The sequence below is a fragment of the Salvia splendens genome, chromosome 1 (assembly GCF_004379255.2).
Source record: "Salvia splendens isolate huo1 chromosome 1, SspV2, whole genome shotgun sequence".
Taxonomy (NCBI): Eukaryota; Viridiplantae; Streptophyta; class Magnoliopsida; order Lamiales; family Lamiaceae; genus Salvia; species Salvia splendens.
Genome location: NC_056032.1, coordinates 39,191,837 through 39,333,921, shown reverse-complemented (window position 1 = coordinate 39,333,921; position 142,085 = coordinate 39,191,837). Strand labels below are relative to the sequence as shown.

The following is a 142,085-nucleotide window of genomic DNA, read 5'->3' as shown; positions in this document are numbered from 1 at the left end:
ATATAAGTATTAAAACTGAAATTATATGCAGTCAATTTGATCATGAAATTCTATACTAAAGTATACATTTTTAAGTTAATTTTAATGGCTTTATATATTCGCAACTGTTTTTATATGTTTATAACAACAAAAAAATGTTTCATCCAACCTATACATAGTCCTCCAAGCAATTTAATTTGTACTTAAATATTACTCTTTTCGTACATTATTTAAAGTCCTACTTTAATTCGACACGGATTTTAAGAAATGTAAAAAGAAAGTGATAGAAGAGGTTAGTGGACTGTATGCCTATTTATTTATATATCTATACATATATAAAAGACGAGTTTTGACCATCATTTTGAATATTTATAAGTTTCGGGCAACATCTTGAAAATTTAAGAATTTTGGGTAAAGGTTATAAAATGTTACATAACCATCATTTTGAATATTTATAAGTTTTGGGCAACATCTTGAAAATTTAAGAATTTTGGGTGAAGGTTGTAAAATGTTACATAACGTTTTAATAAAATCACATAATGTCTCCCTAAAGTAAATGCCATTTATAAAATAATGTAGGCATATATAACTGCCGATAGTAGGGATGTCAGTGTAGCCCGCAACCCGTGGGCTGGCCCGATTAGCCCGCCAAATTTATAGGGTTAGGGCCGGAAATTTCTAGCCCGATAAAATCAAAACCCGATTAGCCCGTACCCGATTAACCCGCAACCCGTTAGGGCCAGACCCGAAAACCCGATGGGCTGGCCCGAAAACCCGATAAAATTTCTATCATTCAATATTTTTACTTATAATTCGACACTTCATTGATTAATTTATAATATATATATAACTAAAAAAATAACTTTCAATTTTATACTCCCTCCGTCCCAAGCTACTTGCACTTATTTCCTTTCTGGGCGTCCCAAGTTACTTACACTCTTTCCATTTTTAGTAAAAATTATCACCTACAGCCGTAATATTTGACTTTGTCTATCACTCATTCCTTAATCCCCGTGCCGAACAGGAAACGTGCGAGTAGCTTGGGACGGAGGGAGTATTAAATATAAATATTATATATTGAATTTTTCATTAATATAAAAATTGATAAATAAATTTAAAACTTCAAATTCACTAAAAGAATATTTAAATTACTTAAACATGCATTAAAATTTCACAAAATATCTCAAATATTAGTATTTCATCATGTTTATCTCAAATATCTCATAATTAAATATTTTACATTTAATAAATATAACTATTTTTCATCATTATTTATTGGATTGATCGCATGTTAATTTTATCGGTGGCAACCCGATTAACCCGTTGGGCTAGCCCGAAACCCGAGCTTTTAGGGTTAGGGTTGAACTTTTATAACCCGAAAGAAATCACAACCCGATTAGCCCGCACCCGATTGACCCGCAACCCGAGCGGGTTGGCCCGAAACCCGATGGGCCGGCCCGATTGACATCCCTAGCCGATAGTGTGGAGAAAATATTAAAGTTGATGACTTTTGAAATCTATGGCGAAATTAATGTTAATACCATTAATAATATAATGTAACCCCATATGTAACTGCGATTATAGTGTGATTATATGGTATAACTGAATCATTCAATTTAATGATTTATGAGGACTTTTCAGCGTTTTTTGACTTTTCAAATCTATGACTAAATGTATCCAATTGATTAAATCATAAATTAATATTCATTTTAATTATTATCGATTACCTAGAAAATGCATTTTTGTTTCTATAATGTATAGTGGAATTTATAAGGTTTTAGGAATTATTGGCAGCCTTAGTTTTTGTCTATAATTAAATACATGTTCTTTCATTGTAGAATTATCTTTTCAGTGCAAACATTAGATAAATTTCAAAATTGCTCCCTCAAAGGATTCAACTTCAGCAGTCGACGACATGAGCTCTTCTGCAACGGTTAATGGAGACGGAGGCGGTGGAGATATAGTCCTGTAAAAGGCGAAGAGCCGAAGACGCGAGTCGGAGGCTGTGGAGAGAGGGTCGTGTACGAGAAGGTGAAAACAAAATAGCACTTTTAAATCTTATTTTAAGGATCATTCTCTATTTGAGTGTTTTAGTTCATAATTAAGTTTTTTCTTAATGTTAATTTTTTTTAATTTTTTGTTAATTTTGTTTGAATATTTTCCATCTTAGCTATGATAGTTATTTTTTCTCAAATAAAGAAATCGCAGTAGCTGACTATCTATAACATTTGGAAGCTAAAATTGTACGTTTGTCGCCAACTTTATTACTACCATATGTTTCATGCAAAGAAAACACCCAAAGTCAACGAAATGGCGAAATGGAGCAAAGAAGATGAAGAACATAAAATATCACATTTTTTTGCGCACATACATAAATCATCAGTTTGGAGATTACGGAGGAAAATAAGGTTGAGGTAAAGAGTCAACGATGGTTCCATAGGTTTCATGCAAAGAAAACACTCAAAGTCAACGAAATGGTGAAAGGGAGCAAAGAAGACGAAGAACATAAAATATCACATTCTTTATGCGCACATACATAAATAATCAAATTGGAGACTAAAGAGGAAAATAAGGCTGAGGTAAAGAGTCAAAGATAATTTCGGCCTTTCGGGTATAAATAAGCAGGGTAGAGAAGTTATAACGCGCTAATGGTGAGTGTTTTATTGGGTTTTTGTTTTACTATTTTATTTTCTTTATTTTATTAGATTTATATACTCTTGGTATATACTCCTACATTTTTTTAATCTTATGTAATGATATTATCACTTATTTTATTTTATTTATTCATAATATCAAAATAATAGTACAAAAATATTCTAAGTCGCGCATAGAGCGTGGGTTAACACTAGTTTATTGTAAAGAGGATCAACAATGGTTTCCATCTACCTCGTGATGACTCAAACCCTACAAAAAGTTAGTGGTATTTAGGTATTTTTATTTACTCTCTTCGTACTTAAAAATTTGTCACTTATTTCCATTTCCGTCCATCTCTAAAAATTTATCATCTATCATTTTTACAATTTTTTGGTAATGGACCCCACATTCCACTAACTCATTCCCACATACTTATTTTATTACTCCCTCAGAGCATCCACAACCGTGCTCGCAAGAGCACGGTTGTGGGCCCGACGCCACTATTCATGCCTGCTCTCTGACAAGAGCACAACACCCACAGCTGTGCTCTTCCGCAAGGACGAACACAATTCAATTTAAAATTCAATTAAACAAAAACATTTCCATCATATTAAAATTCATTAAAAAACCACAATAAATATTACAAATTACAAATAAAATAAAAAAGACATAATTAAAATCCTAAAAATTAAAAATTACATAATTAAAATACTAAAAATTAAAAATTACATAATTAAACTCCTAAAAATTAAAAATTACATAATTATTGGCTAATATTATCCGAGGAAGACTACTCATCCGGCGGCACTAACCCCAATTGTTTTTGGAGACCCAATATCATGATCTCATGCGTTTGAAGTTGCGTGGGGGTCATAGTTGACCTATCGGCCATATTGAGTTGGCCTAAGAGCATCCACAACGAGTTGTTCGGGGGTGGAGGTGGCGCATAGGGAGCGAGTTCGCGACGCGACGGCGATCCGGCGTCGGGGCTACCCAAGTTAGCTCCGGCGAGTTGGTTAGCCACTTCTTCGGAGCCGGCGTCGGATAGGGATGCCGACCTTGACCGTTTGGAGGAGCCGCTAGAGGAGGATGTTACGCCTCCCATATACTTCGGGTGCGTCCGCGTGTCCTGCCAAACGTTGAGGTACTTGAACGACTTGTCGTTCATGGATTGGTAGGTGCTCAGCGCGGCAGTGCTGATGTCGACCTCGCTCCGGCCGCTCCCGGTATTCCGCGTCTCCTGGAGGAAATAGCCATTGAACTTGCCAATTTCTTCGTTGGCTCGGTCGATGGAGTTGCGCACCATACTCTCGTTGCGCTCAATCATTCCCGGCGGCCGGTTTTCATTGTACCAGCGAGAGACGCGCCACCAAAAGTGATCGCCGGATTGGTTCGTGCCAACCACCGCATCTTCGGAGATTTCCAAGTATGCCTTGAACAATTTATCCATCTCCGCCGGAGTGTACGGTGTGCGGACACCGCGAGTAGGAGGAGGCGGAGTTTGGGAGGGGGCGGTCGGCCTAGGCTCTGGTGTCCACCCGTATCGCCCTTCGGAGGCACCTTGGTCGTCGATTGGGTATGGCCGGTAGCCACCCGGAACGCCCGAATCTTGGGTTTGAGGAGGGGCCGAATATTCCGTTTCCGGACTAGGAAACGGTTGTGAACCGAACCATTCGGGGTTCCAACCGTGAGAGGGCGGGTGGTCATCGCCTTGGCCGGACATTGTTATGTTGTAGGGTATGAGAGAATGAAGATGAAAATGGATATGAGAGAATGAAGATGATAATGGATATGGGAGAATGAGGATGAGAATTGTGTAGTTTGATGTGAATTTTTGGGTGTTAAAGTGTGGGTATTTATAGATGAAAGTGTGTATTTTAGGGGGAAAAAAATAAAAAAAATTTAAAAGTGGTATAAAACGGTAATAAACGGATATATTTTTTTTGGGAAGTGAAATTTTTTTTTAATCATTTTTTAATTAAAAACCGATTTTTAATTAAAAAAAATTCAAAGGCAACGGCTATGTCGTTGCCCAATCGCCGCGCGCCACGTGTCCTGGTCGCTGGCACGGCGCAAGCGCAGCGGCGGCGAGACACGTCCGTGCCAGCGGCGCGGACGGACGCGGGTTGGGCCACCACCGTTGTGGATGCTCTCAATCCCATAAAAATATGTGCACTTTCGATTTTCGTCCGTCTTACAAAAATATGTGCATTTCATTTTTGGAAAATTATCTCATTTTATTATCCCTATACATCAACTTATTTACAACTTATACCGCCATACTAACAATGTGGGACCCACTTTCCCCTAACACTACTTTAACTACCATTCTCCTCCTCTCTTACTTTACCAATTTTGTTTTAATTATCGTGCCATATCAATTGCTCATTGCAGCAAAAAAGGCGATTCTGTCGCCTTGGCAGCCCCCACACTCCGGCCCGATATCATGTGAGGGAGTTCAATTAGGGTACATAGTAGCCCGTTAAGGGGGAATCGGGGTAATCAGGGTACGCAATTGATCATATTTTATTGGATGAGGGGAGTATATAAAACTAATATACTATACATGTCACTAAATTTTTCAACCCACTTTCTATTATATATCTTAAAACCCGTGCCGAGTCAAATAGTTACTACAAATTATTAGGGACGGAGGGAGTATTTTTTTATTATAAAGAGGATCAAAAATGGTTTTCCATCTATCTCATGATGACTCGAACCTCTGACCTATTGGTTAGAGAAGAAACGTCTTATCAATTAAGTTGCGCTTCATCGTTTATAATATATATATATATATATATAGAACTATGATCAATACCAAACCAGTCTTAAACCTTAAACACCGAACAACATCATTATAAGACAACCTGAAGTTCATTATAATGAACTAATAACAAACTTATAATTAATTTCAGATCTTTATATTATGCTAGATGATGTCATTGTTTTTAAATCTTTGAATTCCTTATAATGAACTACAAATAAAATTGTAATGAACTCCGCGTTGTTTTATAATGATGTGTTTAGCGTTTAAAATTAGTTTGATATATAAAACAACCCTATATAGATATATACATGAGTGCGTTAGGGTGACACCACTTTAAAGTGATAACTTGACAACAACGTAGTATGCAATCTGCGATACATAGGCAAACAACTCGGCATATGGTTCCACGCAATTTGCGGTACGAAATCAGAGTACTATAATGACACCATAGACAACTTAGGCAAATAATCTGCGATACATAAGCGGACAATCTGCGATAAATAGGTAAGCAACTCGGCATATGGTTCCAAGCAATCTGCGATATGAAATCAGAGATAACAAGCAATCTGTGTAACATAGGCAAGCAAGCCTGCCACATGACAAGCTATGATTGAATCAGCTCATAAATTTAAGGGTCCTCATTGATGGTAGATTGTCATTTTAGTACAATCCTATATACACATATATAAAAGGAGAGTTTTGAGAATAATAACAAAAATATTATTATACTAAAATTGTTAAATATAGATGTTTTATTGTCTTATAACAATTAGAAGAAGTTGACTCCACATTTTTCTAATTTATTTTACTCCCATTTTATTATAAGCTTATATATACAAATTGATTTAGATTTAACTAATTTTTTAAATTTACTTTCATTTTATATTTTTTAAAACATGTATTAAATCAAATAATCAGGACTCCTAATATAGAACAAAAAGAGTATTTTTTCATTATTTTGACATTGATATATCTCTTGTTTCTATTGCATATTCGCTTATTATATCTCTTCCATTATCCTCCCTCTCACTGACCCCTAATATTATTATAGTAATAACTCCGATAACGTTGACACTGAAAAACTCCACAACTTTCAATAGTAATTTGGGTCCAGAACGTCAAAGTCATGCTCTGCTAATGTGTATATATAACGTATACGAAAATGTTTAGATGAGCACTCATGATTAAGATTGAAAATAAAAAAAAATGAAGAGCTATTTTTAGTATGTGTTTTAAATTTTCAAAATATAAAACCAATTGAAGGGGCTGACTTTTAAATGCCACAAATTTAAGTTACCATTTGTTCATCAAACACGTACCAGACACGGAGCCCTCATTCCATGTAGCAGTTTTTGATTTATGTAATAATGAAAATAATACAGTATATTAAAAAGATCGAGTTAAACCTAACATATGTAATTATGTAGCCGCATATCATAACATAGACGATCACTAAATATTTGAACAAGATTTATTACATATGTGATTTGAATAATTTGATCTAACTTCAGCATGTTGTGAATATGTTTGTAAGTGGTACATGGAAATAGGGAAACATAATAAAATAGGCAAAGGAGGCTTATGATACCTTTTACTTTATGTTAATTAATTATTTCTTTAAATTAAGTGGGTTATATTACCAGTTTACCACATATATATACTACTTCTTCACTAAGAAAAGACAACTTGACTACATTTCAGTTACAAGTAATGCTGGAAAAGGGTGTATTCTAGAATTTGGCTAAGCTTTGTCTCTTTGAATTAATTAAATTGGTCGGAATTTGAAGTCAAACAATTTTAGAACCTTTGAAAATTTTCAAAATGACAAAATACAACTATATATACACACACGCAAGGTGGATACATAAATTGCAAAAAGCAGGGTAAAAGTTATTTATTTATTTTTAATAAGGGAACAAACTAAATTTGAATCTACATTTTAAAATAAGGATTATTCGATAAAAATTTAGTTTTATTTAGTAAACTTTTCTTGATATTGTAATAATATAAAATGAGACATTTTCTTAGATATCCACATTTATACAGATTTCCTCAATCCTCCCTATAAGATGCATATATGCACCTTTCTTAAAATTTATTAACAAATTTTGATGAAAATAATAAAAAAGAGGTTAGCACTTAGCATGCACCACCGCTGAATAGCAACGTATGACTTAAATATTTGTCAACTTATTGAATCATTATATTTATTGATTTTGATTTAAGTTACACACACATATATCTAATGTATATATTATGCGTGTGATGATGATTGATGATGTTGTGCAATAGAGCAGAGCCATAATGAAATTGATAAAATTGAAAATGAAAGGCCACATTGAATTATAGGCGTTATGACATCCAAATCAGCATTCCACTTTTATTTTTCCAAAATTATAATATCACCATTCACAAGTGGAGCATTTTGACTTTCCATTAACCAATTATCTTCTTCTTTTATGCAAACCAAATTTAATTCAGAACCAGACGCCAAAATAATAGGAGTACTACAAAATTACAGAATAAATCAAATTACATTATTCGATTCTCAATATACATAACACTAATTAGATAACCTTGACCGATATCCATAATTCTCGTTTTCAACCTTAGATTATATTCGTCCAACAAATTACTCCATAATAATAATAATCTCGGAATCAAAACTTAAACCAACATATAATCTCGGGGTAGTAGTAATACTAATACTACAAAAACACCGTATGAAAAATAATCATGTAAACCGATAAGTGCTACGTCCGTCCCATAAAAATGAGATTTTAGTGACAGTTTAGGATTTAATGCAAAAAATAGTAAATTGGAAAAGAATAGAAAGAAAAAATGATTGAAGTATTGTTGATGAAGAATGAAGCTCGCCTCATAAGAAAGAAAAAGTTACCAAAATGGAAGTGGATTCATTTGGTCGGTCACACCAGAATGGAAAAACAAACTATTGTTTCGGGACAGATGAACTTAGGGTTAGTGATTTTTGTCACGACACGAAAATATGACACAAACACGTACACAATTAATGAGTTTAGATCAAGCCTTATTGGCTTTGTATCCTTATTAGATTGACACGTTACAAATTCAATAATTTTGGATTGAGTTGAAGTGACCTATTAAAAAGTACTCCATCCGTCCCACAAAAGATGTCACACTTGTGGGACGACACGAGATTTTAGAAGATTTTGTTTTGTGTATTGGATGTAGAGAAAATATATTTTTATATAATGATGCGAGTGAGAATTTTTCTAAAAAATGAATTGTGGCATCTTTTGTGGAACAAATTAAAAAGGAAAGTGAAACATCTTTTATGGGACGAAAGGAGTATATATTATTATTATTTTACTTAATTTTGTTATTTTTAAGAAAGTACTACTCTATATTTTAGTTTTATTCTTTAGGTAAATAGTGTATATCAGGTTTTTATCTTATAAGTCGGGTTTAAAAATCATGTTTAGTCATGTAATATTAGGTTTGAGTTGTTATCGTGTCGTGTCAACTTATATTATATTGTATCATTAACGGGTTCGTGTCATGTTCAGGTTCGTTTCAGACCGAACCGATTAGTTGATTAACCGACACTTTTTTTTGAATTTCAAAACTGAAACCAAACCCTAAGTCGGTTTGGAACCAATCGGTCCTATCCGACAGGTTCTTCGGTTCCACTGAAGGAACTGACATCAAGTGAAAGACATTAAAAAATGTGCTATCGCTATTACAATTCCTTGTACATACCTTCGAACTTCGAAGCCCCTCGTCGGAGAGAGTAGCGACATGAAGAGTCAGAGCGACAGCCTGGTCGTGCCCTTGTTGGAAAAAGCAACGGCATGGGGAGTCGGAGCAGTAGCCTAGTCGTCGCCTCGTAGGGGAGAGCAGCCCCATGGGTGATGGGAGAGACCAGCGTGAACGTGGAGAGATAAGTTGAGACTTGAGAGAGAGAAGCGTTGTGTGTAGCGACAATTCTTTAGAAAGAGGTAGGGTTTTTACTTTTTACAATTTTTTGAAAATAAAATGAATATATGAAAAAAATTAAAATTAAACCCACCAATTGGTTCTTCGGTTCTCAGTTAGAACCGAGAATCGCCTAAACCTAAACCCACAAATCGAAACTGAACGTTAACCTTATTTTTTGGTTCTCGGTTAACCAAGAACCCCTATATTTGAATGTAGCTAGTTGGATTTGTGTTCGGGTTGAGAGTTTCGTTGACAAATCAACTTCAAATAAAACCTTATTGGATTGAATCGTTATCGAATTAGCCCGAATCCAACATGCATGATTTACCACCTTTAATTCACTATTACTAATCCATTGCATGTACTAATCCACTATTACTACTCTGTCCAAACAACTATATTGCATTTACTAATCTTTCTAAACAACTAGTATTGCATTTCATCCGTATCACAATCTTCAACCGTTGGCTACTATTCTCCAATAAATTCCCTTCAAACCCCACACGCACTAGTAAAAGGAAAATACACACACATACATACATACATTATACATACACACACCTATAGATACAAATCTATTTGATAACAACTCTATAGTCAACGCCTTCAGCCCACCAAAACCAAAACGCCTACAATTTAATAACAAATCTAAATTTTTATTCTCAACTTCCGTCACCCTTTCCAAGTCAACTCTCTCTCTCTCTCTATCTCAACTCCATCACCAAACGTGAACTCTCTCAACTCTAAACCCATCTCTCTCTCTCTCTCTCTTAGAGAAAGCAAATCAAGAATTGAACATTTCCAATTGTCCATAGTTTCTCTTCCTACTAGCAGAAATGGGAAACGGAATCGGAAAGCTAACTCTGTGCTTCGCCGGAGATATTTCACGGCGGCGCAACGACGTGGCGCTGTGCCTCTCGGAGCCGCTGGACGAGGGGCTGGGACACTCCTTCTGCTACATCCCGCCCGACCCTCTTCAAAAAATCCAATCTTTGGACGACCCACCACCCTCGCAAACGACGACGGTGTATCGCACCATCTCCGGCGCTTCCATCTCCGCCAACACCTACACCCCTCTCTCCACCGCCTACACCGCCGCTTCTGACTCAATCGACAAAGCTTCCGCCTTTGAGAGCTCCAATTTCTTCTCCTCTATCCCGCTCCAGCCAATCCCCAGAAACTCAACCGCCACTGTTAAATCCGGCCCTATCCTTAGAAACTCTGGCCCGATTTCCGGCCAAATTGAGCGCGGATTCCTCTCCGGCCCGATCGAGAGGAGCTTCATCTCCGGCCCCTTGGAGAATCAGTACGATCAGCAGCTGCAGAGGTACAAGCCCAAATCCAATAAATGGGCTTTAATCAAGAATTTCAAGAGAATTGTGTCCAAATCAATCAGGGGTTTCTCTAAGGAATTGAGAAGAAGTCACAATCAGGAAAGTCACGATCATCAAAATATAGAGCCCCAAAATCACATTCAAACAAGTAGTAGTAACAGCGGGAACAGCAGCACGATCACGAGCCACAATTTGAGCACAGATATGAGCTTGATTGATGAAAACGACGACGTTGGGGATGAGTCTTTTGGTAGCCAAAATTTGCAGTGGGCGCAGGGGAAAGCAGGGGAGGATAGGGTTCATGTAGTCATCTCTGAGGAGCATGGATGGGTTTTTGTAGGTATCTATGATGGATTCAATGGCCCTGATGCAACTGATTTCCTCTTGAACAATCTTTACTCAAATGTATCTAAAGAGCTCAAGGGTTTGCTGTGGAGTGACAAGGCCAATTCTTGCGAAAATACAGTGAATAGTGCTTCATTCATGTCCAAGAGCTTGGACAGTAAGGAAAGGGTGGATCTTGACAGGAAGTTGAGGGAGAAGTTGAGCAATTTAGGGCCGGATGGAATTGCGGGTTCGGACATGGCGCCTGTGAATCATTTGGGGGTTTTGAAGGCCTTATCTGTGGGATTGAGGAGGACGGAGGCCTCGTATTTGGAGATATCGAATATGATGCTGTTGGAGAATCCGGAGCTGGCCTTGATGGGATCTTGTGTCCTTGTGATGGTGATGAAGGGAGACGATGTTTATGTGATGAATGTGGGGGATAGTAGGGCGGTGTTGGCTCAGAGAGACGAGGATGGTTGTGGCGTTGGGAGGGGGAGGAAGGACAGTGAGGAGGTGCTCTATGGCTATGAGTATGAGAATGTGCACCATTTGAGTTCTTGTCAGCTCACAATGGATCATGGCACTTGTGTTAAAGAGGTAGATTCTTGTTTTCTCTAATCAAGGTTGGATTTTTGGCCTTTGTTGGTGTTTCGTGTGCTGAATTTCGTGTTTTTATTGTTGATGCAGGAGGTGAGGAGGATAAGATATGCGCATCCTGATGATCCGGCTGCAGTCATCAATGATAGAGTGAAAGGTTCCTTGAAGGTGACAAGGGCATTTGGAGCTGGTTTTTTGAAACATGTAAATTTCTCACCTTTTCTTCTTCTTGTTAAATGCTTCTTGCAGCTTATATCATGTTTATGTTGATGCATTTGATCTAAAAAGTAACGAAAATGCCTAGTTGGCATTCGAAATAGATGAACAACCTTTCTATTTCAAACTTGTGTGAATGTCTTGAAGCTTTATTAGACTGGCTAGCCTTATCCATCTGTAGATTGCTTCTTGAATTTGAATTCGGGCTTGAAGTTATTTTTCTGTAATGCAATCATGAACGGAAACCTAAGCCGTTGGTTAAAATACTGATCGTGCTTTCTCTTGATCCGGCAGCCAAAATGGAACAATGCACTTCTAGAGATGTTTAGGATCGACTATGTTGGAACCTCACCGTACATCATATGCTCGCCTTCTCTCTGCCACCACAAGCTAGAGGCGAAAGACAAGTTCTTGATCCTATCTTCCGATGGCCTCTACCAATACTTCACCAATCAAGAGGCCGTCTCAGAGGTTGAAACATTCATGGCAATGTTCCCAGAGGGGGATCCGGCTCAACACCTTGTCGAGGAAGTCCTGTTTCGTGCAGCCAAGAAAGCTGGTATGTCTCGTCTATAGGAAAAAGGCGCAAAAGAAACATCTATTGAAAGCACGCTAGAGATTTTTTTGTCCCAATATCTAACCGTTGTGAAACCATTGCAGGTATGGAGTTCCATGAGCTTCTTGATATCAGACAAGGCGATAGACGGAGGTACCACGACGATGTCTCTATTATCATCATCTCCTTCGAAGGGAGGATATGGCGATCGTCGGTGTAAGTTAGTAAAATATAGATACAGATTAGGAAAAAGTGCATAGAAAAGTTTTTACAGTGTTGGAGAGTTGTTTTTTTGAGGGTGGAAATACCTATCAGTGTGTGTAAAATTATGTGTATAAAGTTGGGAATTTTGTAAGTTATGGTGCAATCTTGAAAGTAACATTCTTGATCAAGAAGTGCCATATTTCAGCCGCATTGAGCTCTAAATACTAATTCTTTTGTTCTTTGCTTATTCTAATACAAGTAGTACTACTACTTATTAAGTTACTAGGACTACTATTATTCTCTCTTTTATCTCTCTCAATACTGTTTGCTTATGAACACAGAAAAATTCACGATAATGTAAATCTTAAAATCAAATACTGCATAATAAGCAAACTAAATGTTGTAAGCAAAACTATTTATAGATGTATGGATTAGATAGAAACCTAGTACTCAAAATATAATTTGGAGTAGTATTAATAAACTAGTAGTAATTAGTGACGACGGGTTTTTCTAGAAGAAATAAACAAAACCACAACTCCACCCTCAAATTAGATAGTTGACTTCCAACTAAACAACGAAATAGTATGATGCGTTATATAATTATAATCCATGATTTGTTGGATGGATGGTGCATGAACAAAATGCTTTAGGTTCATGATTAATGCAAATGGGTGCCGAATAAATATTATTTAAATATAGATTTATGAAAAGTAGTAGTATGAACTATGCAACTTATTAAATATTAGGGACAATTGCTTGTGGTTTTGGTATCTCTGACATCTCGTGACTTTTATTATAATTAATCAAAAGTTTGGCCTGTAGTGTCAGCATCGATTGTGAGGGCTGTTGATGGTTGTATATCATTTTAAGCATAATAGCTTTAAATAAAAATATTTAGAAATGCATATGTACAAGTACAATGACCCTATTTTTAAAATTGAACTTTAATCGACTTAGTTTAAACTATTTTTATTATTAATAATATTATTTTCTTAATAAATTGTCCCTTTTATATTTTTTAAAATATCCTTAAAAAGAATTTGATTTGAAAATTTTAGAATAAATTCTCACATAATTTTCCATTTGATTTAGAGATAATTTTGCATATAACCAATAAAAAGTTACCCTTCCTAAATATGAGATATTTAATTTAAAAAGGTTAATTTTTTCCATATTATTACATAAGGGTAGATACGTATATTAACGAGATACATTCACGAAATAAATTAGAAAAGTACAGAACATAATTAAAAGTGGTGTTTTTATGAAGCCAAATTGATGAACTGAGAAAAAAAGTAGTCCTTGAAATATAACACTGTTTCTCAACATAGATTAACCCTCTTGAGATTTATATAACACATTATAATTGAACATAGATTAACCTAACTCTCTTGAGATTTATATAGATTCTTTATTGATGGGATATTGCATGCTTGCAGAATATAGGTAGTGTTACTCTAAAAAAACAAAAGAATATGGATAGTGCGAATGTTTAGGGTTGGACAGAAAAATTTCATAGGGAGATTGTTATTTCTATTATATTATGAAATCCTTTCAAGAACAACATCGAATGTTAGCTCAAATTCATACCAATGACATAATTTTGGTTTTCGACAACCACTCATAGTTGAATAGCAACACCTTCCACTAAATTCGATTTCTTAATATGTTAACTTGGTTCAAAAGCTTCATGGCCACCAGCAAATAAGCTTATAAGTCAACCCATATTAACATTTTTCTGTCATAAAAATCATGGAAAAAAGAGCATATAATTTAATCTCACATCACAATAATTGCGTAGAAGGGTTTCATAAAATAATATAGTAGCAAGAATAGCTGGAGAGTCATCGTCACAATAATTCAACAATAATACACTGTCATTTGCATGTAGCTATAGTAGTATTGAAAAACTGAGGGTTGACCACTGTGTATCGCAAAACACACGCATACAAAGAAATTCGAAAGTCATGCTGCATGTGGGAAGAACATCAGCAAAGTGGTTACACTCAGTTTGATCTTATCAAGTCATAAACTCTGAATGAATGTAAAAATTGACAATTTTATATGCTCTACAAAACAAATCTGATCTAGAAATGTAAAAAAATGCATTTTCTCATTTTTAAAGAAAGAAATATGAAGCTGCATTTGATCAGCAAGTTTCATATTTCAATACCATGATTTACCAAAAAGAACTTACAGTGCTCGAAGAAGTTGGACAAGGGGAGAGTAACATATTCTTCCATAGGCAGCATCTAAAACTGGTCCCAGTCACGGCTCATACTTGAAAATCAATTCAACCAGCTAAACAGTTGCTGTGAGGAGAGACGAGATAATTGCATCTCTAATGTAATCTTGGGAGTAATTCTCACCCAGCTGAGAGATCTTTGTTGTAGCAAGTAGGGTTGCAGGGGAAAGGACAGTCAACTCTTATTGCGGATTCTCTTTCGAAGTACCAATCACCTACTGTTTCTGCAACTGTCTGTTTTACAGAGAGGAAATGGAGATGTATATGCTGATTCAAGCCATCATGGACAAACATATTGTGTCTGAACAATACTTATACAAGAACAAGGAAAACTAACTTTGTTGTTGATTCTGGGAGATGTGGGTGAATGCCATGTCCCAGCTGCCCATGTCTGGCAATGGATAAAACAGGAATTAATAAACATTCCCCATTTTGGTTTATTCTGAAATCCATCTAGTGTCCTGAGCAATGAATTTCTGTAACCTGCATACATACATGAAAACTCATTACTGGAAGCAGAAGTTATAAGAATTTATGCTAATGTGCACAACTGAAACAATTTTAAGCCATGGCAGAGTTAAATCCGGAATGGACAATTCCGAACATTGTATCCACTAGAGTCTAGATTAACAAACAACACTACTAAGTTTAGGTAAGCAGGTAATATTGACAACCCAATTTCCACCATTAAAGTTAGTTACAGGGACCCAAGAGAAGTTTGATCTGAACACATAGTAATTGCCAGCTGATTTGAAAATCAAACATGTGACTTTTTTGCACATAATATGACTGTAAGTGAGAAATCTAGCTTATAGAATAGGAGCACCATGGAGCACTTCTAGCTGGTTGGAGTTGCAATTAAATATATTTAGCCTGCACTTGCGCCAACTGCCTTGGGGATCCGACGATTTAGGCACATAGATGTTTTCTATCTGGAAGGAAATACAAAACGTGTAATTACAACATGTTAGAAATGTTGAATCCGTTGGTAATACATAACAAAATACCTGCCAAAAATCATATGCTGGTTGAACAAGGAAGACAGGGGTCTTTATATTTCCTATAAATTCCTGAGGGAAGAAACACTGCCATAAGAAACACTAGGTCTTTAGTTTAAGGAAATAAAGAGATTTTGAAGAACAATGATCAGCCAATATTTACAAAAGCAAATTCACCTTAGAGGGCTCGTCAGATCTGGCAACACAATCATGGTTTAAACTTTTTGCAATGCCCTGCAATCAGGTCAGGTGAGGACAAGTTATTTTTCTATTCATCACACAATTTGAAAATTAGATTATTTTGCTGACAATTAGCGTTTGATGCCTGCTGAAAGCAATCATACATCTCAGTTAACCATACTGTTTATAAGAATTATGCACCTTTCAAGGAGATGGGCCATGTTCTAAGCCTCAAGGTCGAACTCTATCTATCAGGCTAGGAAAATGTTCAGTAAAGGGAAGGTTATTGTTCTTAATGTAAAGCCCAAAAGGTTCAGGAAAAATAGAGTTTAGCTTCACAAGAGTACTTGAGACTTCCAACTCTGTTTGTTTTACTAGCGAACAAGTAGTATTGTAAGTGACAGACAGATCCCTAATGCAAGAAATTGTCACCAAAAAAGGCATACGAACACACTTAAATCTCTCGCATACATCAACAGGCTATGAAGTTTTGGATAGATAACCTGGAGATGAACAACATCATGATAAAAGGATTCGATGCTGTGGTTTCCAACAATATCTTTCCTGTAAGAGAACAAATCACTTCTCAATTTGAACATGACAGACAAGGCAAGAGAATATAAAGAAAAGCCTCGTACCAGACTTCAGTATTTCTGAATAGATGCTAATTCAGCTTAAAGACATATTTAGTCAATACCAAGCAATCAACCATCTATCTAGATGCTAAGTGCTTACTACTTCACTTTAAAACTCAGTTAACTGACTACAAGTCCAGCTATTTGCAATATACTCGTTTAAGACACTTTTAGCAATAATCTGTTTGTGACAAAAGGAAAACTGTATTCACAGAGCTAAATGTTCAACCTTATACTTGGAGCAAGACTTGCTATGCTATAAAATGAAACCTTGTGTTTTCCATCAATGTAGAAAAGCGAATTTCCAATCCCTATGTTGCCATATTTGAAAACATCTTACAAAATAAATTGCATAGTAAAATTGGAAATACAACAAACAGCACCACAAGGTTCATTCCTTCTATTCAGCATGTATCAACACTGGCAACCATTCTTTATTCAGGAAATAATACTTTTGTTAATAATTCGTAAACAAATTGGCTCCACAGTCTTTGTCGCTATTGTTTATGTCCCCAAAAACAGTGAGTGTGTGAGGAAAAAAATGTTATTCACAATCCTGTAAAACATTGGGAAAAATAAAGAGCCACTGGCATGCATCAGTTGATTCTTAGTAACTTGAACCCATATCTAATTAACTTATGCAAAGATCTGCGAAGCAAAGTCAAAGAGAAAATAACAGAACAATAACATCAAAGAGGTGAATAGAGAAATTGCAGCACATACTCATTAGGGAAAAAACCTGCATCTGCCAGACACTTCACATCTGTATCTTTTGGAAGAAGATCTCGGAAATCATCACAGTGTATGAGAATGGCCAAACCACCAGCAGAGCATCCTGTGAGAAGGGCCTGTGAAGTTGGCATAAGCAATTGCAAAACCTAATATTTGCAATAAAATTGATGCTGGCAACAAGATGCATTTGATTTATCAAAGATCAACCATCACATCATTTTGAAAATTGAATAATCAGAGTGGGAAGGAGAAAGTGCAGGACCAATGTACTCAGTTTAAGATGTAATTCGAAGATATCATGTAAAACTATAAGCAAATATCAAACTTGAAATGCAATATTGAGACGAAAAAAAACTAGATTTCTCAAACAGAAAGCAAAAATCATATATATGAACGTTTCATAAAAAAAAACATATTTTTGCATGGTAGTAACATATATCCAGATTAAAATAAAAAAAAGGTGAAAAAGACCAGAACATTGATGTTTGGCTACGAGCTGATGGAGACATGGAGAGACAAATTAACTTTAGTTACCTGTCTAGCTTTAGACATTCCAATTGTCAAAAGCTCATCCATAAGTGTGTCCCAGATAAGCTGACCTCTGAAGAAGAGTTCTGTTCCGTTCTGAAACATAAATGAATAGAGATGCAATTAACCTACTGCCATGATTTATCACAATGTTTTATGCTTCCGATAGGTGTGGTAAATAATTACATGATAAATCTGAACCATCATCTATAATATGACTTACATGGAACTCAGTATCAGGCCGGCTGGAAAATGATGATCCATCACAATACCTTACTTTCACCTTGTTCCAGTTGAAAAAATCTGGAAGATTGTCCAAAGCATTAAACAAGAAAGAACTAAAAAGAAAAAATCAATGGCTATAATCCATTAAAATTATATTGACTAACCCATAATTTGGAAGATGTCCAAAACTTTAAACATTTTTTGGAAGTCGATACAATTATATTGAACTCGACGGCTCGACCATAATTTTAAATAAAACATATGCAGTGCAAAACTTAAACTTGAAGTAAATGCAATATATTTTATAATAGGTACACAGTTAACATCATACCAGGATTTTGAACTGGATGATGGCTCAAGATTCCCAAAAACTGATCTTGTTTGTCCATGTAAGTTGATGAACCTAATTTTGTTTTCTTCCGATCCGAACAAGATGTTATATTGCTACACCATCCTCCACCCTAGATAGAAACGCAATATTCATACAAGTAGTTGATGCACAACAAAAAAAGTTCATACTTGATAATAATAAACATCCGATGATTACCAGTTCATTTTATCAATGGCATTTGCACAACTAAATCTTCATGGAGTAACATTTTACACACACATCATTAGACAAATATATCACTCATGCACAGTTATTAAACAAATGAACCTCAACGTGAATTAGCCAACTGTCGGAGCCCGATCCAAATCCTCTCTTTAGATGATAACCAGGCAAACTCCCATCCAAACAAACTGCATCCGATCCGTGTTGAATCAAACACATATACTCACACACTAAGCATATATATACAACGAAAACCTAAAATTCGATTCGCATTGCAGAAAAACAAACATATAATTCGATCCGTGTTTAATGATGCTTACACGCAGAATTTTGCTGCGCTTTGGAAAGAGGCGTGAAAGGCACCCACTCTGAATCTGCCTCAGAAGTTATTACGTTTGTACCTCCAAATGTGCGCGAGGTTTTTGGAAACGGAGAGAGGACGAGGAGGAAAAAAACGATTGCGGCCGCGGCAGTGGCAATTGTAAGCTCCCTCTGTGACAATTGACGCCACCACCACCGCCATGGGCCGTCGGAGGTGAAGCGGGGAAGGCGGTGCTGGTTAGCTGGCATTGTAGGAAAGGAAGTGCGACGAGATATCGAATGCCGCTAATGGAGTTTATACCTTGGGGTACCACCGGGGAGATCTTATTCTTGGAGTTCATTTTCTTTTCTTAAAAAACAGTTGACTCAAAAGCATGTGTTTGATAAAAAAGAAATTTCACTTTTATGGAGTAGTATTATTTGATTTTCACTTCAAAAAAATATAATAATATAGTGTAGTTAATACAAACAATTATCTCACATTTTAAATGAGGTCGATCGACACACCGTGAATTTTTTGTAAGAATCTATAAAAAGAAATTATAATCAATATAATATAATTAATTTCACTTTGTAAGGGAAATGGCGATAGCCGATGAAGAAAAAAGATTGAACTTTGAACTCTATTTCCTAATAACCGGTATAGATCGTGTTATTTAGATATTGTAAATATAGGAAAAGAAGGGGAAAATAATCTAAAACATAAACATAACGATAATAAGCAAAAACTACGGAAATAAAAGACAGTGATTATTGAAAAACAAGTGTGCGGAAAAACATTCAAAAAACCAATAAAAGCAAAGAGAGCCCAACAAAGGCAACAAACCTATAATAGCAGAATTTCAAAAGCAAGAAAAACAACATAATGAAAATGTGCATACGTAAAAAAATGGAAAGTAACAAAAACCAGCAAATGAATTGAAGAGCATTTCCTTGGAAGAAGTCGATGATTGAGCGATCAGAAACATTTCCGGTGCACAATGGAAGGGCCAGACTCGTCGTACTCGGCCTTAGCAATCCACATCTGCACAAAATCAATGAAATATTGAAGAATTTACAAACGCGTGTAATGTGTAGTGTGTAACGTAACGTGCCTGCTGGAAGGTGCTGAGGGAAGCGAGGATGGATCCCCCGATCCAGACGCTGTACTTCCTCTCGGGCGGAGCCACCACCTTAATCTTCATGCTGCTTGGAGCCAATGCGCTGATCTCCTTGCTCATCCGATCAGCAATACCGGGAAACATGGTGGTGCCACCACTCAGCACAACGTTCCCGTACAAGTCCTTCCTGATATCCACATCACATTTCATGATCGAGTTGTATGTTGTCTCGTGCACGCCAGCAGCTTCCATTCCTATCATTGCTGGCTGGAAGAGCACCTCAGGGCAACGGAAACGCTCATTCCCAATCGTGATCACTTGCCCATCCGGCAGCTCGTAGTTCTTCTCTATGTCCGAGCTAGTCTTGGCCGTCTCCATCTCCTGCTCAAAGTCCAGGGCAATGTATGTCAGCTTCTCCTTCATGTCCCTCACAATTTCCTTCTCAGCAGAGGTTGTGAAGCTGTATCCACGCTCCGTCAGGATCTTGGCGAAGAATTCAGTGAGGTCTCGCCCAGCAAGGTCAAGTCGAAGAATTGCGTGAGGGAGAGAATACCCTTCGTAGATAGGCACAGTGTGACTCACACCATCACCAGAGTCCATCACAATACCTATAACAAAGGTGCACATCACAAATAAGAAACATCACAGATTCTTCCTGTTAACTAAGCTCATTGTATCCTATAAAATTTGCACGAAGACGACGAGATAATCTCTTACCAGTCGTACGACCACTGGCATAGAGGGACAGAACAGCCTGAATAGCAACATACATGGCAGGGGAATTGAAGGTTTCGAACATGATCTGTGTCATCTTCTCTCGATTTGCCTTTGGGTTGAGGGGTGCTTCTGTGAGAAGAATTGGGTGCTCCTCTGGGGCAACACGAAGCTCGTTGTAGAATGTGTGATGCCAAATCTTCTCCATGTCATCCCAATTGTTAACAATGCCATGCTCAATTGGGTACTTGAGAGTTAGAATACCTCTCTTGGACTGAGCCTCATCACCAACATAGGCATCCTTCTGTCCCATGCCGACCATCACACCTGTGTGGCGCGGGCGGCCTATGATGCTCGGGAACACGGCCCTCGGAGCATCATCTCCAGCAAATCCAGCCTGAAACATGGAACAACATAACATAACAGTCTTCCCAGAAACAGAGAACTAGACAGAAACATTGATGTTTTTTGTGTAAACAGATATTACCTTGACCATTCCAGTTCCATTGTCACAGACAAGGGGTTGAATATCATCACTCTCTGCCATTTATTTGCTGATCTGCCAACAGAATACAAGCTTCATGGTTAATTTTGATGAAATCTGATAGGACAGCATGCGTACCAATAGAAATTTCATTCGTCGCATCATGTTTAGGAAACTTGTTTTTCCTATAGGGAGAAAAGGTAATAAACAACTCCGGTAGATCAAAATGCATTAACAACTGTAATGAATCACGTCGTGGAAGAGGTAAACTAACTCCTAATATAAGCAAACTGCATATGCCACTAGAATATGACAAAAGAAAGTTGATAAGGGCGATGCTACTCTACATCTCTTTTTTTCCACAAAGTCCAGCTCCCTTGAGCTAGGATACAGATTTTAACTTGTGTTCTATTCAACCATTCAGCTCCCTCTTTTTTTTTCCACAAAGTCCAACAAATTGAGAGTTTTCACAAACTGGATCATGCTCAATTCCTTAAGACTATATGAAGGGACTAACAAATTGTTTCAGTTGAAGCTATCAAATCATGCCTAGCATCATTTGCACTAAACGGAAATCATACTCAATTCCAGATTTGCTTTTTCCTTCCAAGAAATGCCATTTTCCAGAAAATCTTGCAAGCTAGCTATATCTCCTTAAAATTTTATGAAATCGAAACCAACAATAGACAAATTGTCACGTGGATTGAATATATACAACACAGATTCATATTTATTCCACAGAAATCTCTCAAAAAGCCGAATGCAGCTGAATTTATTCAACCTAATATACCATATCCATCACATTTCAGCATGCATTACGCATCGGCATCACACGAAGCAACCGAAAAAAGAGGATTGGAAAAAAAAATATCTGAAGTTTAAAATCAAATAACAGCCTGCTCTTACGAAAGATCGTATCCATGCAAACACAAAAATAAATCAATATAGGCACACGCACATTGATAGCATAAATGCAACGATTACCTAAATCAACCTAATAAAACAACGGAAAACTAATCTTACGAGGAAAATAACGCGAAAGAGCAAATAATCCACATAAATTCAACCAAAAAAGAAAGGAAAAGGGAAAACGAAGAATCAAAAATCAGAATTGATCACCTCTGATTCGAACGATTACGAGCGTTTTTCAGAAACAACAGAATGCTATATGGCCTTCTTCAAACAGCCGATCACGTTTAAAAAAAAGTAAAAACAATTGGAAAAAAGGTGCGAAAATGAGGGAGCGGAGTGAAATGAAAATGAAAATGCAAATGCGAATGAAATGAAAGAAGATGGAAACTTGAGCTTTAAATGCAACTAGAATCTCGCATCATCTTCTCCGATTGACTCGTGCATTATTAGTGTAGTGTACAGAACGTTTGTAGGGTGAAATTCATATTGACCCCTCTCTATTCCTATCTTTATCATTATTATATATTGACTCCTCAAACTACACGATTATCTCAAAATTGACCCCTTAAAAGTGAAGAAATGCATTTTGTGGCCTTGAGTGAAATATAATCTCTCCATCTTTTTTAATCCTGAAATTATACATTAATTTTTTTTATTCGAAGTTAGCAGTATAGTTTCTGTTGTCGTGTCGGGCTGGGTTGCTAAAAATCTAGGCCCAATTTTTGTGTGGCCCACTAAGTTTAGCCCATATAAAGTGGGATGATATCCAGTGATGGGCCACGTAAATTATCCAGGAACGATTACAGTGTTTTATAAAAAGGTTTACAATTGAAAGTTAATACTCTGTAATTTGATATCATAAAAATTAACATTATTTCATACATAGACTAATATTATTTGTTAATTTTATACTCAATCTGTATGAAAGTGATTGATTTCTTTGTTTTTTTAGTTGTTTCAATACAAGTGATTGATTTTCATTTTTAGCTTATAAACAAAACGTCAAATTTCTCTACTTTACTCTCTCTTTGCCTCTTTTATTTTATTATATTTCTTACTTTATTCTGTATACTTAACGCAATAAATATCACTTTTTTAAATCTTGTGCTAAAAGGAAACCAATCACATGCGATGGAATGAAGGGAGCAGTACATAGATTGAAAATAAATCATGAACATTCATCTAATGATCGATACATAAACCACACATTTTGTTATTACTCCCTCTGTCTGCGAATAGGAGTCCCGTTTTTTTATTTTAGTCCGTCAGTGAATAAGAGTCCCGGTTCATTTTTAATAAAAGTGATAATAGGGTCTCACATTCCACTAACTCATTCTACTTGTACTCACATTTCATTTAAAACTAATATATACAAGTGGGATTTGTATTCCACTAAGTTTTTTCCACCCAATTTTCTTAAAGCTCGTGCCGCCAAGAAATGAGACTTCTAATAGCGGATGGAGGGAGTAGTTAATTAAAATTTGGTTTATACCAGTATTCACTGTAGAAATCGAAATGAGTTTCAATATCAAATTAGTAAAACATATGAGAGAGCGAGAGAATGAGTGATACAAAAATGAAAAGTAATTAGTTTTTATGGATACATCAAATTTAAAAATAAGAATATGATAGAGTAGTACATATTTTCATAATTGAGTTATTTTTTAAAAAAAAATTATGGATCGTTATCTTTTTTTGTCTTAAGCGTATTTTAACATTTGAGCGTGTTAATTTTTGTCCTAGGCTACCAACTTCTATTTCCTAGCTAGCACTCAACATACGTACAACTAGATAGTAGTATATGTGTTTTGGAATCTAAAAAAAATACCTTAGGGGCTAGCAATGCTTTTATTTTATAACGTAATTTTAAATTTGAAGAAGTAACATTGCTATCTCTATTTCAATTTTCTTTTTCTAACTTAGGGGCTAGCAATGCTTTTTCTTCAATTTGAAGATCGCATATTTGATATAGTTTCTAATGTAATATGATGAATTGAAGAATAATAAATAATGCTATATATAGCGGCCTATATATATGTGTCTGCAGTTTGTCTGCATTAACCATTTATATGAAGGATTTGTCTTTTTGATTAATTAGTTTCTAATGTCATTTGCTACTACTATATATTTTGAATAGAATAATGCTATATATGTGTGTGTATTTATATTTTTGATATCTTCTCCATATTCTAGTTTTGTTATGTTTATGTATAATCAGATTGTTAAATTATTAAATGTAAGTTGAAACCCTCAATATTAAGTTGGAATAATTTTGTAAGAAAAAAGCGATAAAATCCAAAAAAAAAAAATTTGTTGGAAGATGAGTTAAATTAGAAAATTAAAATATATATCAAATGAAGATTTTTAATTAATTTACCACTAGATACATATCTGTAAGAAAATTTATGTGTCTTCGATGAGATATTCATACATTGCAGACATCACTCTATGTGGTGAGGAAAAAAGGAATAATTAAATAAAAAGAGAATAATTTGGTTTGCTTGTTTTTCTGAGAGAACAAGATAACCAATTTATTGGAGTGGGTAAATTTATTGATGAATGTTACGATCGAATCTATTAACATTTTCAAGCCAAACTCGAAAGTTATTTAGTTGTGGTAGAAATTATAAGTTGCTTAAAGTTAAGATTTTGAATCCAACAATGAGTTTAAAGTGTGGTACAATCTATGATCTACCTAATGCCGTTTATTAGATTAAGTTTATTAACAGATTATATGCAGATTAAGTGTACTACTCCTCATTTGAATTAAAGTAATTAGGAATGAGGTGGATCAATTAATGTTCTATTTATTGGTTTTATTAAGCATTCATTGTCACTACTCCTACCTTTTTATTGAGTTATTTATAATTCAAATTACACTTTATTGATTTAATTATGTTGATTATTCAAATTTAGTTGAAGCCCTACTAAATTCAAATTTGAGCTAGGTTAGGCCACGCTAAAACTAAACTTATTTGTCTATGCCCCCTTTAATTGGGTGTAATCAGATTATATACGTAATTACAACTGATGAAATAAAATAAGAGAGGGGGTATTAAATTAACGTGAGTACGTGAATTGGATTATGATGTCATGTGATATTATGATCTCAAATTTGAATTATGTTTCCATATTTTTAAAGAATCCTTTCGGGAATAATTAAGGTATTATAGTATTAATATATTTATTCTAAATGTACTTTTTTTTCTTTTTCTCAGGCCCGGTTCCAACTTCCAAATCCACACGAAATAAGCAAGGCCGTTTGTTGAATTCCATTGTCTTTTCCTTACCAATTTGTTTCTATACTAATTTTAGTTAAAGATGTTAACTTTCTTAGTCGAAATGTGAGATTTAAACTTCAGATCACTTTATTCTGTACAAAATGTTGAACTATACTGCTTTACAGTGTGTTATATATCTCATTGAACTCATGCTTCATGCGTGGTTTAATCAATCCTACGATTATGAACTGAAATTTGAAACAAAAACATATTAATTTGCTATATTTTAAATATCGGTAGTTTTGGCAAAAAAACTAAATACTGCTACTGGCTTTATGGAGTGTCATAAGAAATTAAAGTCCTTTGTTATTTAATGGGAAAATGTTATACTACAAAATCATAAAATTTAGCTCAAATATATTATTTTCCATAAATTTTATAGTTTGTTGCAAATATAAGAACTTTGCTTTTTTAGTAAATTTTTCATGAGTAGGGATTTTCCCCAAATCAATACTTATATGGCCAAATTTAAACGTATATGACAAATACATGAATCAAAACAATGTCATTTAGAATATTAAACTTAAAATATACTCCTTAGAAAAATTCACATTATCTTCACTTTCCTACTTCCTTGGTTCCTCCTCCTCCTTCTCTCACCACTATCTCTCATTCGTCGTGACAAAACTTAAAACCTAAGTTTTAATTTGGCCATGTTTGTATAACTTGGGGGAAATCATAAATTGTTGTAAATTTAATACAAAATCCACTTATAGTGTTTGTGACAAACTCTTAAGGTCGTGAAAATTACCAAATTTTAGTTAAAGTTGTGATTTCAGAGCATGTCCATTGAGCATGAGTGCTCTAAGGCTGAGCACACGCAACACTCACACACTTCCATCTGCTTAAGCATGAATTATGTTTTCCTTCCGAAGATTAGATTTGAAAAAAAATGAATGAAGCAAATGGTATTACTTTCCATTTGCCTTTACCACTTCCAGCACTGTAATTCTAAAAAAAACCATGTATACTATCAATTTCTATGTCCTAATTGGCAAAGTATATAATTTGGAAATCGAAATATCATGAGATTTCTTAAGAGCACAATACATTATGGAAAAAAATGATAATGGATTTTAGAAAATACTCTCTCCTATTCATAACATAGCTCTCCTCTCCTCATTTTTCATAATTTTCACCAAATATTGATGTAGTCATTATTTAAGATCAATTTGGGTATAACTATTTTACTATTATGCGTGCGAAAGTTTAGAATAAATTATGTATAAGATGGAAATAGTTTGGTACATTTTGCATTATTTGCATAGACCTTTTCCCCTAATATAAAAGGAGATTAATACCTTTAATTTGAAATCTCATTAACTAAATTGTAATACCTTTAATTTGAAATCTCATTAACTAAATTACTTAATATAGTAAAAAAAAATTATATATATTTAATTTGCAGTACTTCAATAGTGATAATAATGACTCAAAAGGAATTCGAATTTACAGCCACCAACTACTTTGACCCTAGTCTGAAATTATGGCCCCTACTATATACTAAAAGCTAGATGGGGAAGAAATCGTTGCATTTAAATCCGTGCCCAAAAATTTAATCGTCTTTTTTCTTAAATCGAATAATTACTTTTTGAAGAAAAATATGATACTTCAAACAATGTAATGCGACAACTCATTTCAGGTTACAAATAACAAAACCCACCACGATTTTAAGAGTCGCTCTGTTCTCATTAATTTCGAGAACTACTTTTTCCTATTATTCGACGATTTACTAGTATTTGATTTTTATTATTTCTAATATATAGTAGTATAATATTTTATTTATGAAAATTTGGCTCGATTTTTATTGGGAAAATTACGTTCCAATACCTAAACTATTGACATTTCCGAAATTACATATGAATCTAAATAAAATAACATTAGTAAAGAAAATGATTTGACACTAAACCGACACCATTTTAATGTCGAAAATTAGTCGGCGTAACCCTTGAAGCGAATTCTTAATGCCAAATTGGCGCTGTTAATTTAATGCCTATTCATTTTTATTTCCGTTAATATTTTTAATAATTTAAGTATAAAAGTATCATTTTGAAAATAATAATAATTTGAGAATTAAAGTGTAAATTTTTTTCCATATTATTTTAGACAAATATTTCAATGCAAAATGTGTAATATAAAACCATAATTTGATTTTTCAATTACCATATATAACCTAAATATCTAAGCTCCATGAAATATGAGAGTGAGATTACGATTAGTTTGCCTCACAAATTTAAAAATAAAGTATAGTCCTCGACAAATATTTTTCTAGTTCCCTCACTAACTAATAGCTAGCCCTTAATATTAACGAGAAAAAAGGTTTAATTAAAATTCTCCTTTTCACGATGATAAATGTAGTGAATGTTAGCAAGTATGTAATTACACATAAATACATATGTATTAACTGTGCCGTACATAATCTATTAATATTACCTCAAATATATGAAGAAAATAACAATCATACTATTCTAAATTCTTCTTAATTTTTGAGTGGAATGCAACTATTCAAAAAGCTCTATCGACTGATATATGCTATTAATCCAGTATGTCATCATTTACGTAAATAATGATTTTTTTATCATAAAAACAAAATACTACTCCCTAATTATACTACTCACATAGCAAAATATAGAAAGAAGTGTATTTTTCACTATATTCGCCTATATAATAAATAACAGACTTTCTTTGTCATCTTCATAGCGCTCTCTCTCGCTCTAATGTGCTCCAAAATCGATCTCTTCTCACCATTCAGCATGTCGATCAACCTAAAAGAAGAAAGCATAAAATGCGGAATTCCATCTCGAAATAACGAAATTCAATCAGGATTTCACGAAGATCGCGGTAATTCTGATCGTGGAGAGGAAGAAGGCAATGCTAGCAGAAGAAAATTAGAAAAATCGGTAGCTGATGAAGAGGAGGAGGAGGAGGAGGAAGGATTCACAACTCCGACATCGCTGGATCAAAAAATTCCGGCGATCGCGCAGTGCCCTCCGCCGCCGGAGAAAACAAGGACTTGGTACCCGACGCTGAAAAGGCGAGCGCGGCCGGAGTTTAGGCGCCGCCTACTGTTCTTCACGGCGGCTGAGATTGAATCGTTTTTTTTGTCGCCGATTAGCGGAGGCGGAGCCTATGTGGAGGAGAAGAAATCGAAGAAAGCTCGAACGACTCAATAATTGGGCGATAAATTTATTACTTGTATGATGGTTTGGCGAATTTTTGATGGTGATGAATGCAGGAAAATGCAGATCACGACACAGAGATTTACGTGGTTCGATTTACTGAGGTAAATCTACGTCCACGGGAAGAAAAGAGGGCAGAGTTGTATTGCTTGATCTGTTTTCTACAGCTTACAATACAGACTTGCTATTTGATATTTTATCTCTAGAGAACTCAACCCTTCTTTATCTGATCTGAGTTCTATTTATACATTGAACTAAGATCGTGGCTTGCATCACCACTAATGATGGTTGTGAATGTCGTGGAGGTCATGGAGATCCTGCATGGGTCCACTATCCTGCATGAGATCCTGCATGAGTCCACTATCTCTGTGCTTGGTCCACTATCCTGCATGTGATCCTGCATGAGTTGACTATCTTCCAGTTCGGTCGAATACTGAGACCGAACTGCTGAACTATTGCCGAGCAGCTTTTGCCGATCTGAGAGTAGAGCTTGATTGGTCGGCTTTTACCGAGCTGTAGGCTGGGCCGAACTCTTTGGTAATGCCGAACTGATACTCTTCCTTGGTCTTTGGGCTGATGGGCCGTCACTGCTATTGGGCTTGTTTAGTACGTACCCCATCACTACCCCCCCCCGAAAAGCGAAGTGAATCACTTCGGCGAAGCGAGTCACTTCGGCATTCTGGATAAAGGTACGGGGGAGGCTGACGTCAGGGGACGTGCCTTGCGCGTGACTGCATTAAATGCGACAGTAAAATCCGGCCGTTGAATCCTGAAAAGGTGGGATTCGAAACGGTGCGATGATTTTGAAATCTTCTCCGAATCTGATAAATACGTCCTTTCTTCATCAGTTGAACACTTTTGCTATAGCTTCTTCTGCACTCTATCTCCTTCGCGTAAAAATTTTCTTCCGCTTTCAAGAATTTTTTGAGAATTTCTTCAGACTTTCGAAGAGTAAGAACTATGTCTTCTTCTTCTTCTTCTGAGTCAGGTAGCGGTAGGAAAAGGGGTAAGGGGTCTTCTAGCCGGAAAGAATCTGGGGAGAAGACCGTAGAGTATTTTCACAGCGTCTTGAGTAAGGATACTGTGATATCCATATACGAAAAATATCTTCTTCCCAGGGGGAAGGCGGTGGTTCCCGACGACGATCATAGGGCTAACGAGCCGCCGGAGGGTTATGCCACCGTTTACGAAGCCTGCTTAGAATGTGGGCTTCGTTTCCCTCTTCCCCCACCTTTTGTAGAGCTTCTTGATTTCTTTCAACTCCCTTTAGGTCAGGTGACTCCGAATTCTTGGAGGCACTTATCGGCCTTTGCTGCCGAACTGCGTAGGCTAGATAAGGATCTGTCTCTGAGGGCAATCCTTAATTTTTTCCAGTTTAAGAGGAAGGGATCTTGGTTTTACCTGATCCCTTTACAGCCTTTTAGGGCCTTCTGCAAAACCAAATGGCCGAAATGGCAAAACCGCTTCTTTTTTTATAATAGGACAGCGGCTCCGGGCTTTCCCTGGAGAGGGCCGAAGTCCGTGATTCCTCATCCTCGGTTAGAACCGTTGGCCGAGCTCGAGGGCGAGCTCAATAAGATTCCTATGATTAGGAAACAGTACTCGGAAACTGAGCTCGTCAAGGGCGACCTCGTGTTCAATATCTCGTCTTCGGACGAAGAAACTGAGGGTGAGGATTTCTTTTTTATGCTTTACTGCTTTAGCGGCGAAAACTAACCTTGCTTTCTTGCTTTTTGGCAGTGTACATGCTGAATAAGATTAGCCGCAAATCCTCCGAGCTTAAGGAGCCGGAGAAACAGAAGGCTACCAGCTCGGCGCCTGATGCCGAGAAGAATCCGAAGAGGCAGAAGACCTCTTCGGATCCAAAGAAGCCGGAGTCGACTTCGGCAAGTAGGAAGGGGAAGACCCAGAAGCCCCCGAGAGCGCCAGAGAAAGACGTGGTCTTGGCGCCTCCTTCGGAACATATCTGTGAGCCCTTTTTATGGCCCACGGACTTCGCCGAGGTGAATTCTCTTCTTGATTTTCTGGCCTTGCTTTTTTTCCTGTATTTTTTGTGGCCCCTCTGTTGACTTTTTGCTTTTTCCATTTTCAGAGGAACGATATGCTCTCCAAGCTCGTCGCCGTTGAACTCTCCAAAGCGTCCAACGACTATGCTGAGATGCAGAGGAAGTTGGCGGCTGCTTGTCACCGGGCCGAGCAGGCTGAGGCAAACTTTGAGAAAGCCAGAGCTGCTAGGATTTCGGCCCAGGATGAAGCTCAGTTTGCCAAAAACCAGCTCGTCATCCAGCGAGAGCAGACGAAACGGAGGGATGCTGCCGCCGTGGTTGCCCAAGGAGAGGTTCTCCGTGCTTTCGCGGAGAAACTCTTTCTGAGCAACCAATTTTCGGCCTTTGTCGGTGATCTGCTGAAACTGATGACCGACAATGCCGAGCAGGGGCCCGAAGTCATCCTGCCGCTGTACGGCCGAGAGATAGCAGCTCGGCTTCAGAGTCTGCCGGTGCTTGAGGAGCTTGCTTCGTCCTCGGTCCTGCTTTCTGCAGACCAAGTTCGTAGTTGCCGAGCTGACCGCGATGAGAACATGGAGGCTATCTTTGCCTCCATAGGGTCAGTTTCACCCGCTCCAATTTTCCATGGAGAGGGTGAGACCGAGCAGCATGAGCGGCAGACCGGCGATGAGCAGGCCGAGCAGGAGGCGCAGCAGATCGGCTACGGTGGCACCGAGCAGGCTGGGGAGAGCAGGGAGGCCGAGGCTGAAGCTGAAGCAGACAAGGAGAAGGAAGCTGAACCTCACCGAGAAGGCGGAGACGAAGCTGGCGGAGTATGATTTCGTCTCCCTTCTCTTAGTTTAGTTTCTTCCTTCTTGTAAAACGGCCTTGAAGCCCTTGTGTAGAAAAAATTTTTTCTTATGAATGAAAAAATTCTTCTTTCTGCTCTTGTGTCTTCGTATAGCCTTTCGTACTCTCTTTTACTCCTGTTGTGGTTTACTACCTGCTCAGTAATCTGAAATGCCGAACTGACATAGCTGCTTTATATTCTGAACTCTTAAGGAGCTGGAGGTACTTCACTGGAAGCGGCTGTACTCTTCGGCTTTAGACGAAGCTGAGAAAAGAGCCATAGCTGACCAGGTGAAGAATGACGAACTCTTGGCTCGTTCAGTGAAGCTGGAGGCCGATAATAAGGACTTAGAGTCCGAAAAGAAAGATCTGGAGGCCGAGCTGAATACCGCCGTCGCTGAGAGGACTGCGTATGAGGATTTCATCTGCAGGCGCGGGGGAATGACCATCTCTGAAGTTCAGGAACGAGTTGACGAACTGTGGGAGGAATATCATGTACTCCGGAGGAACAATGCGCTGGAGAGCTCGGCTTGCCAACAAGTCGTGAAATCATTGCGGCGCTGGGCTTCTCGGTACGACATCATTCTTTCCCGGCGTCCCTCAATCGAGAGATTCCTTAGGCATTTCCCGTCAACAGATGGTCACACTCCAGCTCAAACCCCTGATTCACTTGCTCAAAACCTTACTCCAAGTCAGCAACGAACTCAGGAACAGCCAGAAACGTCAAGACGAGAACGGACTCAGGAGCAACCGGAAACGTCAAGACAAGGACGGACTGAAGTTCGTAGAGGAGCTGTGATTATGAGTGAGCAAGATCAACAAATGCTTCGTGAAGAGACTCTTCGCCGCCGAGGTGCTAGAGCTTCCCGGGCTCAGGGAAGAGGCAGTAGGTCGATTAGAGCATCTCGTCGACCTGCTTATTCTTCAGCTGCCGAGAACGCCCGAACTCGGCTTCACGAGGATTTTGTGAATAGATGGCTCAACTTTAGCAACCATGGACAGTAGAATGGTCCTTTGTAATAGCGTAACGCCATCTCGTAGGGTAGCGGAGTTGTGTGCCGAACAAGATTTGAAAAATGAAATTTTGTTTTCGCTTCTAACACTGTGTATTTACAGCTTAGCGAAAAAATTTCATCGTACTTGTCCTCGGTCTTATGAAGTAAACTTCTTTGACCGGACTTGGTCCTTGGTCTTATGAAATAAACTTCTTTGACCGGACTCGTCTTTGGTCTGATGAAATAAACATCTTTGACCGGACTCGTCTTTGGTCTGATGAAATAAATATCTTTGACCGGACTCGTCTTTTGGTCTGATGAAATAAACATCTTTGACCGGACTCGTCTTTGGTCTGATGAAATAAATTTCTTTGACCGGACTCGTCTTTGGTCTGATGAAATAAATTTCTTTGACCGGACTCGTCTTTGGTCTGATGAAATAAACATCTTTGACCGGACTCGTCTTTGGTCTGATGAAATAAATTTCTTTGACCGGACTAAGCTTGTGTCTTAATTTGGCGAGTTTTATCGCTTGGATCGGACTTTCCCTTGTCCTAATTCGGCGAGTTTTATCGCGTGGATCGGACTATCCATTTGTTGCAGTTCGTTTCAGACGAACTGCTTGTTTTTTAAGCCGAATTGTGGTCTTGTATCTTCTTCAGAAGCTTGGACTCACAATCGTTGGCTTATTGTTGCAGTTCGTTTCAGACGAACTGCTTGTTTCTTAAGCCGAATTGTGGTCTTGTATCCTCTTTAGAAGCTTGGACTCACAATCGTAGGCTTATATATGTTCTAAAAAGGGGATCAGCCTTCGAAGAACAAGATACCTCAGCAACATTTGTAAGAGACGACACGCACATAGACAGACAAAACGCACATAGACAAACATGAAACACAAGTAAAAAAACAAAGAAAGCACATACCCCTAGGACCGAACTAGACACAAGACTGACTGACCGGACTGTCTCTTACAAATGGAACTTCTTGAGGTTGGAAACGTACCATGTTCGGGGTGCTTGTTCTCCTGACATGTGAGTCAATTTATAAGACCCTTTGCCGAGGACTTCTGGCACCCGATATGGACCTTCCCATGTGGGCTCGAGTTTGCCCAGCTTTTCTGCTCGGCTTACTTCGTTGTTTCTCAAGACGAGATCTCCCACTTGAAATTGCAGCTTTTTCACCCTTTGGTTATAATACCGGGCTACTTGCTCCTTGTACTTGGCTGCTTTTATGCAGGCCAATTCTCTTCTTTCTTCGGCCAGATCTAGTTCGGCTCTCAGTCCGTCATCATTCATTTCTGAGGAGAAATTTAGAGTTCGGGGACTGGGTACGCCGATCTCAACCGGAATCACGGCTTCAGTGCTTGATGGTCATTTCGCCTGCCTCTGACTCTGGCTGCTGTGATTGCTATGCTTGATGGTGCCGAGCTGATTGCTCGGCACTTTTAAGCGCAATCTGCAAACTCTTGCTCTTTTTTGATCACCTCGGATGACCGCTACCCCTCCTTTAGTGGGGAAGGTGTTCGGCGAGGATGCCTCTGATCGCTATGACCGGGCTTCTTTTTGTCTTCTCTAGATGAGCTGTCTAAAGACCGTTTTCGACGGTCTGCCTCATCGGCACGAAAAAACTGGTCCGCAATGTCCCACATCTCTTGAGCTGTTTGCGGACTGCATTCCACGAGCTTTCTGTAGAGAGCTCCGGGCAGGATTCCATTTTGGAATGCCGAAATGACAAGTAGATCATTGAGATAATCTACTTGTAGGCATTCCTTGTGGAACCTTGTCTTAAAGTCGCTGATCTTTTCGTCGCGACCTTGACGTGTAGAAAGCAGCTGAGCCGAAGTGATTCGGGCTTCCGCTTTCTGAAAGAACCTCCTGTGGAAAGCATCCATTAGATCTCGGTAAGATCTAATGCTGCCTTGGGGGAGGCTATCGAACCACCTTCTTGCGTTCCCGATAAGCAGCTCGGGAAACAGCTTGCACATATGGACCTCATTGAGACCTTGGTTCGCTATGTTATACTGATAGCGTCCCAGGAAGTCATGAGGATCCACTAACCCGTCATAAGTCATCGACGGAGTTCGGTAGTTCTGTGGCAAGGGAGTTCGGGTGATATCGTCCGAGAACGGAGTCTTCAATGCTCCGTACATGGCGAACCCGACATCTCTTCGGTATGGAGGAGATGGAGATCTCCTGTGATTCCGGTACCGAGGAGGAACAGGAACATGTCGGGGTTGAGGATTCTTCTTCCTGGAAGACACGGCACTACTGCGGTAGTGACTTTCATGTCTGGATGAGGAAGGAGAATCCACCCTTTTCGTCTTCGGCTCTTGGCTCTTTTGCAGGAAGGCTAAGAACTCATCCTGCTTCTCAGCCAAGAACAGCTTGACAGCCTCATTCAAATCAGGCTGCTGGGAAGACTCGGTGTGTGGACCTTTTGAGCGGCTTGTTCCTTCATCGTGAAAACTGGAAGTAGATGTCTCCCGAGGCTGTTTTCCGGACCTGCGGGCTGGACTAGCTTCCTCATGGTTTTCACGAACGGTATTACGGGTAGTATGTGATCTGGTATGCATTTTTTTGGGGTGGAAAAAGGGTCAAAAATTCGCTTTATCACAAATTTGGTTCTCTGTTTCCCACAGACGGCGCCAGTGATGGTTTGGCGAATTTTTGATGGTGATGAATGCAGGAAAATGCAGATCACGACACAGAGATTTACGTGGTTCGATTTACTGAGGTAAATCTACGTCCACGGGAAGAAAAGAGGGCAGAGTTGTATTGCTTGATCTGTTTTCTACAGCTTACAATACAGACTTGCTATTTGATATTTTATCTCTAGAGAACTCAACCCTTCTTTATCTGATCTGAGTTCTATTTATACATTGAACTAAGATCGTGGCTTGCATCACCACTAATGATGGTTGTGAATGTCGTGGAGGTCATGGAGATCCTGCATGGGTCCACTATCCTGCATGAGATCCTGCATGAGTCCACTATCTCTGTGCTTGGTCCACTATCCTGCATGTGATCCTGCATGAGTTGACTATCTTCCAGTTCGGTCGAATACTGAGACCGAACTGCTGAACTATTGCCGAGCAGCTTTTGCCGATCTGAGAGTAGAGCTTGATTGGTCGGCTTTTACCGAGCTGTAGGCTGGGCCGAACTCTTTGGTAATGCCGAACTGATACTCTTCCTTGGTCTTTGGGCTGATGGGCCGTCACTGCTATTGGGCTTGTTTAGTACGTACCCCATCATTGTATGACTTTAAAATTTAGTTATATCAATGGGAGAAAATAAGAAACAAACTCCATAATTTTGGAATAAAGCAACTCCCACTTATTTACATTGACATACATAATTTTTACCTTTTTAGTAGTAGTATCATTTTTTTTTTACTCTGGATGCGGCTAGACGTTGTTTGAATTGAAAGAATGAGATTGATTTCCAAAGAAAATATAAATTTTATTTAGTACTACTATTTTTTATGGGTAAAGAATTTTAAAGGCATGTCTCGTTGTATGAAATTACGAATTAATGCTCAAAATAAACATTTCTGAGAGTGGAAATGCTTTAGCTGACAATTTTCATTAAGGCCATCAGCAGTGGGGTGCCCTAAGACGCGCCCTATGGCGCGCCACGTCATCAGTTTTATCCTCATTTCCCCCACCTGCAGTGGGGCGCCCTAAGGCGCGCCACATCATCATTTTATTGTTTTGTTTAATTAATTTAAATGTTTTCAAATAACAAGTAACGAGTAAATAAAAAACGTCTAAATAACAAATGGCGACGCATTAATAAAAAAAAGTTACACCATTCAACTTACAAAAAAAATAACTAAGTCGGTGCAATTCCCAACTTCCGACGCAGCTCATCGATTATCGCCTGGAGATATTCGGCTTCGTCGGGGTCGATACACTTCTTGAGGGCCTTGTGCGTCTGCAATAACGTCCTCGCCATCGACGTTGTTGCCAACGACTCAAACGCGGTGGCCATCTGGGTCGGGAGCGTTTCCGGGAATGGAGATGGGTTTGTAGCGGTCGAGGATGAGGTCTCGGCCGCCTTCCCCTTGGCCTTCGCAGCCTTGACGCCGGGAGGACACCGGTGTGCCGGAACTCCCTTCATCCACGTACGTCCGGTTGAGGTCAACCGGGTGATTGCCGCTGCCGCTGCTCGTGTAATCACCAGTTTCGGTGGTCTTCGTCCTCTTCGGCGCACCAGTGTGCAGAATTCCACCTTGGAACTTCTGTTTGTCCCTCAAGAGCGCCCAGATGACCTCGTGCTTGAAGTCGTCGTACATCGACCGGTACGACAACAGCGCTTTAGCGCGCAAGTCGCTCAAGCTCTCGCTGCTCCCCTGTGCCCGCGTGAACTTCTCGAACTCCGCCGCATACAAGTTCACTTGCTTCTTCACTTGATCCCAGTGCTTGCGGAGTTGCTCACGTTTGCGCTTGTACGCGGTCGGCGGCTTGGCCTTATTGTAGAGGCCGGCGATGCGCTCCCAGTACGCGACCTGCCTCTGGTTGTTCGCGAAAATCGGGTCTTCCGATATATCTACCCAACACCAGGCCAAAATGAGGGTTTCGTCGTCGGTGTAGTTCGTACGGCCGGGGGCGTACTCATCGCAATTTCCGGGAGGCGGCAACTTCTGCGCCCGCTGCCGGTTCCGCTTCTTTTTGGCTGGGGCGGAAGTGGTCGCGGCGGGTTCGGGATCGGCCGCTGCGGCGTCACGGCCGGAGAGAGCGCTTCGTCGGTTTGGAGACGGCTCCATGTCAGACAACCCGTACGATTCCGTACTGAAATCGGGATCGTACTGGGTGTCGGCGTCGAACGAACGATATTCGCCGGGTTCTGTACCCGGCCAACGCGCCTCTCCGCTAAACATAGGACTATTGGGACTTGAATCCATTTCGTAGTAATTATGTAAATGTAATAAGTTTCGAAAGTGAAATCGTGAAATGAAATTACAAATGAACTCTATTTATAAAAAAACGAAACCGCGTGCCATCGTCCGCGTAGCCCACAGTGGGCCGGACGATGGCCTATCGTCCGCGACCATCGTCCGCGTAGGCCGCGATGGCGCGGACGATGGGCATCGTCCGCGCTATACTCCGCGCCCTTAGTATAATGCGCGACGATCGTCCGCGGCCTATGTCACGCACCCGCAATGGGGCGGACGATGCGTGCCATCGTCCGCCCCATTGCGGATGGCCTAATAGATTACACTTTAGATTCAGAATAAGCACAAAACTTGGTATTGTTATTTTCTTGGCGTTTTTATCAATTCTAGTATTAATTTTACTATCGGATGGCCTAATAGATTACACTTTAGATTCAGAATAAGCACAAAACTTGGTATTGTTATTTTCTTGGCGTTTTTATCAATTCTAGTATTAATTTTACTATCGAATTTGTGCCTAAAACAACTAATTCGTGACATGAGTAAACCTGATAATGACATGTTATTTTATGAAAATGATGGGTTTGTATGTTGATTTTATTTGACGTATAAGGACCTTAAACGCCGTCAATATATTATAATTGAATCGAATATTTGTTAGCAGCAAAAAAGGCGATTCCGTCGCCTTGGCGGCCCTCACACTCCGATCCGACATCATGTGAGGGGGTTCAATCAGGGTACGCAGTAACCCGTTAAGGGGGGCCTTAACCCACTGGTTGCCAGAAGTCCATCTCCCAAGGCCTCATATTTGTGCCTGAGAGATGGAAGCAACTATACGACAGCAGTGAATCGAATATTTGTATTGAATTCAAAATCGAATGTATGTCAACACGAATATAAAATATACGAATAATTAATTGATTAGCCGAAAATATATTAAGCATCTATAAAAATGATATTTATCCAATGAAAAATCATAATGTGTTTTAATGTTGGTGTTAGAAATACGATAGTAGTACACATTTGCAAGTATAATATTATGTTCAATGAAAAATGATATTGTGTTTTGTTATTGTTAGAATGATGTTTTCAGTGATATTATATATACTAATTTGGAGAATGATGAGCACATGTGAATCTAAAATGTTGAATTATTTTCCAGGCAGTGGTGAAAAGGAGTTGCAATATTTATTTGAGACATTTACATGAGACAAAAACTAAATCTTAAATCGCTGGATTAGTAAACAAGCAATTCGCAATAATTGAATTCAATCGTTGTAAACTTTACTTTAAATAGGCTATAATTAAATTTTTACAATACAAGTTCTAAAAAACTATACAAGCCGATGTTTACGTCCTCTTCTTAAAAAAATGGACAAATCGGTGTGAGACTATTGCTTTTATGGTCGACCCAAGGTCTGCCTGTTAATATAGGACGATTATGTCTATTAATTATAATGAATATTGTATGGATTTTTACTATACTCTTAATTGAGGTAAATGTAACGCAAATCCTTTGCGTGCTTAGCCATTTGCAACGGTGTACCTAACAAATCATTTAAACTATCTTGTTATGTTTGTTATATAAAACAACTGTACATTTACGAAAATGTCACAGCATATGTTATAAATTATAATGGTCAATTAGCATTTACGAGGGTATTGTTTATTGAGCGCAATGCTTCACTTTGCAAAATATGAATAATTTTGTTTTAGTTTATGACAAAAAGAGTTACACGGAGTACTAATAATTTTGTTTCCTTTTATTATTTCATGTCATGTAATATTAATTAATAAATGCATAAACAATATAAAGTTAAAAACCAATTAAAAAAATGGGAAAACAACATTAATTTCTGGATATAAATGCACTTCCTTCCGATCTCTTCGAATTCTGGATATTCATCCAAACTCATCAACATTAATTTCCGCAAATTCCCCAACCTCCTGGAAAAAATGAAGCATAATTGATTTAGATAAAACAAAGAATGGATTCGAGCATTGAATGCACATCATTGATTGATGGGAATGGGGTATGTCTCCATCTCAGTTTTCATCTTCAAAGCCATCCCACTCCCACAATCATCCAATTACAACTGTTCATGATCTTCTTGAGTGCCCCGTTTGCACCAATTCTATATATTCTCCTATCCACCAGGTTTTGTTCATTGTTTTCACGTTTCAATCTTGCATTTTTGTGATTGATTGGATTTCTATATTTCATCTTGTTTATACACACTGCTGCAGTGTCACAATGGGCATACGATCTGCTCTACCTGCAAAGTCCGGGTTCACAATCGGTGCCCCACGTGTCGACAAGAGCTGGTGACATACGATGTCTTGCGCTCGAAAAGGTGGCTGAAAAGCTCCACCTCCCTTGCAAATACATCTCTCTCGGATGCCCGGAGATATTCCTGTATTACGGCAAGCTGAAGCACGAGGGTGTGTGCAATTACCGGCCTTACAGCTGCCCGTATGCAGGATCCGAGTGCTCGGTTGTTGGGGACATCCAATACCTCGTCGATCACTTGAGAGATGAACACAAAGTGGATATGCATTCCGGATGCACCTTCAACCATCGATATGTCAAGTCAAACCCTCGAGATGTCGAGAACGCAACGTGGATGCTCACGGTGAGTGATTAATAATGATTTGTAGTTAAAGGGAAAAACGTTTTGTCAACTGAACTGCGCTTCATTATAAGAGTATCCCATTCTGGTTCATTATTGCAGGTGTTCAATTGTTTTGGTCACTACTTTCATTTTGAAGCTTTCCAACTCGGGACGGCTCCGGTGTACATGGCATTTCTACGGCTCATGGGAGACGAGACGGAGGCAAGGAATTACAGCTACAGCCTGGAGGTTGGGGGAAATGGGCGGAAGCTGACGTGGGAGGGGACTCCCCGGAGCATACGAGACTCTCACAGGAAGGTTCGAGACAGCCATGACGGCCTCATCATACAGCGCAGCATGGCTCTGTTTTTCTCCGGAGGTGACAGGAAGGAGCTCAAGCTCCGCGTCACAGGCCGGATATGGAAGGAGCAACAGAACCCAGATGCTACTTGCATACCCAATCTCTGCACTTAGAAAATATTTCACATCTAACAAGTCTTGTTATTCATGGATTTTGTGTATGCTTATTATTATATCAAATTTGCATCAACCAAATTCACCCGAAAACACTAACCATGTCGACTTTTTGACTAACGATACGAACTAGTTCAAGAGCACATTCCGACCTATGTATGTATAAGTATTTTGGAATCATGGAGCGAAGCAAGCAAAATATATTACAATCACACTATTTTAACAGAGGCAAGTAAAGCATGTAGCAGAAACAGAGTGTTTGTATGTAGTTAGAAACCTCAAAAAATCATATGCCAAAATCAGAATGTTTACAAGATGTAAACATTGAAATCCTGGATTCTCCTAGTAGAGCAACTATATGTCCGATGTGACATCCTAAGAGGCTGGAAACGCACAAACCTGACTACACCTCCAAGCTACGAGGATGCCTAGTAGAGCTCCAGCAAAGACCTGGGACGGGGTGTGACCAAGAAGCTCCTTCAGCTTTCTTTGGCTTATCGGGTGCCCTTGGAACAAGTCCTCGACTATCACATTCAGAACCTACATGGAGTTGATAAATTTTAAGACAGAGTGGGCAATGACAACAGGGCATTCAATCACAACACGCGCATAAACCAATATAATTAATAGTTGAAACAATATATAGGTCGACCGCCCACGATCAAGGAAAATGTAGAATGGCATAAACCTAATGGTTGTGCAAAGAGCTCTAAACTAAAGCGTTTAGATTTCAAGAACCAGTTGTGTCCTGTTCATCCAAATTCACAGAAGTGCAGCTTGCAACATGCCCTGCCTAACAAGGGAAAAACTCTTCACATTTACATAAACTCTATTAACACTGTTTCTTGCTTGTTATCTCGGTCATCTTGAGATCTACTTTCCACTTGAATAACATACTCATATTCGGGGCCGTTCATCTGCCATGTTTACTTGTGACTAAAGTTCATGTATAATCTTATCTCTTGTTCGGTTACTTTTATTCACAAAATCTTGGCCCGTATCTATAATGCTAATATTACATTGCATCTCATGATTATCCATCTCAATATTCTCAACTCCACCCCTATGATTAAATCCTAGACAAACCACAGTTTGGCTTATCTTATACTGTATTGTATCTCAGCATTATCTTTTGTCTAACGAACCGAACATCACCTTCATATACCAAAGCTGATTAGTGGCTCGTCCATAACTAATCGATCAACAAGATACAACACTTGCTAAGATCTCATTTACCTTTGAAAGCTTATTCTCAATAGTCTCTTCATCAAGAAGCAATTTCAACCCAAATCAATATTCCACCACAGGCAAAGCTTTATATAATATGTTACAAATTATAAGAATAAAACCACTTAAGTGATGCCATTTTCACCAAATCCATGGAGACTAAAAATATAGAGTTTCACCCTTGTCCATACTGATAAAAAAAACTTGGAGAACAAATTAAGTAAAAGAATGGAGCAAGAAATGGCGGAAACATAGATCATTACCTGAGCTTGCATACCGGCGTGGCGCCTGACACCAATAGCATCATACATCACAATCAAAGTGAAGCCCAGACAAACTGGGAACAAAGAATCAGCAACTCCATGGCAGATTGCAACAGAAGCAGTCAGCGCAGTGCACAATGCAGAATGCGACGAAGGCATCCCGCCGCAAGAGAACATAATCCTGAAATCCCACTTCCTCTCCACACAGAAATTCAAGAAAACCTTGGTCGACTGCGCAACAGCCCAAGCGCACAACGCCGACACGAAGGTAGGATTCGCCGCTAGTGTAGCCACGAAAGGACTTATTTTGACCTTGGCCGTCGCCGTCACGCTCATCAGCGCAGTCCCAAATGTCCCATTCTGCAGAAGCTTCGCTTCTTCGAAGTCGGAGCCCCATTTTTGCGGCGATGGTTTCGTGGCCAAGGCCGTGACTTTTTTCAAAAGGGGTATTAGATATGAAAGGGGTCTAGCGGGGAAACCGCAATGACCCCATATTGAATTGGGATTTTGGGGGTTTAGAGAGTTTTTAACGGAGATGGAAGCTTTGTTGAATCTTTTGGAATTAGAATTGGAAATAGTGAGAAAGGTTGAGCCTTTGAAAGGAGAGGCAATTAGATTTAGAGTGAGAGAATCCATTAGCTCAGAAAGATGACAACTTTGGTTGGAGTTGGAGTTGGAGTTGCATGCTCAATCGAAATGCAAGAATGATTACAACTTAGAAGAGGCATCCAGAGAATATACCATTACCATATACGACTTGTGTGAGTGTTTACTCGAATGTTCGAAACGTTTAATTATTTTGGAAGATTGGACATTGTGATTCGTGATTGTGGTTCTCTCCGCCACAAACCTCGGTGTCCAATTATTCATTGGTACCTGCTAAATTAGACCACAAGATTCTCAAATTTTCTTTAATTTCTGTTCACTTATTCTTTCTACTTCAATTCACTGTTGACGAGGAATATATGATTATTTAATTGGGTTTACGTTTGGGCTGGCCCAATTGGATTTGTTGATATGAGGCCGCACTTGAATGAAGTAGTCCCCCTCAATCAATCTCTAGTTTAAAAAGACAATTTTTTCTAACACGTAATTTAAGAACGTTAAATTTTTTTATTAAATAAAAAAATAAGAGAAAATAAAAAAGAAATAACATATTTACTTTGAAACGTCCGAAAAGAATACACCTCCCTTGACAAGTTACGAAGGAAGTAGTGTTTAAACCATCATAATTTTAGAGCATCTCCAATGGAGGCTAGCGGACCGGCTAGCCGATTCTCGGCGCTGGCCGGTCTTCTAGCTGAACTATTATAGGCGGCGAGCGGAAAAACGGCGAGAATTTCGGCGAGCGCATGCCGATTTTTTAGCGCTGGCCGATGCGCTGGCCGATCGGCTGGCCGCCATTGTAGACGGGCGATCGGCGAGCGATCGACCAACACTTTTTTTAAAAAAATTTCGACACTATATATACCCGATTTGCACGTCATTTTCATTCACACCGCTTGTTTTAACGAGTTTTCTCTCTCACTTAATTTCTGTACAAGAGCAATAAAGCAAAATGGAGAACAACAACGAGTCTACTCTAGTGACGAGCGGGTCTCAAACTCCCACGATACCCGTGGGAGGTGGATGGGGTCTGATGGCCGGGTACTAAAACATGTACCATTGGCAGCAGATGATGCTCGGGATGGCAGCCGGGGGTAGTATGCCGGGATGGCAGGGGATGCAGGGCGGGCAGGGGGGGTACCGGGGATGCAACCTGGGATGCAGATGATGCCGGGGTGGTAGGGGACGCCGGGGGGGGGGGGCAATGTCTATTGCCCCAGTCTTGATTTTTTTACTGCTTCTTCGCACACATCGACCCCATCGGAGACGCAATTCACTGGGTGTGAGACTTTCTCCTTAGAGGAGTTGGGGATAGATCTCGAGGATGCGGACACTCCCGTTCAAACGGGGGGAGTAAGGCGGGGTCGGAGCGCACCAAAGAAGAAGAAGGGCAAGGGGAAGGGCAAAAGGGTGGTCGGCGAGTCGTCGCAGCCGGCTGATGACGACAGCCCGACACGGAGGAAGTGGATGGATGCGGAGAACGTCGCGCTGTCCAAGGCTTGGGTGAGTGTTTGCGATGATCCCCTACATTCGAACAATCAGAGAATCATCAACTTGTGGGCTAAAATATCAGCAGCCTACAAGGCATTTTGCCCGGAGGGGAGGCCACACAGCGGGGAGGAGTGCCGGAAGGGGTGGGACCGAATCAGGGCTGCGGTCTCCCGATTTTTGGGCTTGTACACCAACGCCCTTCGCATGCAGACAAGTGGCCAAACTGACGAGGACTGCAGGAGGATAGCGGAGAAAGCCTTCCCCGTGCCCGGGCTTTATAAGGAGTTCACCTACTTGAACTGCTATGAGGTGCTGATGGACTCCAAGAAGTTTCGGGCAGGTATCGATGCTGGCTGGCTGAAGAAGCAGCGACTGAACTATGCCGGTGATTACAGCGGCAGCAGCGACGGTTCCCACGACCTCCCCGAGGATGTTCAGGAGTTCATGTCCCCTCCATTGTTTACTCGCCGCACTTGCATGGATGGTCAAAGGCGGACGCAACGGGTAGCGAGGGGGGTCGCCCAGGGGTCCCAGGAGGTCCAGTCGGCATCCCCCTGTTGGCAAGTCCCCCTCAGATGCACAAGATCTTAGCTAAATGGAGGGCGGCAACTGACCCCGTGGAGAAGAGGTTTCTTCACTCAATGCTCGAGAGTATGAGGGTCGATTTGGATGCTGCCTCGGCACAGTAGGGGGCTCAGACGCGGGCTCAGATGGCGTAGATTTGGGGGTCCCGGATAGCGTCGACAACGGCGGTGACGACGACGACGGCGACAACCACGAGGAGTGAGGCGAAGGCGGGGACTCGTGTGTGGAAGAGGTTTTTTTTAAAATTAATGTACTTTTTTTAATTTTACTATTATTATTGAATTTTCCCGTATCTATGCCGTAAATTTAATTCCGTATTTTGTGTGATTGTTAATTATTTGTTTTTTATAATTTTGTTTATTGTGGCTAGCCTATTGCTTGTCCAGTTGCTTGTCCTGATGATATGACAGGAGAAGTTTTTAGTGCTGATAATGTGGTAGGAGAAGTTTTTAGTACTGATAATGTGGCAGGAGAAGTTTGTGGCTAGCCTATACTGATTTATTACCATTGGAGATGCTCATATAAGGAGCTACATATAGAGTTAATAAGTGGAAATTTTAGAAAACAATTTTATACTGAATAGGAATATAGGATCAAATTATCAATCAATTGGAATCGACACTATTCACTAGTACCCAAAATGTGTTTTTAATTCGATACTGTAAAACACATTTTGGTACCTGTGTTTCTATTATAGACCAAAAATCTCCGTCCCTAAAAATTAGTTTTTTTTTATCCCTAAAAATTTGTCATTTTTCACTTTTACCATTTTTAGAGTAGACCCTACATTCCACTAACTTATTCTCACTCACATTTTATTTTAAAACTAACATATAAAAGTAGGACTCACATGTCACTAACTTTTTCAACTCACTTTCTATTACATTTCTTAAAACTCGCATGGATCCCCTACAGTGCTTAAAAGCACAACAGCTTGTGCTGTGGTGCAAAACGCAATAGTTTTAGGAATAAAACGCATGATTAGCTCATTTTCTTTAGTTTTCAATATTTTCACTTTGAATTTTCTAAATATGATTATCATTCCAAAAATAAATAACCAGCTAAAAAATGTTAAAATTTGAAAAGTACTATGTAACCCAAATAAAATTAAATTTGATTTTGAGTAGCTCAAGAAATAGGATTTTTTTTGTTAAATCATTTTTATTGGGGTTAAGAATTAAAGCTTGAGTTTTTAATATCATAATTATTTTTTATTTGGGTTAAATAGTACTCCCTATGTCCCACGAAAGATGACTCATTCCTAGGACGACACAAGATTTTTACAACTTTATTTTGTGTATTGAGTGGAGGGAATAAAACAAAATAGAGAATAAAGTAAAGATACATGTATTTTCATTTATAGTAATGGTTCATCTTTATTGAGACAACTCAAAAGGAAAATGGATCATCGGTGCGGATGGAGTACTTTTCAAATTTTAACATTTTTGAGCTGATTATTTATTTGTGAATGATAAATTGATAATCATATTTACAAATTTCATGTTAAATTTCAAAGGGAAAATATTTAAAACTAAAGAAAATGAGCTAATCATGCGTTTTATTCCTAAACTACTGCATGTTGCACCACATGCCACAGCACAAGCTGTTGTGCCCGTCGGGTTTCGGACCAACCCTATTCGGGTTGTGGGTCAATCGGGTACGGGCTAATCAGGTTGTGATTTCTTTCGGGTTATAAAAGTTCAACCCTAACCCTAAAAGGTCGGGTTTCAGGCTAGCCCAACGGGTTAATCGGGTTGCTGCCGATAAGATTAACATGCGATCAATCCAATAAATAATGATGAAAATTAGCTATATTCATAAAATGTAAAATATTTAATTATGATAAATTTGAGATATATGCTTAAACTCAATCATAAACATGATCAAATAATAATATTTGAGATATTTCGTGAAATTTTAATGCACGTTTTAGAAATTTAAATATTTTTTTAGTGAATTTGAAGTTTATAATTTATTTATCAATTATTATATTAATAAAAATTTAATATATAATTTGTATATTTAATATAAAATTGATAGTTATTTTTTTAGTTATCTACATTATAAAATTAATCAATGAAGTGTCGAATTAGGAGTAAAAAAATAGAATAATAGAAATTTTACAAGGTTTTCGGGCCAACCCATCGGGTTTTCGGGTCTGTTCCTAACGGGGTGCGGGCTAATTGAGTTTTGATTTTATCGGGCTAGAAATTTCTGGCCCTAACCCTATAAATTTGGTGGGCTATTCGGGCCAACCCACGGATTTCGGGCTACACTGACATCCCTAATTGTAGGGGATCCATCCCCCTCAATTTAGTAAATGATGAGTGTACTTATTGCCATCACAAAATCATATACTATTAATGAAAATGAACAATATAAAAGGTTGCATTTGCAACGATTCTTGTAAAAAAATTCCATATACTTTTTGCATAGGAGCAACAATAATAGATGCTATGCATGGGCATGGCACACATGTTGTGACTTAAAAGAGTAGCCACGCTTGAATTTGCCGTTTGGATTTGCATTGCCAAATGGATATAACATTAATAGAAGTTCAAATTCTAGTCAAACATAAAACTAAATTATTTAAATAAATCACAACGAATCAAATAATATGATATGATTTCAATGGTTTTAATAATTATATTAAAAAACAATTGAATTTATCGACAAAGTTGTTAAGAGAATCGCTGTTTCCATGCAGCGTTTGAAATTTGAAAAGGCGAGGAAGTATGAATGCAGCGCAGCTCTCCCCTCTATCTTCGCCACCCCGCAACTGCCATTGCCTATGCGCTTTTTTCCTTTCTTTTCCTCCATTTCTCCTCATCTAAATAACACTCTCCAATTTTATTTCTACAAATTGCCCCCAACAGATTTGTGTTTTTTTCTTCTGTTGCATGCATGAGTATAAACCGTAATTAGCTTACATGCATGCAACATTAGCGAACATGCATGCGATATATAAGGAGAGCGCGGTGACGTGGCATTAGTTAAGAGGTCTCAACCAATAAGAAGAGGGCAGTGACGTGTTGCTAGCCAATGAGAAGGAAGTGAGCTAAGATACAGAGAGTATAAATAGCAGTAGTTGTTCTTTCTTTTGAGTTGTCGTGAATATTGTGAGTTGTATGTTTGTTAAGCTCCGATCGTGGATCGCGAGCTCCTCTTTGCTTCTTATTCGATTGTAGAACATTATCATTGTTAATGCAATCCATTCTATTGATCATTCAAGTGTTGAGATCTGCGTTTTATCGCTGAGTTCGGCAACGCCGAACTAAGAGAGGAAGATCGAGAAGAGGTCACTGAGATCGGCAGTGACGAGCGCCGAACTAAGAAAGGAAGACCGAGAAGAGGTCACTGAGCTCGGCAGTGACGAGCTAAGATAGGCCGACCGCGAAGAAGTCATTGAGTTCGGCAGTGACGAGCCAAGATAGGCCGACCGCGGCGTAAGATCGTAACAATTGGTATTCAGAGCAATCGATCTCCGGACGTCGGAACGGTTACTCGAGGTGCGGAAATGGAGAAGAAAATGTTGGAGGCGATGGAGCAGAAATTGCAAGAGATGCGAGAAGAGCATAAGGCCGAGATGATGGAGATGTCGCAAACAATTGCTGCGCTTAATTTGCAGAATCAGAAAAATAATGAAATGGAGACTGGTTGGAATCGGTATGAAAATGGAGGAAGATCGACGCGATATGAATTTCCTAAATTCGATGGAGACGGTTTTGAAGGGTGGATGATGAGAGCTGAGTACTTTTTCCAAGTGGCTAAGGTACCTGAAGAGGATAAGGTTAGAGTGGCTGCAATTCATCTAGAAGGGAAGGCTTTGCTGTGGCATCGAGGTTTTGAAAGCTTACATGGAGATATGGCGTACGCGGATTGGTCGAGCTATAGTTCATCCTTGGCCGCTCGCTTTGGTGCTCACGCATATGAGGATCCATTAGCTGACCTCAGGAACCTCAAACAAACAGGTACGCTACAAAATTACATGGATACCTTTGATGAATTATATCCTAGAGCTGGAATTAGAGAGGATCAAGCTTTGAGCTTCTTCTTATCTGGATTAATTGATGAACTACAAATGCCTGTGCGTATGTTTAGACCTAAGGCATTATCTGAGGCTTACTCTTTAGCTAAACTACAAGAGTTGACTGTGAGAGCTCTAGGTGTTAAAACAAAGGTTAGTCAGAGCCATGTTCAAGCGAGCAGTAGCTACTATTCTAATAGCAAACCTTTGGCTGTGACTGCTACTAATAAGGTTGGAGTCTTGAATAACTGGAATGGAAGTAACAAGGAGGTTGGTAGACCGAATGGTGTTAGAGCTAGTACCAATTTGACTCCAAAAGAAATGGATGAAAAGAGGGCAAGAAAAGAGTGTTTCTGGTGCACGGAGAAATTCACTCCAAACCACCAGTGTAGTAAGAGAAGATCATATGTTGTGCAGCTACTTGAGGTAGGAGAAGTGGGAAGTAATGAGGTGCAGGAAGTGAGTGAGGATGAAGAAGAAGTTGAGAAATCTGATCTGCAGCTCTCCTTACATGCTGTGTGGGGAAAGGATGGACCTCAAGTAATGAGGATTAGAGGGAAATGTCAGGGTAAGATCTTGAGAATATTGATAGATACTGGTAGCACTCACAATTTTTTAAGCTCGAAAGTGGCTAGAAAAATCAATTGTGAACTACTTCCTGTTAATTCAAAAGCTGTGGAAGTAGCTAATGGGCAGATTCTGCAATGTACCCAAAAATGCAATAGGTTGGAATGGGAGATGCAAGGATCCAGATTTCAGAGTGAAGTCTATCTTATTACTCTGGAGACTTATGATCTGATATTGGGTGGAGAATGGTTATCCACTTTGGGCGAGATTAAGTGGAATTTTAACAATCTCAGTATGGTCTTCAAGTTGAATGGAGAGGAAGTGAAACTACAAGGTGAGAGATGGTCACCTAAGGTTGAGCAATTGAATTTTCTACACATAATGAATCCAGATGAAGCTGATGTTAATGAGAGAAAGCTCAGTCAGTGGATACCTGCTGTTGAGTTGGAGGCAGATTTATGTTATGAGCTTAGTGTTGAGGAAATTTGGCCAAAGCTTAATATGATTCTTAAAGAGTTTGCTGAAATATTTGAGGAGCCGAAAACACTACCTCCACAGAGAGAACTGGATCACAAAATTATTTTAAAAGAGGGAGCAGATGCCATCAACATGAGACCTTATAAATATGCTGCACATCAGAAAAATGTTATTGAAGCTATGATTGAAGATATGCTTAAGGCTGGAGTTATTCGACATAGTGAGAGCCCTTTTGCAAGTTCCATTGTGTTGGTTAAAAAGAAGGACTCTACTTGGAGAATGTGTGTGGATTATAGAGCATTGAATGCTATCACTGTCAAAGACAAGTACCCTATACCTGTTATTGAGGAGTTGCTAGATGAATTGGGTAAGGCTGCTTGGTTCTCAAAGATTGATTTAAGGTCAGGTTACTGGCAAGTAAGGATGAGACCGGAGGATGTCCATAAGACTGCTTTTAAAACTCACTCCGGGCACTATGAGTTTTTAGTCATGCCATTTGGTTTGACAAATGCTCCAGCAACATTTCAGAATCTAATGAACACAATTTTCAGAAGTTATTTGAGGAAATTTATACTGGTATTCTTTGATGATATTCTAGTCTACAGCAGCAACCAAGAGGCCCATGAGCAACACTTGAGAGTGGTTCTGGAATTGATGAAAGAACATAGCTTATTAGCTAAAAGGAGCAAGTGTACTTTTGGGTGTAAGAAAGTGGAGTATCTCGGTCATGTTATATCTCATGAAGGGGTCTCAACTGATGAAGGAAAAATAGAAGCAGTGAAACATTGGCCTCAGCCTAAGACTGTCAAACAAGTGAGAAGCTTCCTTGGCTTAACTGGCTATTACAGGAGATTTGTGCATCATTATGGAGTGATAGCTAGACCACTGATAGAGGTGATTAAGGGCAATACATTCAAGTGGACAAATGAAGCACAAGAAGCTTTTGAAAAGCTAAAAATGGCTATGATAACAGCTCCTGTGTTGGCCTTGCCAGATTTTTCTAAAGAGTTCGTTATAGAGACTGATGCTTCGGGATTTGGAATTGGAGCTGTGCTAATGCAAGATAAGCACCCCATAGCCTTCATTAGTAAGTCTCTATCTCCTAAATATCAGACTTTATCAGTATATGAGAAGGAATTGTTGGCTATTTTAATGGCTGTGAAGAAGTGGTATCATTATTTGCAAGGCAAGAAGTTCATCATTCTGACTGATCATCAGAGTTTGAAATATTTGATGGATCAGAAGCTGACTACACCTACTCAACAAGCTTGGATGACCAAGCTAATGCAATTTGATTATGAAATTAGATACAAGAAAGGCATTGAGAATTCAGTGGCTGATGCTTTGTCTAGAGTTCCAGAAGTGATGACTTATGCTCTAACTTCCTTTGTGATTCCTCTTGAGTTAATTGCAAAAGTTAAGGAATCATGGAAAAAAGACACTCTGATCCAGAAAATTTTGGAAGAAAAAAAGCAGAATACAGAGTCTCATCCAAAATTTAGTTGGGAGAGGGAAGAACTGAGAAGAAAAGGCAAGCTGGTGGTGGGAAATGATGTGTTACTTAAGGCTCAGATCTTATCTACTTTCCATGGATCTGCCTTGGCTGGTCATTCAGGAGTATTGGGAACTTACAAGAGAATAGCTGCCCTGTTATATTGGCCGAAACTGAGAAAAGATGTCAGAGAGTTTGTGCGACTATGTGTTACTTGCCAAAAATACAAGCCTGGTAATACTTCTCCGTCTGGATTATTACAGCCTCTCCCAATACCTACTGCAATTTATACAGATATCTCAATGGATTTTGTTGAAGCCTTGCCGAGCTCTCAAGGTTATGACACTATATTTGTGGTGGTGGATAGACTAAGTAAATATGCACATTTTATGGCTCTTTCACACCCATTTACAGCAAAGAAAGTAGCTGAGGTGTTTATGGATTCTGTGTTTAAATTGCATGGAATGCCAGTTAAGATTGTGAGTGATAGAGGAGCTATCTTTGTGGGAAGTTTCTGGAAAGAATTCATGAGCTTGTTAGGGGTTGAGTTGTTGTATTCCACGGCTTATCACCCAGAAACGGATGGGCAAACTGAAATAGTCAACCGAAGTTTACAATGCTATTTACGTTGTGCTATGGGAGAGAAACCGCATACTTGGTTCCATTGGTTGAGTTTGGCTGAGTACTGGTACAATACTACCTATCACTCGAGTATTAGAATGACTCCTTTTGAAGCTCTATATGGCTTTGCACCTCCTTTACATGTTCCTTATTTACCGGGTGATTCCAATATTGAAGCAGTCGATCTTGCTCTCAGAGACAGAGAAGAGATGCTTGCTATACTTAAACGAAATGTCCAGAAAGCGGCTGACAGAATGAAGAAACAAGCGGACAAACACAGAAGTGATAAGGAGTTTGAGATAGGGGAGTGGGTTTGGTTGAAATTGAGAGAGTATAGGCAGAGATCCATCCGAGGAAAACACCACAAATTTGAGCCCAAATACTTTGGTCCATATCAGATATTGGATAGGATTGGTGCAGTAGCTTATAAACTCAATCTACCAGCCTCGGCTACAATTCATAATGTGTTTCATGTATCATTGTTGAAACCAGCTTCCCCTCCAACAGGCCCCGTAACTGATCTACCAGAGATATCTCACTTAAATGACGCTATTCCTCAGGCGATACTCGACAGAAAAATGGTTAAGAGACATAATCAAGCGGCTACTAAATGGCTCATCCATTGGGAGGGAAAATCGCCGGCAGATGCTTCATGGGAGTTTGCGGAGGTGATTAAAGCCAGATTTCCATGGTTCCTTGTGGAAAAGGAACCTTAAGAGGGGAGCATTGTTGCATGCATGAGTATAAACCGTAATTAGCTTACATGCATGCAACATTAGCGAACATGCATGCGATATATAAGGAGAGCGCGGTGACGTGGCATTAGTTAAGAGGTCTCAACCAATAAGAAGAGGGCAGTGACGTGTTGCTAGCCAATGAGAAGGAAGTGAGCTAAGATACAGAGAGTATAAATAGCAGTAGTTGTTCTTTCTTTTGAGTTGTCGTGAATATTGTGAGTTGTATGTTTGTTAAGCTCCGATCGTGGATCGCGAGCTCCTCTTTGCTTCTTATTCGATTGTAGAACATTATCATTGTTAATGCAATCCATTCTATTGATCATTCAAGTGTTGAGATCTGCGTTTTATCGCTGAGTTCGGCAACGCCGAACTAAGAGAGGAAGATCGAGAAGAGGTCACTGAGATCGGCAGTGACGAGCGCCGAACTAAGAAAGGAAGACCGAGAAGAGGTCACTGAGCTCGGCAGTGACGAGCTAAGATAGGCCGACCGCGAAGAAGTCATTGAGTTCGGCAGTGACGAGCCAAGATAGGCCGACCGCGGCGTAAGATCGTAACATCTTCAAAATTAAATTGATCGCGGTGTGGTTGGCGAATCACAATTGAGTGTGAACTCTGCTCCACATGGAGAATCTGATAGCATTAGTTAACAGACTGCAGAGAGCATGCACCGCGCTAGGCGATCACGGCGAAGAGAGCGCGTTGCCCACTCTCTGGGATGCCCTGCCGTCAATTGCCGTCGTCGGTGGTCAGGTAATCCGAATTTACGCCTCCAATCAAATCCTCGTTTAATCAATTTCAGCGGAGAACCGAGTTCCATCGATATAATTTGTTTTCAAACTAGATGTTTCTGATTATCGTCGATTTTTATCCGTTTTGATTGTTGTTTGAAAATTAGAATTTATTGATAGGGATTTCTGCTATTTAGGTTTATTATTGAGTAGCTCTCAGTGTATTTTTAGTCTTAATGTTGATTTTTCATTCTCCTTTCTCCTTGGATATAGTTTATCATTAACTGTGGTAAGTGACAATGATGTTTATGGTCTCTAGAGTTCTGGAAAGTCCTCTGTGCTGGAGAGCATTGTTGGGAAAGACTTTTTGCCTCGTGGATCAGGTATCTAGTGTTTTATTGTTTAGTAGTATTTCTTTATCACCACATGCAATGGCATTGTGTAGATGATGTCTCGCTATGACTCATGGATATCCATATCCTTGAACACCGGAATTGATTTAGTTTGCAAAACACAGGTATTGTCACTCGACGTCCACTTGTGTTGCAGCTTCATCGGATTGATGAAGGTCGAGAATATGCAGAGTTTGGACATCTTCCTAGGAAGAAATACACGGATTTCGGTGAGAGTTATAGAAGACTCTTTTGTGCCTTTCACTTGTATATAAGTTATAGATCTATGTGATGTATGTGTGAATGCATGTAAACATATTCTGACCATTGGCAATGATCTGCTTTGTTTAGCTGCTGTGATAAAGGAGATCGCAGATGAGACTGACCGTGAGACAGGACGCAGTAAACAAATATCAGCCGTTCCTATATATCTCAGCATATATTCCCCTAATGGTAAGTCCGTAACACCCATTGGTCATTTCTTATTTTAAATTCAGTTGTTCTGCTGTAGTAGTAATATCTTTTTTCATATCCAAAGTAGGTTTTCTCATTTCATGTGTGCATCCGGATTCACATCAAATAATTTTCAGCCTAGCAACATCAAAGATTTATCTCAAATGACTGCAAATAATGCAGTCTCACGTTCTATTGTAATAACCGGACATAGAAGGTGAGGGAAGACAAGAAGAAGAAGAATAGAATTTGGAAATAAGAATCACAGTATCTTATGCATTATTAAAGTAGTAGTACTTGTTTGGTTGGGAAGATTGCTGCTTAAAATTTGGATTTGAAGTTACAGTAAAACATTGAATTGAATCTATAGTTTCCTCATCCTCTATCATATGAATTTAAATGGAATCTTTAAAATTCTATGGATTTGTTTTCTCCTTGTTTATATATCTAGTAAGAACTAATTTGTGTACATCTTGAAACTGCAGTTGTGAATTTGACATTAATTGATCTTCCTGGCCTTACGAAAGTGGCTGTTGGTGAGTTTTCTCCTTCAAATGTATCATGCGATCTGGAGATACTACTCTTTTTTTTATCGCGTGTACATACTGTTGGGAATAACCAAATGGTAAATATGTACATATGATAGAGGGCCAGTCAGAAAGCATTGTGATGGATATTGAGAACACGGTGCGGTCTTACATTGAGAAGGTATTTCATTATATTCGCTTTTTTTGCCATAAGTGAAGTCAGAAAGTAGTTCATTACTGCTCCACATCTGTAAAGAGGCCTGTTATACTTATTGATGTTGCCTAATAATGTCATGCATTAGAAGGATTACAGTCTTTTGTTTTCATTTTCTATCAAATATAGAATTGAAAAGAAAAGACATTTTTCTTCAGTTTTGCACGAAGCTTAATTGCTGTCTGCACCAATATGGAATTCTATGTTTATGCCCAAGACATTTAAGTTTTATTTTCAGTACAAAGTGACTGCTTCATCAGTTTATTTTTGTTAAATCCGCCAAATGCAGCCCAACTGTATTATTTTAGCAGTTTCTCCTGCCAACCAAGATCTTGCAACATCTGATGCTATTAAGATATCCCGTGAAGTGGATCCAAAAGGTATGACTTACTGTGGATTCATCCCTATGAATGCATCATTACTACTTGAGCATGATCCATCCTTCAACTCTGTAAGGTTTTTCATTCCTATTTCTCTCTAACATCTATATTTTTACCATTTAGGTGAGAGAACATTTGGAGTTTTGACAAAGATTGATCTCATGGACAAGGGTACGGATGCTGTAGATGTAAGTGTAGAATGGCTGACCACTACTTTCACTGTATATTATCAAGTATTAGTAGAGAGGAATCTGTGTATTTGAAGCTTTCCTTTTATTTTTCATTGCTGTCTTGTCATATAGAAAACTATTAGTTTGTCCTTTCTTGCTTGAATTAATTGCTCCTGCTCAATCTATATCTGGATACTAGTACTACTCCTGATCAATTACTTACATTCCAACCTGCAATCTAGAGGCAATGACCATTGTGTTTGATGATGACTTACATTATCCAATATTTCTCTGTTGATTTTGCCTGCAGCTATATGCATGTATATCAATTATATATTTTACACCTCCTATAGGTTCGTATGCCTTTTCTATCTTAATTGAGTTACTTAAAATTTTTGACTTATTTGAACACTTTCATGTATTCTAGATACTGGAAGGAAGAGCGTATAAGCTGCAGTTTCCATGGATTGGTGTTGTTAACAGGTCTCAAGCTGACATTAACAAAAAGGTTGACATGATTGCCGCTAGGCGTAGAGAGCGTGAATATTTCTCTGAAACCCCAGAATACAACCATCTTGCTCAGCGGATGGGTTCTGAACATCTAGGGAAAGTTCTATCCAGAGTAAGAAAAATAAAGAACTAGCTGACGTTGAGCCAATTCTTTTTGTTTTCCAGACATTTATATAGTCTCGACAAAATTAAACCAAAAAAAATTTTCTTAACAAAATACTTGGAAGTGAAATTTCCGTGGCCTTTTAAATGCGGCCAAGAATGCTGAAGTGATGTCTTTTCCTTTAGTCTGAAACATGCTTGATCTATTTGCCTTTAGATCAAGGCCTACAAAACAAAGGTTGTGGCAGTTTTTCTCTTGTTCGAGTTATTCCTTTTGTTGCTTCTATCTAAGTTAAGTTTCTACATTATAATTTATTACTACTTATTTTGGGCTTCTTCATGATAGCACTTGGAAGCTGTTATCAAATCTCGAATTCCAAGCCTTCAGTCCCTCATCAACAAAACCATAATTGATCTAGAAACTGAGTTGAGTCGTCTAGGAAGGCCCATTGCAACTGATGCCGGGGTGAGTATCTATCACCTTCATTGCCTCTTCGAGATTGTGTTCTAATCTTCTGAATACCGTTCCTCTTCTAACCCCTTAATGCTACTGCCTACTGCAGGGTAAGTTGTACATGATTATGGAGATCTGCCACGTATTCGATGGGATCTTCAAAGAACATCTCGATGGAGTGTAAGCGTCTGCATCTTGTACTATTCATTACCTTTCTCTTTTTCTATACTCACTCACTATACTTATTGTGACATGATACTATAGTCGACCTGGTGGTGATAAGATATACAGCGTCTTCGACAACCAACTGCCTGCTGCACTGAAACGCTTGCAGTTTGACAAGCATCTTGCCTTGGAGAATGTTAGGAAGTTAATTACTGAAGCTGATGGATATCAGCCTCATCTTATAGCACCTGAACAAGGTTACCGCCGTCTGATTGAAACCGCCTTGATCACGATCAAAGGTCCTGCAGAGGCAGTTGTTGATGCTGTAAGCACTCCATTTTCTTTCTTTCTTTCTTTATATAGAAACACATTCAAGTCCTGATGCTGTTTTCAGGTTCACGGAATACTGAAGGAGCTAGTTCACAAGTCCATCAACGAGACTGCTGTAAGTCAATAGTCTCGTTGAAGAATAATACTAGCATGTAAATTGCTGAACTTTGACCAAATTCTAGTTTTGCACACCAACTTATAAAACTTGACAATCGAATTTTCAATTTCATTTAATTTTGCTGCACAGATCAATCCGATTTCATTTAATCACATGCAATTTGAGTCATTTGATCAATAATGTCGACTGATATGGCCACCTTGGATCTTCAGGCGACCGTGTTAGCTCTAAATTAGGCCGGAATCCTACTCGTTAACAAAATCATATGAAACTTGTGTGCAAAACCAGAATTCAGTCAAAGTGGTATTAATGTCGAATATCCTTGGTATGCTAATTGATAGTTGGGTGCATGCAGGAGCTGAAGCAGTACCCTTCTCTGAGAATGGAGGTCGGCAAGGCGGCCGTGGAATCATTAGAGAGGATGAAGGAAGAAAGCAAGAGAGCAACTCTGCAGCTTGTAGAAATGGAATGCAGTTACTTAACCGTGGATTTCTTCCGCAAGCTTCCCCAGGATGTTGAGAAAGGCGGCAATCCAACACATTCCATTTTCGACAGATATAACGACTCCTACCTCAGAAGAATCGGTGAGGACAGAATTAACAATATTGGTCTCTCTGAGTTTGATCATAAATGAATGATTTGTAATGTATAGGATCAACTGTGTTGTCTTACGTGAACGCGACCTGTGCTGGCCTGAGGAATTCCATACCAAAGTCGGTCGTTTACTGTCAAGTCCGCGAGGCCAAACGCAGCCTGCTGGATCATTTCTTCACAGAATTAGGCAAAAAAGAGGTATTAATCCGTGTCAAGTAATGAAAGAAGGTGGTTTTGATTATGAAAGTGTAAAATTGGTTGGTTAACAATTTACAATTGCAGGGACGACAGTTGGCTAAGGTGTTGGACGAGGATCCAGCCATTATGCAGCGGCGTGTGTCTCTTGCTAAGAGATTGGAGCTGTACAGAGCTGCGCAAGACGAGATTGATAATGTAGCCTGGTCTAAATGATGAGTTCCATTACAAACACACCTCTTTACATTTTCATTTTTTCAGCAGTTCAAAATAAAAACAACCTTGTTTTGTAGTAATGCGTTGGAGTTGCCTTCATCGTGTATATGTTTTCTTGAAAGTTGAAAGTCAATATGATGGACACAAAAGGAAGAAATGCTTATTGGCTGTTGAGTATAAATACTTTAGATTTGTTCAACTTAAAGTTTATCAAGATTAACTTGTAGTCTGGATGAGATTTAGTGTCCTATTTTTTGTGCTACTTTCATTTTTTCCACATACTTTTTATTTATTTTATTTCAATTATGCCGTAGTTAATTTTTACTATAATAGAGTTTATTGAACCAAATTAAAGTAATATTTTTAAAAATATATATAATTTAATGTACTGTTGTTAGATATAATTGAATAATAGATTATTGGAGTTAATAAATTCAAGAGTAGTGTATATAACTTTTTAAAAACTCAAAATTTTAAATAAATATGAATTGTGAAGTACTACTATAATATTTTAAAAAAAAGTAATATTGAATTGATTAATTTAGGGGTAGTGCTATAGTAGTATTATTATTTTATTAATAAGTTTGAAAGAGAGAAAAAAATAAAATGGAGGTGCGGGGAATCGAACCCCGTGCCTCTCGCATGCGAAGCGAGCGCTCTACCATATGAGCTACACCCCCAAGCTTGTACTGACTTGAACTTATATTAATTTAATAATTTTGGTGAAATGGGAAAATGTTTTTCAAACCTGGAGACTTGCCCACGGTTCGAAAACCGGCGGTTCCGGTTTTGGCGGAAGCGGAACCGGAACCGGACCGTGAGGCTATTTCACGGTTCCGGTTCCGGTTCCGGTTCGAAAACCGGGCGGTTCCGGTTCCGGTTCGGAACCGCCGGTTTTGCGGCGGTTTTGGCGGTTCCGGTTTTTGAACCGGCGGTTTCGCCGGTTCAATTATTATATATTTTTTTTTTAATTTGAAATTTGGCTTTATACAACAAATCGGAACAAGACAATGCATAATTCAAGCACAAATAAGACGAATAAGGAGAAAATGAAATAAATTTTATTGATTTTGAGTTGTAACGGACAACGATACATTACAATTTACAATACATAAGTATACAATACAACAACATACAACAATGTAATATAATTTACAAGTGTCGTCGGCTCGTCGCCTCGTCGGACTCGGAAGGTAAATTAAAAAAAATGAAATGGGGGGGAAAAAGGAAAAATTGAAAAGGGCTTGAGATCAACTTAAACTTTCAAAGTTAAACTTTTCAAATTTAAGTTGAGTTGCCTACGTATCCACAATTTTATTGAGGAATCAAAGCCCACGTAGTTCTCTTACCTTGGGATCAACCCTTTTTTCTTGCAAAATGTTGCCCATTTTCTAAGCAAACACATATCAGCACGCTATATACACATTGCTGCATTTCTAATAGGGGCAATTTGATCTTCCAAAGCAATCAATGCATCTCGAACACACATAGTCAGAATATTATTCAAGCATCTAGCATGGAAAAAATTAGTACTAATAGATAGTTTGTTCTGATTTTTTCCATGCTAGATGCTTGAATAATGTTCTGACTATGTGTGTTCGAGATGCATTGATTGCTTTGGAAGATCAAATTGCCCCTATTAGAAATGCAGCAATGTGTATATAGCGTGCTGATATGTGTTTGCTTAGAAAATGGGCAACATTTTGCAAGAAAAAAAGGTTGATTCCGAGAAAAAATTTCATAGATCATTCAGGATGCGGCTAAGTTGTACTTGAAGATCATTAAAATATATTCCGCATTTGATATTTATCAAATGGGGAATATATTTTAATGATCTTCAAGTACAACTTAGCCGCATCCTGAATGATCTATGAAATAGGGGGAAAAAAAAATTTGAAAAGGGCTTGAGCTCAACTTAAACTTTCGAAGTTAAACTTTTCAAATTTAAGTTGAGGTGCCTACGTATCCACAATTTTATTGAGGAATCAAAGCCCACGTAGTTCTCTTACCTTGCTTACCTTTTTGGTCGGCAGTGCTCGCCGTTCACCGCCCCCGTCGACTCATTGCTAATGTTGAGTGCTATCGCTTCTGACCTCGTCATCGCCATCGGAAGAAAATTCTTCACCATCACTCTCTACACGGAAGTCGAAATCCGGCTCTTGCTCTTCTCGAGCCTACAAAATAATATTTGTATTGTAAATACAAAATAAAATTATGAACAATAATGAAATGTAATTCAAAATTAATGAAATTAGTAGATAATAAATATTAACCTGCCACTCATCCATGTTCATTTGAGAAATTTCATCAATAACGGATCTCCGAGATGGCCTCTTGGCCTTTCCCTTTCCCTTATCAACACGACCTTCTCGGGATGAAGACATATTGGAATGGTATGTAGAAATGTAGAAATATGGAATAATATATTTTTTTTTGTTTTAGTAATTGAGAAAGAAAGACAACTTATAGAACTACGGGAACAAGTATAACTGTATAAGTGTATAACAATGCGTAATAAGAGTAGCACTTGCGTAATTAAATGGAAGCACAATAACACAAATGAGAAATTGGAGACAAAGAGAGAGAATTGGGAGATTGAAGAGAGAAACTCTTATTAACACAAGAGTGGGGTGAATGTAAATGAGGATAGAGGGGGGTATTTATAGAAAAAAATGAGGGGGAAAATGGAAGAATTCGAATTTGAAATTTTAAAAAAAAAATTGAAATTTCACAAAACCGGCGGTTTTGGCGGAAAAACCGCCGGAACCGCCGGAACCGCCGGTTTCCGGGCCAAAACCGCCGGTTTCCGAAATAAAACCGCCGGTTCGGTCAACGAACCGTCTGCAAAAGCTGCTCCATTGTCGCCTCGTGCTCCGCGCCGCCTCGAAAGCCACTAAACCGGCGGTTAACCGCCGGTTTTTCCGGTTAACCGCCGAAAAACCGGCGGTTCCGACCGGTTTGGAAGATCAGCACCGGCCCCCATCCCTCTGCCTCGATTTAAGCGCCGGAACCGGCGGTTCCACGGTTAACCGCCGGTTCCGAACCGTCCCGAACCGCCGGTTCGGTGACGGTTCCGGTTCGAAATATCTTGAACCTGAACCGGACCGCGAACCGAATTGTGACGGTTCCGGTTCGGGAATATTGCGCCGGTTCCGGTTCCGTAACCGGAACCGCGGCGGTTAACCGCCGGAACCGGAACCGGTGGGCATGTCTACCTGGAGTAATATTTTATTTTTGATCTTTCATAAATCTTACTCTTTCATCTTTATATTGATCAATGATCATATAAACAAGGGACATGATTGTAATATTTTATTTTGTGTGGTTACCAATTTTTTGTCTTAATAATAAATTATACTAGTATGTATTTATTTCTTCCTCCAAAAAGCAATTATCTTTATCTATTGATGTTGTGCTTTCATTTTATCTAAAGTTGGACATGATGTTTGAAAATTTATATTTAACGGTCAAAATATGTGCCTGAAGTTTATATATAAATGAACAATCTAATTTTACAAGCCAATAGTAATTGTTGAATCTCCTTAATCGTCTCTTCTAAATCCCAATGCTATACATGAACCAATTTTTTGTATATTACTGAGGAAAAAAACATAAACAAAAACCCTTGACCGATCCAACTTATTTTGCCTATAGCAAAACAAATTTGTTTCCAGGAACTCTTGCCATAAACTCCACCATCAACAAATGGATTGGTCTCCGAAACACGCTACAAATGCATATTTTGATGCCCTCAAATTGGTATATATATATAGGTGTTTATATCTTTTTTTTTCAATCTCAAATTCTTTTTTATCAATTTTTTCAATGCAGGTCCAATCTATTGGACTCGATTTTGAATTTAAATCCCCATCAAAGAAATCATGTCATGTGAATTACAATCAATCTTGGATGTTTATTAATTTATTATATCCTTTTCCTTATAATTATGGATTTGTCTACTTAGCATTCCTTTGCTGGAAATGATGTTTGTATAATTGTAGGTGCAATAAGAAATTCGAAGAATCATGAATTATGGTGTAGTAAGTTAGCCGTTTTAATTTTAATTCCTTTTGAGATGATGGAAATGTGATAAGAATGATTGCAATGTAGAATTGTGTTTGTAGATTTTGATGTTGAAGCTCTTGTGGTTTTGAACAGTGTGGCACAGCCAAGAAGCCTAGCAGCTTGCGTGCGCAGAAGCCCGAGAGCAACGAGTTCATCTCTGCATTAGCAGCCGGGATGAGTGCTAAACTAATCGTGCAGGTGACATCTGAGGTGTCCCCATTCACGGTCGCCTTAGCAGCAGCTGCCCGGCAGACAGGGGGGAAGCTCGTCTGCATCCTCCCCGAATCCGAGCTGATCAAGTCCCGGGAGACCATCGAGGAATTAGGCCTCAGTGACATGGTGGAGTTCAAAACAGGGGACCCTGCTCAGGTGCTGCTCAACTATGAGAGCGTCGACTTCTCTCTCGTGGACAGCAAGGCCAATGACTATGACCGGCTGCAGGAGTCGTTGGATGTGAACCTGAAAAGATCGGTAGTGGTGACTAGTAACCTGTTGGATGGGGGGAAGGGGCTGGGAGGGTGCTTGAAACGGGTTGAGAGGGTCCGGTCCATGACGCATCCTATTGGGAGGGGGATGGAGGTTACGATGATTGGGAAGGGCAGCGGGTTTGGGAGGAGCAAGTCGGGGAGTTATAGCGTTGGAAGGGAGGGGGGTGAGGTGAAGATGGATAAGAGCAAGTGGATCTTCAAAGTGGATCAAGTTAGTGGTGAGGAGCATATCTATAGGATGCCTAGATCGAGGCCCGGGGCTGCACCGCAGTTGAGTTAGTTTTGAAGAATCTTGGTTGCTTTTGTAGTGTGTTTCTTTGGGTTTGTGGAAAAGGTGAATGTGGAGATGAACTTGAGGGTTTTTGTGTTTTCTAGCTCTTGTAAACTATGCTTGTGTTTTTTCTTTTGTATAGTAAGTATAGAATGTTTTACCTCTCATCTTGAAGAGAGTGAGTGGTATGGTGTGATTGAAACATGATATGGAAATGGCAGAGGCTAATTAGATGGATTTGTACAAGTTAGCCAAGTGATCAGTTTCATAATAATGACAGTGAACCAGAGACTCTTAGTTTCACCTAATTTGTAATGAATTTACATACTTATAAACTCTTAATATTTTCTCTCTTTTTTTTTTCCAATCAAAAGTTTGGTATGTGACAGAGACAAACAGCTGGAAGGGCTCATTCATTTTTTCTTGAAGAATTTGGCGGGAATGATGATGATCACCTGCCACCTCCAACCACCGTGCTCAGACCCACCACCACCATACGCAGCCATAAGCTTCAAAATCAAGACACCTCTTCATATTCCCACCAAACAAGCCTCTACAAAATTGGTTAGACTCTTGGCAGGGCTCACATCAGCCTGTGGTAGCGATGGAGGGGCGGTGGAGAGTATCAAAATGGGCCTTCATTTTTGCAAGCTTGATGAGTAGTTACATGGTCTTAGATGGGGCGGAAGAAGAAGGCGGTGACGGAAGGAAAGGCCTCTGCAGCACTGATCTCACCACATTTCTCCCTTTCCCTTACAGCAACCTACCTAATATGGTCTGCCACCCACTATGGAACTCATATCTGTTAAGGGTACGTAACCCCCGTCCAGTCTTTTTTTTTCTGCATTACTATGTACATTTTTTGCTAGTCTTTACAACCAACCAGTCTTTTTATTTGGTGCACCGCAGTATTCCAAGTCGAAGGACAACGAGATCACGATCGTGCTATCGACCATCTACACGAGCGGATGGGTCGGGATCGGCTTCTCGCGAGACGGGAAGATGCTGAACTCAAGCTGCATAGTGGGATGGGTGAATCAAGAGGGGCAAGGAAGGATAAAACAGTACCACATAAAGGGGTTCACCCCGAGCGAGATCAAGCCCGACCGGGGTGAACTCCCCCTGACAAATGTGCCGCCGTACGTGGCCGTGCAGGGGGCAACCATATACCTATCCTTCCAGCTTAAATTCAACACCACCCTCAAAACGCAGCCGCTTCTGCTAGCTTTCAGCACCAAACCACCACACCACCACCGCCTCACTGTCCACCAAGACAAGACAACCATATACTTCGATTTCTCAGCTGGTAAAACGGACGACAGCAGCAGCGGTGTTGAGTCGTATTCGTCTCCGTCTCCGGGAATTTTGAAAGACAGGAGGACTCACGGGACGCTGGCGGTGCTGGGGTGGGGATTCTTCCTCCCCACGGGGGCTATTCTGGCGAGATATCTGAGCCGGAAGGATAATAAAGTGTGGTATTACTTTCATGTGCCGATTCAGTTCATTGGTTTCTTGCTGGGAGTTGCGGCGGTGATTGTTGGAGTGTCGCTTTATACCAAGATGCATGTTTTCTTCCCTGCACACAGGGGGATTGGGATTTTCCTTCTCGTCATCACCATTCTACAGGTTTGCTTTCTTCAATATAATTATTAAAATTAGAGAGTAAATTAAAACCGAAGAAAATAACCAAAAAAAATTGAGATGTTTGATAAGTTAGATTATTTTATTAATCAGATCATAAAATTCATCTCGTTTCCTTCGTCGCCCCACCCACATTAAAGTTTATTAAACACACGCACGCACGCACGCCGGTCGTAAAAGAGACAAGGGGTAGAAAGAACGTGACAGTGAATCTAATTCAATCCCATCTAATTCGAAAATCTAATATTTTATAAAAAAATAAATAAATTCAATCCGATCCGAGTTGTGAATTGTACGAAATCCGGCCCAATCTGAAAATTCCAAAATTACATATAAAAATTTGAATATTTGAAGAATCAATTAATAAAATCCGAAAATGTAATGTCAAACACCATTAGAATTATTCAATACAAAGACATTTTTTCAACACACTTTATATTGGCTAGGTTAATGATTTTTTGGCATATACTCCATATAAATATATTTCGGATTACTTTGGATTTTGACATATCCAATATGAACATCCAAAATTTAAAAATCTGATTTGTTTTCAATTAAATTTTGATTTTAATTTTAATTCAGATCGAAGTGTATATATTCTGCTTACCCCTAAAAAAGGGAGGAGAATCATTAATACCACCTCTAGCATTAGATTACTAATTAAGCTAAGTGGAGTGATCTAGGATTTGGCTAGGGTCCTAACAAATAAAGCGTTGTCTCGCGTGCTTTAAACTGACCTGGAGTATAGGTGCCCACGGTTCTGGAATCGACGGTTCCGGTTTTGGAAATTGCCGAACCGGAACCGAACCGAGAGGGTGTTTCGCGATTCCGGTTCCATAACCGCCGATTTCGGTTTCGGTTTTCCGGCGGTTTTCCGGCGGGTTTTTACGATTTTTTGCGGTTCCAGCTTGATTTCACGGTTTCCCGGCGTTTTCGTAGTTCCGGTTTGGAACCGCCCGGAACCGGCGGTTTCGGCACAGTTTCGGTTCAAAAAAATTTGAACATGAACTGAACCACGGTTCAAAAATCGATAGTTTCGGTTCGGCTGTAACCGGTGGTTACGATTTTGATTTTAACCGCCAATTCGATATACCTTGGGCAGGTCTAACCTGGAGTACTATTTTATGTCTTAGACAAAATGAACTGAATATTGACCCAACATATCCTACCTAATAAGCATAAAAAATAAAGTTGAAAAAACTACTTCATTCATCCTTTAAAATGAAAATTATTTTCATTTTGTTTTGTTCTTTAAAATTGGAAATTTTCTATTTTGTGATTTCTTTTTTTATTATAAGGTGAGATTTATTCTCCGTTAACAACACTCCAATCTCTTTATCTCTTTTACTTTATCAACTATACATTAAAATTCGGTAAAATTTGAGAAGTTCACAATTTTAAAAGACAGTAGAATAAAATTGTAGTCGTAAAATTAAGAGTGGGCATAATCGCATAAAAAGCCCGGCCCGATTTGGAGCGCAAATTTTTTAGGCCCGGTTTAGTACATTAATTTGGAAAAGTAGTTTATAGGAGTATAATAAGAAAGGTGAAGGAACGAATTTTGTTGCACAGGTGCTTGCTTTCTTCACGCGTCCGAACTCCGACAGCAAGTATCGGCGATACTGGAATTGGTACCACAACTGGGTGGGGAGGATTTGCCTCTTCTTCGGAGCAGTTAATATTCTTCTGGGAATCCACATCGCTGATGCAGGCCAAGCTTGGAAGATTGGATATGGATTTCTCCTTGGTTTTCTATTGGTTACTGTCATTGTTCTCGAAGCATTGCTCAGGCTTAGACGATCGGCTGAGGCAGATAAGCAGCATCCTCCGTTTTCAATCAACTCAATTGACCGCGAAATATCACTCTAAATGTAAACCTAATCTAGCTCTGAATTTCAAATCGCTTTTTTGGGGTAATTTTGGTTTGATTAATAGTATTATTATTATATTGTTGTTTTGAACTGTGATTGGAAATTGGATTGGTGAAAGTAGAAGGAGAGGAGAGGTTTATGAAGTTTGTAGATACAAATGAAAGAGGTCTTGAGATGTTTGAAGTTTTGTAGAGCAACTTTCCGTCGATCCATGTGTGATACATCAAATTAGAAGCTCGCTACTCCGTTTGTTTCAATTCTTCAAATCGGACATATCTACGGCATATTATTCGATGTCGAATTCAAGAATTAGGGCGTTGGAAGAATGTCGTTTTATGTATAAATTCAGACTAAGCCATGTAGATTTCACGGTGTACGATCAAAATATGTCCAAAAAAAATTTATTTGCGTCCGGTTGGGAATTCTCACACTTTCAATAATTTGTATTACTACTAATTTTTAAGACATTTGTGGCAAAAAGAATTTATTCAAAGTTTATAATTTGAAGGACTTGTTGGTCTTCTTGGTTATGGCAAGAAATAGCCTCAAATTTACGCATTTATGAGTGTTCAGTGTTGCAGATATATTTTATGAGAGCCCAAGAATTGTGCCCAAAATAAAAGTGACTCATATTATGGGACGGATGGAGTATTATTTATTTTTACGATATTAATGAGCGTTGTTGTTAAAATAAATGTTCATTATTTTCAATTACTTATTTTTTCAGTTGTATGTTTTGAAAGAGGCAATTTGTTATAATATTAAAATTAGTTATTTTGAGAAAACAAAATGATCGATTTCTAGAAAATGATTGTTAATTTGTTAGTAGGATTTGATATATTTTTATTTTATTTTTAATACTATTAAAATGAAAATAGTGAAACTTTTGATAATATTAAGATTAGTAGACAAGGTGCAAACATAACGTTTATCTAGAAAAAATAAGGGTCAGTACACAAAATTAGAATTGAATTGGAATTAGAATTAGAATTCTACGGAATTGAGTTATAATTCAATTCCAAATCCTTTATTTAATTTGGTGGATATAATATAATTGGTAAGAAATTGAATTTAAAAAAATTATACACACACTCACATGAGTGTGTAGTATGTGTGTGTAGTGTATCGTGTGTGATGTGTAGTGTGTGTCTAAGTGCGTGAGAGAGAGAGAGAGAGAGGAGAGAGAGATTTTGTAACTATGTGTATGTGTGTATGATTTTGTAATTATTTGGAATTTTAATATTCTATTTTTATATTGAATTTAAATTGTGAAATTGAAGAGAAATTTTAATTATAATTCAATTTCAAACTCAAATATACTGTGGTACCAAACATCAGAATTGAACACTCAAATTTTAATTCCACATCCTTAATTCCATGTTACCCACTGGACCCTAATGTAACTTTTGTTTTCGATGCTTTTCCACCAAAAAAACTTGTTTTAACCAATCCTTCAACGATAATTGGATGTAGGCGTTGAAAATGAATTCCAAATTTAAGATTTCTTACTTTATTTGAATAAGAGGATTTGCGTACAAGAAAAATGTTTGCACGAATAAAATTTGTAACTTATTTCCACTTTCATCTGTCTCTAAAAATTTGTCACCTTTCACTTTTACCCAATTTTTGGTAGTGGCTTCATTCAACTAACTCATTATTACTCACATTTTATTGTAAAATTAATGTATAAAAATAGGTCTCACATGTCATCAACTTTTTCAATCCACTTTCTATTACATGTTCTTAAAACTCGTGTCATATCAAATGTTGACAAATTATTAGGGACGGAGGAAGTTCTTTCCATATTCCAATGATCCTTCATCTTGAATTCTTGCTAGTGGATCTATATTTATTATTTTGACCATAGGGTGTGAATAGAATTTTGGTCACTTATAATAAGTCATCTCAAATTTAATAATCCCTATTTGTATTCCAAAAATAAACAACTTTGCTTAATGACAAAATAATTAAGAAAATATGTGTGTGCATCCGGATTCATCCTAATTAAATAATAATTAATTAATCAAATAATTAATTACGGTATTCAATATTCATAATATAAGCTCTTTTTTCCAACAAAGGTCATGATATTTAATTTGACTGTTTAACATCGTACATTCATATTCAAGATTCAACCAAGAAATTTGAGGTTGCTCTCTCTGTCGCAATTAATTAGTGGGATTTCAACGTCTGTCACACCCATTTTCCCTACTCGACCTCTCGCTCTAATGCAAGATATTTTCAAAACCATTAACAAAACCATTAACAAAACCATTTTATAGCCATCATAACATCAAACCATACCATATGAGTCCGTGATATCACAATCATAATCCATTAAGTTATATACACAATTGCAAATTATTAGTATTATATGTCACATTACTAATGACTTTATACGCTTAAAAAGTGTGCTAGTGACTAGTAAAGTCGTGTTTGGTTGGGGAGCAATGCAAACACAAGTTAACATAGTGATCATGTTATTGATTTTATTATCTATGAAAACGTTTTATATCATTAATGATATTTGGTTTGCTCTTGTCGTATCTAGTTAGTACGCTTGGGATGTTTGGTAACAATCTGTATATGGATGAAATTATCCTTTTAAAGTTTTAATTATTTAAGTTTTTCAAAAATATTCTTTCATCCCTAATATAAGTAGTAATCTCTACGTCCTTAAAAATTAGTCTCATTTATAAATGACACGAGTTTTAATGCAAAATTAGTAAGGTAAAAAAAGAGAATGAGAAAAAGTAAGTAAATAAGTAAAGTAAGAGAGAGAGTGAGAAAAAAAGTAGGTAAAATAGGAGAGAGAAGAAGAAAAACTGGAATATGTGAGAGAGACTTTCCATTTTTTGAATTGAGAAAAATAGCAAAATAAGACTCTTTTTTATGGACGGAGGAAATAATATAAAAAGATATTGCATTGATTTCTATTGCCGCTCATCACCACTCCCGCCTTTTACCACACCCACGAGAAGAGAAATCAGACCTCGACTAGGTATGTGTTCGTAAATGGCTAATAATATTCTACTCCCTTCGTCCCCAAAGAGTATGAGCATTTGGTTCGACACGAGTTTTAATGCATAATTGGAAAAGTAAGAGAGATAGAAAGAAAAAGTTTTTAGGTAATATTTGGTTACCAGGATTGTAGCTGGGAAAGTAATCTGAATCTTTAATTTTTAAATTCTTGTGTTTGTTTTGGTTTTTAATCAAACGGAAAGTAATCAGAATCCTGAAAATAAGGAAAATAATATAACTTTTCAGGATTCTAAATCCTAACTTTTCTTAGGTATTCTTTTTCCAAATTTTAGGATTCTTATGTATTTAGATATTTAATATAGTGGAGCATATAATTTTATTCAACTATTATTATTGTTTATTAATAATTAATATTTTAAATTATAAATCAAACTCTTAATTAAAATATAAATAATTATAATCACAATTATAATTATAATTATAATCACAATTATAATTATAATTATAATTGGTACAATTATAGTACTATTGTATTATTTACTATTATTAATATTAATAATTACTACCTCCGTCCCCCAAAATTCGTCCCGGTTTGACCGGGCACGGGTTTTAAGGAATGTAATGGAAAGTGGATTGAAAAAGTTAGTGGAATGTGGGCTTGACTTTTATATATTAGTTTTATAATAAAATGTGAGTAGGAATGAGTTAGTGGAATGTGGGGTCCACTACCAAAAATGGTAAAAGTGAAATGGGACAAATTTTGGGGGACGGACGAAAAAGGAAAGTTGGGACAAATTTTCAGGGACGGAGGGAGTACAATATAATTATTTATATTTATATTTTTATTATTTTAGGAATTAATAATTAATTAACAAAGTGTTAATGAAATATATTTAATTATAATATTTGTAAATATAATTATAATTTAATTATTATAGTAATAATTATATTTTTTATTTTATCATTTGTGATTATAATGTTATGAACTCATAAATTAAGAAAATATAAATACAATTATTAAATTATCCATCAAAATAATAAATATAATAATATAATTTTTATAATTATGTTTAATTATTATTATTATTATTATTATTATTATTATTATTATTTTATTAATAAAAAATTAGTTATTATATTTTTACTTTAGTGTTTAAATAAAATAAAAAAAATTTAAATCTTGATATATTCCAAACACATGAAAGTAACGTTGTTAGAAATCATATTCCAAGGATTCATTTTCCTCAGAACATTTTCTTTGTCAACTTTACTTTCCCGTCAACTAAACATGACCCCTTAAAGTGTTATTGTGGGGAATGGATCCCACCTCATTAGTGAGAAATGAGTTTCCAAATTAGAAAGTTCTATCATCCCATAATACATGTCATAGTTGGAGAACGACACAGAATTTTAGGAGATGTTGTTTTGTGTGTTTGGTGGAGAGAGAAAATAGTATATTTATATTAATGTGAGAGATAATTTTTTCCAAAAAAGAAAATGTCACGTTATTTATGGGACAAACTGAAAAGGAAAGCGTGACATCTCACTACTAGAAAATTGGCTTGTAATGACACTTAAAATTGTCACTAGAAAATTACTGTGCTGACACTTCATCTATAATGGCACTTGATGAAGTGCAGCACCGGGTACCTGTAGTAAGAGGTAGTGTGTAGATAGTACATCTATGATGACACTTTTTATGTTGAAGTGCAGTAACAATATATTATAAAGTGCAGTGAAAAGCTAGTGTGTAGATAGTACATCTATGCTGGCACTTTTTATAAAGTGTGATAAAAAAAGTGTAGTGAGAAGCAATTTTTCTAGTAGTGTCTATTATGGGATGGAAAAAGTACTTTTTATGGACGAAATAAAAAGAAAATAGTTAACATTGACCATGATACCTCGTCCTGAATTGTAGCCGGTAGATCTAATTCGTAGTATCTTGATTGAGATGATTTAAGAAAAATGTTATGCGCTAGTGGAGATTTGCAAAATTAATAAAGACAAAATATTGAAGTTCCAAATTCCAAAGATGAGCATCTTATAATTCTAACATTAAGCATGATACTTCATCCTGAATTCTAGCTGGTTGAGCGAATTCTTTTTTATTCGGTGTGGGTCGATTTTCGGTCATTCTCCTTTTAGTAATAGTAACAAATTAAACGTCATCACAAATTTAAGAGCATCCGCGGCGGTGAGCAGGACGTTGTCCGTCCGTCCGTCCCAGCGGCACGGCACAGCTGTCCGTCGATGCGCTCTTGCCACTGGCGCGGCGCTGCTCGATGCATCGAGCACGTCCATGCCAGCGAGCAGCTGACGTGGCACGTTCTGATTGGCCAACGGCATTTCCGTTGGAAATTCAATTTTTTAAAAAAAAATAAAAAATAATACCAAAAATTAAAAAAAAAATTCAGAATCCAAAAAATCTGGCCGTTTTTTTACCGTTTTTCTGGAATATATTTTATTTTTTTTATTTTTATTATCCCCAAAATCATCTACAAATACACACATTCATCGAAACAAGACACACAATGCGCGATACCCGAACCCACGTTGAGCTACAAGAAGACCTAATCAAACACATTTGGACGAAATTCGGCCACGGGTAGTTGTTTTTTTTTAATTTTATGAATTTAATTATGTAATTTTAATTTTTAGGATTTAAATTATGTAATTTTTAATTTTTAAGACTTTAATTATGAAAATTTTAATTTTTAGGATTTTAATTATGTAATTTTTAATTTTTTTGTAATTTGTAATATTATTCCGGTTATTTTTAATGCATTTTAATATTGTGGAAATGTTTTTATTTAAATTGAATAATATAATGGTGGGACCCTTGAGCTTGTACTTACAGAAGAGTACGGATGTGTGTGTTGTGCTCTTACCTAAGAATAAAGAGTAAAAGTGGGTCTGGACCCACATCCGTGTTCGTTGGCAAGAACACGGACGTGGATGCTCTAAAAATCCCCATATTGTATTCCTACAACAAACATTTTTGCTCACCGACAAAATCACTAAGAAAAGATATATGTAGTGTACATCTTGATAAGCCTTCCATCCTAATTAATAATTATACAGTATTTTATTATATAGCGTCATTAATTTTCAGTTATAATTTTTCAAACTTAATTATGTGGTTCAATAATATTCAACTAGAGCATGTGCTATTTGGATTTTCATGCTTGATAATGTTTTATGTAATAGTATCTTGTTTTGCAAAAATAAATTTAGTTTCGGTGGTCGTAATTTGTTTATTGTCGAACAAGCTGAGGAAGAAAAAATGATTAGGTAGGGATCAGACTTATCTAGATTCACTAATTACCGAGACCTTTTTTTCCTTATACAAGATAGCTCAGTCAAACTATCAACCACGCGACTGATTTTATACAAATGAACTAGCTATTACAACAGATTATAGCTAACTAACTCGGACCGCACACTCCTTGACTGGATGCGCTTCTAAGCCTCCGAGAACCTGCACACTTCAAGAACCTAGTTAGTACAATAGGTAGGATCCTCTCAGATCAAGTGCAGTAAGATCAAAGAAATAGAGAAGAAGCAACTGGAAACACAATAGATCACAAATATGGCTCAGCTACCCGCCAATTGGGCAGATCTATTCTTCCAGAACCAAGATTCAAGGGATCACCGAAGGTTCCTCAAGTGAATCACCTCACACACCGGAAACCAACCCCAAAACACTCCTCAACACTGGATCTAACCTCTCACCGAACAAACCTCACAGAAAACCCTCAAGATAAGAAACCCTAGTTTCTCCAGAACTCAGGCAAACGAAATAGTTGCCTTCACCATCACTCACACAAGATCAATCACTCTAAAACCATGAAAGATCACCGTGGAAATCAACTGGAGATCATCACAAAGATGAGAGAGAAGAGGGAATCACAATCGACACGCACAGAGAGCGGAGAGAGAGTGAGAGAATGGGAATGAATAGGCGGTGAGAGCGAGGAGAGGGGTGTATATCACCTGGGAAGTGGGCTAGGGCAAGTCACAAGCCCACAGTCATCTGGGCCATTTAATTTCCCAGGCTCAAATAATAGTCCACCATTTAACAGCCCAATACAACCAACATACTCCATCTTGGACATTATTCTGGGAAACCAATTGCACTATTGGCTAAGGTTTTTTTTTTCAAAAACACCTTAACGGTGGAGGGTTCGTGGGTCCCTCATCCCTTTATATCAACAAGAACTGTTTACAAAAGTCATGCCCGATAAAGACATGATCACAAGTGAAGGAGTAATTCGTTGTCCAATCCGCACACATGGGACGGACCACTATTGGCTAAGGTTTAAATCATCACAGCCTACAAGGTAGCCCCCATAGCACCAAAGAACAAAGTTCATAAGCATAGGGAAACCACCAGGTCTGCAGACTCCAGAGGGGCTGACACCCAATAATCTATAGGACTTAATGCCTCCAGCCACTAATCATCCTTACCACAGTAGATTAAGCGACTGAGGTCTTTTTACCCCTGGGACATGCACCTATCCTAGGTCAAAATGTAAAAACTTGATGCAGAAAATAAGCTTTTCAAGTGGTAAGCATTTAGTTCCCATGTCAGCTGGGTTCTTATCAGTGTGCACTTTTAAAAGAGAAACTTCACATTTTTTCTAAAATATCTCTAATGTAATGGAATCTTACATCAATGTGCTTAGTTCTATCATGGAAAACATGATTTTTACATAACTGAATTGCAAATTGAGAATCAGAGAACACAACAGGAGGAGTTTTCTCAAAATTAAGTTCAGAAAGCACTCCCTTCAGCCACACAGCTTCTTTCATAGCTTCTGTTATAGCAATGTATTCTGACTCAGTAGTGAATAGAGCCACTATGTGCTGCAATTGTGACTTCCAACTAATACAAGCTCTGCTCACAGTAAGGATATAGGAAGTGGTGGACTTCCTCTTATCTCTATCATTAGCATAGTTAGAATCAACATAACCAGCAAGTTTCACACCTTCTTCACATTTAGAATAGCATAGACCATACTTTGCAGTATGCTTAAGATATCTCAACAACCATTTCAAAGCTTCCCAATGAGCAGGACCATGATTAGACATGTATCTACTCAAGCAAGACACAACATAGGCAATATCAGGCCTAGTACTAACCATCAAGTACATCACAGATCCAATAGCATTTGCATAGGGAACTTTCTTCATAGCATTGATATCATATTCAGATTGAGGGCATAGGTTTTTACTCAACATAAAATGAGCAGCTAAGGGCAGTGAAGCATGCTTAGCATCATACATGTTAAATTTTTTCAAAATTTTGTGCACATAGGGTTCCTGATGCAAAACAAGTACACACTATTTCCTATTTCTGAAAATATTGATTCCTAATATTTTCTTAGCATCCCCTAAGTCTTTCATATCAAAATTTTCACTCAAAGCAGTTTGCACAACACTTATGGTTTTCAAACATGGACCCATAATCAGCATGTCATCAACATACAAGAGCAAGAAGATAGGAACAAAGCCAAGGTTCTTAACATACAAACATGCATCAAAAGTACTTCTAACAAAGCCCAACTTATGCATACAAGTATTGAACTTAATGTTCCACTGTCTAGGGGACTGTTTTAAACCATATAAATCCTTTTTTAGCAAGCAAACATGATTAGGAAACTTAGGATCAACAAAGCCTTCATGTTGTTTCATGTATATTGGCTTATCCAAATCACCATGCAAGAAGGCAGTTTTAACATTCATTTGTTTTAATTCCCAATCAAAATGAGCACTTAGAGTAAGCATTAATCTCACAATAGTAAATTTAACAACAAGGGCAAATATTTCAGTATAATCTACCCCCCCTTGTTGAGTAAAACCCTTGGCCACTAATATGGACTTGTACCTCAGACCATCCACCTCATTCTTAAGCTTATACAGCCACCTGCAGTCAACCACAGAAGCACCCAGAAGCAGTGGTACAAGTATCCAAGTAAGGTTGATTATAAGTGAATTCATTTCCTCCTTCCAGAACTTAGATTTAGTAGCTTGTTTATAAGTTTGAGTTTCATCCCCATCAGTTTCATGCACATTGAAAGCCAAATTTATCAAAGCAACCAGCCCTACATGACCATCATACCTGGCAGGTTTCTTAACATTCAGCCTTCTAGGTCTATCCCTAGATAACACATAGTCATTCAAATTTGGAGCATCAATAGCATTTTGTATCCTTGAGGGAATATTTGACACATTCTGGGCAGGTAAGGGAGCATTCACTCTCATAGGACTTGCATGCATATTATCAACATTGTTATCAGGTAAAGGCACATTGTTCACATCATTAACTTGTAGGTTTCCCACATTGGGTGTGTCACTAGGAGTATAGATTGGTGTAGTATTCCAGAATGGCTGCTCCACCTCACTTGAAGCATCCACTGGATGCTCCACATCAGTGGGCTTATCTGTGGACTCCACCTCAATAAGAGGGTCACTGTCCACATTCTCTAGAGCAGGATTATCAGCCAATCTCAAACAGGGGAATTCAGTTTCATTAAACACCACATCCCTGCTGATAATGACTTTGAACATAGGCTCATCTCTCAACCAAATTCTATACCCTTTTACACCCTCTTGATATCCTAAGAATACACCCTTTCTATATATATGTTCAAGTTTGTCAGTTTTAGTATGCACAAAAGCAGAACACCCAAACACCCTTAGATGAGAAAGATTCAAGGATTTTTCAGTAAACACACATTCAGGGCATTGCCCTAAAAGAGGTACAGAAGGAGACCTATTTACCAGATAAGTTGCAGTCAACAAAGCTTCACCCCAGAATTTTTTGGACAAACCAGATTTAGATAGCATGCATCTCACTTTATCAAGTAAAGTCCTATTCATTCTTTCAGCTACTCCATTTTGTTGTGGGGTATATGGTACAGTTTTATGTCTTTTTATTCCAAAACCAGCACACATGTCATCCATTTGCTTATTGCAAAATTCTAGACCATTATCTGTTCTAATTGCCTTAATCCTTTTTCCAGTCTGAGTTTCAATCAAGGTTTTCCAAGTAGTAAATTTTCCAAAAACATCATACTTATGTCTCATCATAAATACCACACTTTTCTTGAAAAATCATCAATGATAGACAGAAAATACACAGACCCAGAGTGGGAAGACACAGAGGCAGAGCCCCACACATCCATATGCAAATATTCCAACACATTTCTACTAACATTAGCAGGCACTGGAGTAGGGAAGGTGACCCTATGCTGTTTACCTAGAACACATGTGTCACAGAAAGACAATTCACCATGAACATCGGAATCAGACAAGATAGCATGTTTTTTCAGAATATGCAGCCCATTTTCACTCATGTGACCTAGCCTATTATGCTACAACATCAGTTTATCAGATTTCGCAACATTGGCACATGCTTTTTCACAAGTTAGAGGCACAGCAGTACAGACATACAAACCACACTTTCTTTTAGCCTTAAACAAGCACATAGAACCCTTACAGATTTTCATGCAACCTTCCCCCCACTTTCCACCCATTCCAGAGGTTTCCAGGGCAGTACAAGACATTAAATTATAGCACAAATCTGGAGCATATCTCACATCCTTCAGGTTCAACACATAGCCATTCTCAAATTTTAAACATACAGTGCCAATACCAAGAATTTCACACTTCTTGTCATCAGCCATTGACACATAGGTATTAAACACATGTTTTATCTCAGTGAACACTTCCTTGAAGGGAATAACATGATAAGTGCAACCAGAATCACACAGCCAATCATTTGATGTAAAAGGACACATAGGAGAGACATTTATGTTCAACAAATCATGCACCATAAACACAGATTCATTGTCAACTTCATATTTTGCCATATTTGCAACATTTTCAATCTGAGAGTTATTATTATTATAGTTAGGAGGCTTATTCTTCTTAGGCTTGGTACAATCTCTTTTATAATGCACAGCTTCTCCACAATTATAACATTTTCTGAAAGATTTAGGGTCCCTACTGTTAGACCTGGACCTAAACTTTTTCCTAGAGTTTGAGCTTGAGTTGGAACCAACATTTGATTCATAACCCCCTCTTGATTTAGATTTACCCCTAACATTTAAAACCTTGTTGACAATAGATTTATCAGAAGCCCTTTCCCTTAATTCAAGTTCCTTAGATTTAAGAGAGCTAATTATCAAGTCAAGGGGAGCAGAGTCTCTGCCATATTTAATGGCAGCTTTCACATCACTGTAAGAATCAAGTATGACATTCATTAAGGCAATACTGGTATATTCATCAATTGTTTTATCACCAGATCTTTTAATATCTTGCACAAGCTTTTGAAATCTGTCCACATTATCATCAATATCCCTAGACAAATCAAGCTTAAATTTGAAAAGTTTTTCCAGCAAATACATTCTAGAGGACATAGATGTTTCAGTGAACAGAGTATCAAGCAATTTCCACATTTTAGAAGTAGATTCAATATGATCAACTTTTCTAATCACAGAATCAGACAAATTGAGAATAATAGTAGCCCTTGCCAACTCATTCATTTCACTCAGCTTTTCTGGAGAAGTATCCTCGGGCAAAGTACCTTCCACAAATTTGAAAACTTTTTGTTGAATCAAAATGCATTTCAATTTCTGTTTCTAAATCACAAAATCATTCTTTCCATTAAATGGAACCAAACCAATAGGTTGAGACATTTTTGAGACAATTTTAGCAAGAACACAGTGAGCAAAATAAGAACACATAACTTTGCACACAGTCAAACACATAGACATATACACTCAGACAGAACACAGTTTTCTCACAGATGTCACCCAAAAACACACAAAATACACAGGCCAGACCTCAAATCCCTGATTGTCACGAGTAACACTGGCTAAGGCTATCCCAGTTAGCAATCACTCACTCTTGGAGGGTGCAGGGGGTCACTTAGGCAGTATAGAGTGCTTGGTGGTCAGGTGAGAAGAGATCAGATATCAGAAAACACCAAGAAACCACAGAAGCAAGCCAAAACACATAGAGAAAACACTGAGAAACCCTAAGCCCTGCCAAGGCTTTCTACCAGTAGTAAAAAAAATCCCAATCCTTGCCAAGGCTTTCTACCAGCAATAATTAGAGAGAGTCACAGCCAATTTACCAGAGCAAACCCCCACTCGAGAGAGGGTTCAACTTGCCCACCTCCTTTAAGCGACTCGGCGTACCGGAATAGTCCCCCCGTGGCTTTGATGCCACTGTAGGGATCAGACTTATCCGGATTCACTAATTACCGAGTCCTCTTTTTCCTTATACAAGATAGCTCAGTCAAACTATCAACCACACGACTAATTTTATACAAATGAACTAGCTATTACAACATATTATAGCTAGCTAACTCGGACCACACACTCCTTGACCGGATGCGCTTCTGAGCCTTCGAGAACCTGCACATTTCAAGACCCTAGTTAGTACAATAGGTAGGATCCTCTCGGATCAAGTGCAGTAAGATCAAAGAAATAGAGAAGAAGCAACTGGAAACACAATAGATCACAAATATGGCTCAGCCACCCGCCAATACGGCAGATCTATTCTTCCAGAACCAAGATTAAAGGGATCACCGAAGGTTCCTCAAGTGAATCACCTCACACACCGGAAACCAACCCCAAAACACTCCTCAACACTGGATATAACCTCTCACCGAACAAACCTCACAGGAAACCCTCAAAATAAGAAACTCTAGTTTCTCCAGAACTCAGGCAAACGAAATAGTTGCCTTCACCATCACTCACACAAGATCAATCACTCTAAAACCATGAAAGATCACCGTGGAAATCAACTGGAGATCATCACAAAGATGAGAGAGAAGAGGGAATCACAATCGACACACACAGAGAGCAGAGAGAGAGTGAGAGAATGAGATTAATAGGAGGTGAGAGTGAGGAGGGGGTGTATATCACCTGGGAAGTGGGCTAGGGCAAATCACAAGCTCACAGTTATCTGGGTCATTTAATTTCCCAGGCCCAAATAATAGTCCACCATTTAACAGCCCAATACAAACAACGTATTGAGAAAAGTTGGATAGTTATCAATTTTGACTTGCTTGATTGTGGGTTTGGTTTTACTTTCCATACCTACTCCACTAGAGTCAAGAAACGTACAAATTGTTCTCTCGGAATTTACATGTAATATATATATATATATATATATATATTCCTCTCTTTTTCCCTCTTAAACTCCACAAACTCAACTCATAATAGTAGAGTACTTTATTTCTCTCTCTGTCAAACCCGCGGCTTAGTTCGGTATTTTCGAAAGCTACTTTTCCCATATAAGTCAAGATATTTGCCTATTTAACATCGTGAGTAGCTTCGATCGTTTACAACAATTCAGTTTGTGGTTTCTATTTCTCTCAATTGGTGGTTTGTAACTTTCTATCACCCTCTCTCTCTTAATCATTCTTCACTAGCTAGTTAGCTTTTTGCATCTAAGTTTTTTAGAGTTACTCATGCATATATTGATTGGAGTATATATTAATTGTAATTCATGCTAGCTTCCAAAACGAATAATAATTGATTAGTCTATTTGAAGATTAATACTAGTATTTATTTAAAAATTTGGATAGGTGTGAATTAAAGAGAAAATGTGGAGGCTTCAGACTGCGGAAGGGGTGGATGGGCCGTACCTCTACAGCACAAACAACTACGTGGGCCGACAAACTTGGGAATTCGACCCGGATTATGGCACGCCGGAGCTCCGACAAGCCGTCGATAAAACCCGCCGTGATTTCTGGGACAACCGTCGCCACGTCAAGCCGAGCAGCGATCTTCTCTGGCGTCTTCAGGTCACCACCGATCTTTATTTTTTCACCTTTTTTTAATTGCACCAACAAATATTATACTCCACAAAAACTCGTGTGATTTCTAGCTAAAATATATTATTCCTTCTAAGTAAAAGTTGATTTGTGAAAAGTGGTTATTCTTATTGTTGAAAGTGATTGTATTAAAAATAATTATTTCTGCATAGGAATAATTATTCTTATTAATATATTCCCTCTGCCGTCCACTTCATTATAGTTGAGGTATATTTTTGGATTTGATATTATAATTAGTGGAATAAGAAATAAAGTAGGAGATAAAATAGATAGATAAAGAGATAATAAATTATGAAAAATAATATGCTAGAAAAATAAAAAATAAAATAGGAAAAATAGTAAAATAAAAAATATATGTTGCATTTAATCAAAAAACTAGATAACTTAAATACAATAATAATTACTGCTATACTATGTGAACTAAAAATAGAGACCTGAGTTGTGAACTGATTTTATAATAATATGCTACACAGCTGAATCAAAGTGTGTGATTTAATTGACCCGAGTAGTTACGTACCTAGCTCCAATAATATTTATTAAGTACCAAAACGTGAGCAAATTAGTCCATATTAGTACGGTGTTGACCACTAATTCAACTACTTGAATATTTTATTAATATTAAAAAATTGTTACATTTGCAGTTCTTGCATGAGAAGAATTTCAAACAGACTATACCCCAAGTGAAGGTGGGTGAAGATGAAGACATCACCCATGAAGCGGCCACCACCACACTCCGGCGAGCCGTCACCTTCTTCTCCGCCTTGCAAGCAAGCGACGGCCACTGGCCAGCCGAGAATGCCGGCCCTCTCTTCTTTCTCCCACCTTTGGTAAATAAAAATAAATATCCTCACACCTACAAGTGCTTATAAATAAACATTTCATCTCAAAACTTACATAATTGTAATGTAGGTGATGATCACGTATATCACCGGCCATCTCAACTCTGTTTTCCTGGCAGAGCATCGCCGGGAAATCCTCCGCTACATATACTGTCATCAGAATGAAGACGGCGGGTGGGGATTCCACATAGAAGGCCACAGCACCATGTTCTGCACTGCACTCAACTACATCTGCATGCGTATATTAGGCGAAGGCCCTGAAGGAGGCCTCAACAATGCTTGCAGCAGAGCAAGGAAATGGATTCTTGACCATGGCACTGTCAAAGCTATCCCTTCTTGGGGAAAGACTTGGCTCTCTGTATGCATCCTTCATAATTTACCATTTTTCAAAAATAAATCTACCAATTTACCTAAATATATCCTGATTTTGTTGTGTTTGATGTTTATAGATATTGGGAGTGTTTGAGTGGATAGGTAGCAACCCAATGCCCCCTGAGTTCTGGCTACTTCCATCTTTTCTTCCTATGCATCCAGGTAATCAATCATTCATTCTATTCTATTCTAACCCTACTAGTTTAAGAATACTTGTCTCTTAATATATTTTTTCTTGACCAAAATGCAGCAAAGATGTGGTGCTACTGTCGCATGGTTTACATGCCGATGTCATACCTATACGGTAAAAGATTTGTTGGCCCGATAACTCCCTTAATCTTGGAGTTAAGGGAAGAGCTCTATGATCAGCCTTATGAGCAAATCAATTGGAGGAGCATCAGGCATCTCTGTGCCAAGGAGGATCTATACTACCCTCATCCATTAGTCCAAGATTTGCTTTGGGATAGTTGCTACGTGTTGACCGAGCCTCTTCTGACCCGTTGGCCTCTGAATAAGCTGAGGGAGAAGGCACTTGAGGTCACAATGAAGCACATCCACTACGAAGATGAGAACAGCAGGTACATCACAATCGGATGCGTGGAGAAGGTGTTGTGCATGCTGGCATGTTGGGTGGAGGATCCCAATGGAGACTACTTCAAGAAGCATCTTGCAAGAATCCCGGATTACCTATGGCTCGCAGAGGATGGGATGAAGATGCAGAGCTTTGGCAGCCAGGAGTGGGACACGGGATTCGCTTTACAAGCGCTTCTAGCTAGTGATATGGCTGATGAGATAGGCGAGACTCTCAAGCTTGGGCATGATTTCGTAAAGAAGTCTCAGGTAGTAGAATAGATATACCAGAGTCATTGAGTTTTAATGCCTCAGATTGAATTGAGAGTGTTTGATATTATGGTATTTTTTTTCTAAAGGTCAAGGATGATCCTTCTGGCGACTTCAAAAGCATGTACCGCCATACTTCAAAAGGGTCGTGGACGTTTTCAGACCAAGATCACGGGTGGCAAGTATCTGATTGCACCGCGGAAGGATTGAAGGTATGCAGCCTTTTTATCATCAAAGGTCTACCGTGGCACGAATGTAGTACAAACAACAATCTGATCAACCCTGTTTTTTCAGTGTTGTCTTATGTTCTCCGTGATGCCTCCTGAGATCGTGGGTGAGAAAATGGAACCTGAGGGATTATACAATGCTGTCAACATACTTATTTCCTTGCAGGTATATTAGTATATCTATATCCTAGATACAATAAAATTTTATCAATTGTGATTAATGGTTTAGATGATAAGAATTACTAACTGCAGAGCAAAAATGGTGGTTTGGCTGCTTGGGAGCCGGCAGGAGCCTCAGAGTGGCTAGAGGTGACTTATTTTCTTATTTCTCTCGAGTTGTTCACAATTTACGAAGACTACATCATTCTTATAGAGATTTTGAAACTGTATTGCAGTTGCTGAATCCTACAGAGTTCTTTGCTGACATTGTGATTGAGCATGAGTAAGATCAATCAACTACTACAAATCTCTTGACTCCCCTTTTCAAACCATGCACTAGTACAATGAGGCTGATTGAGTGAGTACTGATGTAGGTATGTGGAGTGCACTTCATCGGCTATCCAAGCGCTTGTTTTGTTCAAGAAGTTGCACCCTCATCACCGCAAGAAGGAGATCGAGGCCACTATCACCAAGGCTGCTGGCTACCTTGAAGATGTCCAGAGGCCTGATGGCTCATGGTACATTCATTACTTGCTTCCTCTGCTTTTGCAATGGTTTATGATATGTTTTGTCCTAACTAACGATGAATGGTAGGTACGGGAACTGGGGTGTTTGCTTCATGTATGGCACGTGGTTCGCCCTCGGAGGACTGGCTGCAGCCGGCAAGACATACAATAACTGTGAAGCAGTAAGAAGAGGTGTTGGTTTCTTGCTGAAGTCACAAAGAGGTGATGGTGGATGGGGAGAAAGCTACCTTTCCTGCCCAAAGAAGGTGACATTTTCTTCATGAATGAGTGAATTACATCTACTACTTAAATGCTAATTCTGGTTTATTCGAAAATAGGAGTACGTCCCACTAGAGCATGACCGCTCCAACTTGGTTCATACGTCGTGGGCTATGATGGGCCTAATCCATTCAGGCCAGGTTAGCCTTTTCGTCTCCTATTTTATTTTATTGAAGATTGTGAAACAAGAAATTAATAAGATATGTCATTTTATAATATGTAACAGAGTGAGAGAGATCCTACTCCTCTCCACCGTGCAGCTAAGCTTCTCATCAACTCTCAAATGGAAGATGGTGATTTTCCCCAACAGGTAAAGGCATCTATAAAACAAAAATTGATTAAAGCTAAATTTCATAATGGTATATATTTATTTCTTTGTAAAATGATTGTGCAGGAAATTACTGGGGTTTTCATGAAGAATTGCATGTTGCATTATGCTGCATACAGAAATATATATCCACTATGGGCTCTGGCAGAGTACCGCAAGCATGTATCATTGCCATCAACAATTTCCTAATCCTAAATGATAATCCACTTTATACATATTTGAATATTTTTTTTCAAATGTAGCTTTATACTCTTCAATGTGTAATAGTTGTTAATGTCTTTTCTTTATGCCATTAAAAATGTTATATTACAGACAATAAGTACCCCATATAAGAAATACAAATAAATGCTATTCAGTTCGAGTTTTTGTAACACTTTTATCGTACTCCTATTAAAGAATCTATTAATACGATAACAAACACATAAAAGTTTAAAAACTGAAAATTAGATGGCTTACCGAAAGATTTTAGTACGCTAATAATATTAGTTTCCATGCGGTGCAGAACATACCAAATTTTTGGTATATACCATCACTTGTGATATACTGATATACACCATACTAGTATAATTTAGGATATACTGCTATATATATATATATATATATATATATATAGGGTTGTGATCAATTGAGATTTTTTAGCCTAATTGAGAATTGAGATCCATTATTAGCCACTCATTTTTATTAAATGAGTGGTCCAGAATTTACCACATGGAAAATATTTTTACATTAATTAATTGTGAAAGGGCAGAATGGTAATTTTATCATACATTTGATTTAATAAATATTTTTTATTTTTTTAAAAAAAATTAATTTTTTTTTCGATTTTTTATTTTTTTTTTATTTTTTATTTTTTTTGTCAACTACATATACAATTCATGTCAACTACACACATATAATGTCAACTACATATACAATTCATGTCAACTGCACATATATAATGTCAACTACATATACGATTCATATCACCTATACACATATAATGTCAACTATAAGCTGTTGACATTTGATGTGCAGGCTATTGACATTTGATGTGCAGTGCTATTGACATTTGATGTGCAGTGCTATTGACATTTGATGTGCAGGCTACACATCGTAGTTGACATCGCGTGAAAATTAAAAAAATTAAAAAAAATTTAAAAAATTTTTTAAAAAAATTTTAAAAAAAATAAAAAAATTAAAAAATAAATTTTTTTTAGTTGTTGACATTTTAATACGAGTTGTTGACATTTGATATTCTGGCTATTGAAATGAAATGACGATAATACCCTTAGTTGATATAATCTACTTGTAGTTGACATTTCAAAATGAGTGGCTGAAAATGCATCTCAATTCTCAATTAAGCTAAAAAATCTCAACCTAACAAGACCCTATATATATATATACCGACATAAATATATACTATCTCCGTACTTTAAAATAGAAACTATTTTCATTTTGGTCTGTCTTTTAAAAATACAAACTTTATATTAAAGGAAGTGATAACGCTACTTTTTCTTATCATCTCTCTTACTTTACCAATTTATCTCTCTATTACTTTGCCAGTTACTTATTCCTTATATTCACATTTTATTAAAATTCATTTATAGGTGTGATCCATATTTTACTAATTTATTTTTATAATTTTTATTACAAAGTCAAATAAATTCTTATAGTTATGCCGAATCAAAATTAGAATATAATGGCGGGCAGTATTATTTTCCAAGGAAAGGTCGTGTTTCACAGCAATATTAAATACGGCCCAATATTTATTCAGCCCAATGGGCCTGCCTAACTAATCTAACTTCACCGAGGGGCGCACATAGCACTGGATACCCTAGCCAATAGAAAACAGCCACGTAAGTTCTTCCCGTTTTCCGCATGCCTAATCATGTAGCACGGAGATTCTGTGCTACCCTGGCTCTAATATTTACGACCTTGGCGCGATCCTCTGCGAAATCTTGGAGCCAAAGCTTGATCTGAAAATTTCAATTGAAATGTTTTCTTTATATCAAAAGTTGTATTCAAATTAACCCTTTGTCACATGCGCCTTCATTGATTCATTCAGACACACACATTATACTACAACTTTTATTTTCTTGGAGCCTCTTGCAGTTATCTGGAATTAAAGCCATTTAATCCCCTCCCTCTTTTTTTTTTTTGATTTTTCTCGATTCACCATAATTTTTTTATCTTTATATTCCCTAATCCACTCAATTTGAATTCATAGATATCTTTTTGTTGCCATTGGATACGGTATCGAATCAAAGGGTGATTTTTTTGAAAAAAATTCCCATAAAGGTTTTGGGTTTTTTTTTTCTCGATTTGTTTGGTTTTGGTTGTGCAACGTTTGGATTGCTTACAGACTTTCCGACGAAAATTGTTGCTGAAACTCAGTGAGGAATCATCTGAGTGGTTAAATGAGGGGCAATTGGATTAATTCTTATGGTGGACGTGAAGAATTAGGGTTCTTTTTTGCGATTGGGTTTTAGGCGAAGGACAAATTCGATTGGTGATGAAGAGATGATCGGGAAGCAGCCTAGCAAAATTGGAATGCCGAAACTCAAGCGTTGCTCAGCGGAGAAGGAAGAAATCTCTGGTGGCGACGATGTCGGGAATTCACGCATAGCTGCGGTTGATTCGAAGAAGATATCCAATCAGATGTATACAGTTCCTATAGTTCAAATAGAAGGAAAAGACATTAATTTGTCGAGTTATTGCCGTAAGATTGGCATGTCACGCGTCAACAGTAAAGTGAATTCAATTGAGGAAGAGGTCCCTGAGAATAAGCCCCCATTGTTGAAGTCATCGCTTGGTCGTAGGGAGGTGCTCCCGACGAAATTCAAGGACTCGATTTTGCATCCTTGGAAGAAAGAAAAATTGGAAAGTGGTGATGATTTGGAGGGCTGCCTAGCTTATAACGATGAATGTGCTCAGGATGTGCCGCGAAACAAGAAATCCAAGCGAGAATCCCATGATGATGACATATATTTAGTCAAGAAGAAACCTAGAATTGAGAGGAAACTTGACTTCAGCTTGAAAAACATAATTTTGGAGCCTAATTATAGTTCGCCGAGTTCTGTGACTTCAGTTGACGCCGCTGTTTCTTCGGTTTCGGCCGGAGTGGAAAGTGGTGGGAAGACGAGTGCATATGCTGGGACAAGAAAAACTGTGAAGGAGAAAGTGACTGCGAAGAAGGCAGACTTTTATGAGCCTGCTGATTTTGTAATGGGGGATATAGTGTGGGCGAAATGTGGGAAGAATTTCCCAGCATGGCCTGCTGTTGTGATTGATCCTCTGCTTCAAGCTCCAGAAACCGTATTAAGAGCCTGTATTCCTGGCACTCTTTGCGTGATGTTCTATGGGTTCTCTAGGACTGGATTGAGGGTAAATTATTCTGAATTTGTGCTGATGCATGACTACATTCACAGCGGAAATTTAGATAAATGCTATGAACAACTGCAGCTTGTGATTAGTGCAACTGCTATATTTGCTGTTGCCATGGGGTTTGATTGTCTTGGTCCTAAATGGGATGGGATGGGATGGGTACTTATGAAATTTTTTATGCTATTGCAATGCTTGAGATTGCTGCTTTCTCCACACCCCCCCCCTTCTTTAATATGCTCAATGATTCACAAAAGGTTGTTATCTCAAAACGCTGCTATGGTATGCAGGATTATGCATGGATAAAAGCTGGGATGATTTTTCCATTCCATGAGTACATGGACAGGTAAATATGAAGATCGCTTTTGTGAACTATGCTTGCTAAGGACAAAGCCCTAAATTTTTTTGATGTCCAGATTTCAGGGTCAGACTAAATTGCATGGTAGCAAGCCTAGTGACTTTCGTATGGCTGTAGAAGAGGCAGTTATGGCAGAAAATGGCTATGCAGATTCAGCTATGGAAGCTGGGCAGGAAATATTGCCTGCGGGAAACCACGGTGAGGCTGAAGAGGCAACTGGATCGAATCAGGAGTCAGGGTGTTCTACTCAGCAGGCAAGTAACTGTGGTTAGGTAGTTGTTTTGAGATAAGGAGTATGTTTGACCTTGCTTGGTTATGCTGTAATATCGAGTTGTCAGCTTCCCCTTATAATTTGTACGAGGTCAGAGTTGTTATGTATCACCGAGGGGGGTGGGGGTGGGGGGTACTCTGTCTCATATCAATTTGATTTGGTTGTTTCATGTTTTATCTTTTAATGCCTTTTGGGTTCTGAAGCATGTATTAAATGATTGGTTGTGTAGCAGACACACATGAGACTGTCTAAATTCTGAAATCTCTTCCTGTCTTACTTCTAGTTATACCAATATCACAATTGGTATTTTTCAATGTGGTGTTGTATTCATTTTGCATGGCTGTATTGCAGGATATAGTTGTAAAGAAGAAAGATACCCGAGTTTGTGGCAGCTGTAGTTTGACGTTTCCGAGCAGAATGGTGAAGAAAGTAAAGAGTGCAACAGCTAAACCTCATTTCTTGTGTGACCATTGTATTAAGGTTAAGCAATAACAACATACTTTCTATTTGTTAATCTATAAACTTCTCAACGTTAATATTTTGAATACTGTGAATGTTGTAGTTACGAAAATCAAAACAATACTGTGGTATTTGCAAGGAAATTTGGCATCACTCTGATGGAGGCAGTTGGGTGAGAAGATCCTTATATTCGGCCTTCTTTCCCTTTTCTATTTACTGACTGTTCAATTTACTTATTTCCTTTTCCTGAACTGCAAAATCTTTGGGTTAGGTATGTTGTGACAGCTGCAATGTTTGGGTCCATGCTGATTGTGCCAAAATTTCTGCTGAACTTTTGAAGGTTTGCCAACAGAGCTAATATATTTATGTTTAGTTCGTGCTGTTTCTATCTCTCCTGTTTGCGTCCAAAATATGATGCTTAGCATATGATGCCTGTATGTTCATAGGATATACATGCTTTGGATTACTTCTGCCCTGAATGCGAAGGAAAGCCAGCATCTAAATTGTTCGAGTTGGAAATACAGAGCTGTCCAATCAGGTGCTTAGATTATTGGCATGTGTTTTACCATATTTTTTATTATTTCAAACAATATTCGTTTTTGGTAAATATTTATTTATTTGGGTCTGATTTGGATCTGCCGTGCTGATGTGTACTAGCCCTGCTAAAACCATTGGGAGCAAAACACCGCCTGAAAAGCTAATGGTTGTTTGCAATGGTGCGGATGGGACTTACTATCCAAGTCTGCATTTGTAAGTTATATGTTTTCTTGACTCAATCTCTTTAGCTATATGTGCGTTCCCATATTCTGGATTAGACAATCAAAAGGCGAATGCATTTGTAACCTTCTTGCAATTTTCAACAATTTATTCAGCTAGTCTGTTCTTCATCTCAGGGTGCAGTGCATTTGTGGTTCATGTGGTACCAAGATGTATGGGCTCAGTGAGTGGGAACGACACACTGGATGTAGAGCAAAGAAATGGAAGCACAGTGTGAAAGTCAAGGGCACCAAGATACCCCTAGAAAAATGGGTTTGTTCCTAAATAACTTTGTTAATACTTTATTAATTATGATAAATTACTTGATTTTGTTCCTCCCCCCCCCCCCTACCCTCCCCTCAAAAAAAAAGATGGAGTAGAGTTGTCTATTATATACTAATATCAGTGTGCCACAACAGATGACAGAGAACAATGTCCTCGTCTGCAACCCTACACGGTTGGATAAGCAACAGCTGTGTGCTTTTCTGAAAGGTATCAAAATGGCCCTTTTTACAAAATTCTGTTTATAGTTGTCTTTATGATGCAATTAGTGTGTGTAATACATTTTAGCGGTGATTTCTTACCATTTTACTTGGCAGAAAACTATCAACCTGTTCATGCAAAGTGGACCACTGAACGCTGTGCTATTTGTAGATGGGTTGAAGATTGGGATTACAACAAAATTATAATATGCAACAGGTGTAGGCATCTGCAATTACAGTTTTTTTTCAAATTATGTTTGTAGAAGCTCTTAGATGTTAATAGAAGAAATTTCTGTTGTCTAGATGTCAAATTGCAGTACATCAAGAATGCTATGGAACAGGCAACTCTCAGGATTTTGCTTCCTGGGTTTGCCGAGCTTGTGAAACCCCAGAAGTAGAGAGAGAATGTTGCCTCTGTCCTGTAAAAGGCACGTCATTGATATAGCTTGCTGTTTCCTTGATGAAAGTTATGTGGTCTTAAATATTTCTTCAATTCAATTAACTTTAAAATGCATGTTCAGGGGGTGCTTTAAAGCCTACTGATGTGCAAATTTTTTGGGTCCATGTTACATGTGCATGGTTCCGGCCAGAAGTTGCTTTCTTAAATGCAGAGAAAATGGAGCCTGCGGTTGGGGTTTTTAGAATCCCGCCAAGTGCATTCACTAAGGTATGATTTCCAAATAATTGATGCAGGAGTGATTATTCTGGTACGATTGTCCTTGGCTCCTTGCTCTTCCGAAATCTTGGGAATGTTTTCCAGCAAGCTAGATTAGACCATTATGTTTCTTTCTCTCCATGTTCGTACATTCAAGATTTTATTATTGTAAATGAATCTTAGAATTAGAACCATTCAAGCTTTGTGCTACTAAATTTTCTTGAAATTTGCTAGTTTAGTGCATAGAGTGAAATGTTTTTATGTTCCTTCTTTCTCATGAGTCGGTGAGGGTAACATTTGTGTAGTCTGAAGTTTGGTCTTTAATCTTTTGGTGTTACCCAGGTTTGTGTTATTTGCAAGCAGATTCACGGTTCTTGCACGCAGTGTTGTAAGTGTGCAACCTATTTTCATGCTACTTGTGCTTCTCGAGCTGGATATTGCATGGAGGTAACTATATACATTTCTTTTATTTGTTTGTTTATTGATTTTTTCCATCATCATTCTTGCCCATGGTAACTCTAACTACACCCATCGTGACACCCTTGTATAGTCCTTCTCAAGATGTTAATAAAGTTGCTGTTGGTCTTGTTTAATTAGTGGATATTACCATCTTGATGCACATGTTTTCAGTAAATGAACTGGAGTCTGCAGGGAACTTATTAGCCGTGTTCTGATTTGATCTTAAAATGTAAGTTGATTCACTAGGATGCTGGTAGCCTGGGAGGGGTATCTTATGGATAGAACCATGCAATTTTACCCTGTATGTGACTATGTTCTTTATGAATTGGACAGAAACAGATTTCTGATAACATTCTTCTTCATTTTTTGCAAACAAAGTAGAAAGCAGAACTGGAATGGTCCATGTTAAGGATCACCCTATGCTCCTTTCCTCTAATGTTTTAGCGCTCTTTGAAATAAATGAAAGACAAATTTATCAAGGCTGAACACGCTAGAGTGCATGGTTTTATTGATTTTCCTTTATCCAAAGCATATCAAACAAAATAAATCACAATTGTAGCTGCAGTTTTACTGGTGTATTACTTTTGTGATCTACGGGGAACCTTTATTCTTCGCAATATTGGAAATAAATGGCGCCGATTATGGTTTGATGTGTTGTAAAGTGAGTAACTTTTTTAGATGAGCTCTTTGTATGAAGTTCATTACTAGTTAACTTAGGTAGGATAGCCAATTTCATTGATTAGTTTATTAGATGAGCTCTTTGTAAGTTTATTCTTCATGTCATGATTCCCAATTCCCCCAAAAAACTGAAAAAATGAAGAGAAGGAACGCGAAGAAAGTTAATGAGTATTGTGGTGGTGTCTTAGAGTTATTACTTTTCACCATGTGCCAGGAGTCTTCCTTTTCTCCTCCCTCCCCTTTCCTGTTTCCATTTTGAGTAAGTTTGCTCTTTGCATGTAGTTGCATTGCTCTGAGAAGAACGGGGCGCAGATAACCAAATGGATATCGTATTGTGCAGTTCACAGGTATGATTTTTAGCTATGTCCACAATGCTCATATCGCATGCATACTTGTGAAAGTGTATTTGTGCCTAGAACAAAATTGTTGTGTGTACTTGACTCAATACTTTTTTATTTATTTTATGGAAGCATCTAGTTTTTTGTGCATTTAGCCCAAATTATTTTAGCTGCCAGAACACTTTGGGATTAGTATTGTTCTTAGGCCTATCCATTCGATAACAAAGAGGAATCTAGTTTAATGTGATTTAACTGAAACATGACACACCTAGTTTGATTTTGTGAAATCGGAACTCTATGGGTGAAAGCTAAAGGCATGAAGCTTATAGCTACTGAAGCAGTAAGAGACTATATATGTGCATCAGTGTTTTGATTTTTATGCACAGTATCCAGGACTGTGCTTTTAGCCCAAATTATTCCCGAAACTTACCTACATCCTGGCATTGGTGTTGTTTGTATGCTTAGATTAAATATTTAAAATCTTATGGTATAACAAAGAGGAATCTAAATTATTGTGATTTAACTGAAACCTGCACATCTAGGATCTTATAGCTACTAAATTTCTAGCTGGTTGGTCAAAAGAATCCATTAAGTTGCATTCCTGTTACTTCTCTGATCCTTGACATTTTCTTTTAAAAGGGGTAATACGTTTCAACTCTATGTTTTTGACATTTTACTTTTCTTCATTTTGTGTCAGGGTGCCTAGTACAGAGAATGTTTTAGTGATTCAGACTCCGGATGGGATTTTCTCTAACAGAGGTGTTCTCCAGAGCCAGTATCAAGAACAATGCTCGAGAGGTGTGAGACTCATTTCGTCCAGGACTTCTGAATGCTCTGGATCATCTCATGCTGATGCAGATGGATTTGATGCAATGTCTGCTGCACGCTGTCGCATTTATAAGCGCTCAAGCATTAAGGTAATGTAATTATAGAACAGTTGCCTATTTCTACTTCAAATTTAATAATACTTACTTATCCAACCTTTTCATCTTTTTTTTTAATAGAAGACTGGAATAGAGCCAACATCTCACCGCTTGATGGGGCCTAGTCGTCACTCTCTACTTGACATAGAGCGTTTGAATTCACTTCATGAAGTAATTTGTTTCCTTCATTTGTCTTGGGTAAAATTTTGTTGGGGAATAAAGTTTACTTCTATGTAGTGATTTTAACCTGCTTGCTCCTTGTCTACCATTTTTAAGGATTCCGATGATGCGAAATCTTTTCCAACACTCAGGGAACGGTTAGATCATCTGAGGGTAATAATCTCTTACTGCTGCATATTTAGTCTACTTGTAACTCAAAGCATATTTAGTCTACTTGTAACTCAAAGTTCATTCATTATCCCCCCCCTCCCCCCAACCCACCCAGCCATGAAAATGAAATTCCCTTTTGCATTTCACCTAACCAAGTTCTTAACTATGCAGAAAACAGAAAAATATAGGGTTTGTTTTGGCAAATCAGGAATACATGGATGGGGCCTATTTGCTAGACGAAGCATGCAAGAAGGAGAAATGGTAAATACCGAATGCTCTCATATTTGGCTTATCATTTTCACTTGTATTTGAAGTGTTACAATCTTCAACTGTGCCTTCTTTCCAGGTTGCTGAATATCGTGGTGAGCAGGTCAGGCGCAGTGTTGCTGACCTAAGAGAGGCACGGTATCGATTGGAGGGCAAAGATTGCTATGTGAGTGAACACTTGAAGGCCGTGTATATGGATTGATATATATGTGCTCTTTCAGTGTCTTACGTTATGCTACTCACCTTGCAGCTTTTTAAGATCAGTGAGGAAGTTGTGATTGATGCCACTAATAAGGGGAATATAGCTCGCCTGATTAATCATTCGGTAGGCTCTTTTTTTTTCCATTGAATTTCGTTATATTTGAATACAATGTTCACTTCACTCTATGCAAATTGATGCAGTGCATGCCCAACTGCTACGCGAGGATCATGAGTGTGGGTGAAGAAGAGAGCCGTATAGTACTTATCGCTAGATCCAATGTTTCAGCTGGTGCTGAACTAACGTACGTGTAATTAATTTTTGGTGTCGTTTTTATTTATACCATTTGTTTTCGGACAGGAGGATGTTAACTCGTATCGTGTGTGTGGGCAGGTATGATTATTTGTTCGACCCAGACGAGCGTGAGGAGGTTAAAGTTCCTTGCTTGTGTGCTGCTCCCAACTGCCGCAGATTCTTGAATTGATTTTGAAGACCCTTTTTTTTGTATAGCATTGGCCCTTTAATGAGGAAAAGTTTTTGTCATAGCATTATTTGTAATTTCTAATCAAATAATGTTTACCCAATAGTGATTCAAATTATTTCTCATTCTCAGTTTTTTGTTGATAAACAAAATCAGTAGACATATCTCTACCATGATTTCTATTTTGATTATACATAAACACCAAAAAGTACTAGTTTGTAGAAGCCAAATAATTGTCTGAACACTTGGTTATCGATGCTTTCTTGTTTACAACCAGAACCAATTAGGCAAGAAGCAATGAAAGAGTCATGAAATATGAAACTTGCACACAAACTGCCTATTGTTGGAAGGTAAAAAGGCCAGGGTAGCCAGTCGGTTATTCAATGTCATTATGGAAGATGGGAGATAAGGATGTGGGTTAATCGCCTTAATTGTCTTGACAATCTATATTAATTTCTGTCACAATAAGAAAATATGTTGAAGATAGATTCCATGTGAAATGCAGCTACAAGAAAACATGATTTGCTTGGAGAATAGCGTAAGAAGCCGATGAGCAAATACATGTAGTCGACACCTACGCCATGAACTTCCGCTTCCTCGCCGGAGACGTCGTCGCCAAAGCCATCGCCGCCACCGCGGAACCCTAACCTCTCCAAATTCCCCTAGCTCGAGCTCCCCGACTTGGCCGGCGAAGGTCTGCGTGAGGGAAGCGGTGGAGATGCTGAGAGAAGGCACGAGCTTTGCTGCCGCCGCGGCGGTGGGGAGAAAGAGTGGGAGGCGGTGGTAGATGATGTTGTGCATTACAGCAATGGAATAGCAATTGGTCTAAAGCTTGATCGCAGATTTGGAAGGAGAAAGAAAGGATCGCAGATTTGGAATGAGAGAATGAAAACTGCCATATTTAAATTTCATAATATAATTTCCAAAAATACCCTTGGCATATTTTGTATTATTAAAATAAATAATATTTGTTCCATTAAGATGTGTGGCTGAGATTTGTTCTCTAGTTATACACTTAAGATTAGTTATATCTTGATCACTAACCTATATATATATATATATATAGGATTGTGATCAAGATAGAACCATTCTTAAACGTAGAACCATTCTTAAACGTAGAACAAATGCCAAACGGAGGTCGTTAGATCTTTTAATCCAATGGTGTTGATTTGCACAACAACTTCCCATTACAACCAAAACTATTATTAATGGGTGAATGCACATAAGTGAAAAAATAAAGCATGCATGGACTCTTCTTTGTTTCATTCATTCTTCCATCAACATGTGAGTTTTTTCACATGTTGAGTCCGGAATGTCGTGAAAACATAGTCTAATATGTATGATTTTTAATCTTGACCGTCATTTTTTCCTCATCCAATGAATAAAATATGTAGAGTTCTAGGTTCTACACTTAAGAATGGTTCTATCTTTAACGCAACCCATATATATATATATATATATATATATCCATATATATATATATATAAGGTGTATGTATTTATAGATTGAGATGAGAAGGACAATATTTTGCTTTACACAGCTTGGAGAAACAAGGATACAAAAAGGAGGGAGGGGGAGAGAGAGAGGGGGTCATTCCGCAGTATTTGTAGAAGTAGTAAGAGCATCCACAATGGTTTTCGTCCGGCCATAGCCCAGCTACAAACTCTTCCTGTCACATCATCAGCACTAAAAATCCTCCTGCCACATCATCAGGACAAGCAAATAGCCCAACAATAGCCTAGCCACATCACTCCTAATTATATAAAACAAATAATAATTGACAATCACACAAAATACGGAATTAAATTTACGACACAGATACGGGAAAATTCAATAATAATATTAAATTTTAAAAAAATACATTAATTAAAAAAATACACTTCATTAAAATTAAAATAACATTACAACATCCTCATTAATGAGTTTGTCCCACATCGAAAGTGGAATATAAAACATTCAAGGATGTCTCTATAAAAGAGAAACAACCAAGAATGAGTTTGTCTCTATAAAACATTCAAGGATGTTTCTATAAAAGAGAAACAACCAAGAATGATTTTTGTCCCACATCGAAAGTGGAACATAAAACATAGAACATTAAATAAAAAAATATTAAAAAATCTGTTGGACGATGCGCTCGGCGATCCGGACCCTGCAATGGCGCCGAGCGGATCGCCGAGCGCTAGGCGATTTTTTTTCGGAAAACCGCTAGGAGGTTGCAATGGTTCCCCGAGCGCACCGCCTAGCGCCGGGGTTCGGCTAGGTGGTGCGCTAGGCGTCATTGTGGATGCTCTAATGATAATGATATATGGAGTTGGTGTTAGATCTGATAATGGCGGATTTGGATCCTCTACGGTGCACAGCACTGCTGTGCACCTAATAAAATAATTTTTTAATAATAAAAAAAAAATATTTTTTTAATGTGTTGTGAGGTGCACAGCAGTGCTGTGCACCGTAGAGGATCCAAATCCGATAATGGCAGCATGGCTGTCTTTAAATACATGGTGCATGTATTGTTGGTTGGGGAATCTATTTGGAGAGAATCAACTCACATTCTTTGCCACCTTTGAATCTTTGTTTTTAATCCCACTTATTTTTTTAATCTTTTATTCCCTATATGTCCTTAATATATATGAACAGTTAATTATATTGAAAAAAAAGCAGTAAGTCCACAAATCTAGGTCTTACTATGTATGAAGGAAGGAAGAAAGTGGTTAGTTATCATCATAGATACAATTGTTCACATCCATCTTATTAAACTGGCGTCTTTAAGCAAAACATAATATCAATATTAAGAAAACATTATTTCATGTTATATACAAAACTTGTTGACGATGACTCTATATTTTTGCATCAAAAGAGTAGACCTAACTTAATTTTGGAAGCATGAAGAGTAATTAGTTAGTGAGTTTATTAGCACGTTTATTTGAGCCGTGCTCATTTCAAATATTCACATTGGTTGTTGAATTTGAGCCGTGTGTTAGTATTTATATATGAGGTAAGCAAGGGATTTGAGTTGATAAATTAGCAATAGTAGATACTCCAGTTTGGAAGCGAGTAGGGACAAAATGGTAAATATAGGGAATGTGAAGAGCGGATGCATGTGATGTAATGCGGCCACCGAAATGGGTGTGCAGAGTGGGCGATTCCGCTTTTACTACTTTTATTTACTCACTACCTAGTCACGTTTTCAAAACCACACCCTCTACAAACTAACTAAATTTGATCCCTCCAATCTCACTCCCGACTACTTTTAATTTTCAATCATAAAAATATGTAAATCATAAATCTGATGCAGCATGTTATTCCCATCATTTTCTTAAAAATAGAGATTTTGAAATGATACAAATTTTAATAAAAAAATTAATAAAATGAGAACGAGAAAAATAATGAAAGTAGTATTAGTGAAATAGTGAATTTTACATTATTATTAGTCTTTAGTTATGAATACAAAATAAAAAAAATAGATATAAACTAATTTTATAAGACGGGTCTAAATGGTAAAACGAAAGTATTTTTGGAGGACGGAGTAAATTGTTAGAAGCTGTTGGAATAAGATCGCATAATATAGGGAGAATATTATGTGATTGATTTGGGAATATATCATGCCTAAATTAGAGTAGTAATTATTGTAAATTTAAGTTTACCATATATGTAGAATACCTAGTCTATAAACATGTAATCTGTGTACCGCTTATTCATTCAATATACACGAAGTAATCTTCTCCCACAGATCTCAACATGGCCTCAAAGCAGAAACGATCCCGGCTCAGAAAAATTTCATCATAGCCGATATACCTTTACCCGACCTGTTTATCAGCCAAAACCAGCGCAGAAAAACACCAAAAAAATGTCAGATTCAGAGGACGAGAAGAAACCCAACCAAGAACAGACGAAAAGCTTAAGGAATAGCAAGAGCATCACTATAGCATTCAAGTTGAATGGAAAGAACTACCCTTTATGGTCGAGACTGATCAAAGTAAAGATCGGCGGCCGAGGGGCGTATTCTTACATTAAAAACGATCCCCCAGAACCGGGGAGCAAGGGATTCGACGAGTGGGAGGAGAACGACCTAGTGGTGTTCTCATGGATCGTGGACAACATCGAGAATGACATCATCTCGGATTTTGCCCATCACCAAACATCGAAGGCGCTGTGGGAGAGCCTCGCTGTGACTTTCGAAAACATGGCGGATAAATACCTTATCTACGATCTGGAAGAAAAGGTAATCGCAATTAAACATGGAAATCTCGATTTAGAAACGTATTACCGAAAGCTCCACGGATTGTGGGTGGACATCGATCGTTCCCAAAAGCAGCCCGTGACTTGTTGCGACAAAAGAGTCAGCCAATACAGAGTGCACTCGAATGAGAAGAGGTTAATCAAGTTCCTTACGGGACTAAACCAAGAGTACGACTATGTCCGGAGAGAGATCTTGAAAGAAGATCCATACCCATCAGTAGCGGCAGCCTATGGGTGGGTGAAGACGGAGGTGGCTCGACGTCGAATCATGCCACTGACATCGCCGTCACCCACTGGAGAAGCTGACGGCAGCGCCGATTCATCATTTGGGAGTGAAATCGGACATGGATTCGCGGCTATCGGACAGAACTCAATCGGACAGAGTCAGCGACCACCGAACCGCGGCGCACCACCACGCCCCCTCGCCACCAATCGATCGGGAGGTCAACGACCCGATACCTCAAAATTGTGGTGCTCCCACTGTGGGAAACAGAAGCATACATGGGAGAATTGCTTCAAAAGATTGGGATACCCGGAGTGGTGGGAAGAACGACAAAAGGCGAGGGCTGCTCAGGCCAAGCTCGTCGTCGCAGTAGAAGGGGATGGAGGAGCCCAGTGGCGTAACGACACCGGAAACCATGGGGATCAGACTAGAATCGGGGTGGGTACGCATCAGGAGCACCCCCGAACGGCGGCAACGTGAGGGGAGCGGGCAATTTCGCCGGGAGAGTGAAATCGCTAGAGACGTCGGCTGGAGGAGGTAACGGGTTTGGCACAATGCCAAACCCTAATTTACTTTCCTATTTTAAATCTGTGATTATACCCCAAAAAATGAATAAATATCAAAAGAAACCCCACCCATTATTTTTCGGCCCCCTGATTCCTTGAATATTGAGATTCGATCCCCTGATCCCCTGGAAATTAGAATTAGACCCCATACAGTTCAGAAATCTCCTAATTACCCCATTTTTGTATCAAATAATCGTTTTGCACCCCTACTAGAAACTTCCGCTGCATTTCACGTACATGATATATTTGATAAACACTCAAAGGGCTGGATATTTGATTGTGGGGCAACTGATACCATGACTCCGGATAGACGTGATTTTATTATTTTTGATGGAAGCACTAAATCCTTTATTAGAACTGCAAATGGGGAACTAATTACGGTTGAAGGATCGGGCACAATTGAAATATCTCCTACACTCAGGCTTAGGAATTGTTTATATGTTCCTACTTTATCTCAAAGATTGATGTCTATTAGCCATGTGACCAAGGAATTGAACTTCACACTTATGATGAATCCCAACTTTTGTATTTTACAGAATATTCAGACGAGGAGGATTCTTGGGCGTGGCACTGAAAAACAAGGGCTCTACTATGTGGACGAGATAGCTCAACATGGCAGTGCGATGCTGGCTCACGGATCCACAAAACAGGAAACTTGGCTCTTGCACCGAAGACTAGGACACCCTTCTCCTAGTTACTTTAAACTACTTTACCCAAAACTTTCAATTCCTTCTGATTTTTCATGTGAAACTTGTGTTTTGGCCAAGAGCCATAAACAGTCTTTTAAGCCTACAAATACTCGTGTGAAATCTATGTTTTCTTTAGTACACTCTGATGTTTGGGGTCCTGCACCCACTGTTGGGAATGGATTTCGATATTTTGTGCTTTTTATTGATGATTGCACGAGAATGACGTGGATTTATTTTTTAAAACACAAGTCTGAAGTCTTTGATAGATTTACCTCTTTCTTTAAACTAGTACAAACACACTATCCAAACCCTTAGGTCAGATAATGGGAGGGAATTCGTCAATAGTGCTATGACCCAATTCTGTAAGGACAAGGGCGTGATCCACCAAACTTCTTGTGCATATACACCCGAGCAAAATGGGGTAGCTGAAAGAAAGAATCGAACAATCCTAGAAATGACCCGAGCCCTCATGATTGAATCCAAAGTCCCTAACTTTTTTTGGCCCGAAGCAATTGCTACGTCTGTTTACCTGATCAATCGCCTTCCGACAAAAATACTGAACATGAAAACCCCACTTGATGCTCTCTCCAAACAAGCCAAAAAAACCCGTGCACCTAAATCTTCAGCCAAAGATCTTTGGCTGTACTGTATACACTCATGTCCCAAAACACGAGCGCAATAAACTATCTCCTTGTGCAACTAAATGTGTGTTTGTGGGGTATGGGGTGAATCAAAAAGGTTACCGTTGCTATGATCATTCCACTCGAAAAATCACCACCACCATGAACTGCAATTTCCTAGAAACCGAATTCTTTTACCATACCCACCTTAGTAGTCAGGGGGAGAGTGGTCCAACTACACATGAGGACTATCTAAGTTGGGTTGTGCCATTGCCAAGCTCCTCGACTGAGGATCCACCAGAACCAGTGATGGTCACTGCCGCCGAGCAAATCTCACCACAAGAACCTTCTCATCCGCCCCCGAGTGATCCTCCTCCGACGATATCCGAGGTAACTCCTGAGCCAAATATTGTTGAAAGTTCAGTTACTACTGACCCCGCTGATACAGAACCCCAAGAGGAGAATAACACCGTGGATGGAGATACAGGGAAATACGTGCTTCCTCACCGAAGTACAAGGGGAATCCCGGCCAAACGATACTCCCCTAAAAGGATAGGGAAGAAAACTCGCTATGGAGTGGCAAACTTCGTACAAGGAAACCTAACAAAGATGGCACGGGCATTTGAGGCTGCGCTATACGAAGAAGAAGAAATCCCACAAACAGCCGAAGAGGCAATGAAGCATAAGAAATGGAGGGAAGCAATGCTCATTGAAATGAAAGCCCTAATGAAGAATAGTACGTGGATAAAATCGAAGCTACCCGAAGGAGCTAGAACTGTTGGGTGTAGATGGGTATTTACGATAAAGAGAAGACCAGACGGGACGATAGAGAGATACAAGGCACGACTCGTGGCGAAAGGATACACCCAGACTTATGAGGTGGACTATGCAGAAACATTCTCCCCAGTGGCTAAGATTAATACCGTGCGGGTGCTGTTCTCGATTGCGGCTAATAAAGATTGGCCGCTTCACCAGTTTGATGTGACAAATGCATTTCTGCACGGAGAATTACCTAAGCCAGTATTCATGGAACCACCACCTGGTTTCACGGGAGAGTTTGCAGATGGGGAGGTGTGCCAGTTGAAGAAGACACTATACGGGTTGAAGCAGTCACCACGTGCATGGTTTGGGAGATTTACAGAAGTGATGAAGAAGTACGAGTATGAACAGAGTAATTCAGATCATACCTTATTTATCAAGAAAAAAGGGGGAAAGATCACATGCTTAATCATATATGTAGACGACATGATCATTACTGGAGATGATGAGGAGGAGATAGCAGAACTAAGGAAGAATTTATTCCATGAGTTTGAGATGAAGGATCTTGGTCCTCTTAAGTACTTCTTAGGGATAGAGGTGCTAAGGTCAAAGAAGGGAATCTTCATAAATCAGAGAAAGTATATACTTGACTTGTTGGCCGAAATAGGGATGATTGACTGCAAACCCGCGGATACTCCGATGGTACAGAACCATGGGTTACAGATGAAGGAAGGTGCGAAGCTGACCGATAGGGGGAGATATCAGAGGCTAGTTGGTAAGCTTATCTATCTATCCCATACACGACCTGATATTGCATATGCAGTTGGAGTAGTGAGTCAGTTTATGCATTCACCATAAGAAGAACATTGGGAAGCTGTGCTAAGACTTGTCAGATACTTGAAGGGAACAGCCGAGCATGGGCTTGTGTTCGAGAAACATGGTCACATGGAAATACACGGCTTTACTGATGCAGATTGGGCGGGAAATCCGAATGATCGAAGGTCTACCGCTGGCTATTTTACCTTTGTAGGAGGTAACCTTGTAACATGGAGAAGTAAGAAGCAAAAGGTAGTTGCACTTTCTAGTGCAGAGGCAGAATTCCGGGGAATCAAGAGTGGACTAACGGAGGTACTATGGCTGCGAAGACTTATGACCGAATTGGATCTTCGATCTGCGCTACCTTGTAGATTGTTCTGTGACAACAAGGCAGCAATCAGTATTTCAGAAAACCCGGTACAACACGATAGAACAAAGCATGTGGAAGTAGATAGGCACTTTATAAAGGAGAACCTCGAAGCAAAGGTGGTGGAGATGCCTTATGTCAAGACCGAAGATCAATTGGCAGACATCTTGACAAAGGCAATGAATTCGAAGTCGTTTCGTAAAGTACTGGGCAAGCTAAAGATTGGGAACCCCATCACTTAGCTTGAGGGGGAGTGTTGGAATAAGATCGCATAATATAGGGAGAATATTATGTGATTGATTTGAGAATATATCATGCCTAAATTAGAGTAGTAATTATTGTAAATTTAAGTTTACCATATATGTAGAATACCTAGTCTATAAACATGTAATCTGTGTACCGCTTATTCATTCAATATACACGAAGTAATCTTCTCCCACAGATCTCAACAGAAGCAAGTATTATTTACAAATTCACGTGGTAAGGAATGTCACCTAGAAAATAAGGAAATAAAAATAAAAATTAATACGACGTGATGATGGGTTGCACCACAATATATGTATGTGGTCAAATGTTTGATTGATCCGACGCACAAACAATTTTAATAGTTATAGAAAGTTAGAAATTCTCTTATTAAATTTATATATTCTACTCCCTCCGTCCCAAGATAAGTGAGCATAAACTTTTCGGCACGAGATTTAAGGAAATGAAGTTTTGTTAGTAAGGTGGAAATTGAATAAAGTAAGAGAGTTAATAAAGTAGGGAGAAAAAGTAAGAGAGTGAATACCAAAAAAAGAAATGACTCACTTGTCTTGGGACGTCCCAAAAAGGAATGTGAGTCGCTTATTTTGGGACAAATGGAGTATTATTTTATCCAATAAAGAACAAATCTAAGAATGTTCTTGAAATTCAATGAATTCATAATCATGGTCATCACTGATTTTGCTTGGTGCACGTGAGGAGGACGGTTTTACAAATAGCAATAAGGTAAAATAAATTAGACTGGGTAATGAGAATTGCTGCAAAGAAGCGTAAGTTTATCAAAAGGCATAGTGCGAAGAGCCTATTGGGTAGCTTCAAGCTATAGACAAAAGAAGTGGACTCTGGTGTATGATAAATGTCAAAGATGGGATGAGACAACGATTAAGTGCTACAGCAATGTATTTAATGATGCAAGACAACTTATCAAGCTTGCATTGACATAATTGTTGAGTGCTTGACTGTAAGAGCCACACAAGCATGTCAGTGGCAACAGAGTTAATACTGTAGGCGTATAAAAATGTGAGCGAGAATGATGCAAGAGGCCAAGTACATGTTACATGGCGTAAACCCATGTCACATAATCCAAGGGATTTATGAAATTCTGAGAGGCAACGCGCTTCTAGGAAATGTGGAAATAAACATATAGTGAAGTACTTCAAGAAAGTGTACATGTATGAAAACTCTCGTGTTCACTCACATGTTGCGACAATAGCAAGATATGACATGCTAAGTCTTGTTAATGCCGTGTACCGCAAAAGCGTGTGGAGTTCATCCAACCCAAATTTGTGGCGTGTTCAATTCTCACTCAATTACCCAGATTACTGAGAATCACTTGCATAGGCATTAGAATGTTCACCTGCACGGTTAAAACTTGTATCGTTAATCATCAACACTATTTTTTACAGATATATTTCAAGAAAAAATTAGCCCTATTGAAAAATGTTAAATAGTGGTCTGCCCAAAGCCCAATAGATTCTCAACCGGAACGAACACCGATCCGCGGTTCATCGGCATAGATGGGCAGAAAGCGAGAACGCCGCACCGGAGATCGCCCCGACAAACCGTCCGCCTCGCTCACTGAATCAGATCGCAAAGGCAACACCACCACCGCAACGGTATTATTGCTCTTTGTAGTTCCTATCGTTTCCGTTATAGTTTACCGTATATTGCACACCCCTTCTCCGGCTACCCCCGACCTACCGTATGTCTACCGCCGAGGACTCGTTGCTGAGAAAATTGATTACCAGCAAGTTCTCCATGTACGCTTCTCGATCTCCTTTCATCAATTTTTTTGTGCATCTGTTTATATATGCTGTCGCTTTTGAAATTGACTGATGGTTTTGTTAATTTAAGAAATTCAGGAGAATACGATGACTTCGGAGAATTCATCTCGAAGAAATTTTGAAAATCCTGTGCTTGCTTACATTACTCCATGGTAATCACTGCTTCGATTCGACGGCTGATTTCCATTTGTATACTTGTTAGATACTATGATTAATACGCTTATTAGTATAATAAGTTTAATAATGAAGTATGTGGTAACTGGTAAGTTCCATTTATGTTTTGCATTCTTCATTCACGCCTGAAAGAAGCTATGTTCTCTTAATGCTACAACAGAATATGTAATTTATCAAGAAATCCGTTACAAATTACTATAAGAGATTGCATTTTGCAGCAAAGTTTCACTTTGAGCTATCAGGGATTATGGTTCATATATAAATGAGCTCATAAGTACTTATTTCTGCAGGAATTCACAAGGGTATGAAATGGCAAAGAAGTTTAGCAATAAGTTGACTCATCTTTCCCCTGTTTGGTACGAACTAAAGAGGTACATGTGCACGTGATTTTGAAAAGCCCCTACCTTGAGATCGTTTGTTGAAAAATCCATTAGTATGTTTACTCCTGCTTAGACATTTCTTATTGATGCTCCAAAGATAAATTAGTATTGTGCGTTCCAAGTTCTTTTTAGTTTGTAATTGCATGTGGTGTAGCAAGGGATTTGGGTGATTTGTACTGCAGTTTGCTAATTTGCCCTAACCTAGCTGCTCCTGGCAGCCAGGAAACAAAATTGGTTTTGGAGGGAAGGCATAATGCTGATAAACATTGGATTGCAGATATCAAGAGGACTGGAAATTCTCAGGTTCTTTTGCTGCTCCCATTTATTAGTCCCTGAACTGAACATATATATAGATATAGAGAGAGAGAACTGGTATAACTTGTTACTATCACAACTGCATTATGCAGCTTTTACCTTGCAGAAGAAAAAATTATTGACTAAATAACAGAACTTTTTTGCTTGAGATTAAGTTCACAGACTCATTGTTTTCTGCCACATGATAAATTACTTGTTGTCATGGCTTTGGCTATCTTCGGTAAATCACAAGTGTGACTTTAATTTCTTCTTCTACTCAATGGATTTCTATATTATAGGACAATCCTTTTGAGGACTCTGTGATCTTCAAATGCTTACCTGCTTCGTCCTGGATTCTCCCCACTATTACTTGTCCATCCTTATTAATAGTATCTCCTTTACATTCTTCTTAGGTGGCCTAAGTGGGTATTGTTAGGTCTATCATAATTCTACATAAATATCCAGTTAGAAATTGGTAAAATCTAGCTTGCACAAACTCAACTGAGAAAATGACGATCTCAATATGCTTGTGGGAGTATTCTCCTTAGCTTTCTCTGAGAACACTCGTCTAGAGTTAAAATGAGCCTTCTAAAATTTATGCTGGTAATATAAAAGAACCATTTTGACACATTGTTTCAGAAAATTGTTCTCTATATTATTATATCTCTATCACTGAGTTTATTGTTCCTTTCCATGATCTGGTGACTAGATTTTACCTAGAGTTGTTTTGGAAGCAATTCCCCTGGATCTGCTGAAAAAGAAAAAACAGAGGGAGAGAGCAATCAATCTTATTGTAACAGAATGCAAGTAAGCCCATTGCCTTTTCTCTGATTCACTCTTACATTATAAATGGTCGTGCGTTTGAAATGATCAAGGTGCACCTTCTCCAATCTCCATTCACAATATCTTCTATTGACTTCTGCTTAAGGGAAATGGGATACGATGGTATCGTGTTGGAGTCCTGGTCAAGATGGGCAGCCTATGGAATTTTGCATGATCCAGGCATGCGAATTACTGTAAGTTGGGGATTTTTTCACATTTCTTCTCTTCAAATTTTAGGTCACAAGTGTAGTGGCAATCGCTTTACTAGCAGGCCTCATCACCTATGACTGAATCAGCTTTTACTTTGCAAGCTCAGGCTCTGCAGTTTGTCATTCAGCTCGGACAAGCCATGCATTCCGTTAGCTTGGATCAGCATAAAAGGCAGAGTTTGCAATTAGTATATGTCATAGGTCCACCTCGCTCAAAGGAGTTAGAAGAATATGATTTTGGCCCAGAAGATCTTCGAAGATTAGGTGATGATGTGGATGGTTTCTCTCTTATGACTTACGATTTCTCAGGTCCGCAGAATCCAGGTCCAAATGCACCTTTGAAGTGGATTCACTCTACCTTGGAACTTCTCCTTGATGCCACCAGCTCTGGTGGTCATGAGAAACTGGCCAAAAAGATTTTCATTGGCATCAACTTCTATGGGAATGATTTCATTGTTTCTGGAGGTAAGTTACCTGCCCCGAGTTAAATGGGATTTAGAAGAGCTTTTTATATAACATTCCATCTTCATCACATTTTTACATGTTCTATTGTTGCTGCTGCCTTTTATCAATGTCGATTTCAGGCTTAGGTGGCGGGCCTATCGTGGGAAGAGAGTATGTATCTTTGCTGGAGCAGCATAGACCCCAACTGCAGTGGGAGAAGAATAGTGAAGAGCATTTCTTCCTGTACATCGACAATCAGGACGTTAAGCACGTCGTGTTCTATCCAACCCTGAAGTCAATCGCAATGCGGCTGCAGGAGGCTGCTTCCTGGGGTGCCGGCATCTCTATCTGGGAAATTGGTCAGGGGTTGGAATATTTCTTCGATATTTTGTGATACTGATACCCCTTCTCTACCTTGACCCCTGCTTTTACCAGCTTTCTTTGTACTATATCTCTTTGTGTTTTGAACGGGTTATAAAATTTTGATTGTGAATTACTCATTTTAATAATTTAGAATCTAGCAGCCTATCTTGACGGGGACATTATCTGTGATAACAAATCTCGTAATTAAATGAAATTAGGGAAGTACCATTTTCCCAACTAGTTGCAACAGTGCATGTACTGTCTAGGTGTTGAGTTGTACAATCTGCCTCAGCAGTAGTACTGCAAAATGATCAAGATCTCTCCAAAAACTTCTACGAAGTTCCTCAGCCACACAACTAAAAAAAGGCAATAAACTCTTATCAAACATCTTAACACGTGGCGGCCTATAATTGGGTCTAATCTCTAATCACCAGCCATGTCAGCACCATTCCCCACTCAAAACTCACCCCCTAAGCAGAGAAATTTCCACCGTTGAAGTAATGTAAAATTCATCAAAAAAGAACAAAAAAACTATTCCATCTCAAGACAGCATATCAACCAGAGAATAGCTATATTACATCTTCTACATCTCATAGTTTTTATGTCTTGAAAAAACTCAAGAAAAACAGTGGCAATGGAGGCCCTCAATGCAGCTGGCTTGTCTCCACTCTCAGTTCTTGCAAAAACAACAAAGCCCAGAAAACATTTGTCAGCAGCCACCATTCCTCAATTCAAGATTCAAAATCCCACAGAGAATGTCTTGTCATCTGTTTCAAGAAAATTGCAGTGCGGTTTGGTGGTCTTATCTTCAGTTATGAGTTCTGAACTAGCCAAAGCGCTGACATACGAAGAAGCCCTGCAGCAGACAACCACAGGATCAGACACTGGTGGAGTTCTTGACAGTGTAATCAGTTTTGCCACTGACAATCCGCTGATTATTGGCGGCGGATTGGTGGGGCTGGCGGTGCCACTGGTGGTGTCTCAGCTCTTCAGCAAGCCAAAGCCATGGGGAGTGGAGACTGCCAAGAATGCTTATGCAAAACTGGGTGGTGATGATGCCAATGCTCAGTTGCTGGATATACGAGCCCCGTCAGACCTCAAAGAAAGCGGAAGCCCGAATATTCGAGGCCTCAAGAAGAAGCCTGTGACAGTTGCCTACAAAGGTGAAGACAAGTCAGGATTCTTGAGCAAGCTGTCTTTGAAGTTTAAAGATCCAGAAAACACCACTCTGTTCATTCTGGACAAGTAAGAATTTTTCAGACCTGCTTTTAGCATATCCATTTGCATAATTCTTGTTATGGTAAAGTTGTTATGAAATCTAAACCTTATATTTAAGGTGTGTGGATCCTAGAAAATTTGTAGGAATATGGATATGCATTGCTCTGAAAACATCAAAATTGGTTAGCTGTTTTAAGGTTGTTGGGCTTAGAGGTGATGAAGTATGACACAGGACTCTAAAACACAACTCAAAATCTTAGATGAATGTCAGAAAAGTGCACCAAATGTTGAGATATCCTTTGATTGTTTGCCTTTTGTATCTGATTGAGATGATGATCGAGTTCTTCGGTTTTTGGGATACTGCAGAGATCATCCATTTTTAAGGTGTCCAATTTTATTCTTTTTCTGAATTGTGATGAAGCCAGATTTGATGGGAACTCTGAACTTGTCGCGGAGCTGGTAACTGTCAATGGCTTCAAAGCTGCTTATGGAATCAAAGATGGTGCTGAAGGACCGCGGGGATGGAAGGTTTACCCTCACACCCCATTTTCTCTTTGGTTATTTGAGTTCAGCAGATGAAACTAACAGATAGATGAAACCTTATGCAGAGCAGTGGCCTTCCTTGGATATCCCCAAAGAAATCAGTGGGCATCGACCTGAGTAGTCTGACCGATTCGTTTGGGGTAAGCATCTCAGATACTAATACTTCACTTCTAGTAGGCGTAGTAGTAAGGCAATGCACTATTATAACCAGAAGACATAGAAGATTTATTCATCATCTGTGAGGTTTGATTTGCAGGATGCTTCTGAAGCTTTGCCTCTGGTCCTCGGTGTTGCAGCTGCTGCTGGTCTTGGTCTGTTGGCTTATACAGAGGTCCCAAGGCTTCAATATTGAACTCATTTTGAGTGTTGAGGCGTTTTGTATTGCCTAATGTTTTTTTACACGAATTTCAGGTAGAAACGATTCTCCAGGTCTTGGGATCAGCTGCTCTTGTCCAGTTTGTGAGCAAGAAATTCCTGTTCGCAAAGGCATGCATTTCTCTGCTTCGAGTCTCTCGTAGAATTCATTTCAAACACTTCTGACATTAACACGTTCCATCGTCTCCCCTCTCAGGATCGGAAGCAAACTGTTCAACAGATTGATGAGGTCTTGAACGCGAAAGTTGGTGCAAAGGAGCTTGTTGGTGACATACAGGTGCTAATGTTGCTTCTCACAATACTATTTCTTTCGTCTCTCCTTGTGCAGCAGATTAACAGCTTCCATTTCCTCAAATCTCCTCCTTCAGGATATCGGAAAGGCTCTTCTGCCACCGATCATTTCCACCAGCAAATCTCTGGCTGCAGCAGCAGAGGTGACCTCCAGCCCCAGCATTGTGCAGGAAGCTGAGTCTGTTACTGAGGCAAATAGCACTCCTCCAGAAGTCGATGCAGCTCCGGAGGTCAATTCTGTCCCTAAAGCAGAAGTTGAAGAAGAATCTCTTCCTCTACCTACAAGGCCTCTTTCACCCTATCCTAATGTATGAAATGTTTCAATAACGCGTATATCTTTGATTCTAACATATGAACAGAAGCGATAACATTCTTGTTCGTTGTTTTGCAGTACCCCGATTATAAGCCTCCGACTTCACCAATACCATCGCGGCCATGAGGTTGCAGCTGTGCTCGCGTTGGGGAGAATCTATGTAAAATCCACTCTTACAAGAGTTTTTTGAACATGCATAAATGTGTGAAAAAGACATACTACTATATCTTATTGTGGTTGTTGAGTAGATTTTAAGGTGTAGTTTCCAATGTCTCATTCTTTGTATTTTGAGTGATGTAAATGGTGTATCTGAATTTGGTATGTCAATGTACTTAATTTCTACAAAGGATATAAGAGATTCTCAATGTGCCTTCGAAACTTGATGGATTTTTTTCATTCTCCAAATAGAGTGCTTACAATTTGATTAGTGGGTTGGTTGATCATAGTTTTAATGCTATAAAATCGTAGATAGAATTCAAAATATTAAGATTTCGGCATAGTGATCTTTTTCACCAATACACTTATCAAATCAGAGTATTTTTAAAATTCAATACTCCCTCCGTCCCGGATAATTCGTCTCACTTTGACTGGGCACGGATTTTAAGAAATATAACGAAAAGTGAGTTTGAAAAAGTTAGTGGAAGGTAGGTCCTATTTTTATATATTAGTTTTATAATAAAATGTGAGTATGAATGAGTTAGAGGAATATGGGGTCCACTGCTAAAAATGGTAAAAAGTGAAATGAGATAAATTATGTGGGACGGACCGAAATGAAAAAATAGGACAAATTATCTGGGACGGAGAGAGTAATTATTTAACAAAAGTACACTTTGAATGTTAAACAATTTGCACTTGTGTATGCCAACCTGTTACTACTACTCAAGGGAAGGCTACGGGCTACCACTTTTTTAGAGCATCCACAATGGCGGACGTCCGGCGGCGTGCCGGAGTTCCGCGTGGGACGTCCGCCAATGCGCAGCGGTGACGCGGATACGGACGTCCGCTGCGGACACCGAAGTTCTGCGGCGTTCTCGGGACGTCCGTCGCGACGTCCGCCATTGCGTTGACCCCACGGACATCCGCGCGGACGTCCCGATTATTTTATATTTTTTTTCGAAAATTCTATAAATACCGCTCGTGGAACTTCATTTCATTCGCACCACTTGTATTAATGAGTATCTCTCTCTCTACGTTTCTTTGATATATCTAGAATGGCTGGTAGTGGTAGTGGTAGTGGTAGTGGCTTTGGTGCGGGCGGTAGCGGTGCGGGGGTATGATGACATAATGAGGCGTATTCATGCACGTGTGCGGGAGGCAGCGGAGAGGGAGATACAGGCGGCCTTGGCGCCGGCGGTACCTGGACCCATCCATCGTTGATCTATAGTACCTCGGGACCACCTCGCTGCACACCGTCAGTTGTACGAGGATTACTTCGCTCCGGAACCACGATTTGGGGAGAACATGTTCCTGCACCGTTTTATGATGCATCGTCCGCTCTTTCTGCGTATCGTGGGCGCTTTAGAGCGTTGTTACGGGTATTTCTGGGTGCGGGGGGATGCGGCTGGTAAACCCGGCCACACTCCGATTCAGAAGTGCACTGCCGCAATCAGGCAGCTGGCATACGGAGGCGCGACTGACATGTTCGATGAGTACCTCCACATCGACGAGACGACTGCCCGCGATTGCCTAAAGTATTTTTGTCAGAGCGTTAGGGAGATATTCGAGGATATGTATCTTCGGAAGCCGACCCCTGAAGATTGTCAGGCTCTGCTGGATATGCATGAGACTCAGCACGGGTTTCCGGGGATGCTAGGCAGCATAGATTGTATGCATTGGGAGTGGAAGAACTGCCTCGCTACCTGGAAACGGGTGTACACTACGGGTTTCAAGGGCAAGAATCTCACGATGATCCTTGAAGCGGTAGTTGACTACCGGCTGTGGATTTGACATGCCTATTTTGGAGTAGCAGGGTCGAACAACGACATCAACGTCCTCCAGTAGTCGCCCATTTTCAACTACCAGTGCGTGGGTCAATGATGATGCTGTTGCTCAGGTCCAAGCCACGACGTGGCCACCGGCAATGTACGTATGGGGATACCCCATGACGAGGTCGAGCGAGTTCGTGCATTTGCCGACAGGCCCAAAAAATAAGCCCATATTCGACTCTAGAACAATATAATTGAAGAAATATGACAGCGGATGAGTCGTCGTTGATGGAATTTGTATTGATTGAAGTGTACGTTTTTTAGTTTTTTTTGTTGAAATGTACCTTTCTTTTTTTATTTAATGAAAATTTTATTCTGTAATCGTGGCGAAATTTTAATTCCGTAAATTGTTTAATTTGGTGAATTTGTGAATTTTTGTTATTGTGGAAAGTCCGTCTAGATGTCCTTGGGGATACCCGCCACTATATAGTGGGAAGTCCTTATGACGTGACATGAGGTGTTTTTAGGATGTCCGCGTGGATGTCAGCCGCGACATCCGCACCACTATGGATGCTATTAGATACTTACATATCAGAAGAGTGAAAGTATAAATTAGCTACTTATTCATTCTTGCGATATATATACAAAATTATTAACGGTTACATTTACGTCTTTATATTAAGTCAAAATATTATTTTAGATATTTTTGTACTTTTTGGGAGAAAATATCATTTTCAGACATTGTAAATCCCCACGTCTCTCCCTCGGACGAAAATGATAGTACTAGTTTAATTTTATTGTAATTCCCGTCGCTTTTGCGGTTCCCACACTCCGGCCCGACATCATATGAGGGGTTAAATCAGGATACGCAGTAGCCCGTTAAAGGGGAGACCTTAACCCACTGACTGCCAGAAGCACATTTTCCAAGGCCTCATACTTGTGTCTAAGAGATGAAAGTAACTACACTACGCTACGCCCCTACGGGCAAACTGTGTTTGGGTAAACTTGAACCCATGCTCATTGCAGGGTAAACTTTTTATTGTGACTGGTTCCACCGCATGGTGCCACATACTCCAGAAACCCCCCTCCGGCTTGGACCTACGGATTGGTTACCGCTTGCCCCTACACGTATGAGGATTTTTTTTTGGAGGAAACTCAGTTCCACTAACAATTGACTAAGTGAGTCAAGACTCACTTCTTCTGAACAAAGTGGAAATAAATTTCCACTATTTTTGTTGCTGAGAAGGGTCGAACTCGAGAACTCTGTCAAAGATGTCTAAGTTCATTGCCACTAGGACAAAGGCTCCGGACTACTAGTTTAATTTTATTACTCTTTTCAATCAAATAAAAATAATGTGCAATTCGATTGTTCCTTATTCGGATTAATACACACTTGTTCAAAATAATTTTCTCGCATATATATACGCAACACAATTTGCAAACAAACTTTAAGAAAGTATAAAATGGCAAAAAAAAAGTACTATAAAATGGCTAATGTCGAATAAAATTAGTGTAATACGCGTAAAGAATAGAAATGTGTCTTAAATGATAAATTGGTCTTAAATATTTTAAAACTAATACTGAAAAAGAACGTGTGCTATTGGTATTGGATGTGAAATAATGAAATATGGCCGTTGAGGCAGCATGTCCTATATATAAAATTAAAAAAAACTTATTTAATGTGATTTCTAACCATATGACAGATTCGACTTTAATTTGAAAAACAAATGTCCCTGGTCCATTTTCGGATAATCAATAATGGTAATACTTGTTCAAATGAATAATAGTAACAAATTATCTGCCGATTAATGGTAAAATATTTATTTTTAGTTTTTGAAATCAATTAAGCATTTTAGAAACTACATGAACTCAATAACTAGTTATTTTAAGCTAACCGTGGTTATTTATTTTATTTGTTGTAGGCGCGTTGATTATATTTTAAACTAGATATTAAAAGTTCAAGTAGCGAAGCGAAGCGGGAAAACGATTTATGTAGAGAAAAACATCCTTTAGTGCTAAACTGTTGATGAAAATCATCAATGGCGAGAATCAAACAGAGCGCCAAGAAATCATCCGGCCGGAAACCCTCCCGTGAGCACAGTTTTTACTGCAAGCATTTTCCTGTAAATTTTTGTCGCTTCTTTCCAATTTTGAAACCCTAACTTTTGAATTTGTGTCCACAATTTGTTAAATCCGAGCTGCAGAAGCAACGTCAACTTCAACTCCACAGGTATGGCGTAATCTGTTTAATGTGTCTCCTAATTAATTTTTAATTTAGGCAGCATTTTGTTGCGCTGTTGAGTTTCCAAAACTTTATTGTAATGTTTGGCTTTGAATTTTTATAGCAGTCTCCTGGGAGAAGAAGCCCTCGGAGTGCAACACCACGTGTGTTTTTTCTTCACCGACTTTTTTCAATTCTTCTAGTTTGTGGCTTTTGAATGGCTGTTGTGACATATAGCATACTTCAATGAGGTGCAATTAACATGGTATTTTGTGTGATAAATTGCTTGTCTCAGCTAGGACTGGGGGAGGAGCTAAGAAAAAGCGACGGAACCGGCCAGGGACGGTGGCGTTACGTGAGATTCGTAAATATCAAAAGTCTTATAAACTTTTGATCCCCGCTGCTCCATTCATTCGAACTGTAATGTCACACACTTGTACATACAGTACTCTTTAGTAGACTTTAATGATTCCATGGCGTTTAAGATATTACGATACCATCAAATATATGGTGCATTTTGAGTCGATGGTTATTGGGTTTGGAAATGGCAAATATTTTGCTCTATTTACTTGTCATTTGGGTGTGAACTTGGCATATTTGTCTAACTATTCTATCTTTGGCAAGCGAAAGTTGTTTTTTAGTCCATTGGATGTTGTGTTATCCCAAATTAGACTAAGTGATTACTTGGAAGTTGGAAAAGTGTGGATGAAGTATTAAGTAACACTCCCCATTCTTGTTTTACGCCCATGTTTCTCTGGTTACAGTATTGCATCTTGGGGTAAATAGAACTGGAAGATCGTCAAGTTTACATTATGCAAATGCATTGAATGACTTCCATAAGAGGCATTGACGCTCTCAAGGAATCAATTTTCTGTGTGTTCTAGATAATAAATAGTCACTTATCTTTGAAGACTGCATTTGCATATCTTACGTTCAACTACCTTTTCTGCTGAGATAGTTTGACACATTAGTTGTAATTTGTTTTTTGTTGAACAGTTGAACTCATTTTTTTTCTGCATGTGGAAATAAAGATATTGCTTGAATTATGTCCTAGATTTGTCCCTTTTTCCCCTTTCTACGAGATACTTCATTTTAACTACACCAGTTCCATGTCTAATGGGTCAATTGTGTTGCTTGCCTGCACATTTGAATCATATTGCTAGTGAATCGTGATGATACCAAACCAGTGAATTATAGTTCACCAGCATAGAACATGTCACTCTGTGCCCCTTAGGCCACTCTAGCTGTGTTTTTCAATGTTATATTATTTCTACATTTATAAAACATAGAGCAAGATGAATCATTTCTCCTTCTCCTTAAATTATTTCCACACAACTCAATTGAAATCTCAAGACACCAACACTATCCTCTTGTTTTCCTTCTGCTGGTTTTTGTTTTCTTGGTCTCGTCATAGTAGTCTGTGTGAAATATAGAGTGGATGAACAGCCGCCTCTCCGCAGACTATCCAGATTTTCCTGCTGAGTAATTCTCATTCATGACTACAATTGATTAGATCAACAGTTCCACCTCGGTTCTTGAATGTTGACAGAGTATTGGCTATTGGGATTATGATATGGAAGTGTGTGCTCTGAGGCACATGCTTGTGAGTTTTCCTGAAGCACTTGATCAAAACTTTGTGCTCAGTATGATGGTTAGAAATTTTGAGCATGTTTGGCAGAGTATCTCGGTGTGAGCTGTTCGTAAAACCTATCAATATTATAATGTTGGGATCTCAAAATCTAGTTATAAACTACTTTCACATGATCAAATTATATTCAACATTAACAGTTATACGCCATTCATAGTGAAAATATAGTAAACATTAACAGTTATACATCATTCAAAGTGCATTTTTGGATTACTTTGAACACATTTAACAATTAAGCTAAATAATATTTTTTTGGTTCTGTTCAAACTAGTTCTGCTGAGAAACATGAGCAAAAGTAAAATGTTATACAGACAACAGGACACATGTTTGGTGCTTCTCATATGCAGTTTCTATAGTTGGTTAAATTAAATCACATGTATTTTTGCAGCAGTTGTATGGTTTCAGATGCTTCCACTGCATGATGCTGATTATTTTCATTTTGTTAATTGAACCACATGTTCTCTCATGTAACAGGTAAAAGAGATCAGTTTCAAGTTTGCTCCAAGCATAGGACGTTGGCAAGCAGAAGCCTTGGTGGCTCTTCAGGAGGTAGTAAATTCACAATAACTCTGCTTTTTGAAAAATAAAATGTGAGGCATAAGCTCGAATTCTGCACCTTGATGCAAGTTGTTATACATTTAAATCTGAATGAGAATTCTTTTGATGGTTTCTTCCAACATAGCACTTCCACTAAAAGGTCAATTAGTCTGATTGTTGGAGGCAGGGCTAAAGCACCCTTAAAGAGATTATGTCAGTGAGTAAGCTGATAAAATGATTTGTAACTGTAAATCCCAACTAGATAGAAATAATTGAAAGAGGACAGGTATTAGCATTTTTCTGAATATCCTTTTGTTTTTATTGTTTACACTTCAATAAGCTCAAAACAATTTCAGTGTGGATTATGTTTGCTACTTGGTTGATTCCCTCTTTTGATTTTCACATGACCACTGTTTTAAGTCCCGATAATAACTTTGGATCAGTGTATTTGTAAGTATCTGATGTTAATTAGACTTGGTTCCTCTTCAAGTTTCCATTCATATCGTTCTGATGAAAATGTAGCAAGTTTTTTTGGCTGACTGAAATTTTAAGACTTTTCACCACAGCCATATTATTGTTGAATGTCTGTTTATTGCCATTTTCATATCATAAATAAACTCTTCGACCAGCTTTGTTATTAGTTACTCCATCAATATGTTCTTATAATATACTCCCTCCGTCTTTGAAAATTTGTCACTTATTTCCATTTCCGTCCGTCCCTAAAAATTTGTCACATTTCACTTTTACCATTTTTAGTAGTAGACCCCATATTTGACTAACTTATTTTCACTCATATTTTATTATAAAACTAATATATAAAAGTAGGACCCACGTACCACTAACTTTTTCAACTCACTTTCTATTACATTTCTTAAAACTCGTGCCGGGTCAAATGGTGACAAATTATGGGGGACGGAGGGGGTACTATCTATTTATTAGTATTGTTTGCCAGATTAGAAAGGTACTATACATGAAATTATATCTAAGTGCAATAACTACTAGGTTTAGGTAGTTGATGTTTCTGATACTCATCGTACAGTCTGTCTTTATCTTTGCTGTTGTAGGCTGCTGAGGATTGCATAGTTAGGTTGTTTGAAGAGGCAATGCTATGTGCAATTCATGCAAAGCGTGTGACTCTAAGTAAGTTCTTCTCCTTCCATCTATATTAGGTTCCTTATACCTACATTATGTCTTGAATTTATGAGTACAACTTGTCAGTCTTGAAGAGCATTTTATTTGTTAGTATTTATCACGAGGCTCCTGCGTGCACACGCATACATGCATGTGTAAATGATCAACATGTGTTCCTGGTTTTTGAAAGTTATTTTGTATCACCTTGTCAGTGAAAAAGGATTTCGAGCTGGCTCGGCGAATTGGAGGTATAGGGAGGCCTTGGTGATATCAACTATGCAAGATGAGTTTTGCAGCCTATTTGGCTAAATCACACATTGGTAAATAGTAGGCATCAATTCAATGTGCAAGTGCTTATCATCGTCATTAAATTTCCCAAATAGTTAGGAGTTAGCTTTTTTATGTTAAAGAGTAGTTGCAGCAAGATTTAGGCAAGAGATGTTGCTAACTCATTTATTTTTATTTTGGTAGATCGCATTTATCATTTTAACTCTCAACTACCTTAATCTGTATGACTCCTGTATAAAATCATTGTAGTTTCGAAAATGGCTATAATTGCTTGAGGAGGTTACCTGAATTATCGAGAGAGGTATAGATAAGTTGGTAAGGCATATTGAGAGTAGGAAGTAGAAAGAAAATATTTCTTGTATGTTTTTCTTGTTAATTCAAATGCTCATTCACCCTAGTATTTATAGGGAGAAAGAGAAGGATCTAGTACATCAATAAATGTGATTGGAACTCTACAAAACTTAGGGATTATACTCCACTTGGTACTCCACAAGACTTAGGGACTCACCACCCAAAATGAATGTTGGGCGGCATATTAATAACGTCCCTCTTTCCAACACTCTCCCCCAAGTTGAGTAACGGTATCCCCGATACTTAACTTGCCAATGAATTCTTTGAATTTTGTAGGACTCAGCGCCTTGGTGAGAATGTCTGCCAGTTGTTCCTTGGATCGGACAAATGGGAACTCGATAATCCCGCTTTCAAGTTTCTCTTTGATAAAGTGACGATCGACCTCAACATGTTTAGTCCTGTCATGCTGCACGGGATTTTCTGAAATGCTAATTGCAGTTATATTGCCACAGAAAAGTTAACTTTTTCGTGTTGGTGGGAAGCCAATTTCTGTTAACAACCTCCTAAGCCAAAGTATCTCCATCAGGCCACTTCTGATCCCTCGAAATTCTGCTTCTGCACTTGATAATGCTACAACTTTTTGCTTCTTACTTCTCCAAGTGACTAGGTTTCCCCCAATAAAGGTAAAATATCTTACAGTGGATTTTCTATCGACTGGATTGCTTGGCCAATTTGCATCGGTATATCCATCAATTTCCAAGTCTTTCTTTTTTTCTAAGAATACCCCATAACCGATTGTTCCCTTTAGATATCTCACAATTCTCATGATAGCATCCATATGGTCTTCCTGAGGCTGATGCATGAATTGACTGACCACTCTAACTGCATATATGATGTCGGGTCTAGTATGAGAGAGATGGATAAGTTTACCTACTAACTGTTGATATCTTTCACGGTCTGTAGGCTTAGCTCCATCCACAATCTTCAATCCATGGTTGGGTACCATTGGCGTTTCAGCAGGTTTGCAGTCCAGTAGGCCCGTTTCTGCTAACATGTCAAGAACATACTTCTTCTGCCTTAGGAATATTCTGTGCTTGGATCTCAACACTTCAATTCCTAGGAAGTACTTTAAAGCTCCCAAGTCCTTTATTTCAAACTTCCTGAAAAGATTCTCCTTTAGATTTTGGATTTCCTTGGCATCATCTCCTGTTATGATCATGTCGTCAACATAGATTAGTAGACATGTCATTTTGCCGTTCCTTTTCTTTAGGAATAGTGTGTGATCTGAATGGCTCTGTTTGAAGCCATGTTTGAACATTGCCTGGCAAAATCTCCCAAACCATACTCTGGGGGATTGCTTTAACCTATAAAGGGTCTTCCTCAGTCTGCACACCTGTTCTTTTCCAAATTCTTCACAAACACCTGGGGGAACCTCCATGTAGACTTCCTTGTCTTTCTCAAGTTCTCCATGAAGAAAGGCATTTGTAACATCAAACTAGTATAATGGCCATTCCTTACATGCAGCTACAGATAGAAGTGTTCTTACTGTATTTAGTTTGGCCACAGGGGAGAAAGTTTCTTCGTAGTCTACTCCATACACCTGAGTATATCCCTTAGCAACCAATCTTGCCTTGTATCTCTCGATTGAACCATCTGCACGTCTTTTTATGGTGAAGATCCAACGACATCCTACTGGTTTTTTTTTCCGGAGGTAGAGTACACTTCTCCCACGTTTCATTTTTTTATTAAGGCATCGATCTCCTTCTTCATGGCTTCCCTCCAGTGCTTGTGTTTCATTGCCTCTTCGAAGGACTGCGGAATCTCTTATTCTTCATAAAGTGTAGCTTCGAATGCCCTAGCCATTTCGGTGAGGTGTCCCTGGGTAAGATTTGCAACACTGTATCTAGATTTCTGCCCTTTCCAGTCTGGCGAATATCTTCGAGGAGGAATGCCCCTTGTATTTCTTTGGGGCAATCTGTCGTGCTCTCTCTCTTGTTCCGTTGGTGGCTCATTTGTATCACTTCTGTTTTCCCTGTCACTGTCAGTGGTTTCAAGTAGGGTACCGATATTGGGATCAGAAGCATTTACCTCAGGATTCAAGGACTGGTCAGATAGCTTGGCAGTGTCCTGAAGCGGCATGTTCTGTTCCTGTGGATTTGACTGCCTAGTGGTACTGCTAACTTCCTCTGTTGGACCGATTTCTACGACAGGATTTTGGTATGGTAGGGTAGTTTGGTTGTTTTCCCCCTGAGTATCCTCCCCCTGAATGGTTTCTCCCCACAGAGGTAGCCAATTTAGTGCGTCACTGTTTGGATTATCCGTCTGACTCTCCCCCTGACCGCTAGATTGGCTATAGAAGTATTCACTCTCAACAAAGTCACAGTTCATAGTAACATACATGCGATCTGTTGACGGGTCATAACATCTATACCCTTTTTTATTTTTCCCATAACCCAAGAAGACACATTTGACTGTACAAGGTGAGAATTTGTCACGGTCATGTTTGGGTATGTGGACAAACTCGGTACAACCAAAAATTTTGGGGTCGAGATGGAGGGACGATGGTACTGAGTTTTGGGAAGAGAATACTCTAGAAGAGTTTTGAAGTTAAGGATCCATGTGGGAAGGCGATTTAAGAGATAAACGGAAGTTGCGATGGCTTCTGGCCAGAAGGATTTTGGGATGTTTGATTCAATAAGGAGGGCACGGGTGATTTCTAGGATATATCGATTTTTCCGCTCGGCTACCCCATTTTGTTCTGGTGTATAGGCACATGAAGTTTGGTGGACAAAGCCATTTTCAGTGAAGAAAGATGTCATCTTAGAGTTCACGTATTCCCTCCCATTATCCGATCTCAGGATTTGAATTCTAGAGTTATATTGGGTTTGGACAAGACGATAGAACTCAGTAAATTTCTCGAAAACTTCTGATTTTGTTTTCAAAAAATAAATCCAAGTCATACGCGAAAAATCATCAATAAACAACAAAAAATATCGAAAACCTTGTCCTCCAGTAACCGGACCAGGGCCCCACACATCAGAGTGAACCAAAGCAAAAGGTGATTTTTCTCTAGTGTTGTTTAATTTGAAGGAATGTCTGTGACATTTTGCTAAAACACAAGTTTCACAATTCAAAACATGCGTAGAAGAAACTAACTCAGGAAAGATTAGACGAAGATAACTTATGGATGGGTGTCCTAACCGGCGATGCAAGAGCCAAATCTGTCTGTTAGTTAGTCCGTGAGTTAGCATCGCAATACTCTGTTGGGCTATCTCATCCACGTAGTACAATTCATGTCGCTCAATGCCACGCCCAACTATCGTCCCCGTCTTAATGTCCTGTAACATACAAAAATGAGGCTGCATTAGCAATTTGCAGTTAAGATCTCTTGTTACATGACTAACAGACAAAAGTTTGTGGGACAATGAAGGGACATAAAGACAGTTCGAGAGGCGAAGGGTTGGTGAGATAGTGACAGTTCCCGCCCCCTCTACTTGTGCTAACTCCCCACTAGCTGTTTGGACAATTTTTTTTGGGGATTGAGAAATATTGAGGAAGTCCGATGCATCAAAGGACATGGTATCGGTTGCCCCACGGTAAAAAATCTAATGGTAGTCTTTAGGACCTATGTTTGAGGAAGATGACTACGCTAAAGCTTGGAATGTGTTTGTACAAGTAATGGAAGACTGAAATTCAAAATGTTGGGGTGTATTTTCGGAAATTCGGACACAAGGGGGTTTTTTCTGCAATTTTTTGGTCAACTGGGGCAGATTTGGTACTATCAAAATTGACTTGGGGGAATTTTGGTAGGGATTTTTGGGGTGGGGTTTATTTTGGGGTTTTCTTAAACTTTAGGGGCTCATTTGCAAAATGGAGGGGGGTGTTTTTCCAAAACCCCCAAATCGGACCCTTCTTCATCCCCCACATTTCTTTAACTTGAGGGGCTATTCCCCCACATTTCTTTCTTCTTCTCCGCTGCCCAGCCGCCGCTTCAGCCGTTGCCGCCCCAGCCGCCGCTACCTCCGACGCTGCTTCAGGAGCAGCCGCTGCCACTGCTTCAGCCGCCGCCGCCGCCGCTGCCGCTTCAGATGGATGCTGCTGAGCCGGCGACGCGGCCGACGCTGCTTCAGATGGATGCTGCTGCCGACGTCGACTGATGTTGTTATTTTCGCCGCCGTCGTCGGCGACGCTGCTGTCTGTGATGGGTGGAGCTGCAGACACGTTACTCCTTCGGCTGTTCGCCTGAGTTGCTGCAGCAGTGCATTTCGATCCTTCGCCGAGGTTCTTCGGCAGGTAGGAATTTTGGCTTTGGTTTGTGTTGGATTTGTATAAATCAATTAGTTTTGAGATTGTCTCGATCAATAGCTCGAGAGTGGATATTTGGTTTACCTCCATTGGAGGTTTTTTGTTGGTTTCCTGCTCTGATACCATCTTAAAGATGGTAATCGGGAGAGGTATAGATAAGTTGGTAAGGCATATTGAGAGTAGGAAGTAGAAAGAAAATATTTCTTGTATGTTTTTCTTGTTAATTCAAATGCTCATTCACCCTAGTATTTATAGGGTCAAAGAGAATGATCTAGTACATCAATAAATGTGATTGGAACTCTACAAAACTTAGGGACTATACTCCACTTGGTACTCTACAAGACTTAGGGACTCACCACCCAAAATGAATGTTGGGCGGCATATTAATGACGTCCCTCTTTCCAACAGGACAAACTAAAAATAAAGTGGGACATCTACTATGGGACGCAGGGAGTACTACCTAAATTCATGTGCCAAAATAAAAACGTCTCAATAGGCCGGGATGAAGGAAGTATTACATTGATTAAATAAAGATAAAATAAATACGAGCGAAAATAAAGTAACAAAAGATAAGAAAGAATAAAGTAACAATGATTAAATGTTTTAATTCTTTTGTCAAAAAATAAATGATTTAACTCAGTTGACATATACCAAAAATCGAATACAACTGAACTTAATTGAAACGGGGTAGTATTAAAATATTGTGATTAATATTTAGAGTAAAGATAAATTAACAAAAATTGTATATACAAAATGCCCTTAAAATTTTAAACCGGTTTTCTTATAAGCTATTATTCCATTACTTAATTGCCCTTTTGCTATATTTGTAAAGTTAAATAATATCAAATTACATTGATTTTATATGGAAATGGAGTATGAAAATATCTAATATAGATAATCACTACAAAAAAAGGTGCCATTTATTTAGAGGAATCGCATAAATTGTGTTACACTAACTAAGAAATTGGATGACAACATTTTTATTTCCCTAAAGCCTTGAAAAGTATTTAATAATAAAATAATTGTGGAATACTATTAATGTATTATTTTGTTAGATGGCAAAGCATTAATAATTATATAATAATAAAATAAGTTAACGTGAATTATTATTATTATTATTTGCTGGAAGGTAGCACTAAGAAATTAAGTATATAAACATGTAATTATTTTTATAAATTAAAATTATAAGAATTATTTAATAATAAAATAATTAGATGTGAAATACTGATATTATATCGTTGAATAATAACAAAAAGAAATTAAGTACATATGAAGTAGCCATTTTTTATAACGGGAAATTAAAAATTATTTAACAAAAAATATCTGGATGCGAATAACTATGATTATTTCATTTAACAGTAACACTAATAAATTAAGTATATATATATATATATATATATATATATATATATATATATATATATATATATATATATATATATATATAGGGGAGCGTTATTCCCCTATTCATCCCTTAGATCCTTTATTCTTCTTAATATGGGCCGTTACATCTCATTCATCAACGGTCCAGATGATCTGCATTATTACACTATAATGGTGCATTATTAGTCGGTGTGCATTATTCAACTAAAAATCTGCATTATTACACTATAATGGTGCATTATTAGTCGGTGTGCATTATTCAACTGAAAATCTGCATTATTAAATGACACGTGACACCAATCTAACCGTTGGATAACAAAATCGTGGGGCTGAGATTAAAAAGAACAAAGAACAAAAGATACAAAAAGAAAATGAATACATCCCTATATATATATATAATTATTTTTATAATTTAAAATTTTAAAAATTATTTAATAATAAAATAATTAAATGTGAATGACTATGATTAAATTGTTGGAAGATAACATTAAAAAATTAAGTATATATGCATATAGTCATTTTTAAAACTTTAAATTTCTAAAATTATTTAATAATAAAATAATTGAATGTGAAATACTATTATTACTTCTTTGGATGATAATACTAATAATTAAGTATATACATGCATGTAGTCGTTTTTATGAATTAGAATTTTAAGAATAATTTAACAATAAAATAATTAGATATGAATGACTATGATTATTTCGTTTGATGGTATACTCTTATATTAAGTATATATATATATGCATGTAGTCATTTTTTAATTTAAAATTTTAAATATTATTTAATAATAAAATAATTGGATGTGAATGACAATGATTAAATTGTTGGTCAATAACACTAAATAAATTAAGTATATATACATATAGTCATTTTTATTACTTAGAAATTAGATGTGAAATAATACTATTATTTCGTTGGATTATAACACTAAGAAATTAAGTATATAATCATGTAGTCATTTTTATAACTTTAAATTTCCAGAACTATTTAATAACAAAATAATTGGATGTGACTGACTATGATAATTTTATTTGATGGTAACACTATAAAATTAAATACATATGCAGGTAGTCATTTTTATAATTTAGAAATTTAAAAATTAGTAGTATTTAATAATAAAATATTTAGATGTGAACTACTATGAATAAATCGTTAGATGATAGCACTACGAAAGTATATATGTATATAGTCGTTTTTATAACTTAGAATTTTAAGAGTTATTTAATTATAAAATAATTGGAAGCGAAATTCTATTATTATTATTATTATTATTTTGGATGATAAAACAAGAATTTAAGTATATATGTATGTAGTCATTTTTTATCATTTAAAATTTTAAAAATTATTTAATAATAAAATAATTGGATGCGAATGATTGTGATTGTTTCGTGTGATGATGATACTAAGAAATTAAGAAATCAAAATATACATAGGAATTTTAAAAATAAGGAATCAGATTACTTTCTTAGACAGAATCTTAGCAACCAAGCGTGGCCTAAGAACTTAAGCATATATCCAAGTAGTCGTTTTTATAACTTAGAATCTCAATAATTATTTAAAATAAAATAATTGAGTGTGAAATACTCTTATTACTTCTTTGGATTATAACATTAATAAATTAAGTATATATATTCATGTAATCATTTTTATAACTTAGAATTTTAAGAATTATTTAATAATAAAATAATTGAGTGTGAACGACTGTAATTATTTCGTTTGATGGTAACAGGAAGAAATTAACTATATATGCATGTAGTCATTTTTTGTAATTTCGAAATTGAAATATTATTGTGTTAATAATAAGGTAATTGAATGTGAATGACTATGATTAAATTGTTCGACAAGAACACTAAAGAAATTATGTCTATATGCATGTAATCGTTTTAAAATTTTAAAATTTTAACAATTTTTTAATAACAAAATACTCCGTACTAATCTTATTTTTTTGATGATAGCACTAATAATTAGGTACATATATGATGTAGTAATTTTTTATAATCAAAAATTTAAAAATCATGTAGAAATAAAACAATTGGATGCGAGTGACTATGATTATTTCGTTTGATGACAACACTAATTAAGAAATAAGTATATGTGCATGTAGTAGTTTATAAATTAGAATTTTTAGAATTACATATTTAATATTAAAAATTAATTGGATGTGAAATACTATTATTATTTATTTTGATGGTAACACTTAGAAATTAAGTATACATGCACATAGTCATTTTTTATAATTTCAAAATTTAAACATTATTTAATTACTATAATTGGATTCGAATGAATATGCTTATTTCGTTTGATGATAACACTAATAAATTAAGTATTATGCATGTAATTGTTTATATACCTAGGAATTTTAAAAATTATTTAATAATAAGATTATTAATTCGTTTAATGTAACACTAAGAAATTAAGTTGCATGAAGAAATCCTCATTGTTGTTAATGAAAGAAGAAATTATGCCACTAATGCATGTTATCTACATAATTGATTGCACAGATTTAATTTGTTTCCAAAATTTGTAAATGTTGATTAAGGTAAACTTAATTTTCCCTAACGTACATAGAGGGGTAATTATGTAATGCATTAATATAATTAATCATGATATATTTATTGTAAATACTACTATAAAATACCTAAAATTTCCAATTTTGTACATATAATTTTTGTTAATTTATCACTACTCTAATATTGAATAGTACGGAATCAGGGCTAAGCCGACAGACAACACCTGGCTGTACTTGGTACAAAATTAACTCACATATGGCCCATTTCCAGCTTTTAATTGCTCAATACAAACGTGATTGATATGAATCTTGGATTCCTATTATTCCTTACAGAGTAGTTGTGGAATTTAATGGAATTCCTATTTATTGATGATTTATAGGTAATTCTATTTTTCTAAGAAATGTATCGGTATTGAATGTATCTATTTTAATGCATGTCTTAAGATATTTAATCAATTCATGCATATCAAATTAACTGACATTATACACTCAGAATAATTAGAATAGCACCCAGCTGCCGACATGGACAAGACCACACTTTATTTTACGCTTTAAATGCAAAATGATACGGACCCAACCAATTTGATTTGACCACACTCGCATCCCCACCACCATACACTCACCCCCACCGATAGGTGGTGCTGCTTCCACATCTTTAGTTTGCATACTCTTATATTACTCCATCCGTTCCGTGATAGTTGAGTCATTTCATTTTTTATACTCGTTTTAAAAAAATGATAATAAACACTCTCTCCTCCAAGATAAGTGACTCACGTTCCTTTTCGAGACGTCCCAAAATAAGTGAGCCATTTCCTTTTTTTGATATTCTCTCTCTTACTTTTTCTGATACGGCTCGCGGCTTTCTCAGGGTTTGTCCCAGATTCGGGAGGATATCCCCGTTGAACCCACCCAGGGAGGAGGCCGAGGCGGTGGAAGCTCTAGGGCTGCGTCTGAGGCACCCGAGGAGGAGGAGGAGGAACTGGAGGATCTGGGCCGGCATCCGTACAACAACGAAGAAACTAAGGCGGTGTACACCGTCTGGCTCGCCGTCTCGTACGATCCCATCATCGGGAACCAACAAGCCGCCAAGTGCTTCTGGGAAAAGGTCCGTGATGTCTACCACCAGACTAAGCCGAAAGGGGCCCGGAAGCGCAAATATACAATGCTCCGTGCTCACTTTGGCCGAGTCAACGTATAGGTCAAAAAATTTTGCGGCATCTACTCGGCCGAAGCGGCGAACTACCAAAGCGGAGCTTCGGGCGCCGACATTCTGAGGGCGGCTTTTCGCGTCTTCTACCAGGACACCGGTCTACAGTTCAAATATGTTGATATTTGGCAGCTCGTCAAGGATGAGGAAAGGTGGGCAGGCGGTGTCCGCTCGAGCTCGGGCTCAACCTCAAAGCGCACGAAGCACACGGCGAGCGGCAACTACTCGTCTGGTGACACCGGTGAGGCCAGCAAGGGTGAACCGCAGGTGTTTGGGGGTACGGGGGATCCAACGCCCGACGAATACGGGGGATCCAGCCGTGGGCGCCATCGGCTGCAAGGGACGAAGGCGGCGAAGGCGGCTAGAGCGAGGAAGGGCCGAAGCGAATCAAGCCAGTCGGCCTCGGGATCGGGCTCGCGGGGAGGCTCGGACACACTTATGGTGGCGTACATAACCGCCATAATGGCGGACACTTCCCGCTTCTCGTACGCCTAATTCACGGCCCGGTGGAACGGAATTGTGCATATGGCAGGACTACTTGGTCTTCCTCCTCCCCCTAAACCTCGACCGCCTCCGGAGGATGATTCGCCGGCGGAGTAGTTTTTTTATTTTCTCACGTTTAATTGTGTGTTTTTTATTTTTTTAGGATTTTAATTGTGTGCTTTTTTTTATTTTTTTTTAAGTTTAAGTTGAATTTTTTTTTAATGTTGTGTGTTTTTTAATAAAGTGTGTTTGTTTTTCATTAAAGTGTGTTTATTTAAATTGAATTGGGTTGGAAATAAAAAAAAATGAAATTGAATGAATAGTAATTTAAGGAACGGTTAAGGAACGGGGGGTTGCAGGTTCCGTTCCTTAGTTAAGGAATTGAGTAAAAAAGTACAATGTGACCCTCAAATAGTGGTTTAAGGAACGGTATAGGAACAGCGTTGTGGATGGCCTAACTCACTTCAACCAACTTTTCTTTACATTTCTTAAAACCCGTGCCCAGTCAAAAAGTGACAATTAATCGGGGACGGAGGTTGTATCATTTTTCTAAAACGAGTACAGAAGATGAAATGACTCAACTACCGCGGAACGGAGGGAGTATTAAATTAATATTATGTATTAAAAGTTCAATGCAAATATAAGCTCATTTTCGAATTTTTTTAAATTAATTCTTTCCTGAATCGCGTAAAATGGTTTGTACTAATTTCACTCAATTTTTTTTATTCCATTCCATCTCCAAAAGCTCTAATCCTCCAAACCCCAGCCGCCTAGTCCCCTACAACCGTACTGCATTCAAGAGTTTAAGAGCATCTACAACGGTGGACGGACGGACGAGTTTAAGAGCATCCACAACGGTGGACGGACGGCGTCCGTCCGTCCGTGCCGCTGGCAAGGACGAGCTCCGCCGCCGCTGCGCTCTTGCCGTTGGCACGGACGTGCTCTTAGCTAAGAGCACGTCCGTGCCAACGGCAAGAGCACGATGCGTCGACGTGGCATGCTCATTGGCCCGTTGATTTATCATTTTTTAATTATTTTTTTAAAAAAATCGAAACATCTGAAAATTTCAAAATAAAAAAAAAATATTTTTCCACTTCCTAATAAAATATATCCATTTTTTCCACACTTTTAATTTATTTTTTTCATTATTTTTACCCCAAAATTCATACTTTCATCTATAAATAGTCTCATTTCAAACACAAAAAAATGACACTATACCAAACAACTCTCTCAATCTCAAATTTTAGGATTTTAATTATGTAATTTTTAATTTTTAGGAGTCTAATTATGTAATTTTTAATTTTTAGTATTTTAATTATGTCATTTTTATTTTATTTGTCATTTGTAATATTATTTAGGTTTTTTAATGAATTTTAATATTATGGAAATGTTTTTGTTTAATTGAATTTTAAATTGAATTGTGCTCGTCCTTGCGGAAGAGCATAGCTGTGGGTGTTGTGCTCTTGCCAGAGAGCAGACAGAAAAAGTGGGTCCGGGCCCACAACCGTGCTCGTTGGCAAGAGCACGGTTGTGGATGCTCTAAGCCATTTTAGTGAATCCACTGGAGATGCTTACTTCTAAATGAATTAAGTAAACAACAGCCCATTCATATTTACCAATTTATCAAGTTATATTTTCTAGGAAATTATTAACTTGTGTTTGATGATAGATACATAAATATAAATGTCTTTATAGACAGTGTTAAAAAATAATCAAATCCTAATGTGTAACTATATAACCAAACACGTAGGTCATTTTTAGATCGATTTAGTTCATAACATGTAATGTCATTTTTAGATAGTTAGTTCATACAAGTTCATATACCTTGTACGAACTAAACCAATCTTAAAATAAACTAATTGGTACTAGTATCTAACAATGATCACCGTGTTTTTAATCTCATCCTTCCATTTTCGATTTAACAATTGAGATTTGATGTCTGATTATATATTAGTAGAATTTATTTATTTCTTTATCAATATTACAGAGGAAAGAAGAAGTATGTAAGTTGAAGTTTAATCTAAAATCTTAATATTTTCAGACTAGAGTTTAGGAAGTTTGTCAAACAGCTGCATGGCCATCTTGATTGGACAGAGTGGGGCCAAGAACGATCATCTACTACACCGTGAGCCAAAAGCTCGACCCGAAGTGCGGTTAATCACACTCTAGTCAGGCAACCACGGTTCATCCACCAAAAGTGGTTTTCTGTCTCCTTAGAGATCAAGGATACAATGATACGGGCCTATAAAAAAAATCATGTTCTAGTAAGGTTGTATATATTGTTTGGATGTTTACAGTTTATACATGTCTGGATGTTCCACATGGATATATAAAATGTCTTCAAAAAGTATATTCTTTTTAGTACTCCCTCCGTCCAATAGTAGATGACACACTTGAAGAATGATACGAGATTTTAGAAGATATTATTTTGTGTGTTAGATGGAGAGAGAAAATAGTATATTTATATTAATGTGAGAGTGGGTGACATCTTTTGTGGGACAAACTAAAAAGGAAAGTGTGACATCTACTATGGGACGTAGGGAGTACTATAAAAAAAGTCCAACGCCAAGTAACTCGGCGATCATAAATTCATACTCTCTATGTCCCACAAGAGTATGCACTTTTGGTTGGACACGAGTTTTAATGTATAGTTGGTAAAGTAAGAGAGAGATGTAAAGAAAAAGTAATTAAAGTATTGTTAGTGGAGAATGAGTCTCACCTCAATATACAGAAAATATTTTTTAAAATTAGAAAGTGCGTACTCTTATGGGATGGACTAAAAGGGAAAAAGTGCATACTCTTATGGAATAAAGGGAGTAATATATAAAGGAAAAAAAAACAGATGAAAAGCAAGTGCACAAACAAACACTATGTCAAAACCCTCGACATCAAGGAATTCAAACATTTATTGGTATTTGTCTAAATCGGAATCTCTGAAACTATTTAGTGATCAAATTATCGTTTTCATTCACATTACTGTATTTGAGTATTTCTTATTACCCGAAAACATGATATCACGTGTCTACTCGGTTTGTGTCACTACCTAGTCAAAAATATAGGCATGTGTGGTTTATGATAATTTAGTATAAATTCAAATCTTTTAAGAATGGAAATCATGGAACAACCTCTACCACACCATCATACATGTGGTTCATGATTAAGAGTCTCTTCATTTTGGTTAAAAGCGATGGATTAATTAATTACCTCGGTTAGCTTGTGGTTTTCAAGTCTTTTTTCGTATTTATATCATCATAAATTCAAATGTGAGTGTTTGAGATCGTTGTAGGATATTTGATTGTAAGAAAGTTTACACCAATTTTGATTTTCAAACCACAATTATGTTTTAACAAAATTAATACACAAAAAATTTCATTTTTTTGGAATATGGCCTAAACTTAATTAAATTTCGGTAAGAAAAAGTTTAATTACGTGGATGAAAAGAATTTGGAAGAATCAAAATTTAATCTCAAAGTTTCAACTAAATTCAGTTCTTATGACTGGGTTCTAGCCCATTTTCTAAATAGATTGTTAACTAACGTACGAAACGACATGTCATTAATTTTTAGTGACAATATAAGATTATTTGTAGAAGAAACTTAATTTAGAAATAAATTCCAAAAAACTATTAAAATGTATGTAATTTTTTATAAAAATAGTTTTTGTTAAAAACGAAATTTAGTGTAAACTTTGTAACTTTACAAGCAATCAAGCGTTTAATAAATTATCAAATAAAAATAAACAAAAATATCCCCACATTTTACATTTTTTATATGCAATTTAATCGTACTTCTTATGTTCCATCAAGAATATGTCCAACAATTTTGGCTCGTCCTATTTATAATGTACTATGCGCCGCCGACTTGAGTCGTGGGTGTGGTTCTTAGATCTCGAGTCGCACCTCTCGCCCAATGCTAAGGAGAATGTTCGAAATGCGTTGGTCGTCCGAAATGGCAATAAACTTCGAAATTTACTTTCAAAAATTAATTTTGAACAAATTTTTATAGCCAAACGGCTAATATTTTGTTACAAATGTTTTATTATAATAATAGCCTAGAGTTATTTTAATATTTAAATGAGGGAACATCATTTTTGGTTCACGAATTGCCAAATTATCATTTTAGGTCCGTGAACTTTGAAAATATCATTTTAGGTCCGTGAACTTTGAGTTAGTATCATTTTAGGTACTTTTTACTATTTCTAAGTTTTTTTGGACGAAAATACCCTCAATACCTTAAAGTGTATATATTTTTAATAAATTTATCATATACTCATAATTTTTTATAAATATCTTTACAATATATTTTTGACAAATTTTCTAAATATAATTTGACCTTAAATATTATCACTTAATTTGTGACATGCAAGTAAAATTGCTTCTTCAATTTTTTATATTAATTTTTTTTAAATTGAATAAAGAACTTTTCTTTAATAATAAAAAATTGAATAAAGATCTTTTCTTGCATGTCACAAAATTAAATGATAATATTGAAGGTCAAATTATATTTAGAAGATTTGTCAAAAATATATTGTAAAGATATTTATAAAAAATCTTTATTTAATTTTTTATTATTAAAGAAAGTTCTTTATTCAATTTAAAAAAAATTAATATAAAAAATTGAAGAAGCAATTTTACTTGCATGTCACAAAATTAAGTGATAATATTTAAGGTCAAATTATATTTAGAAAATTTGTCAAAAATATATTGTAAAGATATTTATAAAAAAATATGAGCATATGATAAATTTATTAAAAATATATACATTTTAAGGTATTGAGAGTATTTTCGTCCAAAAAGCTTGGAAATAGTAAAAAGTACCTCAAATGATACTAACTCAAAGTTCACGGACCTAAAATGATATTTTCAAAGTTCACGGACCTAAAATGATACTTTGGCAAAGTTCGTGGACCAAAAATGATGTTCCCTCTATTTAAATAATAGCCTAGAGTTATTACCACATGAGTTTAATTTGAAGGATTTTTTTTAATATAGTCAAATTTGGATTTTTATAATTTTCGGTACGTACGCCTCGTTATGATTTATAATTATAATTCAATAATCCATATATTATATTTTAATTAATACTTAGTCAATTTATAATTATCAAATAATCAAGGTGCCAGCACTACCACAGTACACAGACCTCCTAATTCAATTTTTGATTGTGATAACTATAATTATAGATTATTAAACAATTGGATTAAGTAAATATTGATAATAGCAAAAAAGGAAAGCGGCTAGAAAGTCAAATTGCAATAGTGTTGCCAAAATCTGATTAGATATTAATTATTTTTAGTCCAAGAAATAAGCTCTCGATAACATACTAGTCTACTACTAATATACTCGACCCACAACCACTACTTGAAAAATCCACTAATTAATTCAAGGTATCTTTCGTAAGTAGGCTGAAATGATACGTAACACACTCACATAACAAAAAAAATAACTACCATATACTATTATATACAGTAAGCAATAAAATTGGGTTGGATAAATAGCCATCCACCTTTCAAACTGAAGTTAGAGAGAGCCCATATTTGGCTCTTCCCACCTGATTTCTTCTCTGTATTTATCCTCTTCACTTAATTATTATAAATATTATTATGTCCGAATCTTCGTGTGTCACACTATCACTATACAGTGTGTATGAAAGAATAAAATAATCATAGCATTCAAGATAATAAATACTAGTAGTATATAGATTGATGTATTATTTATCCGTGCATATTTTGTCAGTTTATTCTCAACTCCCTTTCTCGCCTTACCAGACAATCACAACCTCTTTGAATTTTCCGTCCTTAACTATATTATATAATAATAATAATAATAATAATATAATATACAACGCACACTTCAGATTAACATATTATAATTAATATAATTACCAGACAAGTTTATGAGCAATTCTTCATAATTATGTCTTCATCCAATCAATACCAAATAATAAAATTGATTGATAAAATGGATAAGGTTGATGTCTCCATCGACCTCCCCATACATATCTCATACACTATCCATTATTGCGATATATAGAGCGAGAAAAAAAAATCATTTACACCTCATTTACGTTTCTTAATTGTTGGTTATCCTACCTTTCCACTAATCATGGAGCCACAATATTTTGTTTGCATTTGATTCAATTCATACCCTATCTCTCGAGATATTTCTGAAAATTGATTACTTATAAATAGGACTCGATTGACTTATTAATTATCTGAGTCTTCAACAGTGTAATCGTCGGAAAATAGAATGATAGGATAATCGATAAATTTCCATTTTCGTAAGTTATTTGGAGTGCCTGTCTATGTTTGGCCATAACTACCTCAAAATACTAATGAAATAAAATAGAATTAAAAAAACCATCACAATCTTACATGACACGTATAAAACAAGTAAAAACATGCAAGAGGAGTGTCTATCAGAACTACCACACTTTGACAAAGCTCTGCTTTTGCACACCAATTTACTTTATTACTATTAAGTAAATCCGATTTTACTAATTTATTAATATTTCAATCCAATGTAATTATATAATGCTGATAAAATTTGAGATGGTCAAATAGGCCGACTCCAAAACTTATCATTTTCTACTAAAATTTCACAGTGTATCACAATTTTTTTTTTCTAATTAATTTGAATAAAACCAAAATTGGTCCAATACGTACTTAAAATTTGTGACACAATCTATATTTGACGTTAATAATAAATATATATAAATGATTTTTTTTTTCATAAAATGAGATAGTAGATTGGTTGGTTCAGAGATTTTTATCAACCTTATGGCTGGAGAACCATTAGTCAAATTTGATTGGTAGGACCAGCGGTTCCCACTGATTCTCCATTCTTACACTACTATTTCTCCCACATTTATATATATCCTAAATTCTAAATAAATATATATACACACACAACACACACAGCTTGAATCATAAATCTGCATACAGCTCAACCCTCACGTTCAAGAACTAGTAGATCTATCTGCAGCTAGCTATGGATAAGTGTCGGCAGAGGAAGCAATCCAAGATTAGGAACTACCCTCTTTGTGAAGGTGAATATAATTAATCACTTCTTTCCCCACAAACATATATGTCTAGCTAGCTATTTGTTACTGACTCAATGCCTCACATCAGTAGTAGTAAGAGTAACCGGTGTGGAGTTTAAATACTAAATGAACTCTCTCACCTAAGAGACTAGTCTTTCGAGATGAGTTCTTTTGTTTGGTCTGTAACACTATTGATCATATGATTTTGAGTCTTAATTTGATGCAGAAGTGAGCAGTATTGAATGGGAGTTTGTGAACATGACTGAGCAAGAAGAAGACATCATCAATAGAATGCACAAGCTTGTTGGGGACAAGTAAGAGCCACGAATGCGTTTCAATCTCGTATTTTATTTCATTAATAAAAGCATGATCAATTTCGTAAAGTTTGGTTTATTTTTATGTGTTAGGTGGGGTCTGATAGCTGGGAGAGTTCCAGGGAGGAAAGCTGAGGAGATTGAAAGATTTTGGTTGATGAGAAATAGTGAGAATTTTACTGATAAAAGGAGGGAATATCATAGGAGACAAAAGGCTTAGATCTTTGTATATTCCCTTTTATCTATGTTTTTTTAAGGTTATTTTAATTATTTATGTGTCATTTGTTATATTAGTAGGGGTAGTGGTGGGGGGGTACAGTTGTTTTGGTTTCTTTTTCTATTCATCTCTTGTTGTTTTCTTAGTGACTGCCCCATTGTCTGTATGTTGCTGGTTTTCATGAAAGTTACATATGATTGAAATTGCAAGTTGTATGTGCTAATGCATTTTATGATGGATTTTCTGAAATTAATATTGAGTGTGTATGTGGATATGCATGCACATGTGTAGGATGTAGCAGTACAATATATATTGGATTGTTTAAATAAGCTTAAAGCAATCACATGTTGAGTCCACATTGATTGTTTTGGAATAAAGTAGGGCAACTTTTCTTGAACAAAATCATACTCTAACCTACTTGGCATTGACTGCGGTGTAAAAAATAATTTTTGTTAAATTAAATCTAAAATAAATATCATATGATCGCGATTCCTAACTGAAATGGTAGCAAATACGCGACTCAATCTTGCTATCACAACAAGATCGATTCCGGAACAAGAAGAACAAACACTCGATATGAAAATGAATAAAGCTAAGAACAACTCTCGGAGAATTAATGGAAATCTTGTATTCAATTTCTTGTGGAAGATTACAAACTGATGGATGAAAAATCTTTCTCTCACTCCGCTTGCACAGCTCGGTTATTCACTCTATATAACACTAATCTAACAACCAAAACAAATCCAACGGCTGTCATTTAAGCTAACTAACTAATCGCATCCGACGGCTCACGTTTGTCTATGCATCAGTTAATAACAACGGCCAACACCGAACTCGACTAAGTTCGGCCAACACCGAACTCGACTAAGTTCGGCTAATACCGAACTCGACTAAGTTCGGCCAATACCGAGCACCAGCAAGCTCGGCTAATCACCGAGCACGATTAAGCTCGGCTAATCACCGAGCACGATTAATCACCTAACAGTATATCAGTCCCTGCCGCGCACGATTAAGCTCGGTTAACACCGAGCTTGACTGATTGTGCAGTTTTGCCCCAATCCTCATAACAAATCTCCACCTTGGGACACAACTGGACAATCCACAGAGCATATCCATCTTCCACAATCACTCCAGCTGAATCAGATTCACCAAATCCATGCAATACTTCAACTTGAGTCCGGGTAACACCTTTGTTAGCATATCAGCAGCATTGTGCTCAGTAGCTACTTTCTCAATCTTTACTGAGCCCTTTTCAACTTCATCCCTCACAAAATGAAGCTTAACATCCACATGCTTGCTCCTCTCATGGAATGTCTGATGTTTTGATAGACATATGGCACTATTTGAATCACATAATACAGTCACAGCTTCTTGATCGACTCCAAAATCCGAGCAGATTCCTTTCAGCCACATGCTCTCCTTTACAGCCTCAGCCATGGAAATATATTCTGCCTCAGTTGTTGAGAGTGCCACCACTGATTGCAAACTCGATTTCCAACTTACAGCAGCTCCATACATGCAGAAAACATAGCCGGATTGGGACTTCCTTGTGTCAATGTTAGTTGCAAAATCAGAATCACAATATCCCAATAGAGGCTGTGTATCAAAATTCTTACTTCCATCAAACAGTATGCCATAATCCCGAGTGCCATTGAGATACCTTAATATCCATTTTAAAGCTTGCCAATGCTGTATACCCGGATCAGCCATGTACCTGCTCACAACACTTATTGCCTGGCTGATATCTGGCCTTGTACACACCATGGTGTACATGATACTCCCCACTATGTTTGCATATGGGACCTTATCCATTTCTCTTCTCTGTTCATCATCTTTAGGGCTTTGATTGCTGCTGAGCTTGAACTGTGAACTCAGGGGCATGCTCACTGGTTTGCTATGATCCATCTGGAATTTCTTGATCACACTACTGATATAATCCCTTTGAGTCAGCCATATCTGCTTGTGATCTCTATCTCTGATAATTTCCATCCCAAGAATCTTCTTGGCATCACCAAGATCTTTCATATCGAATTCAGATTTCAGATCAGCCTTCACTAACTCCACCTCTTCCTTATGCTCTGCAGAGATCAGCATATCATCTACATATAACAGTAGATATGCTACAGCAACTCCACCTCTTCTCTTGATGAACACACAGTGATCATACAAAGATTTTTCAAACCCAATCTTCTGCATGAACACATTGAACCTCAGGTACCACTGCCTTGAGCTTTGTTTTAGACCATAGAGACTTCTTTTTAGCAAACACACTTTCTTTTCATCTCCTGCCTTCACAAAACCAGGTGGTTGCTCCATGTATATTTTTTCTTCAAGTTCACCATGGAGAAAAGCAGTTTTAACATCAAGTTGTTGCAATTCCCAATCTCTTTGAGCAACTATAGCAAGTAATAGCCTGATGGAGCTGTGTTTGACAACAGGTGAGAAAATTTCATTGTAATCCACACCCTCCCTCTGTGTGAACCCCTTAGCCACCAACCTTGCTTTGAACCTGATATGGTTGTTGTTGAAGGCCTCAACCTTCTTTTTGTAAATCCATTTGCACCCTACTGTTTTCTGATCAGTAGGCCTCAGTACCAAGATCCATGTGTGGTTTTTATACAAGCTATCAATCTCCTCTTGCATAGCTAACAACCACTGATCCTTTTCAGGGCTTCTGATTGCTTCTTTATAAGATGAAGGTTCATGGTAATCCATCTGTTCAGCCACTGCCAGTGCATAGTGCATCATGTCATAATCATTAAATCTAGAAGGGAGCTTAATATTCCTCTTTGCTCTGTTTCTAGCAATCACTCTCTCTGGTGTTCTGATTTCAGCTTGCATTCCAGAAGCTCCACCACCACTGACATCAGATGTAGCATTTAGATCAGTCTGAGTTACATCTGTAGTTACTCTCTGGTTCTCCACCTCAAAATGAACTTTCTGATTATCCTTGTTGAGGAAAGGCATTTCAGATTCTTTGAAGATCACATCTCTGCTAACCACCACTTTCTTGTTTCCTTCCTCACAGCACCACAGCCTGTACCCACTGACTCCCATCTGATACCCAATCATTACACACCTGAGAGCTCTAGGTTCCAATTTACCTTGCTTTATGTGAGCATAAGCTCTACACCCAAATGGCCTCAGTTTTGAATAATCCCCATAAGATCCATACCATTTGCTGTCTGGGGTCTGATTTTCAATGGCAGCTGAAGGACATTTATTGATCAAAACAACAGCAGTAGAGGCTACTTCACCCCAAAATGGTTTAGACATTCCAGACGCTATTAACATGCACCTCACCCTTTCAAGAATGGTTCTATTGATCCTCTCAGCAACCCCATTTTGTTGTGGGTTGTGAGGGACTGTTCTGTGCCTCTTTATCCCCTTATCTTTACAGAATCGATCAAATTCATGGGACAAGAACTCAAGCCCGTTGTCAGTCCTAAGACACCTCAATGGCTTTCCTTTCTCCAACTCAACACCTACACACCATTCTTGAAACCTCTGGAATGTTTCTGACTTGTCTTTCATTATTACTATCCAAACCTTCCTTGAAAAATCATCAACAAAGGATAAGAAATACCTGCCTCCTCCAAGGCTATTCACTGGTGCAGGTCCCCATATGTCACTGTGAACATATTGGAGAGGCTCTTTCGATGTGTGCTTGCCCACTCCATATGGCAGTTTTTTGCTCTTACCAAGTATGCACTCCTCACAAGATCCAATGTGTCTTTGTACATCAGACTCAGACATCTGAATTATGCCTTGTTTCACCAACTGCATCATCCCAGCAACTCCTACATGCCCGAGCCTTGTATGCCAATTGATGGTTTGTTGAGTTGAATTTGCAGAACCATCAATAGGCTCAGCTTGTAGATAATAGAGTACATTACTTCTGATAGCTCTCATAATCGTCTGGCCATCCTTTGTAACAAGCATTTCTCCACCATAAAGGGTCAATCTATAACCTATCTTCTCAAGAAGTCCCAATGAGATCAAATTTCTCTTGATGGATGGGATGTACCTTACATCAGTAAGCTTTCGCAGTGATCCATCTTCCATCCTCAAGCATATGTTCCCAACACCCCTTACATCACACACATGATCATCTCCTAGCAACACCGAGCCTTCAGATTCCTTTAAATCTTGGAACCAGTCAAGGTTGGAGGACATATGGAAACTGCAACCTGAATCCATGATCCACAGCCTTGATAATGGACTATCCTCCACCACATTGAGAGCTCTTGCCTCTTCAATTTCCTCAGTGATAGCTGTTGTACCATCTGCTTTGTGATTTTCAGCTTGTCTTTTCTTCCAAGCAAAGCAATTTTGCTTGATGTGTCCTGGTTTCTTACACCAAAAACAACTTCTTGACTCCTTCTGATCACCTCCTTCGCACCCCGTGGTTTCCATTTATCAGATGAGGGTTTCTTGAATTTGAATTGTTTCTTTGATGCAGTCTTCACATTAAGGCTTTCAGCAGCTTGATCGATTTGCTTGCTGACAGATTTCTGCATTCCCTTCAGCTTTAATGCAGAATATACCTCCTCTAAAGTCACCTTCGAATCCCTTCCAAGAAGTATTGAGTCTTTGAATTGCTCAAAACTCTGAGGCAGAGCATTCAATAACATCAAAGCTTTATCCTCATCTTTCATGGCATCATCCACACTCTCAAGATCATCTATGCACTTGCGAAAATCTTCTAATTGATCTGCTAAGTTCTTGGAGTCAGAAAACTTGAAATTGAATAACCTTTGTTTGAGATGCAATCTATTTGAGATCGACTTCTCCATATAGATTTTCTCTAACTTCTCCCAAACTCCTGCGGCATCATCTTCCTTTTGAACCTCCCTCAAGACTCTATCGCTGAGGCACAAGACAATCGAGCTATACGCCTTGTATTCCAGTTCTTGAGATTTCGCCGCATCCATTCCTTGAATCTCCTTCTCATCCGCCTTGGATTTGACATAATCCCAGACTCCTTGCTGCATAAGAACAGCTTTCATTTTCAATCTCCACAGGCCGAAATCATTTTCGCCGGTGAACCGCTCAACGTCGAACTTCGTGGTAGACATTGTTGAATGCGTCGTCCTTCTTCGGTTCCCACAGACAGCGCCAATTTGAAATGGTAGCAAATACGCGACTCAATCTTGCTATCACAACAAGATCGATTCCGGAACAAGAAGAACAAACACTCGATATGAAAATGAATAAAGCTAAGAACAACTCTCGGAGAATTAATGGAAATCTTGTATTCAATTTCTTGTGGAAGATTACAAACTGATGGATGAAAAATCTTTCTCTCACTCCGCTTGCACAGCTCGGTTATTCACTCTATATAACACTAATCTAACAACCAAAACAAATCCAACGGCTGTCATTTAAGCTAACTAACTAATCGCATCCGACGGCTCACGTTTGTCTATGCATCAGTTAATAACAACGGCCAACACCGAACTCGACTAAGTTCGGCCAACACCGAACTCGACTAAGTTCGGCTAATACCGAACTCGACTAAGTTCGGCCAATACCGAGCACCAGCAAGCTCGGCTAATCACCGAGCACGATTAAGCTCGGCTAATCACCGAGCACGATTAATCACCTAACAGTATATCAGTCCCTGCCGCGCACGATTAAGCTCGGTTAACACCGAGCTTGACTGATTGTGCAGTTTTGCCCCAATCCTCATAACACTAACAATTCCATGTGTTTAAAATTGGAACATTACACACACACCTTAAGAAATAGGAATAACCTTTTTTCTTTTTTAATTAGATGACAATAGATAATATACAATTGTAGTAGTTTTTAACCATAAACAATTTCATTACCGAATTATATAACCTAGTGTAAAATCGAACTTTTCTCAAGCTTTAAAGTTAATAAAAATGAAAACTTATACTTAGTGATATACTTTGACAAATGCTAAATCAGAGACACATACTATAACCAACTTAAACTAAAACTTTACAATATACTTAGTAATTAGCAAGACATTTCTCTTTCAACTGATAGATCGAGAGTTTAAATCATCATATGAATAGATGTAGAAATAAGAATAGATATAGAATCATAACCGATCATCTTTAATAAAAAAAAATCTATATAGAACTTCCGTTGAGCTCGTTAGCTTCTTGCTTCCCTTTGAGTTTTAGAGCTCTGATTCACCAAATATTAAATCTTAACTCTAAATATCAAACTATATTAAATGTCAGCACAAAAGCAAATTCTATAATGAACTCTCTCAATATACAAAATATGAAATGTGAATATTAACAAATACTATATCTAAGTAAAGAGTATAAAAAGAACCCATAAGAACATGCATATATAAAGAAATATATTTCACATATTTGATTTAGTTTAGCAAGAACTTTCAAAATTAAGTGGAAGAAAATATCTTAAAATCTCAAAGCCTAACATCATTTTGACAATTTCTATCTTACCTTAAAGAAACCCCTTTTTTGGCCTTTCTAGTTGATTATGCAGAAGTTAACAGTAAGCATTAATTACAATCTTACGCTTCTCAAGTCGCCTCAGTTTCAGAAGCTGCAGGGAATCATTAAAAGTTATTTTAATGAATAAGGAAAACAGATGTGTATTGCTCCACTTCTCCAAAAACCTGTATTGTTCTGAAACAGGCTGCGCAGTTTTTATGAACAACACACATTTTGTTAAAAAATTATTCTTTTCTTAAAAAAACCCAGTAAATCGGTGTTTGCTCTTGCCGCTTGCTGTTCAGAGGTGAATGGAAGCTCTGGTGCAACCTTTCGTTGGTAATTCCCTTTTTGTCATGCATTATTTCCATTGCTCCAATTTAGCTATTTAGGATTTTGTTACTGTTGTTGTTTTGCAGTCACACATATATAGTAATTGGGGGATTTTGCCGTTAATTTTGCATGCAATGGTTTATCTATATCTTATTAATAATCTGCTTATGAAAATGTGTTCAATTTATAGGGTTAACCCCTCCCCCCTTTAGAA

The 142,085-nt window shown here is 38.0% G+C and overlaps 13 protein-coding genes, 2 non-coding genes and 2 pseudogenes across 21 annotated transcripts; 10 read left to right on the top strand and 7 right to left on the bottom strand.

The window, feature by feature from the left end:
- Window positions 1-9,986: 9,986 nt before the first annotated feature.
- Window positions 9,987-12,821, top strand: LOC121750297 (probable protein phosphatase 2C 4). Its single transcript, XM_042144817.1, has 4 exons — window positions 9,987-11,598; window positions 11,689-11,802; window positions 12,109-12,373; window positions 12,475-12,821. Exons 1-4 carry the CDS (start codon window positions 10,177-10,179, stop codon window positions 12,588-12,590), a joined length of 1,917 nt encoding a protein of 638 aa, XP_042000751.1. The 5' UTR covers window positions 9,987-10,176; the 3' UTR covers window positions 12,591-12,821.
- Window positions 12,822-14,395: 1,574 nt separating this feature from the next.
- On the bottom strand, window positions 14,396-19,358 carry LOC121750515 (pectin acetylesterase 5-like). 3 transcript variants are annotated; one of them, XR_006039887.1, is made up of 13 exons: window positions 18,991-19,357; window positions 18,776-18,858; window positions 18,449-18,578; window positions 18,116-18,195; window positions 17,899-17,988; window positions 17,356-17,480; window positions 16,501-16,561; window positions 15,995-16,051; window positions 15,827-15,904; window positions 15,646-15,751; window positions 15,157-15,302; window positions 14,772-15,053; window positions 14,396-14,544 (listed from the first exon to the last, which is right to left on the bottom strand). XR_006039887.1 is itself a non-coding variant. In XM_042145079.1 (12 exons), exons 1-12 carry the CDS (start codon window positions 19,238-19,240, stop codon window positions 14,940-14,942), a joined length of 1,305 nt encoding a protein of 434 aa, XP_042001013.1. In that variant the 5' UTR covers window positions 19,241-19,358; the 3' UTR covers window positions 14,396-14,939. The 3 variants fall into 3 exon arrangements, 2 of the variants coding, with proteins under 2 accessions (XP_042001013.1, XP_042001004.1); XM_042145079.1 differs by having other exon boundaries at window positions 14,396-15,053; window positions 15,827-15,889; window positions 18,991-19,358; XM_042145070.1 differs by having other exon boundaries at window positions 14,396-15,053.
- Window positions 19,359-19,758: 400 nt separating this feature from the next.
- On the bottom strand, window positions 19,759-22,639 carry LOC121750648 (actin-like). Its single transcript, XM_042145224.1, has 5 exons — window positions 22,409-22,639; window positions 21,293-21,364; window positions 20,809-21,202; window positions 20,086-20,699; window positions 19,759-20,015 (listed from the first exon to the last, which is right to left on the bottom strand). Exons 2-5 carry the CDS (start codon window positions 21,350-21,352, stop codon window positions 19,950-19,952), a joined length of 1,134 nt encoding a protein of 377 aa, XP_042001158.1. The 5' UTR covers window positions 21,353-21,364; window positions 22,409-22,639; the 3' UTR covers window positions 19,759-19,949.
- A 16,505-nt stretch (window positions 22,640-39,144) lies between these two features.
- On the top strand, window positions 39,145-40,562 carry LOC121750834 (annotated as a pseudogene).
- An 87-nt stretch (window positions 40,563-40,649) lies between these two features.
- On the bottom strand, window positions 40,650-42,783 carry LOC121750867 (uncharacterized membrane protein YuiD-like). The gene is made up of 2 exons (XM_042145505.1): window positions 41,960-42,783; window positions 40,650-41,009 (listed from the first exon to the last, which is right to left on the bottom strand). Exons 1-2 carry the CDS (start codon window positions 42,593-42,595, stop codon window positions 40,845-40,847), a joined length of 801 nt encoding a protein of 266 aa, XP_042001439.1. The 5' UTR covers window positions 42,596-42,783; the 3' UTR covers window positions 40,650-40,844.
- A 10,377-nt stretch (window positions 42,784-53,160) lies between these two features.
- Window positions 53,161-58,343, top strand: LOC121750306 (dynamin-related protein 5A-like). Its single transcript, XM_042144825.1, has 16 exons — window positions 53,161-53,312; window positions 53,610-53,673; window positions 53,808-53,912; window positions 54,034-54,135; window positions 54,621-54,671; window positions 54,782-54,843; window positions 55,166-55,256; window positions 55,380-55,444; window positions 55,854-56,048; window positions 56,385-56,504; window positions 56,602-56,672; window positions 56,757-56,982; window positions 57,052-57,102; window positions 57,461-57,689; window positions 57,758-57,897; window positions 57,982-58,343. The coding sequence occupies exons 1-16, from the start codon at window positions 53,184-53,186 to the stop codon at window positions 58,108-58,110; spliced, it is 1,830 nt and encodes a 609-aa protein (XP_042000759.1). The 5' UTR covers window positions 53,161-53,183; the 3' UTR covers window positions 58,111-58,343.
- A 374-nt stretch (window positions 58,344-58,717) lies between these two features.
- On the bottom strand, window positions 58,718-58,790 carry TRNAA-CGC. Its single transcript has one exon. It is a non-coding gene; the product is annotated as a tRNA-Ala (tRNA).
- A 2,867-nt stretch (window positions 58,791-61,657) lies between these two features.
- LOC121750881 lies at window positions 61,658-63,242 on the top strand. 2 transcript variants are annotated; one of them, XM_042145532.1, is made up of 2 exons: window positions 61,658-61,869; window positions 62,269-63,242. In XM_042145532.1, the coding sequence occupies exons 1-2, from the start codon at window positions 61,816-61,818 to the stop codon at window positions 62,941-62,943; spliced, it is 729 nt and encodes a 242-aa protein (XP_042001466.1). In that variant the 5' UTR covers window positions 61,658-61,815; the 3' UTR covers window positions 62,944-63,242. The 2 variants fall into 2 exon arrangements, with proteins under 2 accessions (XP_042001466.1, XP_042001475.1); XM_042145541.1 differs by having other exon boundaries at window positions 61,658-62,150.
- A 165-nt stretch (window positions 63,243-63,407) lies between these two features.
- On the top strand, window positions 63,408-66,688 carry LOC121750563 (cytochrome b561 and DOMON domain-containing protein At3g61750-like). Its single transcript, XM_042145123.1, has 3 exons — window positions 63,408-63,745; window positions 63,844-64,560; window positions 66,148-66,688. Exons 1-3 carry the CDS (start codon window positions 63,539-63,541, stop codon window positions 66,442-66,444), a joined length of 1,221 nt encoding a protein of 406 aa, XP_042001057.1. The 5' UTR covers window positions 63,408-63,538; the 3' UTR covers window positions 66,445-66,688.
- A 7,369-nt stretch (window positions 66,689-74,057) lies between these two features.
- On the bottom strand, window positions 74,058-74,714 carry LOC121787282 (secreted RxLR effector protein 161-like). Its single transcript, XM_042185998.1, has one exon. The coding sequence runs from the start codon at window positions 74,712-74,714 to the stop codon at window positions 74,058-74,060; it is 657 nt and encodes a 218-aa protein (XP_042041932.1).
- Window positions 74,715-79,676: 4,962 nt separating this feature from the next.
- Window positions 79,677-84,201, top strand: LOC121750224 (beta-amyrin synthase 1-like). Its single transcript, XM_042144719.1, has 15 exons — window positions 79,677-79,828; window positions 80,032-80,250; window positions 80,922-81,107; window positions 81,190-81,477; window positions 81,569-81,653; window positions 81,742-82,331; window positions 82,421-82,543; window positions 82,626-82,724; window positions 82,811-82,867; window positions 82,954-83,000; window positions 83,092-83,235; window positions 83,312-83,489; window positions 83,562-83,642; window positions 83,729-83,812; window positions 83,897-84,201. Exons 2-15 carry the CDS (start codon window positions 80,050-80,052, stop codon window positions 84,017-84,019), a joined length of 2,286 nt encoding a protein of 761 aa, XP_042000653.1. The 5' UTR covers window positions 79,677-79,828; window positions 80,032-80,049; the 3' UTR covers window positions 84,020-84,201.
- Window positions 84,202-85,740: 1,539 nt separating this feature from the next.
- Window positions 85,741-93,977, top strand: LOC121750168 (histone-lysine N-methyltransferase ATX3-like). 2 transcript variants are annotated; one of them, XM_042144657.1, is made up of 23 exons: window positions 85,741-87,193; window positions 87,481-87,536; window positions 87,607-87,802; window positions 88,171-88,299; window positions 88,382-88,450; window positions 88,550-88,618; window positions 88,725-88,816; window positions 88,936-89,028; window positions 89,172-89,307; window positions 89,454-89,526; window positions 89,634-89,733; window positions 89,820-89,944; window positions 90,038-90,183; window positions 90,514-90,618; window positions 91,591-91,655; window positions 92,344-92,563; window positions 92,654-92,740; window positions 92,846-92,902; window positions 93,071-93,160; window positions 93,246-93,332; window positions 93,417-93,491; window positions 93,569-93,669; window positions 93,759-93,977. In XM_042144657.1, exons 1-23 carry the CDS (start codon window positions 86,330-86,332, stop codon window positions 93,847-93,849), a joined length of 3,126 nt encoding a protein of 1,041 aa, XP_042000591.1. In that variant the 5' UTR covers window positions 85,741-86,329; the 3' UTR covers window positions 93,850-93,977. The 2 variants fall into 2 exon arrangements, with proteins under 2 accessions (XP_042000591.1, XP_042000585.1); XM_042144651.1 differs by having other exon boundaries at window positions 85,742-87,193; window positions 92,651-92,740.
- Window positions 93,978-103,677: 9,700 nt separating this feature from the next.
- Window positions 103,678-109,974, top strand: LOC121751156 (annotated as a pseudogene).
- Window positions 109,975-113,317: 3,343 nt separating this feature from the next.
- LOC121751044 (histone H3-like centromeric protein HTR12) lies at window positions 113,318-117,629 on the top strand. 2 transcript variants are annotated; one of them, XM_042145755.1, is made up of 8 exons: window positions 113,318-113,332; window positions 113,444-113,612; window positions 113,726-113,751; window positions 113,867-113,906; window positions 114,038-114,162; window positions 115,865-115,939; window positions 116,992-117,067; window positions 117,271-117,629. In XM_042145755.1, the coding sequence occupies exons 2-8, from the start codon at window positions 113,561-113,563 to the stop codon at window positions 117,324-117,326; spliced, it is 450 nt and encodes a 149-aa protein (XP_042001689.1). In that variant the 5' UTR covers window positions 113,318-113,332; window positions 113,444-113,560; the 3' UTR covers window positions 117,327-117,629. The 2 variants fall into 2 exon arrangements, with proteins under 2 accessions (XP_042001689.1, XP_042001697.1); XM_042145763.1 differs by lacking the exon at window positions 113,318-113,332 and having other exon boundaries at window positions 113,445-113,612; window positions 113,870-113,906.
- A 3,836-nt stretch (window positions 117,630-121,465) lies between these two features.
- Window positions 121,466-122,068, bottom strand: LOC121787124 (trithorax group protein osa-like). Its single transcript, XM_042185793.1, has one exon. It carries the CDS (start codon window positions 122,066-122,068, stop codon window positions 121,466-121,468), a length of 603 nt encoding a protein of 200 aa, XP_042041727.1.
- Window positions 122,069-129,582: 7,514 nt separating this feature from the next.
- LOC121758240 lies at window positions 129,583-129,801 on the bottom strand. The gene has a single exon (XR_006041383.1). It is a non-coding gene; the product is annotated as a small nucleolar RNA U3 (small nucleolar RNA).
- Window positions 129,802-134,417: 4,616 nt separating this feature from the next.
- Window positions 134,418-135,391, top strand: LOC121751125 (transcription factor TRY-like). Of its 2 annotated transcripts, none has more exons than XM_042145850.1 (3): window positions 134,418-134,573; window positions 134,797-134,881; window positions 134,975-135,391. In XM_042145850.1, the coding sequence occupies exons 1-3, from the start codon at window positions 134,516-134,518 to the stop codon at window positions 135,099-135,101; spliced, it is 270 nt and encodes an 89-aa protein (XP_042001784.1). In that variant the 5' UTR covers window positions 134,418-134,515; the 3' UTR covers window positions 135,102-135,391. The 2 variants fall into 2 exon arrangements, with proteins under 2 accessions (XP_042001784.1, XP_042001775.1); XM_042145841.1 differs by having other exon boundaries at window positions 134,420-134,573; window positions 134,794-134,881.
- Window positions 135,392-142,085: the final 6,694 nt, after the last annotated feature.

Coding starts and splice junctions, on each gene's coding strand:
- LOC121750867 (XM_042145505.1), bottom strand. CDS start 42,595: ATGGATTCTCTCACTCTAAATCTAATTGCCTCTCCTTTCAAAGGCTCA. Junction 41,010..41,959: donor ACGCCGGTATGCAAGCTCAG/GTAATGATCTAT, acceptor AACTCCATGTAG/GTTCTGAATGTGATAGTCGA.
- LOC121787124 (XM_042185793.1), bottom strand. CDS start 122,068: ATGGTATCAGAGCAGGAAACCAACAAAAAACCTCCAATGGAGGTAAAC.
- LOC121787282 (XM_042185998.1), bottom strand. CDS start 74,714: ATGTATGATGCTAAGCATGCTTCACTGCCCTTAGCTGCTCATTTTATG.
- LOC121751125 (XM_042145841.1), top strand. CDS start 134,516: ATGGATAAGTGTCGGCAGAGGAAGCAATCCAAGATTAGGAACTACCCT. Junction 134,574..134,793: donor GAACTACCCTCTTTGTGAAG/GTGAATATAATT, acceptor AATTTGATGCAG/AAGTGAGCAGTATTGAATGG. Junction 134,882..134,974: donor CACAAGCTTGTTGGGGACAA/GTAAGAGCCACG, acceptor TTTATGTGTTAG/GTGGGGTCTGATAGCTGGGA.
- LOC121750306 (XM_042144825.1), top strand. CDS start 53,184: ATGGAGAATCTGATAGCATTAGTTAACAGACTGCAGAGAGCATGCACC. Junction 53,674..53,807: donor CTTTTTGCCTCGTGGATCAG/GTATCTAGTGTT, acceptor TGCAAAACACAG/GTATTGTCACTCGACGTCCA. Junction 56,983..57,051: donor CAGAGGCAGTTGTTGATGCT/GTAAGCACTCCA, acceptor TGCTGTTTTCAG/GTTCACGGAATACTGAAGGA.
- LOC121750168 (XM_042144651.1), top strand. CDS start 86,330: ATGATCGGGAAGCAGCCTAGCAAAATTGGAATGCCGAAACTCAAGCGT. Junction 89,734..89,819: donor AAAATTATAATATGCAACAG/GTGTAGGCATCT, acceptor TCTGTTGTCTAG/ATGTCAAATTGCAGTACATC. Junction 90,619..91,590: donor GAGCTGGATATTGCATGGAG/GTAACTATATAC, acceptor CTTTGCATGTAG/TTGCATTGCTCTGAGAAGAA.
- LOC121750648 (XM_042145224.1), bottom strand. CDS start 21,352: ATGGCAGAGAGTGATGATATTCAACCCCTTGTCTGTGACAATGGAACT. Junction 20,700..20,808: donor TGCCAGTGGTCGTACGACTG/GTAAGAGATTAT, acceptor CCTTTGTTATAG/GTATTGTGATGGACTCTGGT. Junction 20,016..20,085: donor CCCTCAGCACCTTCCAGCAG/GCACGTTACGTT, acceptor GATTTTGTGCAG/ATGTGGATTGCTAAGGCCGA.
- LOC121750563 (XM_042145123.1), top strand. CDS start 63,539: ATGGAGGGGCGGTGGAGAGTATCAAAATGGGCCTTCATTTTTGCAAGC. Junction 63,746..63,843: donor GGAACTCATATCTGTTAAGG/GTACGTAACCCC, acceptor GGTGCACCGCAG/TATTCCAAGTCGAAGGACAA. Junction 64,561..66,147: donor TCGTCATCACCATTCTACAG/GTTTGCTTTCTT, acceptor TTTGTTGCACAG/GTGCTTGCTTTCTTCACGCG.
- LOC121750881 (XM_042145532.1), top strand. CDS start 61,816: ATGGATTGGTCTCCGAAACACGCTACAAATGCATATTTTGATGCCCTC. Junction 61,870..62,268: donor ATTTTGATGCCCTCAAATTG/GTATATATATAT, acceptor GGTTTTGAACAG/TGTGGCACAGCCAAGAAGCC.
- LOC121750515 (XM_042145070.1), bottom strand. CDS start 19,240: ATGCCAGCTAACCAGCACCGCCTTCCCCGCTTCACCTCCGACGGCCCA. Junction 17,481..17,898: donor GAATGTCTAAAGCTAGACAG/GTAACTAAAGTT, acceptor CCAACTTCACAG/GCCCTTCTCACAGGATGCTC. Junction 15,054..15,156: donor CTCCCAGAATCAACAACAAA/GTTAGTTTTCCT, acceptor TCTGTAAAACAG/ACAGTTGCAGAAACAGTAGG.
- LOC121750224 (XM_042144719.1), top strand. CDS start 80,050: ATGTGGAGGCTTCAGACTGCGGAAGGGGTGGATGGGCCGTACCTCTAC. Junction 82,868..82,953: donor GAGCCTCAGAGTGGCTAGAG/GTGACTTATTTT, acceptor ACTGTATTGCAG/TTGCTGAATCCTACAGAGTT. Junction 83,813..83,896: donor ATGGTGATTTTCCCCAACAG/GTAAAGGCATCT, acceptor ATGATTGTGCAG/GAAATTACTGGGGTTTTCAT.
- LOC121750297 (XM_042144817.1), top strand. CDS start 10,177: ATGGGAAACGGAATCGGAAAGCTAACTCTGTGCTTCGCCGGAGATATT. Junction 11,803..12,108: donor GAGCTGGTTTTTTGAAACAT/GTAAATTTCTCA, acceptor TTGATCCGGCAG/CCAAAATGGAACAATGCACT. Junction 12,374..12,474: donor TCGTGCAGCCAAGAAAGCTG/GTATGTCTCGTC, acceptor AAACCATTGCAG/GTATGGAGTTCCATGAGCTT.
- LOC121751044 (XM_042145755.1), top strand. CDS start 113,561: ATGGCGAGAATCAAACAGAGCGCCAAGAAATCATCCGGCCGGAAACCC. Junction 113,752..113,866: donor CGTCAACTTCAACTCCACAG/GTATGGCGTAAT, acceptor GAATTTTTATAG/CAGTCTCCTGGGAGAAGAAG. Junction 115,940..116,991: donor CCTTGGTGGCTCTTCAGGAG/GTAGTAAATTCA, acceptor TTGCTGTTGTAG/GCTGCTGAGGATTGCATAGT.